Source organism: Nothobranchius furzeri, chromosome 1, assembly GCF_043380555.1.
Source record: "Nothobranchius furzeri strain GRZ-AD chromosome 1, NfurGRZ-RIMD1, whole genome shotgun sequence".
NCBI classification, from domain to species: domain Eukaryota; kingdom Metazoa; phylum Chordata; class Actinopteri; order Cyprinodontiformes; family Nothobranchiidae; genus Nothobranchius; species Nothobranchius furzeri.
The window spans coordinates 72,432,481-72,576,659 of record NC_091741.1 but is presented as its reverse complement, the minus strand read 5'-3'; the positions used below and the strand labels follow the sequence as shown (position 1 = coordinate 72,576,659).

General features: G+C 41.5%; 1 protein-coding gene, 1 long non-coding RNA gene and 1 pseudogene across 2 annotated transcripts; 1 reads left to right on the top strand and 2 right to left on the bottom strand.

Moving 5' to 3' along the window:
* Positions 1–56,866: 56,866 nt before the first annotated feature.
* Positions 56,867–58,165, bottom strand: LOC139070822 (uncharacterized; annotated as a pseudogene).
* A 10,746-nt stretch (positions 58,166–68,911) lies between these two features.
* ankrd50 (ankyrin repeat domain 50) lies at positions 68,912–116,965 on the bottom strand. Its single transcript, XM_015951555.3, has 5 exons — positions 116,691–116,965; positions 114,408–115,527; positions 96,776–97,008; positions 70,728–74,269; positions 68,912–70,518 (listed from the first exon to the last, which is right to left on the bottom strand). The coding sequence occupies exons 2-4, from the start codon at positions 114,911–114,913 to the stop codon at positions 70,731–70,733; spliced, it is 4,278 nt and encodes a 1,425-aa protein (XP_015807041.3). The 5' UTR covers positions 114,914–115,527; positions 116,691–116,965; the 3' UTR covers positions 68,912–70,518; positions 70,728–70,730.
* LOC129162916 (uncharacterized) lies at positions 81,893–83,886 on the top strand. Its single transcript, XR_008562912.2, has 2 exons — positions 81,893–83,102; positions 83,664–83,886. It is a non-coding gene; the product is annotated as an uncharacterized lncRNA (long non-coding RNA).
* Positions 116,966–144,179: the final 27,214 nt, after the last annotated feature.

The following is a 144,179-nucleotide window of genomic DNA, read 5'->3' as shown; positions in this document are numbered from 1 at the left end:
CGTTAATTGGACCATCTTCCAGCATCCAGCCCACCTCTCCAAATGCGTAAAATGTGCATCACAGCCACTAGGCGCACCGTGCGCACCGTCAGCTGTCAGCCCAGACAAGAGCAGAGCAACTAGAGAAAGAATAGAGGATAATTCTGTCTGGATGTGGATGGAGATTACATTTTACAACAGCCTGATCATCATTTAAATACGTAAACCATCACCTGTCTTCTAGTCCACGCTATCAGCATTATTTTAATTGGTGTGTGTGTGTGTGTGTGTGTGTGTGTTTTCCACTTCAAACACTGGTCTAACCAACCAGACCAGCGTGTCCAGTAACATATTAATGTTACAATTAAACAGTTTCACTTCATGTAGGCTAGGAACATTTCACCTGCCGTAGCCCGACCGCTTCTGCTCCACATAAACTTTGTGAGTGACCAAATGTCTCTACAGGTGCTTTCTGAGCTGAAGAGGCGACTGGATGCGTCATGCGTCTCCATATTGGAGACGGGAACAAGCGCTATTCAGCCAAACTTTCATAATTTCATAAAAAATAACATTTTTCCAAGTGACACATCCCTCAGAGAGACCGGGTTTCCAGACCGCTTCAGTGGGAGGAAATCAACCAACATCCTTGAGTTTATCCATCAAAATAAACAGTCAAATGGAAATATCTGTAACCTGTAATTTAACTCTTTTGCCTTCTTGTGAAGATTGTTGCAAAGAGAAACAACTAAACTTGATTAACCCCAGAGCCACGCGCACTGCGCTGTAGTCCGTGACTGTAAATGAGGGGGAAACGATTTAATCGGATCCTTTTCTTTTCAACATGGTTTAATGTAAAGTTTCATTCAGTACAAACTTTAGTTACACCAATCTAACGAGACAGAGCCTGGATTTGTATTCTGAACAGTTTAAACATGTTTAAAACGGAGACATGCGTGACGTGTCTAAAATTCGCACCTGCTCCGCTATTACGGAAATTAAACTAACAAGATGAATAGCATGAACTTATTTTGGGCATAGACAACATCCCCCACACTATTGAAAAGCTTGCAACGCGCCTGGTCGCTCGTGTACGTCAAAGTTATCTTTCATAAAAAGATAATCAATAAAACGATTAAATAAAGTGGGTCCAGAAGCTGTAGCCAGTCTCTGCCTTCAATATTCACCCTGTTGGTGGTTTTACTGAGCAGGTGCCACTTTTGTCATACGTTTCTTTTTAAAACATGTTTAGACTGTTCAGAATACAAATCCAGGCTCTGTCACGTTTGATTGTTGTAATTAAACTTTGTAGGTGGGGAAGGTCAGAAAGCAGCTCAGAAGCGCATATGATTACACACAAGCGTGACGCGTCAACCCGGTCTCACAGTAAGACCGGGTCGGACCTGTCCAGGTTTACGCAGACAATCTTTACATTTAGAATTAGCTTACAGATGTAAAATTAATGCAGTAAAATATAAAGCATTTTATTTAAATATCCATTCATTATTTTACAAGCACAGAGAGCCGCATCAGATGGATGGAGGAGCCGCATGCGGCTCCAGAGCCGCGGGTTGCCGACCCCTGTGCTAGCCTACTTTATTGTCCCCAGCAATTTTTAAGCCCCACTCAAGTGTATGGTTATTGTCCCCAGCAATTCTGAAAACAAACTGACGCCCCTGGTTCTGATGACCATTTCGCAAAAGCTTTATCAACAGTCCCTTACTTTTAAGGGGTGTGTCATCATTTTGTGCCCTTAGCTCTCCTCCAGTCCTTACCATAACATATTTCCTTTAGACATCAGGGGTTGTTGGATGAAGGTATAGAATTGGTTACGGCAATCTTGCTTGGTGGTTGACAGACTGTATTTCTGCTTTAAATATTGCAAACCACCTAGACATCTATTTTTGTTTTGTTTTCAGGGTGAAACCTTCTAGTTTCAAGAGCTGCACCTGGGCCCATGCTCTTCAGGTGGGCTCCTCCGTTCAGTGACTGTTTTGGTTATGTTTGGGGTTTTGCAACAAATATATTTTCACGCATCCAGGCATTCAGACATTATTGATGTTTGATTAAAGCTCTTTTTCATTAAATAAGTTATTTTACTGCTGTCTCACTCTGTCCTTGAGCCAAGATGGAATAAAAACCTGATAAATGTTTCCTCCCATTGATTCATGTACTCTTGCCACTGCATATTCAAATAATAATAGTTCAAGCATTTTTAGGAATTACAGTATTGCTCACTTTGTGTCTTTATGTCATTTTATTTCTTAAACAAACTCTACAAATGTGTGCAGGTAAGAAGATGAGGCTTTCAGCACCACATCCTGGTTAAGCACACTTAACAGAAATACAACATGGCAGTAACGATGTGGCTGCACTAGAACATGTACAGACAGACAGAGAAATAGAAGACAAAGAAACATGAACCAGCACCCCTCATAGGCCCCACCCTACCTCCCAGACTGGTACAGGGCATTAAAAAGTCCAACCGTTCTTTCATCTGTGGCCTTGGGCTGTGGGGGGTGGGTTTCTGCATGTGTGTGTGTGTGTGTGTGTGTGTGTGTGTGTGTGTGCGTGCGTGCGTGCGTGCGTGCGTGCATGCATTCTCTGGAGGTGGGAGTTTTAGGCAGTCGGGCTTCAATTCGCTGATGGTCGTAAAATATTCATACGCACATGGTTCTGATGGGCCATAATTGATCAATGGTTGACATTAAACACCCCAGTTTGGCTGCACCTGTGACCCCCACCCCACACTACCATCACCCATGCACACACACCTCACCCACCATCTCAATCCCTCTCATCCCACCCAACTGCTCCTTAATAAGCTGAGACAGACAGACGGAGGAGGACGGAGATGAATGGAGAATGAACGCCCAACAGCTCAGTCACAGCAGAATAATTATTGAGTCAGCTCTAGCCTTCTGTCGTTAACATACTCAGCCTCCGCTTCAGCACACATTTACAGGACAGTAAATACTTAGTACATAAACAGCATGACAACATGGATGGTTAAATAACTCAAATGTCAGGTGCCTCATGCACCTCATGATCTTGTGTGTATCTTTTTAGTCAAGTTACAACCAATAATGTATTTCTAAAAGTTGTTACCCCTAAACTACTTTAAATCAAAGTGGGAATATAGTGATCGACTTCCTTGTAAAACTACTTTAAATAAGTTATAGAGTTAAATTCTGATGCTTAATGTGTCTGGCAAAAAGAAGCCATCCACTGGTTTGGACATAATGATAGACGGTATTAAAGTGCTAATGTATAGCTTATTCTGCTTAAGGACTGGGACAAGCTTTGCATACAAAACCAGAGCCGTCCTGCACTCCTGAGGAGGGGGAGATGCTGCAAAACAGAAATCAATGACCAGTGGAGCGCACAGATTAGTTACTCCTTTCAGAGACAGCCTGCATAATCATCAAATGCAATACCAGTTATTGTCCTGGGGGCAGGCGGGGGTGTATGTGGGAGAAGGACGAGGTTCAATCTGCAGGGCCGGCAGAGAGAATAGTTGTCATCAAAAGATAGACGGAGGACAGAGAAAGCTGACTTCACTTCGTTCCATGTTTATCAGACCACACTGTTTTCCTCGTTAGTGTCGTGTTGTTTTGTCAATTTGCCCGAAGTTTGTCTACGTTGTTCTTCAGTGACAAATAGGACATGTGGTTTGCCTCCTGCAGGAAAAATCACATCAAACTGAGTTTAATCAGCTCGGTAGATGGGCGGAGGAAATATTGAAATATTGTTGAACACCATTGTTCCTTTTGTCTGTCTGCAGATTGTTTGTCTTAATCCAGTGCATGTGTGTGTGTGCGTGCGTGTGTGTGTGCGTGCGTGTGTGGGTAATCAAAGGAAGGCAGTGCAACTTGTTTGGACAGCTGCTGAGAAAATATTGATTGGTTTAGAAATGATTAAACCCCCAGGAGTCAAAACAGGCTGTTGCTGTGCTGTCAGACTCAATTTTTAAAACGATAAATTATTAATAACCAACATACATAAGAGTCATAACAATATCATAGTGTCAGTTAGTTAAGAAAGATCTAGAGGAATAATGATTGATGACAACGCCCTTTCATTGTAGAGTGGAGTTTATGGACAGATGAATATGATATAAACTGACAGATTGATATCAGTTCACATCTTTACTCAGCTTACATAGATTAGACGGTAAAAACCTGAATCGCCACCACCATAGGCAACCATCTGTGGACTAGAATTTTAATCCTTAGTAAAATCTCAATTATTCTATATGTCAATGTACCTTTATTATCTGTGTTATTGTGGAATTTCATCATTGTTATTGCTTTTTATTGTTTTTAATTTGTTATATTTACTTTTGAAGAGTGAGTAATAACAACACTTGATTTCCCTCTGGGATTATTAAAGTACTTTAGAATTTAAATTATTATTTCATTGATAATCAAGAAATACCCTTTCATGCAGGAGACACCATCTGTCAGATCTGCTGCAGTCTGCAGCAACAGAAAAAAGGAGCAAAGTTTAAATGATTCATACTACGTCCACCACCACCACTACTACTACTACTACTACTACTACTACTACTACTGTTTCACCCACTGCTAATACCACCACCACCATCACTACTACTACTACTACTACTACTACTATTTCACCCACTACTACCACCACCACCACCACCACCACCACTACTACTACTACTACTACTACTACTACTACTACTACTACTACTGTTTCACCCACTATTAATACCACCACCACCATCACTACTACTACTACTTCTACTACTATTTCACCCACTACTACCACCACCACCACCACCACCACCACCACTACTACTACTACTACTACTACTACTACTACTACTACTACTACTACTACTACTACTACTACTACTACTACTACTACTACTACTGTTTCACCCACTACTAATACCACCACCACCATCACTACTACTACTACTACTTCTACTACTATTTCACCCACTACTACCACCACCACCACCACCACCACCACCACCACTACTACTACTACTACTACTACTACTACTACTACTACTACTACTGTTTCACCCACTACTAATACCACCACCACCACTCCTACTTTCACCACCACCACCACCACCACCATCACTACAACTACTACTACTACTTCTACTACTATTTCACCCACTACTACCACCACCACCACCACCACCACCACTACTACTACTACTACTACTGTTTCACCCACTACTAATACCACCACCACCACTCCTACTTTCACCCCCACCACCACCACCATCACTACTACTACTACTACTTCTACTACTATTTCACCCACTACTAATACCACCATCACCACCACTCCTCCTACTACTACTTCACCCACTACTAATACCACTACTACTACTACTATTATGTCACCCACCACTACTACTACCACCACTACTACTACTACTACTACCACCACCACCGCCACTCCTCCTACTACTACTTCTACTACCATTTCACCCACTACTAATACCAATACTACTACTGCTACTACTACTATTACTACTACTACTAATACCACCACCACCACCACTTCTACTACTACTACTACTATTTCACCCACTACCAATACCACCACCACCACCACTTCTACTACTACTACCACCACCACCACTGCTACTACTACTACTACTGCCACTACTACTATTTCACTCCACCCTGTGGTGGGAAAACCACCTACCCTTGGGGGAGTTGGCGGTTGCAGTGACACACCACTTTGCACCCTGCGGTGGGAATACTACCTGCCAAAGGGGGGACTGATGGTGGCGCTGATACTCCGGCTGAAGCCCAGCACCTTGCAGTGGGGACTCCACCTGCCGAAGGACATGCTGATGACATCACTAGCACTGCTGTACTACAGCTGGCGCTGGTGACCTCTAGCCCCGAGGTTGGCTGACTTCTTTATTGTACTTTCTGCTTCATGTTTCGCTGCTCTTGTGTGTCTTCGACTTGTTTCTTTCTCGCATTCCTTTCTATGTTCTATAGTTCGTGTGTTGAGTTGGTGTCCGGTTTCTCCTATGTATGTTTTATTGCAGAGTTTGCATGGGATTTCGTAAATGACTCCACGTTTAAGTCCAGCTGGCATCTTGTCTTTTGGGTGTACTAGTCTGTTTCTAATTGTTGTGTATGGTTTTGTTGGTGTGTTTATGTTGTGTTTTTTCATTGTTGCTCTTATTTTTTCCGTTATGCCTTTAATGTATGGTAAGGTTATGACTGGTTTTGGTTCTTGTCTTTCTGGGTTTCTGGTTCTTTGCTTTGGTTGTTCTTTTCTTTCTATTGTTGTTTGCTGTTTTCCTTTGTTTATTGCCCATGTCGGGTATCCGCAGGTCTTTAAAGCATGTTGTATGTGTTTGTCCTCTTGTTTACGGTCTCTTTCTTCTGTTATTATGTTTGCTCGGTGATATAATGTTCTGATTACTGACATTTTGTGTATGGTGGGGTGTTCTGATGTCCATAATAGATTTCTTATGGGGCATATTCACATATAGGTTGATTACTAACTTCACTGATTTACATTTTAGTGATCTTCTTCACTCATATATCTACCTTTTATATTATTTTACTTACAGTTGATTAAGTTTGATAACTTTGTTAATTTACCAGTTATGGGCTACAACCATTTTTGCCCTTCATTTTGATGAAATTTTTGCTTAGTGGCATGATTTTTTCCCTTACATATATTATAGGGTTTTATTATTTTGTTCTTTTACACCACTATTTTCAGTACACATGGTGTACTGCATCCATTTTTTTCACTTGGACTCTGTTCACATAATTTGCTTCACATAGTACATACAGGTACACATATTGGCAGGTTTCTTTTATTTGTTGATTTGCATCAGACACCATTTGTTTGTGTCTACATTGAAGTGCCCTGTGTTGCGCTCTCTCTTCTCTGCTGAGTTTCGCCGATGATCCCTGATTCCTGGGGGTGGCCCTATGATTCGTCATCGGACTCTGCTGCTTGCTGCTTGGTGTTCCGGCTCGTTGTACCTGGACGTCCATTGATTCCGGCTATGGCTGCTAGTATACTTCGTTCGCTGGGACCTGATCTGTTGCCTGCTCATCTTCCTCCTACTCTGGATTACACTAAGTGCAAGGATCAAATTACTGTTTGAATTTTTCCCTCCACGTGAAGATACAAGGTTCTTCTGCTGCTTGAAATACTTCCCTTCACGTGGATTTATTAATGATCTGCTAACTGTTGATTTAACCGCTTCCAAAGGAAATTATCCGTGACTGTCCTTCGGTGTGGGGTTCGTTCCTCACCACTTTTGGCCTCTGCCTGGGAAATTACACCTTGCTTTCTCGACGGAGTCCTTCGGGCCTCTGGTTTGTTCAACGTCAGGTGGTCTCTGCCTGGACCACCATGCCCTTGAAAAGGGGGGATATGTAGCATCATGAAATGTCCTGTTTTTGACCTAAAGGTCATGCTCTGCTGCGTCTGCTCGAGTGGAGACATAATGTCTCTGACACAGGCCTAATCTGCATGAGATATTGGCCAAGGCCTTTCATGAGTCTGCTCATCTGAACTGCTTTACCTCTTTACAGCTCAAGACAAGACAGAGAACTCTTTTGATAAATACATACAACGTTTGTTATTGCCAATTATAATGTGAGCCCAATGTTCAATCAATCTGTGAAATGACAATGTCATTACTTGATATTATAATTCTGTGATCAGTAGTATTTTACAAGTAATTATAATCTTGGACAGCTGCACTAGACACGTGATGACACAGAGTAATGCTAAAGTCACATGACACATTTCCTTTTGTCTGATCCAATCAGAACCTTCGTTTCTGACGAGAGGCGTGGTTTTCTGTGGTTTTTGTATAAGCCCTCTTTTGCATGTCAAATTCTGATTTGCCATTAAACCAAAATATGAACAATTATAAAAACTATTCCCACGTCACCTTTAGTTCAGTTCAAAGTGTTCTAGAGAAGTTCGGACAGGCCATCCGAACACCTCTTCAGCCGAAAGAACCTTACTCGACAAGCTGGATAAAATCCGTTGCATGTGACACCTGACCGCAATGGTTCCTTCAAGAAAAAAAGCTGAACCTCACGACCCCTTCAGGTTCTCGTTGATGCCAATAATAACCTGTCGTGACCTGGGAGCATTCCGAGACTAGACTGGTCGGCACCGCTGCTTTTCTACTGGCTTCGGTACCAAGGAGGGCCCTAAAGACCTCGGCATTCTGGATCAAACGGAGGCTTCTCCTGGGGTACGTAGCCCGAAAGATGGCGTTTCATGTGTGTTATAAATCTCCAACTAAAGTTTAGAGCGAAACATTCACTCCCACTCAGAACTAAATGCTTCTCTGGATACGAGGTTCTGATAACAACATTCCACACCAGCTCAGTGGTCTAGTGGTAGAGTGTCCGCCCTGAGACTGGGAGATCAGGGTTCGATTCCTGGTCGGGTCATACCAAAGACTTTGAAAAAATGGAACCTAATGCCTCCCTGCTTGACACTCAGCATTAAGGGGTTGGATTGGGGGGTTAAACCACCAAATGGTTCCCGAGCGCGGCTGTGTCTGCAGCTCACCGCTCCCCCAGGGGATGGGTCAAATGCGGAGAACAAATTTCACACACACACCTGTGTGTGTGACAACTAATGGGACTTTAACTTTAACACATATACATCATTCATCTCACGTCTCATTCCACCTAGTTCATCAGTACATAGAGTGTTTAAAGGCAGTCTTGTATAAATTGTGTAGAAATAAGTTTCTTAACTATTATAAGCCTGACTCTCTCTCTCTTTCCTCGGGGTTAATACGAAGTGTCATCTTCTGGTTAAAAAATATTCAAAGATCCATCAGATTGATATTTCATATTTCTATGGAATCTCACATTTTATGGTTCCTAAGTAAGATGTAAACTACCCATCGTTACACTTTATAGGAAAAATTCTCTGGGCTAAGTTTGATGTACTCATTCATATCCCGATTCAGTCCGACGTAGATGTAGCTTACATGCTTTTTTTACATTATAGCCAATGAATCAGCCAATGGCCAGTGGCCAAAAGAGCCTGTCATTGAACACCTGATTTGATTTATCATGGAGATCCACCCAGCACTGGGCCAACCACATGGAGTTCCTGTTCACTATGAGGGTTAGGGCCCTATAACACTTGTTATAGTCCCAAAATCCCATGTTAGCTGACATGAGCAGTTCTTCATCCAAAAAATGTGCTCTAGGAAATAAAAACTCTAAAGTCAATGATTACTGATAACTAAAGGGTTATGTCTTCCAAGCAATAAAAAGTCCTTGGAAATTAAGATGCTATATTTAGGCTTGTAATTAAGTTATAAAATGAGAAACTGCCTTATGTTTCTGCTTTTAACAGAACAGACAAAACCAACTGTGATTGTTTAAAAAAGACGAAAGTCTGGTGCAGGACTGTTTACAGCACATGGGTGATGTATAACATCATTAATCAGTCTAATTCTTAAATCTCCTTCTTGTTGAACCATCTGCTCAGTGACATTCTGTCTGATAGTCTGAGCAAGACTTTTAAATATTGTGGCACACTTCACTGTGTCATCTGATTGCAAACTGATTGTAAGCTCCACATTTCTCTCGGTTTGTTTGTCAGTATTCTGGAGATTAGATGCCAGCACCAAGTGAGTCTAATTTTTGCTGCTTTAGCCATGAAATAAAGCTGAATAAAAGGCTGATGGCTGCATACAAATTATGACTTTTCCATGACTTTTTATCAGTAATTGGTTCAGTTTAGCACAGTTTTATCCTCTTTAAGAAGTTGTAATTTAGTGGAAAAATATGCATGAGCTTGTGGGAAAGAGAATTTAGCCTAAAAATTGTGATGTTGTTGTGTTCATTGCTGCAGAACAATGTGGAAACTAAAGCAAGTAGCTCACTGGGCTGCAAAATACAACCCCCATAAAACAAGGTACATTTGAAGATGAACTGATACTGAGTTGGTCTATTTGACATATTTCTCAGAAATCTGATTTGGCCATTGACATAATTGCAAGCAAATTGAGAAACATGCAAATTTAGTAAAAATACATGTTCAGTTACGTATAAAATAGTTCACAATGTACTCTCACAATCCGCATCATTTGTGACTCACAGAAACTAAACAATATCAGTTCCTGTAGGTTTCCACATGCTTGTTATTTTTGTCACCAAGAGACATAAACACAATCTGAATCACTGCATTAGACATGTTGACACCTTGTAAAGATGGACCAAATAACCAAAAGTGTAACTGGAAGGTGCATTTGCTGAGATCTGAACACAAAGAGGTTTTAGAAATGGAAATGGATGTAAAATTCTGATCAGTTAACATTAGTGCTGCTGTCTTTACTTCAGCTGGGAGTTTTGTTAAAAGCCATTTTTACAAAACAGTGATGTCCCGCAGCGCTGAAGCGGCATTAGGGAGCCTTACCCCAATTTTGCACTGAAAGCATCAGCAGCGTGGAACGGCGGCAGAATGCCGCTGCTTTAAATAGAATCCGTTATAGTCTATGGAGTGTTTCAAACCAGCCACAATGTGGCATTTTTCAGGCTCATCCCTGAAGCGGCACACTGCACCGCTGATGATAGAAACAGGTTCTATTTTTGCCGAGTCGCTTTAGGGACACGTCAGTTTTCACAGTTAACGTAGGGCTAGACAGGAAACCACACACGGTTTCAGTGTAAAATCCCTGGTAATTTTCAAAATAAAAGTACTGCAGCGATGGAATTTCATGTAGCTTACGTGTGACCCAACAGCTTATTTACTCCCAGTATTGTTCCATAAGTGCAGCGGTGTGTTTTTCATGGCTTTGATCCTGGCAGTGGAGAGGAACAACATCATCTTGGGCGACGGTGGCACAGGAGTTAAGTAAGTAAGTAAGTAAAAGTTTATTTATAGAGCGCCTTTCACAGATATAAATCACAAAGCGCTGTACAACATGAGTAAGATCAGGGCAAATACCTCTAACCAATAAAAACATCAGAAAAACAATAGCAGTGATAAAATAGTAAATAAAATCATGAGTAAAAACAAAGTGAAGGTGTGAACCCGAACAAAGCCATCTTTTAGAACATTTAGGGAGGGAACGCCTGGATGAAAAAGTGAGTTTTTAGATGATTTTTAAAGACCTCTACAGTGTCAGAGAGACAGAGATTTGAAGGCAGACTGTTCCAAAGTCTGGGGGCAATAGTCTGAAAGGCCCTGTCCCCTTTGGTTTTCAGTCTGGTTCAAGGAACAGCCAGGAGGTTTTCAGATGTGGATCTGAAAAGTTAAGTGCTTGCCCCGTAATCAGAAGGTTGCAGGTTCGAGCCCCGCTCAGTTTGTCGCGGTCATTGTGTCCTTGGGCAAGACACTTAACCCCCCTTGCCTGCTGGTGGTTGTCACGGGTGCTGGTGAAGTAAGCCGAGGAGAGGCGAGGATCCAAACCGGGGAGGAAACAGGCAGGACTTCTTGCGATGATTTATTCTGAGACACGCTGGACAATGAAACAATGACACGACATGGAACACAGAACAGAAGGGGTTTAAATACACGAGGAACGGGAGCTTTGGTGATTGGGAAACAAGAGGCAGGTGGGAGCAAGTAACGGAGACACAGACTAAAACCTAAGAGAAGACAGGACAGGGTGTGACAGTATATATATATATATATATATATATAAATATAAATATATATATATATATAAATATAATATATATATATATATATATATATATATATATATATATATATATATATATATATTACCTCTACTTATGACCAATAAGCTGTGATACTCCATCTAAATATGGAATATCAACCCTGCTTGGTCTTTACGGTGTTTAATCAGAAGATTCAAGGATTCTTTATTTATTAGGGGATTGTAAACACTTCGTTTTGATTCAGAAAAGAGTCAGGTTTATAAAAGTAAGAATTTATTTTACCAACAATTAAAACATGACAAGTTAACTAACATTTACTGTGATGGATGGAACTAAATGTGATGTATGAAACCTATGTGTGAATGCGATGTTAGTCAGAACTTCCGTATTTAGGAGAGCTGAGTTCTGGATGCAAAAGAATTAGGTTTGCGTTAAGCTATGAAGTTGATTATTATTAAAAGCACATCAGATGCAATCTGTGTGTCTACTTCACCCATTTTCGGAAACCCTCTTGGTAGATCCTAATTTTAGAGAGGTTGGATGACCTCTGGCACCGGAGGGCTGTAGAATAGGGCACCGACTCTTCAGTCCAGAGATGTCTTGGGTAACAGATGGATGGAACCGCGTGTCTGGGACTCTTTAAGGAGTCAGAACAAGATCAGCTTGTTCTGCAGGAACTGTTTGCTGTGTCAGCTTTGCAGGTGCTAAAAGGTTTTGACGACGTGTCAAAAGCTTTTATGGGTTAAAGAGGGTTTTGCTTCAGATGGCCGGTCTGAAGCGTTCTCTAGAACTGAGGAATCACCAGAGTGATCCAGTTTTAATGTTCTCATGTTATGATTTGTGTAGCCAACCAGAGGTTGACAAGTTTGAGGAATATTACCAAGAATCTCAGAAACACACCTTCCTTTTTACCAGATGCTCTGATCTGGGGTAGAGGACTATTTATGTGTCATGAGTTTAACTTAACCTTGCTTGTTCTTGTGTGAGTGCCAGTGGTGATGACCTTGTCATATAAACATGCTGAAACATATTTCAATCACTGAAATCATAACATAACTTTCATTTCAAACTTCAATCATTGAGCACAGATTAATGAAACATTTCATTATATAATAATTATTATAAGTAGCAATAAACAAATGTTTATTTAATGATTATCTAGCTTATAAGTTGTAGAAGTTCATATTTGATTTAGGAAATCATTTTTTGATTTAGCAAATAATCCGGGCTGCGAGTGTTCCTTATATGAAGGCATGAAGAATCCTGAAAGATTGGACCTTGATGAGAGTGTTATTGACATTTTGTTATCTGTGTTCAGAGCTGCAGGCTCTGAGATCCAGCTGGTGGGACGAAGGCAGGCTGATTTAAAGGGGACACATGCAGTCTCGTGTCTCCTTTTTGACCAGATGTTGAATGGTCAAACAGTACCTAAAAACTGACCATTGCTGGGCATTACAATAGTGATGAAGAGAAAAGCAACAACTTGTCTTATGTTGACTTGAGCTTGTGAGAAAGCCATGTTCCGATATGTCACCTTTGCTTCTTTAAAGATTTCTGAGGTTGATTCATTCAAAGGACAACAATTACATATCTTCCTTTTTTTTCTTAAAGGAGCATGGGGCAGGAATTGTCCAAAAACAAAAAGTACATGTTCATTCTTGTGAAGCTTATGGATGATGAAGCATTTTAAACTAAAAAGAATGATAAAACCAGTTTATCATTCCATTTTGTTAATCACGCTGTGTGCTGCAAAATGCAAAACATTCCTGATCCGAATTTCCCGCGCTGTATTACGGATATGATGTTAATTGACGCTTCAAGCGCGTTCTCGACAAGGGCCAAACCCGGAAAAACATTTGGAAGCTTGCTAGGTAGCGGTAATGCGTCTTTCACTACTAGCCACGTTAAAACCCTAAACAGAAGAGGAAGAACCCTGGAAATGGATTCTACAACTAGCAAACGACCAAGCGCCACTCAAAGCCCGCTAAAGTGGCACAAAGAAGAAGGTTTTATCAGCGGCATCTCGAGAGTTAAAAAGAAAATATGATAAAAGTCGGCCAGGGACTCGAATATCTATTGGTTACGCTCTGGAAGAATGGAGGCTGCTTCAGCTGGATTTGGGCCTGAAAAAGGATGCGGACATGGCACATTTTCTAGTGACCACGTAAGTGTTGGTCTCCTTATTTCTGCTGTAGGTTTCAGTAACGAGTAGGTAAACATATCAGAGCTGTGTCTGCACAATTTGAGAAAATAAAATAAAACTTATGGATTTAGATAATGCTGATTTAGGTAATCTAACAAATCTTTGTGCAGATGAACAAGAAACTTATCTAAGCTAACGGTGTTTAGCATATGGCTTCCTGATCAGTTTGAAAATGCTAAAAGCAACTAAGGAGTAATCAGATCACTTCTACGTTTTGTGGACGACACACCGCATGTGTTTGGAGATAAATGAATGCTCCGTTTATTCTGACGAGAAAAGTAAACAGAGCTTGATTTGATTATATGACGTCACCGCTCAGCCGGAGAGAGTTAGCGTGCGTTAGCATGTTAGCTGTGATAACGCTAACGGTTTGTATGTACCACAGAAGAGAACATTTCCAAACCAAAGATGAGTCTTTAGAATTATGTCATATTTGATCTACAGTCCAACCTCTAAGCAGGACTGTTACTTTAGTAGATAATGTTATTCGTGGGGTTTGTGTAACAGAACCCCATCAGAATATCTTTCCCTAATGTTATTGCTGTGCTACAAAAGAGTAAATAATAAGTCAGCCATAACAACACGTTTGCCTAAAAGTAAAGTTGTGCAGAAGTTTGTGTTTATTTTTCTAAATTTGTCCAGTTGAATGTAGGTCAGAATAAAATATGTTTGTGAAAATGATAAATAAATTTTTTTATAACTGACATGCATTTTCATATTATACTAGTTGTGCCACAGGTAAAGAAGCTTAGCCATTATTGATCTATGTAAACAGAAGGTGTAGAGTCTCAACCAACTTGTTGACATTTTTGTTTAAAAATGTGTTTTCCAGCTACCGGAAGAAGCAGGCTCCTGAAACTGCAATTCAGGGAGGTTATGTGAAGGCAACCTCAACACCCAGTAAGAGAACAGCAGCTAAAATGTCGCATCGATTATCTCCAATTGAACCTGTGTCTGAGGGGTTAGTATATTTTCTGTAAAACAAATATTCACGTTTTTGTGCTATGATATTTCATACATTAAATTACACCTTGCATATCCACACTTGGTTCAGAACTAACATCACACCACCAAACATTTCTGACATTATCTTTACAGGGAAGATTTTCTAATGGCTGGTGTTGAGGCACTGATGACCAAGATTTGGATCCTTTTGAAGAAAGGTAAATTTGTTCATGAGAAGTCTTGCCATATACGCAGGAAATTACTGCTGTACTATGTGCAAAAAACATAAAAACACAATAGATAAGCAAATATAGGTCATTATATATATTTATGTTGTGAAGTGTCAATTCACAGCAGATTGTTGTTATTTGCAGAAATAATTAATGACAGATGTATTAGGCTCCACATTTATCTCTTTAGAATCAGTACCATTTCAGGTAAGTTCCAGTATTTATCTTTACGTACAACAAATATTATTGTGTTGTCTGTAGTTTCAAATCCATGGATCTAGCTACGGATGCAGTCCAAATTGATGAGGACCAAGCAAACAACTTACTCAACAGTGTGTGAGTTGCAATGTCTTCTTATCTAGGGGTGGGCAATATAAACGATATAAGGTAGAAATGATATAAAATTGGGTAATTTTACGGCCCCCAGCTCGTCTAGGAGATGATGTTAAAGGGGGCGTAAAGAAAGATATGTGAATTACCGGACAAAACCAAGATTTACTCTCTTAGGAGTTTATTAACTAAAAAACACTGCTTTATGCAGGCTAGGACAAAATGAATTCAAAACCAAAAGGATGTCCCACTGGGGAATTAACAATACTAAACAGAAGGATCATCCAATACTGGGTAAATAACAATACTATTAATAGACACAAAACGCCAGTACTAATCCGGGAAAGTAAAGGAATGAGACAAACACAAAAGGCTACACCAAAAGGGTGAGCTGAACTCTTTAACGAGTATTCTAATGGAGACAAAAATGAGCTCTGGCTACTAGGAAGTGTACCACACAGGTAATCAAAACGAAGACTTTAACATCTGGTTTGCTAGGAGGGAAAAAGAGGAACACTCGCTTTAACAGCAGGCCTCTACTAAGCTTCCCTCCTCGAATGACAGAGGGAGCTGCCTTTTATAGGAAGCTCCCTGATTGAGAAGATTAGCGACACCTGGCTCAGCTAGAGCCAGGTGAACAGGTAGGAGCTCTGAGGCCACCTTGTGGCCACAAAACAGACAACGTCTGTGTTACGACTCAAGTTTAGGATCCGGGCACAGGTAATTAAATGAAGGTAAAAGGAGTGGGAGGAGTCGTAGGGCTGTTAAATAACAATATCTTTTAATAACATAAAAGGAGGGGATATAACCGCCTCAAAGGATAATACCAGTTACACAAAAGGAAAAGGGCTGGGGAACAAGCCCCAGGGATAAAATACAACAAAATATACCAAGCTTTCTGGTTTAGCTGGAACCTATAAAACTTTACAAATTAAAGGCTGGTGTTCTACACTTCTGGATCAAGATAAACAAATCTAATAAACGAAAACTATAACCACCATCTGTCTAGCGTAGGACCTCTAAAACACGCACACTCGATTTGATTACAATCGGACACGGAACTCAACGGGAGTGAGGAGCAGGGAGACAACCCATGGGTAAGAGTTGCTCCTCGAACAGCTGATCCCACGTCGTCTTTATCCTCTCCGGCACAGCTGAAACAATCAGTCCTTATCTCATGCAGCTGGACTCTCCGTGCTTCAACCAGGGTTCCTGGATGACATCACTGCCGCACGTTCATTTTGAGGGAATCCCCGACGTCGCCATGGAGACGAGACGCTCTTCCTGGTTCTCACTCGCCGACAGGTTTCTTCCGCTCTGCCGCTCCACAATGAGTATGCCAAAAATAAAAATAAAATACAATAACCACAAGTACTTACAGGCCCCACTGAAAAAGGGGACGTAACAGTCTGTAACAGGTAATGATAGTTTTTGGCTATATCGCAATACGGCGATATTGTGATAACACATGACGTCACTAAGATGTGCACCCTGCTGACAATGGGACAACAGAATGGCAGTGACTGCAAGCATGGAGTGGGCGGAGGAGGAGGCCTATATGCCTCAAGTGGCATATATTTGCCACATGAGGATATCTAAAAGCATGTCATTTTGACATCTATAAACAGATGAAAAAATATATCGCAATATATATCGTTACTGCACATGCTTCAGATTATATCGCAATATAGATTTGAGGCCATATTGCCCAGCCCAATTCTTATCTACATTTTTTTTTTAAACTCCAAAGTCTTAAAACAATATATTAATTCTACTTTTATTTATTGTTTTCATAACAGAATAGAACTGTTATGGAAACTTTGTCAGGCTGACGAAATTTGCAGCCGCAAACAAAACGTTGCAGGTAAATAAAACCCTTCTATGTTTTAAAAAGAACTAAAAGATGGAATTGTTGTTTTATCCTTGTTCACAGGCTGGGATCCTAAAGGGAATTTCCATCCTACTTGTGTGGCTGTGTGACATCTTCAACCAATTTTGGTACATTTGCCAGAAAGCACAACATCGTGATATGTTTAATGTAAGTATTGTGACATCTTTTGGACAACAAGACAACAATGCACATTGACATAATTACCTTTCTTTTCATAATAGTGCCAGGTCTCGTGTTTCTGTTGGTGAGCGCTTCTGTCACATGCAAAGTTTTCAAATAAAACTTATTTTTTCTGTTAGGACATGTGGGTGGGTGTGCTTCACCATGTCACAGGGAAGTATGAATGGACCCGTGGCAAATGTGACCATGGACCACTTGATGCAACGACCAGTGATAAAGAGCTCATGGTGCCATGATCTCCACCACACGAGGCTTTTCAACGAATCATGTTCAACAGACGCTGGTTGAAGGATGTCACCAATCTGACCTTTAGGTATATTAATAACATTTTCATAAGCAAAAAAGCTAAAGTGTCAATATCAAAGCTGACAATTTACATATAGAAATGACAATTGTGGGTGAAAAGGCAATCAAAAGTGTGATTCCTGATAATCTATAAAGTTGTAGCTTTTGTTTTTTTACAGGTCAACTTCAGAACTGGAGAGTTTCCAGAATTGCATTCTCATGTAATCTATGTATGATCTAATGCTGCTGTTCTCTCTCCATAAAGGCCCCAGCTACGTGAGGCATCAAAAGACAGGAATGACTTCTTTCATGCACACAGATTTATTAGAAATTAAGAAAAAATACTATGTACAAATGCAAATAACAGAACTTTTTTGTACATAAATAAAAATAAATATATTGCACAAACTGTTTGTTTATTTTTGGGTGAAAATGTTGTCTTCAGCTAAAGTTATTTTGAGGTATTGTGCTGTGTTGGAACTACTGTAGTTGTAGATAAACGGTTTGGATTTTTGGGTTAGGGTGCCCTCAGTCAGGAAGACGGTGTCCTGGCGTCTTGCCGAAACTCCAGGATATCCAGCATCACCCCTGGAAGACGGGTCACCACTCTCTCGAGAATATAATCTCTCTCCTCCTGGCTCAGGTGTTGTAAAGCTGTCTAGAAATTAAAGAGTATATGTTTACATGACTAGATTCATATCTCCAGTGAGTGATGTTTTCGTTTTTGGCATCTATTATTTTATTTTATTTTTTTACACAAATAGCTACAACCAACCTGCATCTCAGCTATACTGGCAGCTCTCAGCTGTGCAAGCCGGTCTCGGTCCTCTTCTCTGAAAGCTGTTCGCTGCCTACCCCAGCGCCCTGATCCTCTTGAAGGAGCTCTGGACCTCAACCTGCTGCCCTCACCCCTTGAGCGTGTCCTTCCCCGACCCTCGGAGCGACCTTTTCCTCTCCCCTTTCCTTTAGCCCCTGTTCTCAGACTTTCCCACGACACATCAAAGTCTGTGGCAGGCTCGGGCACACTCCATCTGAACTGTCTTCCATCACTCCTTCCAATGTGAATTCCTGAAAATCAATGACAGTAATAGAAAAATGACTATTACCCTGTAGGTCTTTTTGATATTATGATTTTATTTTGATGCATTTTTGAACTAAGCATTGATATTTATGTTCTTATTTACATTGTTGTGATGCCTGTCCTGTAATGAAATTGGTTTCACAAATGATGTCAGTGACTTGAAATTGGATGTTCTTACATGATGTATAAACAATAACATTAGCTTGTTAGTAAGCTTAGTGCAAAATAATAACTGTAATTTGTCTAAAAACATCAGAAATCACCTGCAGCCACAAAGCCTTATGCTGATAAAGTAGCATCATGTTACTGTCTTGCTCGCCAGTCACAAAACTGGCTTATGAATATTTCATAGGAAGGAGACATTGCTTTACATCACGAGTGTCATGGCTAAATTAAAATGCTAATGTTGTCATGGAATTTTACAAATATTAGACTAAAGTAACAATGTTACTTACTTCATCGCTCGACACGGTGCCTTGTTCGAGCCGCGCTCTGGCCGTACATCACTGTAACTTTTTTTCTAGTGAAGAGTTTGTGCGCGCTCTCGTGCCGGGCTGCAGTTACTCACAGCGCCGAGTGCGTCGCTAAAGAGTTTCGTTTCTTCATCCTGCCCCATGCTCCTTTAATTCCTGATTCAGAAAAACCTTTCTGTGAGAACATTTTTAATGCTCGAGGAAAAATGAGAAACCGGATATTGAGGAGGGAGCTGTGCTGTTTTAAAAGTTTTTTGCTTGTATTGTTTTTGGGAAGATGTTGTGCATTCAGCCATAACAAGGTTTTCTTTAAATTACCTGGAAATTGGGGTCTCCATGGTAGCGACATGTGACTTCAGCCCATTATTTGATTTTAACAGCAACATTGTCCCTGGATAAACACAGTGATCACTAATGAGATCCGTGGTGACTGTGGGATTCTTCACTTCCATCTGAATGTCATCGTTGTGTCAAAGAATGTGGGACAACCCATCCATCAAAGTGTGTGGTTTGACCCAGATTCTTGTGCACTCCTGCCAAGTTCCTTCACACCAGGGAGACACATAATGGTAAAGGTGCAATGAATAAAACAAGAGGACACTGTGAGACGGACATGAAGCTCTTGCATAGGTCACCGAGCTGAATAAAAGAGGCGCCTGGAGGAGTGATTCTGGTCCAGTGGGTTTTCGGCAGACGATAAAAGGTTATGAAGGGACGAATCAATGGGAATGGCTTGTTCTATTCATTAGCTGGTTAGCTTAAACCAATGAGTTTGTGCTCGTGACAAAAACACAAAGTGTTGATAAAACACATCTGATGTATCCATTTACAGTAAAAACATAAACTGGCCTTTCAAAGCTGTTATTTTTTTATATTTGAGTTTTACCTTTTGAAGTTGATAGACTGAAATTTCAGTGGCATTCTGGGCTGTTTTCTCTCCATTCAAAGTCCAGATTTGACATTTCATTGACCCATATCTCATTAAGGATTCTGTCTTTCACCATCATTTCACCCTCCACACACACAGGCCGACCAGTAAATTGCTGCAGGGGCGTTGAGGAGACAGTCTTCTTAATGGGGGACGTGAGTGGGTGGTCTGCTCTCTGAGAGCCTTCTGCAGCCGCTTTACCTTTCTGTAATGACTCACTCAGCTCAGCCCAGCCATTTGGTTGTTTGGTGGGTTTTCGCCTGGTGGTGAACAATGGAGCGTAAAAAAAGAAGCCTTTTAGTTCCTTTTTTCTATCGTTTATTAAGAGCAGAGAAATCCAGGTGAACTGAGAAGCGGTACTATTTTTCATAAATGTTCTGCAAGCTTTTTGATCAAATGGGAGATGATTTATTTCTGATGAAGTTTTCAGAAGTTCTCCAAAATAAGTGCTTTTCTTTTAAAGTGCTGACAAGGGGAAACTTTGCTTCTTTTTCTTTTTGTTCTACTGTTCAATAAATCCTTGAAATACCGTTTGAGTAACCATGGCCCCTTTCTGTTTTAAAATGAGAGAATTTAGGTATAAAAAAAGTCTTTGATCACATAATAATGAAAGTTACGTTTTCCATACGTTATAAGTTCAGACAATTGTTTCTTTAGAGTTGAAAACTCTTCGACAAGCAAGATCAGAGTGCGCTGGCAGATCTGCTCTGTGACGTCCGGAAGTTTCTTGGTTATTATTGGTTGGTGCCCTATAAAGAGTCTAAGTCTCCTCCCTTTCCGGTCGGCTCATGGGTCTCCAGAAGAATGAAAAAATTAATTCAAGTCAACGAGGTTAAAAGAGTTATTTTCTAATCCACTTTGCCTCAGGCCCTGGATCGCACATATGTTGTTCTTCATGGGGCGAGGGCTGCCTCAGGAACGCTCCTGTGACCCCCTCGGTGGCCCTCTCAGTGTGAACAGGAAACCGCGATGGACAAACAGAAGACATGATGTTTGATGGGACCAGGTGCTGGATCTGAGCCTTCCTGCTAAACGCGTGCAAGAGGTGCAGAAGCTCTGAGATACAGGGAATGTGCGTCACACCGCTAACACCTGAGAAACCACAGCGGGGGCGACGAGATCTGCCCTCAAATGTTTTCCACATGTTCAGCACCTGCGTAAGCGTAAACTTGACTTCACCTACATCTAATCTCAGAATGTGGTTACACACCTATGCTGAAGATGAAAACAACTCCATGTCACATTGCCTAAGAGTCGGGATATGGTTACAACTTTAAGAACACATAACAGCACAAGCTGTGGTTACACCTACGAAGTAAAAGGTCAACGATGTCACTGCCTGATGCAGACAGTCCCCTCATGAGCCAAAAGCGCAGTGATTTTTGCTATAAAAGTGACCGACAAAGAACGAACAGGGCTCTCAGGTGCAATTTGTCCTTCTGTAACTTGAAGGCGGAGAGCCTCGCAGGACTTTAGAGAACGCTCTTCGCGTGTGAACCATTTTTTAATCAAATCTGTAATGAGCGTTGTGAACACGGGCCGCACCAAGATGGCATAAAGGACCAGTGCTTTAGGCGCTGCATTTATTAGCATGCATATCCGTATGTATATAAATGAATGATAGGATAGAGGTCAAAACTTAAGAGTGGCAGTGCATGAGGTGCTGACTAAAACCGGTAGACAATAAACTTACGTAGCAGTGCTCGAAGGCTCATCAGAGGATTTTCTCCATCAAACTATAGTAGATGTAAATTGCTGAAATTTGTTTAAATTCAAACAATAATTGTACTTATTTTTTAAAAGGGTTTAGTTACCCATCATTTACATTTCTCTTACTTGTTAATCTTAATTGCTTGACATTCTTTTTATATGAACCTTTCAGTTTAATTTTACTTATGTTTTAATCTTCTGAACTTTGAGCTGGAAATGCTCAACATTTTGATTGCTTGATTTTCAATTGCATCTTTAATTTTACATTCTTTCGGTTTATATTTCTTGATTTAATAATCTCATATTTTGCTTAAACTTTAGTTCAATAGACATGTGTTAATGTTTAATGCTTAACTAGAAGTGTAATGATTTTTGTTTTGCCTTATTAACCAAAAAAATCATGAAATAACAAAACTCACAAAAAATATTTTATATGGATTTACTGTTGTTCTTGATCATTTTTACTGTGGCCTTTTGGCTGATTTTACTGTGTTGATTTATTGAAAGGGTTCCTTTATTAGAACCCAAAAGACAAACCTCGTCTCCTGCGAGTTTTTATTACCTATCAAAACTACTCAGATAATTAACTGATAGTTCCTTTCTCATAAGAGGAACTTCAGCTTAGCCCAGGTTTAACCCCTTACTCCTAAACCCAGAAGCTGGCTGGAATCAACATGGTTCATGCAGCATCTCTGGATCTGAAGCTGCACACTTGCTGCATCAGAATTCTACAATACTCTTACCACCAGTTCGGTGGGATCCAGAGAACAGGATTGTGTGGAGACACTTCTGGCCAGCATAATTCACTGGGTCCAATCCAGCAAGAGGTAAGCCAGGAACCAGACGTACTCTGAGTAGGCCGGTCTGGTTCCCCACGCGAGTAAGGCCTCTGCAAGCATGAGCCGGGTCCGTCCACTCAAAAGGTCAGGGGCTGTACCGGTATGCTGGATCACAAGTAAGGCATTTAAAAGTTAAATGTGTCGATAGAGCCAACTGATGTCGAGACAAATTTTAAAAGAGGAACTGATGAAATAAAATTGACTAGGCAGATAGAACTCTCACCAGGAGATGCTAATCAGCCTAAAAACTTAGCAGTTATTAATGGTCCTGAGGGGACGAGCACTCTAATGTCCATTTATTCACTTCAGTTTTAATCAAAGGTAATGATGGGTGTTTTGACCACCCCAGTCACGTACTTTGAGATTCATCAGCTTGTAAAAGTTCGTACGTAGACTTACCTGAATTTGTAGTCGCTGTGAGGTTTTATCCGTTTTCTTTGGCTATCACCTACAGGTGATGAAAATAACGCTGTGGCTCTGCTCGTCGGAGCTGACTGCTGCTATTAGCGCAATCTTGGTTTTCTGTTTTCAGGAGAGATCGCTCAAATGTCCTTAAAACAAAATAATTATAGGCCTGCAGATGTTTGAAAGTCTCATTTTTCATGAGTGAAGGGCAGGCGAATAGCAATAGCAAAAGATTAGTGGAAAAAAAGACATTTTCCATCATCCCAGAGCTCATGTGAGATTTTAATAACTTTTATTTTCCCTACAATACAGATTTTAAGCTTCTCTCTAAACTTTCACTTGTCTTTAGACGTTAGTGTTCATATATTGGGAATTTTATCCGTAAACATTCTTAAAAATGTATGTCGCGTATTGATAGGCCATTTTGTGTTCGTTTTGCCTCCCAGCCACTCGTGCATGTGCACAAAGATGAAAAAAGATGTAAACAAAGATCTTCCGATAGTGCGTGGCGTGCGTGGGTGGAGCTCCGGTGCTGCATGTGATGATGTTGCGCCTGCATTCAGCAGCTACAGGGTGGATATTTTCTGATCTCACAAAGCCAGCTCTCTGTTTTCTGTCTGAATGTCCTACTTTTAATGAAGTTCTGCTCAGAAGAGTTTAATGAATTTCTGAAACTAATGTTGGTTTGTGTCTGTAAAAGCCAAGACTAACAAAACGTGTATTTACAATATTAATGAGTAAAAATGTTTTGGCTGCAGATGTGAACACAATCAGTGGAATACCCAGTGTTTAACATGTAACAGCACCCTGTTGTTCTCTTTAAATGTGCTAAACACTGTTTACTTACATGAGCATCCTCATTAAAATAGCAACAGCTCATTTTAGAGTAACGTGTAATCATATAGGGATTTGGTTGGATGTGCTGCTTGTTTACTGCACTGCATGAGGTTTAGAGAGGCTTCAGAAAAAAGCTGCCCTCAGTTCAAATAAAATTATTCTTGTATTTTTAAACAGATTGGTGAGGCAAACAAACAGCTTTATTTTCAATGTAAAGTCTCATCATTGTATTTACCAAAGCTTGAAACTCTGCTTTAATCTCTATTCTATAAAGATGATTTGAAAGTCATTTTTCTTTGCCCAAAGATAATCCATTTAGGAAGAATAAACTTGTTTTTCCGTGAATGAGAGATGTAGGCTTTTGTTTAACGTTTGCAACTGAAGTTTTTTTTAAATACTTCTTTGCATTGACTATCATTTTCTTCTTTATTAACAAAGCAGCTTGATTGAATTTTGAAACGTGTGATTTTAGTATTTTTTTTCTCAGAATGACTCAAAAGCAGCAAAATATCCAATGGGATGAGGTTTTTTTAATTTCCCCACATAACAATTTCAGGCTATATATCTGGAGAATTTAGAAGTATTTTGATCTCACCCAGATGTTTGACAGCTGCCCGTTTCCTCTCGCAGCTCGTTCACGGTGCAGATTATTGGCACAAACATGTTGAAAATGAAGGGCGGACTCTTGTCTGTAGTTTCATTTATATGGTAATCTGTCTGCAGACCTTGGTTGGGATTTGAGTGATTCCAGTATAAGGTGTAGTAATGTATTCAGCTGGACATGTTCTGACAGCATTGGAAAGCCCATACATCCTTGGTGTAGGAGCAATCTATCATCTGGAAGGTTTGGCAGCACCTCAGCCCTCCAGACTCAATAGCGGTTCCATTTATTCAGAAGTCCAACAGTAAAATATTAGCTGCATGTGGGACCTTGAGAATATATTTCATTATCAATCCAGAAGATAAAGTAGGAACTTGGCTTTGTAAACCTCACTTTACTTTAATTCTTTTATCAAATCAAATCAACTTTATTTATGAAGCGCTTTCACTTGCCCAAAGTGGACAGACAAAGCGCTGTATAGTTATGGTTTATTAAATTATGTTGGCAAATTAAGGGCAAAGGCAGGTTTTCCACAAACAAATGCACATTTGTATCAGATGAAACCACCAGTATGAGCTACAAGTATTGGATTATCCAATATGATTCAAAAGTCTATTTATGTCAGTAATCTATCTGAGAGACCATCTAAAGCAGGTGTATTAAATTCTGGGCCTGCAAGGCTGGCATCCAGCACATTTTAGTGGTTTCTCTGATCCAACACATTTGATTCAGTGGTTGACTCACCTGTGCAGCAGCTCATCAGGAGCCCAAATCCCAATACTCACTGCGCCCTACCGTCTTCTGTGAAGTGCACTTGGAGGAAGTGTGCAGTAAGGCTTTGAGTGTGTGGTACACAAGTGTGCAAATATTTGCCAAATTTGGACATTGAGCATTGCATCATGGACTGCAACACATGCTGGGATGCTGGCCGTTGTGCAACTTAAAAAAAAATCTTTTTTTAACAACTTTCAAATAAACAAATATTTCTTTGAAATAAATTGACAATAACTGCTGCTTTGTCTAAAACACTTAGAGCATCAATTAATCATCCTAAAAGGAACTACTTTCATCAGAAAATACATATTTTCAGAAAAGGCACTTGAGCCTTTTCTCCTGCAGTAGTTTATTGTGAGTATAAAACTTAAACCTGCTGGTTCTCTTTCAGTCGGTTCACTCGGTACAACGAAGGTACTATGGGACATCACACCCTCGTGTGGCCTGGCTGAAGACACACTCCTGTAAGGCAAATGAAGGTGATGTGGCGTGGAGGCCCCGCCCTCCACTTACAAGCGACCGCGTCACTGTCATTCCTCAGTTCTTACGCTCTTCACCTCGCTGACTACACATCTGACAACTAGCTGTGCTATTGAAAGATAGCTTAACCGCTGACTGACTGGACTCTACTGCCTTATGGCTAGCATTCCTGCCCACTGAGCGCCATCTTTTTTGGCTCTTCAGCTTCTCTGCTTTGCCTCTGCTGGGTGTCTCGCAATGAGCACCATGTTGGACATCGCTTCACGGAAAGCCGCTTCACTCCCCTGTCCTCAGGGCTGTAGATTCTTTCTTCACGGGATGGACCTACACAAAGCGTGCCTGGTTTGTCTGGGAATTCTCCACGCCAGGAGAGCGCTTGTGGACCCGGAGGCGTTCGAGTTCTTTCGCCAACTCCGCTGTCTTATGCTCGAATGGTGCATGAAGCTAGGGAGACGATGCCGTTTGGCAGCAGGACCCCATGCTTTTCCGTTCAGCCCTGGCTTTGCCCGGCTCTGACGTGGACAGCCTAGTGATCGATGTCCCCTCTACTAGCTGGGCAGATGGAGATGGCGGACAATTTAACCGGACCAGACCTAGAGGCTTCTCAGTTTCCTCCTCTGGCAGAGGATGAAGGAGACGTTTTGGACATTTGCCCCGACACTCAGGACTTACTCAAGGAGGAGGAGGTCCTCTCGGCGGTGGAGTGTTCTGCTCCGGCCGCTACTTCAGCCTCCGAGCTGCGAGATGACACTTCTTTTGCCTTGCCTCTGTCAGTGCGCCCCAGGGCAGCTGAGGCTACATTGTAGCTCATCCCCACCAGTGTGTGAATGTGTGTGTGAATGGGTGAATGACTGATTGTGTTGTAAAGCGCCTTGGGGAGTTCCAGGACTCTAGAAGGCGCTATATCAAATACAGGCCATTTACCATTTCCTCTATTGAATCTGACCCACACATTGCTGCACTAGTGCAATCTGAATCTCCTGTCTCTCAGAGCAGCTTATGTCCCCGGGTACCTCAACCACAGGGCAGACTTGCTCTCCAGGGGCAGACCTCTGTCAACGGAATGGAGGCTCCTCCCCAAGGTGGTGTCCCAGATCTGGCTGAGGTTCGGCAGTGGATCTGTTTGCATCAAGCGTAAACACACACTGTCCCCTGTTCTTTTCCCTGACGGATCAGACTGCTCCAATGGGGTCGGATGCTCTGGCGCACCCTTGGCCCAATGTTCTCCTCTACGCTTTTGCCGGTGGAACTGATTTCAGCAGTAATGGAGAGAGTGCACAGGTCGAGCAGGTATCTGATTTTGGTGGCTCCTCAGTGGCCCACAAAGTCTTGGTACCTGGAGATCATCAGTCTGATTATAGCCCCCCCATGGAAGCTCCCCTTCAGACAGGACCTTCTGTCACAGGCACAAGGGTAAGTGCTGCACCCTCGCCCACATCTGTGGAAGCTGCAGGCCTGCCTACTGAAAGGTCCAACCTGTTAGCTAAACATAAAGCTCTTTCAGTTCACCCTTCCTGTCTGAAAATGTCATCAGATGGAGCGAGGGCAACTCTGCATCCGAATGCTGCATATTTGCCTAAGGTCATCCCGCTCAACTACAGTTCCATGACCATAGAGCTTTCGGGCTTCGGTAGTCCTCCTTTTGCCTCTGAGGAGCAGAGGAGACTGCATTGTCTGTGCCCGGTTCGTGCTCTGCAGGCTTATATAGATCGCGCTCGGAGTACCAGAATAACAGACCAACTGTTCATTTGTTTTACCAAACCCTCCATGGATAAAGCTTTGTCAAAGCAAAAACTTTCTCATTGAATTGTGGAGGCCATTTCCCTGTGTTACAGCGTCACTGGCTCCCAGCTGCCCCTAGAGGTCAGGGCACACTACTAGAGGTGTGGCGGCTTCTTGGGTGCTGTTTAAAGGTGTTTCAGTTAGTGACATTTGCTCATCTGCAAGTTGGGCTACACCCCACATCGACTGAAAGGGAACGTTAGGTTATGCATATAACCACTGTTCCCTGAAGGAGAGGAACGAGGTACAGCACAGGGCTGCCCCATTTCACAGCCCAGCTCGGTGAAGAGCAGCTATCGAACTGAGGAATGACAGTGACGCGGTAGCTTATAAGTGGAGGGCGGGGCCTCCATGCCGCATCATCTTCATTTGCCTTACAGGAGTAATTAAATGTGTCTTCAGCCAGGCCACACGAGGGCTTGATGTCCCATAGAACCTTTGTTGTACCTCGTTCCTCTCCTTCAGGGAACAGTGGTTACATGCATAACCTAAAAATACTGACCCTCCAGAACCAGAATTGAATATCCCTGATCTAAAGGCTCAGGAACCCTTTGCTGGTGTTCTGGATGCATTCACTGATTAGAGTGGAACACTGAGTCTAGAATGTTGAACATTTTCATAATATTCTAATTGTCTGACATTTTGAATGTGAGATTTTCATCAGCTGCAAGTCAAAATCATCACAATTATAACAAATAAAAGCTTGAACTAGCTTTATATGTAATCAGTCTGTCTCGTTTATTAGTTTCACTTTTTAGGGTCGTATCGCAGCAGCACTGCTTTGGTTTTTTTTCTTAGTTGGTTTCCATTTGTCCCATTATTCTTCACAGCAAGAAGTCTCCTACCTCCACTACCTCATATAGCACCTTTTAGGATAAAAATCACAAGGTGCTTCAAAATAAATAAATAAAATGTTAAAATGATGAAAAAAATTTAATAAATATAAATATAAACATAAAAATATATAAATTAATATAAATATAAATGTATAAATATAAATGTATAATATATTATATATATATATATATATATATATATATATATATATATATATATATATATATATATAAAGATTAACTAAAATTTTTTTATAATAAAATTAAATGTAAAATGAACATGACCAAGCTATATTTTTGAGATTATTACAGGCTTTAAAATATATAAGAATGAGCTACCTGATGTTAACATGCTGGCATCATTTAACATGCGGACACTGGCTTTCTGGTATAAAATGCAATTTGTGACTCCAGCAATTATACTGGCATTTAGCTCTGACTAAAGGAGGTTTATGAATAACCAGTGAATCAAACACAGGTAGTACTTTTCACTTGAGTGGAGACAGAACAAAAAACCGAGTCTTGACCCCTCTCTTCATAGCAGCTTCAGACCCATCTATAAACTTCCGTTCATCTAGCATCCAGTCAGGTTTTCTTCTTAGGGTCTCTAATGACCTTCTGACTCACAGTGATGCAGGGGACTGTTCTGTTCTGGTCCTGCTGGACCTGACTGCAGCCTTTGACACTGTTGACCATCACCTGCTACTGGAGAGGCTGAGAGACTGGGTAGGCCTATCAGGAACTGCTCTCGAGTGGTTCTCCTCTTATCTTTCTGAGTGTTCCTTCTCTGTGGTCCTCTCCAAGTTTAGGTCCTCCACCACCTCTCTTACCCATGGTGTCCCACAAGGTTCTGTGCTGGAGCATCTGCTCTTCCTCCTCTGTCTGCTTCCTCTTCAGCATGTCCTGAGCTCTGTCAAATGAATCTCCTACCATCTTTATGCAGATGACATCCAACTGTACATCTCCTTTAAGCCCCATGAGATGTCTAAGCTGCAGCTGTTACACACCTGCTTAGACTTTATCAAAACCTGGATAGCTGGGAGCTTTCTATAGCTGAATGAAGATAAGACTGAGATCCTCATCTGTGCCCCAGACAAGCTGGTTCCCAAAGTCAGAGACTCTCTTGGTCAGCTTGCTTCTCACACCAAACCCTCTGTCAGGAATCTTGGTGTGACCTTTGACCCAGCTCTCACCCTGGATTCTCACGTCAGTTCTCTTGTTCGCTCTTCCTTCTTCCATCTCAGGAACATTGCTAAGCTGAGTCTCATTCTGTCCTGCTCTGAACTTGAGATTGCTATCCACACCTTCATCTCCTCACGCTTAGACTTCTGCATGTGCAGACATTCACAGAACTCTGGAACTCTCTGTCTACAAAATACGCCGTGTTTATAAGGATTATGAAATGTGGAGATTTTTATAATCTTTGCACTTTTGAGAAGCTATATTTGAATATTCTACTGAACACCAAAAAGTTGTGCATGAAACCTGTATCCATCCCAAAGTCTGAGAGGAAAGAAAATAGAAAAGAGCTTCTATGTTTTCACATCAGAAATGAACTCATAGATCCCTTCCTGCTTCTCAGATCAGTCCATCATACAGATCCACATGAACATCTAACAGCAGAGTCCCGTTGGGAAGCTGCCGTGTTTCCTAATGAGGTCAAAGTCCTGCCTGCTTGGATGCCCTGGTCAGGAATATGTGTGTCACGAGAGCAATGAAGAGGCAGGAGTAAAGCAAACTGAACCATTTGTGTGTGTGTGTGTGTGTGTGTGTGTGTGTGTGTGTGTGTGTGTGTGTGTGTGTGTGTGTGTGTGTGTGTGTAAGAAATAAATAAATAAAGGATAAAGAAAGTGTGTGTAGGGTGTGTTCTTTGTGCCTTTCACATTTAGAGGAGTCCCTCATTTGAAATATCACGCACTGGTTGTGCTGAATAGAAGTTACTTTCAAGGTCTGGTGTCCCACACAAAAGCTTGGCCCCTGATGTGAATGGCATTAAGTGTAGGTCCAGAGGCGAGCAGACTCCCTCACTAAAACTGTAGCAGCTGTTCAGCAGCGTAGTCACATGAATGTGTCTAAGGCAGTGATGTCACTAAAGGAAAACCTCTACACACACGTCTGATTGGATGTGTGTGTAACTGTCACATTTTAGAATCCTTTAAGCAGAAATACAGCAAACCCAGTTTCATCATAAACTGTACAAGACTGCATGTCCTCTGATTTGTTCCAATCAGATCATGTGTCCTTTTACAGCTGAGTCACTTTGACCTCATCTTAGCATCATTCCTCTGTCTTGCTTCAAAATGTTAGCAAACATGTACAAACTCCTACATGTATATGCATAAATATGTATTAGGAATGTCTAATTATTTATTGTACCATTAATATCTGCATTAACATTTATTATCGGAAAATATCAGTATCGGTTTTCAGTCTTTTAATGACACAACTTTTACACACCGCACACATACACTCACAGGCCTCTTTATTGGGTACACCCTGCTAGTACTGGGTTGGACCCCCTTTTGCCTTGATTCTTTGTGGCATAGATTCAACAAGGTACTGATAACATTCCTCAGAGAGTTTGGTCCATACTGACATGATAGCATCATGCAGTTGCTGCAGATTTGTCAGCTGCAGATTCATGATGCAAATCTCCCGTTCCACCACATCCCAAAGGTGCTCTTTTGGACTGAGATCTGGTGACTGTGGAGGTCTGAGATGATTGGAGCTTTATGACATCGAAGTATCCATCAGAAGATGGGTACACTGTGGTCATAAAGGGATGGACATGGTCAGCAACAATACTCAGGTAGGCTGTGATGTTGCATTGATGATCAGTTAGTACTTAGGGGTCCAAAGTGTGCCAAGAAAGTGTCCCCCACACCATTACACCATCACCACCAGTCTGAACCGTTGATAAAAAGGCAGGATGGATCCATGCTTTCATGTTGTTGACATCAAATTCTGACCCAAACATCCGAATGTCGCAGCAGAAATTGAAACTCAGACCAGGCAACATTTTCCAATCTTCCATTGTCTAATCTTGGTGAGTCTGTGTGAATTGAAGCCTCAGTTTCCTGTTCTTAGTTGACAGGAGTGGCACCCGGTGTGGTCTTCTGCTGCTGTAGCCCATCTACTTCAAGGTTCGACTTGTTATGCATTCAGAGATGCTCTTCGGCATACTTTGGTTGTAACGAGTGGTTGTTTGAGTTAATGTTGCCTTTCTATCAGCTCAAATCAGTCTAGCCATTCTTCTCTGACCTCTGGCATCAACAATGCATTTTCGCCTCTTTTTTCGGACCATTCTATGTAAACCATAAAGATGGTTGTGCGTGACAATCCCAGGAGATCAGCAGTTTCTAAAACACTCAGACCAGCCTGTCTGGCACCAACAACCATGTCACATTTCTTCCCCATTCTCGGTTTGAACTGCAGGATTGTCTTGACCATGTCAACATGCCTAAATGCACTGAGATGCCACCATGTGATTGGCTGATTAGTAATTTGTGTTAACGAGGAGTTGGACAGGTGTACCCAATAAAGTGGCCAGTGAGTGTATATTAAACTCTTCAGCTACTTATCCTCTCACTCAAAATATCATTAAAAGACAGAATTGAAGTAAAGTTTCTATCATATTTTAGTTTTTTTGGCACAACTTAAAAAGCAGAATTAGTCCTGTGTGGCGAACATACGCTGTCCTCACAGCACATAGCTATGTGCAGCTAACAAAACGACTAAAACAAAAGCAAGAATCTTCGCCCATGGCTTGCTTTTCTTAACCAAAGATCTTTATAAATGTTTTATCACCATGAGTGTGATTTACAGAAAAAGAAAAAGTACGTTACTAACCAATACACACACACACACACACACACACACACACACACACACACACACACACACACACACACACACACACACACACACACACACACACACACACACACACACACACACACCATGTTTGTGGTCTACGAATATTAAAATTTAGATTATAAATGATTCAAGTCAGTTAATTTATTTAAATGTCAGAAACTTTCATCTAGAGCAACTTGCAAAATGACATAGTTTGTAATGCAATCAATCAATTTGGCACAATGTTTGGGTCTGTGAGAGGAAACCATGGAGAAAACCTAGAAAGCATCAGGAGAACATCAAGACGCCACACAGAAAGACCATAGCCAGAAGTTAAACCTACAACCTTCTTGTAGAGAGGTAGCAGTGCTACCAGCTGCACCACCCTGCAGTTTGACATTTACAACATGAGCAGTTCAGAGTTAATTACAACATAAGATCAAGGAGTTGACCAGTGCAACACAAATCACTGTCATGTCTTCCCAACAATGATGATACTTAGTTTAACTTAAATTTGCTCACTGTAATCAAGTTAACAATATTCAATGTTAGCTAAAATGCAACAACTGATGAATGCAGTTGGAGCTAGACTGAACTAGACTAAATCCTTAGCATGGTTCTTTGTAAGCCCATCAGATCATCCTCTAATTCACACACTACAGGTTTCATTAAAACACATTCTGTGTGTTTAATTGAAACTCATTTAGTCAGCTTTTCTAATTTACGTTCTCACTTTCAGATCGAAAACAAGAATCGGGCACCTGTTAACTGATTGATTGGTTTAGTTTTTGTTTGGAAACTTAACTAATTATTGTCATGTCTGGAGCAAAAGCTGGTACCGTTTGTTACACATAGAGCCAGATGATTTCTCAGTTTTCACCTCTATTTTGTCATTAGCTCTCAAACATCCAACATCCAGCAAAGACTGCTGATTAACATCTGGTGCAAAACCCAAATCCAGCCATGCTCCTGACACAACGAGAGCAAAACACTGGCAGTGGTTGCATGGAGTGAAGGTGTTCCAAAAAGTGAAGCCAAGGTGGCAGATCTGCTTTTAATGTGTGAAACATACACGGATATGTCACTTTTTTGGCATCAGGCTATTAAACTGGCTCGTCACTTTTATTTTTTCTCTGTGAGTGGCAGTAAAACTCAGAAATAGCTTTGTTTCATCATCACTGTTCTGTGGCTGTCCCCAGGCCTCCTACATGTGAGACTTTCTGTTGTCAAACCTTTACGTGCGTGCTCGCGTGCGTGCATGTGCGCGTGTGTGTGTGTGTGTGTGTGTGTGTTTGATGCAGATGAGGTAAAGAAACACACAAGTTAGCAGCAACAAAAAGTATTAATGAAATTGGGAGCAAAGAATAAAAAAAAAATAGGCAAGATTTTTGAAAGGCACAAGGGTGGAAGTACAAGTATTGAGATTAGACCCAGCTTTACTCACACTAACTGTTTGAAAAACGAGATGGACTGAGAGGGTGATGCTGCGTCAATGACTGACAGCACCCCTTCACTGTGCAACCACATTAATACTGGAGAACATAGAAAACACCTGCTTAGCCTACTGCAATGTCTGATTCTAATTAAATGTAGGGCAGATTTTTAAGCTGTACGGCGTTATCCTTACGATTTTAGCCTGAATATCTATATTATAAATATGAGGCACTGAAATGCCCAAAACAACATGTCTACAGCACTAGTAGACATTCATTAATACAGTTTATCTGCAAAATACATGATTTTGGAGTGGCTTGAAAAAACAGAGAACAGAGCCAAGAGAGAATAAGGAGCCTCATGGAAAGAAAAATAGATGGAAAGGAAACCTTTGCCAGCACTGACATTTTCTCAACTCCCAGCGATAATAGTCCTGTATAATAAGGCGATTTAGTAGCTCAGCTCCAATAAAACACCCAGGTGCTCACTTTTCATGCTACTTTCAGGCAAATCTGCTTCTCATTGTTGTGTTTACGTCAATCTCCTGATGTTCAGTTACAGTAAAACTCCAGAGTAAAGACCTTTAGGCAACAACACATGATGTCAAGAGTTATCTCTGCTCAGGGAAAGTTCAGCCTATGATGTTGTGTTTGACAAATATTCATCCTCCTAATGTCAAGGTGGCTCCTTATGGTTTTTATATTATCAGAAAACAAGTAATTATTCATGGTTTCAAAGAGTAGACATTTACCCATGGTAGAGCCCTATATTGAAGATAAAGTTCAGACTTTCAGATAGTTTCTAGATGTACCGGTTAAACTTTGTAATGTAGCTCTTTGAATTTGCCCTTTTTAGAGAAATAATGTTTAATTCTGACCAAGTTCAAAAGCTAACAGCTTTTCTGTGTATAGCCAAAATCAAAGATGATTATTTTTTAAAGGATTTATCTTCCATCTGGAAGTGTATTTGGAGGTGTTAAAAAAAAGACCCAAATGACTCCAAGTAGGCTAAGAGCTAAACTGGAAACTAAACACTGAGTAAAGAAAATAAATGGCAGATGTGGTGGCAAGAAAAAGGAGAAGTACAAAATAAAGTATGAAAAGACGAAACCCACATGCCTGTAACCACAAAGCAAAACAACAGGAGGATCTGACAATAGGAATGTGAAACACTGGACTATTAAACTAAGAAGTGCTTGATTACAGACGAGGCATGCAGCTGAGCTAATTAGCCAGATCACTTGCAGGTGTAACAGGGTGAAAGAATGGAGGAAGGGAAAAACAAGTGACCTCACTGAACATGAACAAAAATGCACACACACACACACACACACACACACACACACACACACACACACACACACACACACATTATATATATTTATGTATGTATATACATATATATATATATATATATATATATATATATATATATTGTATATAAAAAATAATAATAATACTCCTGCATGGTGGCGCATTGGTTAGCACTGTTGCCTCGCAGCACGAAGGTCGCAGGTTCGAAACTCGGCTGCGGCCTTTCTGCGTGGTGTTGCGTGTTCTCCCCATGCATGCGTGGGTTTCCTCCGGGTACTCCGGTTTCCCCCACAGATCACAACATGCCCTATAGGTAAAAAAAAAAAAAATTGTAAGTCGCTTTGGGTAAAAGCGTCTGCTCAGCACATAAACATAAAACATAAACATAAAACCCACATGCATGTGTTAAAGTAGTAAACACACATTATCATATTCATTGTGAACAGCTGCCTGAATGGCCTTTGTTTATAGGGAGCCTAACTAGTCTACACGTAGCCGGGGTTTTTTAAAAACGAATATCCGCCCCTCCAAAAACTTGCATCCACACCACCGCGTTTTAAAAACAAACTCTGTCCACACGTACCCGGATAAATATGTTGTTATGGACATGCCAGACCTGTAGGCGGCAGTACTTCCCCCGTTCTTAACCTCGTCCTTCGTCTGTGGTCTTCCGCAAGGAGCAGTAATTCCGCTTGCAAAAACAAACAAGCAGAAAGCGCTTGGACAATTGATGGATCGGGTAGTGACAGAGCTTAGCTCTGAAGGCTTCCATGATGGCGGCTAGTGTAAACACAGGTCGCACACGTGATGTCAGCATTTTTTTGTCGCGGAAAGTGACGTTGCGGACCTTAAAACTCTGGTTTTGTCCGTCCACACGCAGACACCCAAAACGGAGAAAACGCAGATCTTCACTTTGGCCGGAGTTTTTAAAAAGATCCGTTTTCGTGTGAAAAAACTCAGTTTTTGTGTGGATGACAGGCCAAAACGTAGAAAAATATCTACGTTTTGGCAGATCCCTGGCTACGTGTGGACAGGGCCTGAGTCACACCCATCTACTTCAGTACCACGGGTCCCAGAGGAACAACAAAATGAATGCAAGTTATTGGGGCTAAAAACCGCTATTTTCTAATTCTGCTTGTTTTGTGCCATGGATTTCACATATGACGTCCGTGAATTTTAAAGAAGCATTTTGATACCAAGAACGCGCTTATTTTTGAACGGGGGGAAACACTATTTTAGGTTTTGTTTGAAAATAAGTCCAGGACTACAAACGCACTTCACCAAAGTGGCATCACCGAACCAGACACGGAGAAAAACAGAGGGAAAATTGCTGTAAATTTAGCAAATTTCAAATGCTTCCTTTAGGAGGAATAAACCACCATAAATCTGGCCGTGTGGTAGCAGTGACGCTAGAGGAGAAGATTCTGTCGTGACTTCATATATGCAACATACTAACGTCCAATTTGTAGTCAGGCTAATTATGAACTTTTACAAGCTGTAAACTTGTAAACTTATTTTCACACAAAACCTAAAATAGCGTTTCCCCCAGTTCGAAATTAAAGTCGTACTGAAGCTGTCAATGATGTGAGTTATATTTTGCCTAGTCTTAGCCCGTAAGCTAGCTGTTATTGGAAGGATGATCTCAGCATCAGCCAATCACGAAGAGCTTAAATGTACATCCATGCTTTCGTTCTTTTTTAAACACAGAAACAGTTTTGTTTACCTGTTTGTAGCTACGGTTTCGCCGACAGCTGCCGGCTTCTTCAGGCTGACGCTGATGGTGGCGTGTCACTTCCTTCTCCGTTTATCTGCGGGCAGCAGAAGACGTTGTCGCCCTCTACTGCCCGCTCTCCCCTCTCCGACGATGCAGTCCCATGCGTGGTCCAGCGTGTAAACTCCGTCGTCCCTGTTCATGGTCCCACATCCACGTCTCCTTATCTCTATTGCTTCCTTGATCCATCTTTTGTATTTTTGTTGTTCAGTGGTTATGATCCGTGTGCTGTCCCAGTCCATTATATGGTTTTCTCTTATGCAGTGATCTGTTACGGCTGACTTTTTTATTGTACTTTCTGCTTCTTCTTTTGCTGCTCTTGTGTGTTTACGATTTGCCTCTTTCTCGCACTCCTTTCTGTGTTCTATTGTCCGTGTATTGAGTTGGCGTCCGGTTTCTCCTATGTATGTTTTATTGCATATTTTGCATGGGATTTCGTAGATGACTCCACATTTTTGTCCAGCTGATATTTTGTCTTTTGGGTGTACTAATCTGTTTCTAACTGTTGTGTATGGCTTTGTTGGTGTGTTTATGTTGTGTTTTTTCATTGTTGCTCTTATTTTTTCCGTTATGCCTCTGATGTATGGTAGGGTTATCACTGGTTTTGGTTCTTGTCTTTCTGGGTTTCTGGTTCTTTTTTTGGGTTGTTCTTTGCTTTCTGTTTTTGTTTGTTGTTTTCCTTTGTTTATTGCCCATGTCGGGTATCTGCAGGTCTTTAAAGCGTGTTGTATGTGTTTGTCCTCTTGTTTACGGTCTCTCTCTTCTGTTATTATGTTTGCTCGGTGATATAATGTTCTAATTACTGACATTTTGTGTATGGTGGGGTGTTCTGATGTCCATAATAAATATTGGTCTGTGTGTGTTGGTTTCCTGTATGTGTTTATGTTTAGGGTCCCGTCGGTCTGCCTGGTGATTTTCATGTCCATAAATGCTATGCTGCCTTCTGTTTCTAACTCATAAGTGAATTTTATGTTGCCCGTGTCGTCAATATTGTTTAAGTGTTGTGTTAGTGTTTCTGTTTGACCTTTTGGTATGATTTCCAGTATGTCGTCTACGTAGCGTTTCCATAGTTTTATTTTGCAGTTTGGGGGGGCGGTGGCTATGGCTTTTTGTTCCAGGTCTTCCATGAAAAACTCGCACAGGGTGGCTGATAACGGGTTACCCATGGCGAAGCCTTCCAGTTGTTTGTATATTGTGTTGTCGTATGTGAAGTAAGTGGAGTTAGCTACCAGTCCTATCAGTTGTGCTATGTCATCTGCTGTGAGGTTTGTCCTTTTATGTAAAGTTGTGTCTTGTCTGATTCTGTTAACTACTATGTCTATGGTTTTTTGGGTTGGTGTTTTTGTGTACAGAGATGTGACGTCATGTGAGATGAGTATGTCGTTGTCTTCTATTGTAATTTCCTTTAGTTCTTTTGCCAATTCTATGCTATTTTTGCAGTGTTGGTCTGTATTTCCTAATAACGGGCTGATGATTCTGCTGATATCTTTTGCCATGTTGTATGTTGGTGTACCTATGCTGTCAACTATTGGTCTAAGTGGGGTGTTTTGTTTATGTATTTTTGGTGTTCCATATATTCTTGGTGTTATGTTTGCTGTGGGAATCCAGTGTTTGTACATTTTTTCTGTTATTTTGCCTTTTTCGTGCAGTGGCTTCAGTAATTTTTTCATGTTTTTCTTAATGTTTTCTGTTGGATCTTTTTTAAGTATTTCATATGTATTTTTGTCTTCTAGCATCTGTTTCATCTGTTGTTTATATTTTTCTCTGTCCATAACTACTGTGGTTCTTCCTTTATCTGCCGGTAGAATAATTATCTGTTCATTTTTGGATAAAGCTGTCATGGCTGATTGTTCTTCTTTTGTAATATTGCTGTGTTGAATTTGGCTGTTTTTTAATATCCCAACTACGTTATTTCTGAGTTTTGCTTTCTTTCCCTCATCTGTGATCTGTTGACATGCTAGTTCTGTTGCTACAATAAATTCATCATATGGTATTTCTTTTGGTGTGACTGCAAAGTTTAAACCTTTCTTTAATATGCTCTCTTCTGCTTCTGTTAGTTTGTATTGTGAAATGTTACATACCCATGAGTTTGGTGTGGAGTTGCCTTGTATTTCTCCCCTCTTTTTCTTGTTTATGAGTCTGTTTAACTTCTTTATGTGTCTTTCTTTCACTTTTATGAACTCTTGTTCCTGTTTTTCCATCATGTGTCCTTTAATTAGTTCCTCCATTTGTTTATCAAGTTTGTAATTCCTTTTCAAGTCCAGGTGTCCTCTTTCCAGTTCGTCCTCCACACGCCTCTGTTTGGTTATGACGTTCCTTATCCTCTCCTTGAGCAGTGCTCTCTGTGCTCTTTCTATTATATTTTGTGCTGTCAGGGTCCGGATCGATGTTTTCAGCTGTAGGCTTGTGGGTGTGATGTTTTCGTCCCGGCATCTTAAACAGAAGCGAAGGTGGTTTCTTAGACGTGCGCGTTTCTGGTGTAATCGTTCCAAACGGCGGAAGTCCTTCGTTCCTTGTTGTCCGTATTTCTCTTTGAACATCTTAGGTGTGTTCTTGCTGTGTCTTTGTAAATCCATGCTTTCGTTCTTTTTTAAACACAGAAACAGTTTTGTTTACCTGTTTGTAGCTACGGTTTCGCCGACAGCTGCCGGCTTCTTCAGGCTGACAGCCTGAAGAAGCCGGCAGCTGTCGGCGAAACCGTAGCTACAAACAGGTAAACAAAACTGTTTCTGTGTTTAAAAAAGAACGAAAGCATGGATTTACAAAGACACAGCAAGAACACACCTAAGATGCTTAAATGTACGCCCACCAATGGTGGGCACCCCTTGTGGGTATATAAGTGGAGCGACTCCACTGTTCGCCTCCGTTATCTCTTCAAGCCAAGCTTAAGAGCTTTCTTTAAAGAGCAAATTATCGAAGAAACAACATTCAACTCACCAGCCATGTCCGGCGATGCCAGGACCTGCCCGGCCTGCCAGACGGGCTCTATCTCCAGCGGCAAACTGCACGCCAAGTGTGATGTCTGTCTCAGGGCTCATCACGCTGGCCTGGCCTTGACCCCCCCAGGCCTCGTGCCCGTTTTGTGCCGCTCTGCCCGTGGCTGAAAAGGTCCGCCGGGTCGAGTGCTTCACCCCCACCACCGACGAGGAAATTCCGGTGGCTGGCACGTACCCGCTGGTCAAGGCCTTACAGTTCTTTGTCGTCGGTCAGGAGCTGGCTGGCTCCTCCCGACTTGACGATGTCATTGACAGTGAGGAGTACGACGAGGCTGGCTGCCATAGCCCTTTTTCCCTCCTGTACAACACGGAGGTCGACAAGCCTTGTGAGGAGTACGACGAGGCTGGCTGCCATAGCCCCTTTTGCCTCCTGTACAACACGGAGGTCAACGAGCCTCGCTCAGCAGGTCCTCCTGCCCCAGTGGCTTCTAGCTCCTCCCTGCCAGCAGTTAGAGCACTGCTCCAGGAGCTGCCCGCCATCATCTCTGTGGCTGCGGTCCACAAGGGGCTAGCCGTTCCAGAACCGGCTCCGCCTGAGGCAGATGATTTGGCAGGAATTTTCGGGTCAACACAGATGCGCTGCCCAGACCCCGTCTGGCCGCTGCCATGAGCTGCTGGTCCGCCGCCTTCTCCGAGCCTGCTAAGCTTAAGGCGCCTATTTCCACATATGCGCCCATTACCAAGGTCGAGGGCTTCTCCGATCTGGGCTGGCCATCCATTCCTCCACTGGAGCCGGACTTGGCCTCGCTGTGTGGCGCCAAAAACCACCTCACTGGCCCGCGATCAGTTCCCGCTTCTAAGCATGACCAGCTGCTGACGCGGCTGACCGATCATGCACACCAGTGCGCCTTCCAGACCGGCGCTGCAGGAAATAACATTGCCCTTCTTGCCTTTGGCATTTCCAAAATGGTGGAAGAGCTTGATGTTCCTGACGAGTCAAAAACCATCATTACCAAAACTGCTGATGCCATTCTCAATCTGTGCGCTGCTGTACTCACCGGTTCTGCTCGCATTGCTGCCTGGCAGACCCTTATCCAGCGGGCCCTGTGGCTCAAGGCCCTGCCCTCCATTCCTGATCACCTGCACAGGGAGATGCTGGAAGACCCCATCACCTCTGACGTTCTGTTGGTCCCCATCTTAGGAGCGTCATCGAGAGGGCTCAGAAGACAGCTGAACTGTCAGCCACGGTGCGAGACCTGGTCCACCCTCGGTCAGGCTCGCACTCCGGCCGTTCTTCAGGCGCCCAGCTGCACTGCCCGCCCCGCGGAGCCGGCCTCCTGCTTCAGCTCCACCTCAGCGGGACTAGGGAGTTGGCGGCCAATGGTTCCGAAAGAGCCAGCAGACGCTGTCTTGGCAATCACAGGTGCAGGAATCTCGCCGAAAACAACTACGAAAACGACTCGTTGGGAGGAATGTGTGTGCTTACGACTGTAATGTTAACTCTGTGAATGATTTTGGTTTTGAAATAAAACCCAAAAAATGTCACATTGAGAGCACAATCCTACAGTCCTCTGCAGAACCCTCTGCCGAATCCTCACACATGTTCCCCACACCAAGCACTGCGACACATCTGCATGTTCCCGCAGTCCGTCATATTACACAGCCAGCTGTAAGGGTGCGCTCCATTTGCGCACCGGCCCCAGCCTCCGGCCAGGCCCAACTCATCCCGCTTCCCCCACAACGTTGGGTGGGACGGGATGTCATGGCGCTGTCGCGACCACGCGCGACGACACGGTGAGCGGCTCCATCCGCTGGCACTTTGTCGTCCCCGTGCACGGGCCCGGCTCCCACTCGTCCTTCATCCTTGGACTCCACGCTCCGCGGTGCGGCTCAGCCTCTTCCAGCTGTTTCACACTCGCCCTTTCGAGCACACCCCTCCATGGGTCGCTCCCAGTTCTCTGGTGCGAGCGACGGCGGTAAGGGTGCAAACCCAGTCCTCAGACGTCGTTCACGTGACCTCGAACACGCGTCCGCTGTCGGAACGCGCGCAAGAATGGTGCCGCCTTTGCCCCATGAGCAAATGGATACCGGACACCATTCATTACGGTCACACACCCCATTTTCAGTCCGCTCCTCCTCCCTTCAACGGGATCGTGGAGACGACGTTCACGTCACAGGTACAATCTCAGGCCCTGGAGCTAGAGCTGCGGGAACTTCTGTCCAAGGACGCAATTTCCCAAGTCCCTCGCGGACGAGAGCTGTCAGGCTTCTACTCCCGCTACTTCGTAGTACCGAAGAAATCGGGAGGAATGAGACCAATTCTCGACCTTTCCCTGTTCAACTGCTCCATAGCAGTGATGCATTTCCGCATGTTAACAATGAGGGTTTGATTTTACCTGGACGATCTGCTCATATGCGCCCGGTGCAAGTAAGTAAGTAAGTAAGTAAGTAAGTAAAAGTTTATTTATATAGCGCCTTTCACAGATATAAATCACAAAGCGCTGTACAACATGATAAAGATCAGGGCAAATACCTCTAACCAATAAAAACATCAGAAAAACAACAGCAGTGATAAAATAGAAAATAAAATCATGAGTATAAACAAAGTGAAGGTGTGAACCCAAACAAAGCCATCTTTTAGAACATTTAGGGAGGGAACGCCTGGATGAAAAGGCGAGTTTTTAGATGATTTTTAAAGACCTCTACAGTGTTAGAAAGACGGAGATTTGAAGGAAGACTGTTCCAAAGTCTGGGTGCAATAGTCTGAAAGGCCCTGTCCCCTTTGGTTTTCAGTCTGGTTCGAGGAACAGCCAGGATGTTTTCAGATGTGGATCTAAGGTTCCGAGAGGTGGTGTGTGGGGATAAAAGCTCAGAAAGGTAGCTTGGAGCCTGGTTGTTAAGAGCTCTATAGGTCAGGACTAAAACTTTAAACTGTATTCTATATTCTACTGGGAGCCAGTGGAGGGACTGTAAAACTGGGGTGATGTGAGCTCGTCTGCTGGATTTGGTTAGGAGTCTGGCTGCTGCATTTTGGATGGCTTGAAGGCGTGAGAGGGAGGTTTTGCTTAGACCAGTAAAAAGAGCGTTACAGTAGTCTAAGCGTGATGACACAAAGGCATGGATGATTTTTTCCAGATCTGCAGTAGAAACCAGTTTACGGACTTTTGAAATGTTTCTCAGTTGAAAGAAACAAGAGCGGGAGATGGTTTTGACGTGTGAGTCTAAACTTAAAGCTGGGTCAAAAATAACTCCTAGGTTTCTAATGTTGGCCTTGGCTGATGGGCAAAAAGAGGCAATTTCTTGCTCGATTTTTGGCTGAAGTTCCGGGGGTGCAGCGATCAGGGTCTCTGTCTTGTTAACATTGAGGACAAGAAAGTTGCTGGAAAGCCAGTTACTGATCTGGGTCAGGCAGAGTACAAGTGTGGCTAGCCTGTCCAACTGGTGTGGCATAAAGGACATATAGAGCTGAATATCATCAGCATAGATGTGGTAGGAGATGTCTGGGAAAGACTGAATGATGCCAGCTAGGGGAAGAATATAGAATGCAAATAGTAGAGGCCCTAGAACTGAACCTCGTGGGACCCTGCATGTTAGAGAGGCAGTATCTGAAGAGAAGGTTTCGGACTTCACTGTGAATGTTCTGTTGGTGAGATAAGAAGAGAGCCAGTCTAGAGCAGAACCTGAAATCCCAGCCAGGGCATTTAACCTGTTTAGTAGTACGTTGTGGTCTACAGTGTCAAAAGCTGCACTGAGGTCAAGCAGGACCATGACAGAGCATTTCCCTGCATCAGCAGCCATCAGGAGGTCATTATGCACCCTTACTAGAGCAGTCTCAGTTGAGTGCTGCTTCAGAAAGCCAGACTGGAAGGGGTCAGAGATCTTTGACTTAGAAAACCAGGATCTGAGTTAGAAAACCAGGATCTGAGTTGGGTTTCAACAACCTTCTCAAGTACTTTGCTGATGAAAGGTAGCTTAGAAATGGGCCTAAAGTTACTGGTGGAGCTGGCGTCAAGGCTGGGTTTCTTTAAGAGAGGAGTCACTACTGCATTTTTAAAGTAAGATGGAACACAGCCTTGGCTCAGTGAGCTGTTGATTATAGTCAACAGAGATGGACTGATAGAGGCAAGGGACCCAACTAAAACAGAGGGAGTTAAGATATCTGATGAGCATGATGAGAGTTTCATCTGACTGATTATTGAGGTTAAGTCATTTAGTGTAATTGGGGAGAAGGAGGTGAAAGACTCGGAGCACGGGGGGCCTCCCCTCCTGAGGGGGGGAGGGCTGGTGGAATGCTGGACCTCAGATTCAACACCTTGATTGCAAAAAAGTGGAGAAAGGTGTTACAGTCATCAGCTGAAGATAGCTGAGCCTGCTGCGGAGGAGAAGACACGATGCTGGAGATGGTATCAAACAAAACCTTAGGATTATTCTTATTTTGACATATGAGGTTGCTGAAGAAAGAAGACCTGACATTTTCTACAGCTTCGTTGTATGACTCGAGAAGTTCATTAAAATATTCACGATGAACAACCAGACCTGTCCTCTACCACAGTCGTTCCGCTTTTCTATAGGAGCGTCTAAGTTCAAGAATCTGGTTGGTCAGCCAGGGTGAACCAGAAGCCCTGGAACTGCGGCTGGTTTTGTAAGGGGCGACCTGATCTAGAATTTTGAGGCAGTGATCATTAAATGAGTTGGTAAGGAGCTCTACGTCATCTGAGGAAGGAGGTACAAAGTCAAAGAGGGAGGAGAAATTTAAAATGGTAGAACTGTTGATAATACGTCGTTGCTTAGCAGAGACTGGTAAAAGAGATTCAGAATTTAAGTTGATATGAAAAGAAACTGACTTATGGTCACTGAACACAACATCATTTATCTGCAGCTTATCAACAAGAAGTCCTTAGGGAAAGACCAGATCCAGGGTGTGGCCTGCTCTGTGAGTGGGACCAGATACGTGTTGAGAGAAATTAAAAGAATTCATCATGTTTAGGAACTCCCTAGTGGAGCTGTTAGATAGATCCTCAGCGTGGATGTTGAAATCTCCAACAATGATTATCCTGTCTAGTTTAATAGTTGAAGATAGGAGATCCTGAAAGTCAGACAGGAAGGATGAAGTAGAACCAGGTGGGCAATAGACCAGAATTCCATAAACTGGTTGAACTCGACCAATTTTAATCATGATCATCTCAAATGAGCTGTAGAAGTTTGAGGATATAATTTGGCACGAAAAATGTTTCTTAAAGACAACAGCTGTTCCTCCACCGCGGCCTGTGGTCCGTGGAGCAGAGAAGAAAGAGCAGTCTTGAGGACAGAGCTCACGGAGATGAGTGACGTCATTTTCGCACTGCCACGACTCGGAAATCCACAAAAAGTTTAATTTTTTGGTCCGGAACAGATCGTTGAGGATGTGAGACTTGTTGGCGATGGAGCGCATGTTAATCAACATCATTTTCGCGGAGGAATCTGGCGATGTGTGTGCCGCGGGCTCGATAATGGCGGGCGGCTGGCGGGCTAAGCTACGTAGCGACTCCAGGCTACGCCCGCGGAGGTTCTTTGTCTCCCACGCCCTCAGGTAGCGCCTTGCGTCATGGGCACCATTTAGCAGCGAGATCAGCCCAACTCCAAGGACGAGGCGTCAGAGCAAACCAGCAAGTTAATTGAGCATCTGTCAACCCTGGGGTTTTCCATAAACTGGGAGAAGAGCTCCATCCTTCCATCCCAGTCGATTGTGTTTCTCAGGGTGGAGCTGAACGCCTCTCTACTGAGAGCACGTTTGTCTCCAGCGGGAGCGGCAGATCTCACCATGGTGATCTCCCGCGTGCAACCCCGCAAGATCGTGAGAGCCCTGTTAGTCATGAAACTTCTGGGCATGATGGCTGCAGCCCACGCTGTGGTGCCGCTAGGTTTACTGCGCACGAGGCACCTGCAGCGTTGGTTCATCCGCCTCCGGGTACACCCGATACGTCAGAAGAGACGTATGTTTAGGGTTCCCCCTTCAGTGGGCGGGGACCTCGCTCACTGGGGAAATCCCTGCACCCTCTCACACGGGGTCCCCATCGGACGTCCTACGTCACACGTATCTGTGTTTACGGATGCGTCACTGTTGGGATGGGGGGGGGGGGGGGGGGGCACGTGCTTGTCCCATACAGTGGCAGATTGCTGGCCCTCCCACACGCACGAGCACATAAATGTGTTGGAGCTTATGACAGTGAGGAATGTGATCAGACACTTCGCTGCCCTTCTCGAGGGCCGTCATGTCGAAGTTCACACAGACAACCAGGTGGCGGCAACCTACATAAATCGCCAAGGGGGAGTTCGATCACCCCCACTATTGCGTGTAGCCACAGATTTACTGTGTTGGGCACATGTCCACCTGCTGTCCATCAAAGCCACCTACATTCTGGGGGTCCTGGATGTAGCAGCAGACATCCTGTCGAGAGGGGGACCCCGTGACTCCGACTGGCGTCTGCATCCCGCACTGATATCACAGATCTGGATCAGGTTCGGGGACTATCTGTGGATCTGTTCGCGGCTCGCAAAAATGCACAGTATCGCCTGTGGTTTTCCCTTAGTCCCCGGGACCATCCCCCGCTCGGAGCAGACGCCTTCTCGCACCAGCCCTGGCCTCAGACTCTCCTGTATGCGTTTCCGCCAGTCCCACTGATTCCCCGTCTCCTGGACCGAGTTCGGTCGGAACAGCTCTCGGTAATTCTGGTAGCTCCCAGACGCTTGTCCGCGTCATGGTTTCCGGACCTGCAAGCGCTAGTGTCCGGCTCTCCGTGGAGGCTCCCGTGGAGGGCGGACGCCCTTCTCCAGGCAGATAGGATAATCAAGCATCCTCCCGAAATGGGCCAGCGGTCATGCTTAGAGGCTTCTGGGCTGCCGCATGATGTGGTCGCCACGATTCAGAGTGCGCGGGCGCCCTCTACCGTCGCATCTTATGCTGCTAAATGGGCAGCTTTCCAGAAATGGTGCACGGAGCGAAATGTTCAAGCGCTCTCCTGCCAGCTGGCGGATGTCCTATCGTTTCTGCAGATACTGATGGACAGGGGCCTCACATTCAGCACTGTTAAGACATATGCTGCAGCTATCTCATCCTGTCACCAGGGTTTTGGAGATAGATCTGTTTTCAATCATCCCCTCACAAAACGTTTTCTAAAAGGTGTCAGGAGGAACAGACCTGTGTCCCGCCCACTATTTCCCCAGTGGGACCTAACGGTGGGTTCTGCACGGCTTATCTGAAGCCCCATTTGAACCCTTGGACCAGGTCTCACTCAAGTTCCTGTCACTCAAAACTGCCTTGCTGCTGGCGCTGGCATCAGTCAAGAGGGTGAGCGACCTAACCGCACTCTCAGTGCCTCCCGCATGCCTCAGGATCCGGGAAGATGGCGGGTCTGCTGTTTTATGCCCCAACCCAGCCTTTGTGCCCAAAAGCATTAATGCTTCCTTCAAATCCAGGTCAATTTCATTGGCTGGACGTTTTCCTCCTCCCCATAATTCTGATGAGGAGGCAGCTTCCCACCTTCTCTGCCCGGTGCGTGCGCTCGCACGATATGTGTCACGCACTTCAGGGATTCGCCGCTCACAAAGCCTGTTTGTGCACTACAGAGATTCTTCCCTTGGGCAAGCGCTGTCGACCCAGCGTCTTTCACACTGGCTATGTGACGCCATTTCACTCGCTTACACATCATCAGGGCAGGATCCTCCTGAGATACTCAAGGCTCACTCAGCCTGAGGGGTTTCCTCTTCTATGGCGCTGCACAGTGGTGTGTCGATGGAAGACATTTGTCAGGCTGCTTCATGGGCTTCACCCTGTTCCTTTACTCGTTATTATTTACGAGATGTGTCTTCAGGATCCATCACTCGTTCAGTGCTTGGACCTCAGCAGGCTGAGTGAAGGCATTATGGCACCAGATCAGCCTTGCTTGAATGATTTTCATTCTCTTGTGGATGATAATTTTAGTGGGGGCCCCACTCTTCTCTCTGGTTGCCTCAGCCTTTTAAGACCTGGGCTGCGGCTGAGCGTCCCTCACTAAAAGGAGACATGTTGGGTGTGTCCATTGGTTGAGCTAACCAGTGTGGCGTAAACCCATCCAGCTGCGCATTATTCCAATAGCAGCTAGCTTAAGGGCTAAGACTGGACGAACTAGAACGTTGGTTACGTATTGTAACCCCAGATTCTATGAGTCTAGTCACAGCCCTTAAGCCACTGGTCCCACTGGTTCTGTTAGGACTAAGAGTCATCGGAGGCGAACAGTGGAGTCGCTCCACTTATATACCCACAAGGGGTGCCCACAATTGGTGGGTGTACATTTAAGCTCTTCATGATTGGCTGACGCTGAGATCATCCTTCCAATAGCAGCTAGCTTAAGGGCTGCGACTAGACTCATAGAATCTGGGGTTACAATAAGTAACCAACGTTCTTCAGATAGATCTGTGTCGGATATAAAAGACATGGTCCGATCTGAAGGTGGAGGCAAAAAAAAAAAAGATGATTTGCTACCGCCACAGTGTGTGGCACCTCTGATCTCCCACCGCTCGCCGTTAGGATCTCAGCAGTACTTGGCGTGCTCTCCATGTCCAAAATGTGCGTAAGCCAGGTCCTTAGTAAACTTAAAGTTGCACACATTTTTCCGCTAAGTTTTCTTTTGTAAATCCCAAAGATTGTGTGGAAAGTTGCTTACGCAGTTTTCCAACCCCGTTTTGTGTGTAAGCAAGCTTAATAAATGAGGCCCCAGGCCACCAAGAAATGTCCCGGTGCTCTTGATGGCCAGTTTGTCGTAGGCCAATCATGTTGCCAAAGCTGCTTTCTTCATTTTGTTTCTCATGACCCATGACACTTTGTTGCAGCTCTAAGGTTATGTCATGAAATGCGTAGAACTCACATAGGTGGAGGTGGGTTTTCATAAAATCCAAGCATCTTAAAGAAATAGCTTCAAAAAAATAATTTGTCTTTCATAACAAATTAGGTCACAATGGTTTTCAAATGGTGATATGGGCGGGGCCTTGGGGGTCGGGTCCTGACATGTATGCTGCCGGGAAGAAGGCAGGAACATGCAGCAGTGTAAGCTCAGGGGCCTCAGGTAGACCTTGGCTCCTCTGCTGTCCCATCATGGAGGAGGGGGATGTCCAGGAGGGGGAGGACCCAACCTTACCTGGATGTCCTATGCCTTATATATTCTGGAAGCTGTTCAAATGCAGGGATGGGAGTAGATATTCTGCTGGGGTGGGGCTGGGTTGGTCAAGGGCGTCAGTTTGTTTCCAGAATTGCTGGGGACAATAGCCATACACTTGAGTGGGGCTTAAAAATTGCTGGGGACAATAAAGTAGGCTAGCACAGGGGTCGGCAACCCGCGGCTCTGAAGCCGCATGCGGCTCTCTGTGCTTGTAAAATAATGAATGGATATTTAAATAAAATGCTTTATATTTTACTGCATTAATTTTACATCTGTATGCCAATTCTAAATGTAAAGATTGTCTGCGTAAACCTGAACAGGTCCAACCCGGTCTTACTGTGAGACCGGGTTGACGCGTCACGCTTGTGCGTAATCATGCGCTTCTGAGCTGCTTTCTGACCTTCCCCACCTACAAAGTTTAATTACAACAATCAAACGTGACAGAGCCTGGATTTGTATTCTGAACAGCCTAAACATGTTTTAAAAAGAAACGTATGACAAAAGTGGCACCTGCTCAGTAAAACCACCAACAGGGTGAATATTGAAGGCAGAGACGGGCTACAGCTTCTGGATCCACTTTATGTAATCGTTTTATTGATTATCTTTTTATGAAAGATAACTTTGACGTACACGAGCGACCAGGCGCGTTGCAAGCTTTTGAAAAGTGTGGGGGATGTTGTCTGTGCCTAAAATAATTTCATGTTATTCATCCTGTTAGTTTAATTTCCATAATAGCGGAGCAGGTGCGAATTTTAGACACGTCACGCATGTCTCTGTTTTAAACATGTTTAAACTGTTCAGAATACAAATCCAGGCTCTGTCTCGTTAGATTGGTGTAACTAAAGTTTGTACTGAATGAAACTTTACATTAAACCATGTTGAAAAGAAAAGGATCCGATTAAATCGTTTCCCCTCATTTACAGTCACGGACTACAGCGCAGTGCGCGTGGCTCTGGGGTTAATCAAGTTTAGTTGTTTCTCTTTGCAACAATCTTCACAAGAAGGCAAAAGAGTTAAATGACAGGTTACAGATATTTCCATTTGACTGTTTATTTTGACGGATAAACTCAAGGATGTTGGTTGATTTCCTCCCACTGAAGCGGTCTGGAAACCCGGTCTCTCTGAGGGATGTGTCACTTTGAAAAATGTTATTTTTATGAAATTATGAAAGTTTGGCTGAATAGCGCTTGTTCCCGTCTCCAATATGGAGACGCATGACGCATCCAGTCGCCTCTTCAGCTCAGAAAGCACCTGTAGAGACATTTGGTCACGCACAAAGTTTATGTGGAGCAGAAGCGGTCGGGCCACGGCAGGTGAAATGTTCCTAGCCTACATGAAGTGTAACATTAATATGTTACTGGACACGTTGGTTAGACCAGTGTTTGATGTGGAAAACACACACACACACACACACACACACACCAATTAACATAATGCTGATAGCGTGGACTAGAAGACAGGTGATGGTTTACGTATATTTAAATGATGATCAGGCTGATGTAAAATGTAATCTCCATACACATCCAGACAGAATTATCCTCTATTCTTTCTCTAGTTGCTCTGCTCTTGTCTGGGCTGATCAGCTGACGGTGTGCGCGGTGCGCCTAGTGGCTGTGATGCACATTTTACGCATTTGGAGAGATGGGCTGAATGCTTTTCTTTTACTGGATGATGGTCCACTTAACGCACGGGTGTAGACTACATATTAATGACAAATGAATGAAAATTAAATTGTGAGTTTTTACTTCATATTTTAGAAATAAAAATGACGGGGGAAAACATTTATGACGTCTTTTTAAACTAAATTTTCTAGTGCGACCTGCCTGCTTCACTAAGTCACTGCTTATTAAGGTCCGTCCAGAATTACCGTGGCCCACCCAAAAATGAAAACCTGGCGCTGCGCCTGTTATAAACCTCTGCAAATTATTGTTCTTCACTTGATCAAACTCAGACTATGTCAAGATGTAAAATTATGAATTCAGTCGAGCTCTTCCGTCCCTCCATCTCCTGCTCTCCTTGAACCCGACATCGGCTGTCAGAATAGGGGAGGTGAAGAAGGAGATGAGGCAAACAGAGTGAGTGTGACATAAAGAAACCTGACTGGTGTGGAGGTGAGCAAAACAGCTGGAAAAGTGTGGGTGTTGAATCCCCCACGGGTGCGACGTCCATGGTACCGGCTGCTGTCACCTGGTTGTGAATAGCTCTCTGCTGTCTGAGGGTAGGCCCCGCCCACAACGCTGCACTGCTGTGGCTCCCAGTGTTTTCTTTACTATGGGAAACGGGTAATAATGGCTCTTTGATGGGAACAGGTTGCCGATCCCTGGTATAAGATCTGAGCTAGTAAAACAAAAATCCTCATCAGCAGGATTTTTGAAAGTGGGGGGGACACAGCTGCCAATCACAAATTTTAACCGTCCCCAGTTAAAATGACGCCTATGGGCTTGGTGCCCTCAGACTCCGTGGAGCTCTGCGATGCTGCTGCTTTGGGTCCTGGCAAGATGGGCTGGGGTCTCCTTGCCCTGGGTGGCATTTTGGCAACAGAGGTGCCTATTGGGGCCAGTGGGGGAGCTGGCTCCCTGGAGGGCTTAGGCCAACCAGCCATTCCTCCCCATCCCCACACATTTCTCTCCTCCTGTTTCCTCACATCATAACACAAACATGCACATAGGACCTTGAGGGGGATACGGGTATGGACCCCATTTCCGCATTCCTGTGGCAGCCTGCCCCCAATTTTATTTGCACATTAAACACTTCCACCAACGACATTCCACACAAAAACACACTTAGAGCCCTGGGAATGAGCACATTCAACGGCATTTGGCAAGGGGATCTTTCAGCCTCATCCCAAGTGCCGGTGCACACTTCCAATTTTAAACTGCACTTAGACACAGAGGACTGTGGGGGGAAGAGGGGTGGTGTGGTGGCATCAGCTAGCGTAGGCCAGACGATGCCTGTACAGCCTGCTCACCACAGCCATGAATGCACCTCATCAACACGCACCAGCACTGTGTTGGAGCAGGGGGAGACAAGGGGTCTTAGCACACCTCTGTTGTTGCTTGGCTTCCTGGAGCTGGAGGCTATGAGGGGTTTTGGCCATCTGGCTGGGGTCTGGGGTGGTGGGTCACTTTGCTCGGAGTTGGGCGGAGGAGCCTGCTCATCATCAGCCCAGCAGAAAGGGTCGAACTCTGGGAACCAGTGATGGTTGTACCCTTTGTGCAGCAGTACTGGGACCAGAGTGAATAGGGTGTTTATGGGGAGCATGAGTGAGTGTCTGACGTGCATTTTGTATGTCTTAGGTTTTATGTGTATGTGTGAGCATGAGGGAGGGAGTGTATGTCAGGTGGGGACTTTGACTCCTCCTCTCTTCTGGGACTTCTTTTTCAATTCAATTCAATTCAAGTTTATTTATTTAGTGCCAAATCACGACAAGAGTCATCTCAAGGCACTTCACATAATCAACATTCCAATACAGGTCAATTCATTAAGCCAATCAGAAAAAAATTCCTATATAAGGAACCCAGCAAATTGCATAGAGTCACTGACTGGTGTCAGTGACTTTACAGCAATGCTCATACTAAGCAAGCATGCAGTGACAGTGGACAGGAAAACTCCCTTTTAACAGGAAGAAACATCCAGAGGATCCTGGCTCAGTATAAGCAGCCACCTGCCACGACTCACTGGGGATCAAGAAGACAGAGTGCACACACACACACACACACACACACACACACACACACACACACACACACACACACACACACACACACACACACACACACACACACACACACACACACACACACACCCACCAAGTAATGTTTCTATGGTTACATTCTATTTGGTGAGAGATAAACTTTATTAAATAGTGAATCTATAATTAAACGGGAAAACATATTCAATGTCAAGGAAAGTAAAGTGTTAATATCAGGAGAGGGAGAATGATTAAATGGTTAGCAACAGTGTTCAAGATGATGGCCCCCTCTATGAGGCTACCACAGCTCAGCAGAACATCATCGTAGCTTCTTCTGGGAAGAAAAACACTTAGAGAAAAAATAAAGTTAACTGCTGAAATTGCAGGACATAATACCGTTAAAGAGCAGATTGTAGAAGAAAGTAGAAGAGTGTGGAAAGTGGTCAGTGTATCCTCCAGCAGTCTAAGCCCGTAGCATCATAACTACAGAGATAACTCTGGATAACCTAGCCTTCTAAATTGAGGCATGTTGGAGGCAGGGCAAGGGAGAGCCATCTTTACTGACTGTACACTCCACCTCCCTTTACTCCCCCACTTGTCCAGATCTAGGCTAACATCAGATTTTAAACATAGACCCTATTAAATAAAAATGTGTTAAGCCTAGTCTTGAAAGTAGACAAGGTGTCTGCCTCATGGACTAAAGCTGGGAGTTGGTTCCACATGAGAGGAGCCTGATAACTAAAAGATCTGCCTCCCATCCTATGTTTAGATATTCTGGGAAGCACCAGTAAACCTGCTGAGAGCGAAGTACTCGGTTAGGAACATATGGAACAATCAGGTCGAACAATCAGGTCACTGATGTATGATGAAGCTTGATTATTAAGAGCTTTATATGTGAGAACGAGGATCTTAAAATATATTCTGAATTTAACAGGCAGCCAATGTAGGGAAGCTAAGACAGAAAAGATGTGATTTCTCTTTTTAATTCTCATCAGAACTCTAGCTGCAGCATTTTGGACAAGCTGAAGATTTTTAACTACATTCTGTGGACTTCCTAAGAGTAATGAACTACAGTTATCCAGTCTTGATGTAAAAAATGCATGAACTTGTTTTTCAGCATCACTCCTGGGAAGGATACATCTAATCTTAGCAATATTCCGAAGGTGGAAAAAGGAAATCCTACAAACCTATTCAACATGGGATTTGAATGACATGTCCTGGTAAAAGATAACAACAAGGTTCCTTACTTTGTTCTCGGAGACTAATTTAATGTCATTCAGGTCAGGTGATTGACTAAGCAATTTCCTTTTCTGAATTTCAGGTCCAAAGATGAGAACCTCAGTCTTGTCTTGATTTAAAAGCAAACAGTTTTGAGTCATCCAAGTTTTTATGTCTTCAAGACAAGCCTGTAATCTACCTAATTGATTAGGTTCATCAGGGTTAATGGATAGACATAACTGAGAATTGTCAGCATAACAGTGGAAGTTTATCCCATGCTGTCTAATGATTTTACCAATTGGGAGCATAAATATAGTAAAAAGAATTGTTCCAAGCACTGAACCCTGTGATACTCCACAAGTAACCCCGGAGTATGAAGAAGATTTGTCATGTTCGTTTACAAAATTAAATCTATCAGACAGGTAGGATTTAAATCAGCCTAGTGCGGTTCCTTTGATCCCTACAACATGATCAAGACTTTCTAAAAGAACATTGTGATCAATTGTGTCAAAAGCAGCACTGAGATCTAACAAGACTAGAACAGACACAAGATTCTTATCTGAGGCCATGAGAATATCATTTGTAACTTTCACTAATGCAGTTTCAGTGCTGTGATACTCTCTAAAACCAGACTGAAATTCCTCAAACAGATCATTAGTGTTTAAATACTCACATACTTGGATGTCCACTATTTTCTCCAGGACTTTGGATAAAAATGGAAGGTTAGATATTGGTCTATAATTCATTGGGTCATCTGGATCCAGAGAAGGCTTCTTAAGTAAAGGTTTGATTACAGCAACCTTAAAATCCTGTGGTACGTATCCATTTACTAAGGATAGATTGATTATATCTAGAATGGGGGCAGTAACCAAAGGAAATGCTTCTTTAAATAATTTGGTTGGGATTGGATCTAAAATGCAAGTTGAAGGTTTAGATGAAGCTAATATTTTTGATAACTCTGAAAGCTCAACTGGATCAAAACGGTTCAAACACAGATGAGGTTCTACAGTTACCTCTGATGCTGCCTCACTTACTGACGAAGAAGAAATCTCATTAGGGAGGATGCTAATGATTTTGTTTCTGATAGAATTAATTTTACTTGTGAAAAATCCCAAAAAGTTGTTGCTGCTGAGGTCTAAGGGAATAGATGGTTCAGAACTATGATTCTGTGTAAGTTTAGCAACTGAGAATTATACCAGGGAGCCAACTTCCTGTCCCTAATTACCTTTTTTTTAAAAGGCCAACATCATCTAATGCCACACGTAAAGAGGAAGTAACATTATGAACTAAAGCATCAATTTGTGAAGGGCTAGAAATAAAAATATTGCCCTCTGCTATGTTCCTCTGAGATCCTGAAGATAGTATAGATGGAACAATTGATTTAAAAGATGCAACAGCGTTGTCAGATAGAGACCAACTATAGTGAAATCTACTTTCATGTCTCGAGAACTCAGTTATAAAAACTCAAAGGTTATCAAAACGTGGTCAGAGAGGACTGGATTATGTGGAAATATCGTTATTTCCTCACACTCTATGCCATAAGTTCAGTTCACTTTATTTCAAACATATACATTCACCAACATTTCATAAAATTATTCCACGCAATTGTTTGAAAAGGAGTAGGGAGAAGTGTATACTTATTTAGCCCTACCCCCTCAGGTTTACATCCTCATCATCAAAATTTAAACAACAAAACAGTTACAATGCCTTCAAAAAAAATCACAAAAAAAAATAACAATAATAATAAATAAATAAAATTCTCATGTGCAACTAGAACTATATTTAGATTTTCTAATTTGTAGAAGAGATTAAACATCAGTTTGCATGCCGTCCTGGGTTAATTGCATTTTCTTCATTCTTATACTTATTTAACATTTCTTTTTTTGAGTTTTATTTTAAACTGGTTTACATTACTACTGTCCTTTATTTCTTCTGTTAACTCATTCCAGAATTTAACGCCCGCTATTGAAATAGACATCCTTTTCAATGTTGTTCTTACTCTTTGTACTTTTAAATTCCACTTCCCTCTAAAATTATACCTCCCTTCTCTTTCTAAGAACCATTTACTTATTTCAATTGGGAGCATCCCTTTCCTTACCTTATATATTATTTGCACTGTTTTAAACTTGACCTGGTCCTGGAATTTTAAAGCTTGCGTCTTAATAAAGAGTGCGTTTGTGTGAGCCCTATACCCCTCCTGATTTATTAGTCTAATAGCCCTTTTCTGCATTATGATTATAGTCTGAATATTACTTTTATATGTGTTTCCCCAAACTTCTACACAATAACTCATGTATGGTAATAGTAAAGCACAATATAACATATATAACGTTTTCCTATCCAGAAAATGTCTTACTTTCCCCAAGACAGCAATGCCCCGTGCTAACTTTCCCCTCACATAAGTGATGTGTGATTTCCAACAGGCCTTATGATCAATGATCACCCCAAGAAATTTTATGGCATTAACCCTTTCTAGATATACATTATCAACACAAATTTCAATGTTAATATTTTTCTTATGGTTTCCGAATAACATAAATTTTGTTTTATTTAAATTTAAGGACAATTTGTTTCTATCAAACCACATCTTTAATATCTTTAACTCCTGTGTGATCACCTCCACAACCTGTTGAAACTCCCCACTTGAACAAAGTAGATTGGTATCATCTGCAAAAATTACAAACTTTAGGATTTTTGATACTTTACAAATATCATTTATATACATTATAAACAATTTTGGTCCCAATACTTATCCTTGAGGTACTCCATATTCAATATCCATCAAGTTAGATTTAAACTCATTTATTTGTACAGTAAGTCAACACAAGTTCTAATGTATGATGGCAGGAGTGGGTGGAGCTATGTATTCTTTGGGTAAAACCAATTGAGTCTAAGATATTACTAAAGGCTACATTGAGGCAATCATTTTTAATGTCCACATGAATATTAAAATCCCCCACTACAATGACCTCATCAGTATTTAGCACCAAATCAGATAAAAAAAATCAGAGATCTGATCTGAAAACTCAGAGTAAGGGCCTGGTGGATGATACAAAACTACAAACAAGAGTGGTTTTACGGTTTTGCAATTTGGATTAGGAAAACTAAGAATAAGATGTTCAAAAGAACTGTAACTATTAATTGGTAAGGGATTGATTAATAGGTCTGAATGCAAAATGGTTGCTACTACTCCTTCTCGCCCTGTACTTCGAGCAATATGATGATTTAAATAATTAGGAGTCGACTTATTTAAACTAACATAGTCCTCTTGCTGCAGCCAGGATTCTGTGAGAGAGAAAGCAAAAAAATCTGATTATCACAAATGAAGTCATTAACTAACAGTCTTATAAAAAGTAGACCTAATGTTCAATAACCCACATTTCTTTTTTCTAATTTTCTGCTCAGTTGAATTTGTTCTAGTATTTATGAGATTTCCATGATTTGCTTCATTAAGCCTGAAATTTAATCTGTGTGATTTTGGCCGTGGGCAGGACACTGTCTCAATAGGGTAGTGGGTGGGTAACAGTACAGAAGCTGCAGAGGGGTGTGTTAAACTACGACTCTGCTTCCTGGTCTGGACCCTGGGTTGTCATGGAGAACTAATAAAACTGGCCATGTTCCTAGAAAGAATAGCTGCTCCATCCAAAGAGGGATGGATGCCGTCTCCACATCATTCCCGGTTTTCCCCAAAAAGTTTTCTAATTATCTACGCAGCCCACGTTGTTTTCAGGACACCAACTAGACAACCAGCGGTTGAAGGACAGCATGTGGCTAAACATGTCGTCACAGGTTCGATCAGGCAAGAGGCCAGAGAAAATTACGGAGTCCGACATTGTTTTGGCAAACTTACACACCGAAGCAACATTACCTTTAGTGACCTCTGATTGGCGTAACCGGATGTCGTTACTGCCAGCGTGAATAACAATCTTACTGTATTTACGCTTATCCTTAGCCAGCAGTTTCAGGTAAGTTTTAATGTTGCCCACTCTGGCCCCAGGTAAACATTTAACTATGGTTGTTGGAGTCTCTAATGCCACGTTTCTGACTATGGAGATGCCAATGACAGAGTCGGCTTGTCAGTGGGTGCATCACTGAGAGAGGAAAGTCTGTTAGAAACGTGGACGGGTTGGTGGTGTCCCACGGGCTGGGTTCTATGCTTCCGGCATACCGTCACCCAGCCGGCCTGAGGTCCCGGCTGCTCGGGTTCTGCTGGAGGACCGCTACGGGGTGGTTCTGAGCTAGTTAGCCCCACGCTAGCTAAGTATCTACAGCTATCTACAAACTTTTTGGAGCCGGGCCTCCAATTCCGACACCCTTGCCTCCAAACCTACAAAAATGCTACATTTACAGTATTACACGTACCATTATCACCAGAGGCAGAGGAGTAACTAAAAACCTGACACAGAGAGCAAGAGATAGGAGACGGAGAAGTAGAGACAGAAGTAGCCATAGCCGTTCTGACACTAAGCTAACTGGACGAGCAACTCGTTCAACACCAAATAAACTGCGTGCGAACTCAAATGGTTCCCTAAATGCTAGGTGGAACAACAGAAAATGTGTGTTTCAGCGTGCTTATGTGCTACAATAACTCAGAGATATCTTAGTACAGAGAAATTTAATGAATTTTAGCAAGCCACAAACACTGAACAGCTACAAATAGTGCAACACTGAAAACAGGAAATGCCTTACCACCTTACCACAGATACTGCTACACATCTTCGCCTCCCCTCCCCCTGCCACACTTGGTGTGGAGTGTGGTGCCTTGGTCTGCTCGAGTGTTCACGGCTCCTGGATCAGGGGGTTTAATATTTTTGGCATCTGCCTGATTAATCTTGGTGGCTGCCTGGTGGGATCTGAGTCCCTGGGCTCTGTTGGGTCCCCGGCGGGGCTGGTCGCCTCTGGGTCCCGAGTCGCTGGGTTCCAGGCTCGGCCGGCTTGGGGGTGGGAGGCTGTGGGCGGACCTGTGGGCTTGCCGCTGATATCCCCCAGGACTCTGCCGGCTGCTGGTTGCGACCCCCCGGGGCAATCCTCTACGCCTCTTGAGGGGGGCAGGGGCTTTTCTGGTTGCAGTTTCCCTGGGGTCCCCGCGCTCTGGGGCAGCTCCTGGACCTGTGAAACTTGGAGCTCCTACCATCTCCTACACATATTTGGGGGCCAGATCTGTGGCCCCTCACACTCTCTATTGGATGCTCCTATAGAGAAACCTTACATATACAAGCGCGGGTACGCACACAGGTGCTCACATTAAGCTCTCATAAGTATGGACTTGGGCATTTTCAACACATGTCTTAAGGCTGTGGTTGGCACAAAATGCACTGTGATTTATTATTGTTTGATTGTTCAATAAAACAATGTTGATTTTATGTTTCCTCATTACGTTGACGCAGTGATTGTTTGCTCCTGTTGTATTGTGTGTCCCTTTTCTTTTTTCTCCTTCTGCAGGTCTAGAAGCAGACTCTTGTTCATCATTGATTTTTTATTTTTGTGGAACCCCCCCCCCCCCCCTCTCTCTCTCTCTCTCACTCTCTCTCTTCCTTTCTCTTTCACCTCTGTCTCAGTGTCCGGTCGGAATTACAAGCATTCAAAAAACAACAATAAAGTTTTAAGTATCAGGCGTGACATGATGCTCCTCCTGAGAGTAAATCTGTAAGGCTTGTCATCAGCATTCAGACATTAATTATCTTTGCTTCACAGCCAGACAGGACACGGAAAAACAAACAAACAAAACAAAAAAACAGATAGGAGGATATAGAGCCTTTAAGATAACTCAAACTAACCATTAGCGTATTGATTGACAGGTTTAACCTGTATTTCTTTAAATTGAGGTTGCTCAAAGAGGTCTTTACAAGTGAGATGTGTTAATTTTTTTTTACCTTAATTCATTTTCACGAGATTAAACTATTCCTTTAAGCATCTGTTAGCTTGACTCCTTGGTGAGGAATCCTACCTGATTCTCTTCTGAGACCACTCTGACTGCTCAAGTTTTCCACTTCAGAAATCAAATTATTCTTTCAAAAACAGAGATGAATATAGTTGAATCTGAAGAAGCAGTGTGCTCTAAATGCTAACAGATGCAGGGTTTTCATCTCTATGTAGTGATGGTGGGAAATAGAGCAAAGAGCTATGAAATGTTGAACTTTGGGATTAACAGGCAGCTGCCCAAGTCTCAAACCAGATTTTTTCATCCTGCAGAGCTAAAAGCCTTGTATTGTGTAGAGTTTGAGTCCAGTTATTGTCCTTGGCTTCCACCATAATGATTAATGATGCATAGTAATACGCCGGACTCACCACAGCCTTAAAATACAGCAGCCTCTGTGCTTTGTCAAGCATTTTTACTCTTTTTGTCAGGTGTGTTGCTCATCCTGGAGAGTGTTTAGTGAGAGCTACACCTGTGTGCACGCTGAGCCACCAGGCTGTTGGGGAAAAAAATAGTTGATGAAAGCTTTTTCATTCCCAGTGCTTGATGAGAGACTGCAGGGATTATGTAAACAGGCAACAAAGAGGAATTCAGTATGTCAGTAATCTCTCATTTTCCAGCTTTGTTGGCAAAGAGTTTCTGTATTGTTGTTGAGCAGAGGTTGCCGTTCTTAAGCGCAGGGTTTTGGGGGGGGGGGGGGGGGGGGGGGATCACCTTTGTTGAAGCTGCACTGCAATCCATAAAAGGAAGTAAAATGCTTTGGTTCTGTAAAAATGTGCAGAATCAAACATTTGCTGAGTGCTTTTGTCACAGCTTAGATCTGTGTATTGTGTGCTTTAAGCCATGTTAGAAATGCTCAGCCCCTAAAAGCTCAGTGAGTGAATGTTTTCCTGTTTTTGTGCCACAGTGACAAAAATCCAGGGTAAAAGAGTCTTTGTTAGACTCAGATACTTTGTGTTTGAACTGGTGCCAAAAAAGTGCAAAGACGCAAACTGTCTGCATCACAACAACTTTGTAGTCACCACTCATTGGCATTGAGTCCAAAACTTTAGAGCAGATATTAGTAAGATTTATGTAGCCTGCAACATAAATGGTCAAAATGTTTCTGCAGGAAAATGATGATGTGTGTTTTAGATCAATAGAAATGGCTCAGTGATTACCCTGGAAGGTTTGGAGACATTAGACCTTGAAAGGCATCATGGGACAGTTGGAAAACAAATGTAGCCAAGAGGACACTGATGAGACTGTCACATGATGCAAGAAGAAAAAAAGGAAATATAATAATAATAATGGAATAGAAACAAAACTAATTAGCCCTTTCAATGACAGGACAACTTCTTGGCGTATTGCATTTTGATCTCTATCTCGTAGTAAAACACTGAATTAGCATTTAACATGCATTTAACAAAACTGGTATTAAAAGTTTTATATTTTCTTTCTTTGAGACAAAGAAATCATGAAATCATCGCTGTGAAAGGCCAGACAACAGTTCGTTTGTAATTCTATGGAGGCTGATTGCAGTCAGACAGCCAATTATTGGTGAACATTGATTTTAGCTCAGTTATATAAATATAAGTAAATAGCTAAATTACTTCTACTCTTTAAATATTCGTGTCATGTTTTATTAGACAAATCTGAAGCTTGAACCTGTTTATTATTTGATATTTTGCCTCTTATCTGTCTGAGCATTCTTTCTCTGTAGCCGTCTCCACCACTTCCCTCACCCACGGTGTCCCACAAGGTTCTGTGCTGGGGCCTCTACTCTTCCTCCTCTATCTGTTCCCTCTCCAGCACACTCTGAGCTCTAGTGAATGAATCTCCTACCATCTTTATGCAGATGACATTCAACTGTAGGTCTCCTTTAATCCCCATGAGATGTCTAAGCTGCAGCTGTCACACACCTGCTTAGACTCTATCAGAACCTGGATGGCTGGGAGCTTTCTACAGCTGAATGAAGGTAAGACTGAGATCCTCATCTGTGCCCCGGACAAGATGGTTCCCAAAGTCAGAGACTCTTTTGGTCAGCTTGCCTCTCACACCAAACCCTGTGTAGGGAATCTTGGTGTGACCTTTGACCCAGCTCTCACCATGGATTCTCATGTTAGTTCTCACGTACGCTCTTCCATCTCAGGAACATTGCTGAGTCCCGTTTTGTCCCGCTCAGAACTTGAGACTGTTATCCACACCTTCATCTCCTCACACTTAGACTCTCTTTTCACTTGTCTGAGCAAAACCTCCCTGAACCGTCTACAGGTGGTTCAGAATGCCTGTGCTCGGCTTCTGACCAAGTCCTCCAAACACAACCACATCACCCCGCTTCTCCTCCAGCTTCACTGGCTACCAGTCAACTTCAGGTTTCATTTCAAGATCCTGGTTCTGGTCTTTAGGGCCTTACATGGACAAGCACCATCATACATCGGTGATCTTCTAAGTCCCTACACCCCCAGCAGGTCCCTGAGGTCCAGTGACCAAAGCCTACTGGTTGTGCAGCACCAGGCTAAAGACCAAAGGTGACAGATCATTTGCTGCTGTGGCCCCCAGACCCCAGACTTTTTACATGACTTTTTTTGTTTTTGCGAAGTGCCTCGTGATATTTATCTTGAGAGGCACTTTATAAAAGATCATTTTCTTTCCGTTTCCTTTCTTTGACGCTGAAAAAAAAGTGATTTCAGAGTAAAGACCACCAAAACCAAAGATCTGAGCTCAGAGGTTACAGCTTAGCTAACATCTGATGACTCTTCCAGAAGAGCAGCTTTGGTGTGTTTTACAATTTAATTTCAATGGAGGTCACTTGTTTTAGCTGTTTAGTAAAAATGGAGAATACAACATGAACAGGCTGTGACCAGCTGTGTGAGAGATTGGCGTCCTGGTTGAGTAGGTTTTTGTGTGTTTTTGGTGTGTTTTAATACAATCTTTGTGCCCCAGCTAACCTTAAATCCTTCTCAGAGTGATAAGATGGATTTATGCAGGTTGATTGCGCTGGGAAATTTGATTGTGTGGCTGTTTGCTGCCGGAGGGAGTGGAGCTGTCATGGCAGGGAGGCAACTCTACTCCAGGGAGATGCTGCTACAGCTGAGACCGACAGGCAAGACAGTTGAATCGGATCTGGTGCTGCATTGGTTGAAGTCCGGGGATAACGGAAGATCAAGCCATGATGTTTTTGGGAGGAGAAGGAAACGTGGAAAACGCGGTGGAGTGCGAGTCCGCATGAGGAAGTGCCGACTAAATCGCATTCCTTTACCCTCAATCATTATGGGAAATGTTCAATCCTTGAGGAATAAAACGGACGAATTACAAGCATGCGTCCGACATCAGAAGGATTTTGGACAGTGCAGCATTCTGGCTTTCTCTGAGTCATGGCTTACACATCAAGAACAGGATTCAGACCTGGCGATTGATGGCTTCGGAGCCCCGCTTCGTTTGGATCGACAGGCTGAGTTGACGGGGAAACATCAAGGTGGAGGGGTAGGTTTATACGTAAACCAACAATACTTCAAATCAATCAAGATACATTAAAGAATCTGCAACCTGGATGTAAAAAAGTCTCAATGCGCCCCATCTACCTGCCGCGGGATTTCCCGCAACTCTTTTTTACTATGGTGTATATTCACCCGAAAGCAAATGCTCAGTTAGCCTCCAGCACTATCTTTGACACTGTGCAGAGACTGCAGTCAATATCCCCAGATGTGCCTAATTTCATTCTGGGGGATTTTAATCATGTGAATTTAGGTAAGACGCTTAAAAACTTGTACCAGTACGTGACCTTTTCTACTAGGAAGGACAGAACTCTGGACATGTGCTACGGGTCTATAGAGAATGCTTATAAATCCTTCTCTCTTCCACCTCTGGGATCTTCAGATCATAACTGTGTGCACCTCTTGCCAAACTACAAGACTATGTTTAAAAGAGAGAAAGTAAGGACCAGGGACGTGAGCACCTGGTCTGAGGAGGCGGTGTTTAACCTACAGGAATGTTTTGACTGTACAGAGTGGGACGTCTTTGTTCAGTATGTGGAAATGATTTTGACATGTTGGTTGATGTAACCTGCTCATATATGGCCTTTTGTCGGGATATGATAATACCCCATGGATGTGTCAGGATATATCCAAACAACAAACCATGGGTCACAAAAGCAGTAAGATTGTGTATAAAGGAGAAAAATTAGGCTTTTAAACAGGGGTCAGTGGCTCAATTACAGAGGGCTAACATACTGTTAAAAAGAGAAATTACAAAGGCTAAACATGAATATAGGAGACAGTTGGAGGACAAAATGGCAGCAAATAAACTTGGTTCGGCATGGACTAGCATGAAAATTATTGCAGGACGTGTCTCTGAGGCACAGTGCACAACCATCTGTCTAGACCCTTTTAACACTGACTCCCTGTCAGCTAATGCCCTGAACAGTTTTTATTGTCGGTTTGACGTTCTGGATTTCAGCGGGGAACGGGAAATCCTGAGGGAGAAATGTAAGGATAGTGAGCATTTTAAAGTTGACATGGAGGACATAGGTAGGGCTATCAGGACAGTTAGAATAAACAAGAGCCGAGGACCAGATGACATTTGTGGCCGCTTACTTAAATTCTGTGCATACCAGCTGACACCTATACTGCACCACATTTTCAATGAATCTTTACGGTTACAAAAGGTCCCTAAACTATGGAAGGATGCAGAAATTGTACCGATTCCTAAGGTGAGACATCCAGGTATTTTAAACGATTTCCGCCCTGTTGCTCTAACTTCAATTTTAATCAAAATCTTTGAAAAGCTGGTTAGATGCGAGCTTTTAAAGCAGACACAGCGACTGCTGGATCCTCTACAGTTTGCATATCGGGCTGGGAGAGGGGTGGAGGATGCAACAGTCACTCTGTTGGATATGCTTTTTCATCATTTGGACCTAGTAGGAACTCATGCTCAACTACTCTTTGTGGACTTTTCGTCCGCTTTCAATACAATCCAGCCTCATGTTTTGGTTAAAAGGCTAGAGGAACAGTTTCAGCTGAGTAAAAGCATGCTTGGGTGGATACTAGATTTTATGATCAACAGAACACAAAAGGTCAGGGTGAATGGTACCCTGTCGGATAAGAAAACTGTGTCTACCGGATCTCCTCAGGGCTGTGTTTTGTCCCCCTTGTTGTATATTTTATACACTAACATGTGCCAAAGCAAACATGAGAGAAGGACAATTATTAAATATGCTGATGATTCTGTAGTTGTAAGTCTCCTGAGAGAAGGGGAATACAGCCATGGACCTGTTCTTGATGATTTTATCTCTTGGTGTGATGAATCATATCTACAACTTCATGTAATTAAAACAAAAGATATGATCATCGATTTTAGAAGGAAGCCTCAACAACAGCATGATCTTTCCATAATCAAAGCAAGAAACAGACATTTGCCGAGCAGGTGAAATCATATAAATATCTGGGGACAATTATTGATAGGGAGCTGAATTTTGAGGAAAACTGTGATGCTGTGGGTAAGAAAGGCCAGCAGCGTTTGTACTGCCTTAGAAAACTGGCCTCATTCCATGTGGACAGGACTATAATGTCCATGTTTTATTGTTCTTTTATTGAAAGTGTTTTATCATTTTCCTTAGCCTCATGGTTTGGCCAGGCAAATCTTAAACAAAAGGAAATGCTGAACAGGATAGTAAAGTGGTTGGGTCATCTGCTTGGAAAACAAGTGAAAAGTGTGGCACAACTGTACAGTGGGCAGGTAGAGAATTGCCAAAGCTATTGTTAGGGACACGGGCCACCCACTGTAGGCCCAGTTTGCCCTCCTGCCATCAGGACGGAGATTTATTGTGCCTAAGTGCAGGACCAAGAGGTATAAAAGGAGCTTTATTCCTGAGGCAGTAACAATTCTCAATGAGAAACGAGTCTGGCGTGGCTATTTTACTTTACTTTATTTTTATTTATTCATGTATTGTTTTTATATTTTTATTGATGTGTGTATTTTTGTGACTGTGTGTGTAACTGGGCGCTAATTCTCGTGTCACATGGCAAATCAAATTTACCTGTGGGTATTAATAAAGTTACCTTGACCTTGACCTAACAGCTTGTTTCAACAGCTTCATGTTTTCTTTTCACTGCAGAAAGTATACTCCCATTGTTCAACATGAGAGCTTTAAATCTTTACAAATGGTTGGAAAAGTCAAAAGTAATTTCATCACATTCATCACAAAAAATAAGAAACAACCTGAAAATTAGGAATAGGACCCAATTTTAGAAACCAGCATAAAAAGATGTTTCATTTGATCTTCAATGCAGATTGAAGAGTCAAGCAAACATGATTTAGGAGCCTGTTGTAATTTACGCCAAAGATCATCATCTATCTTATTGCAACATTGACTAATAATTGTTTCCGTCCTGAGATGACCCCATGTCCTAGGTCTGCTTTCCTTTCTGCTCCTTAGTTTTGGGTGTTTCTTTAAGACATCTTTCACAATGTTGGCAACCTATGGAGTCAACCTCGTGACTTTCCTCTCTCACAATTTCAGAAACATTTTGAAGCAAATCCAGACTGAGTCCCTCGGCGCAAAACAGAGTTTAAAGTTTCAGTAAGAGAATTCCTGCTGGTAAATGTTACACTAACAGGGTATCTGCAGATTTAAGGGAGCCAAATTTAAGACTTTTTAAGACCTTTTTTAAGGCCACTTTGACCAAATTTAAGCTATTTTAAAAATTAAATTTAAGCGATAATTTCCAGCTATTGCCTGGAACCGGTGCTAACCATGTCGCGAACGTGGGATTAGCCATCCAGTTACCATTAAACTTGCCCTTCCCCATGGCGCAAGCTCCCACTAGCTTAACCAGCTAATGTGCTTATCTAGAAAAATAGCCCCCTTTCACAACCAACTGACTGCGTACGGTTCCGCTTACGCCAACGTCATACACAAAAAATGCTGAACACTAACTAGAAATTCACGAAATTTTTATAGAAATAAAAGAATCTTGTTTCATTGGTACCATTGGTCATTGGTAATTTAAGACCTCTGGAAACTGGATTTAAGGATTATTTGTCATTTTTAAGGACTTTTAAGGCCTTAAATTAGGAAAAGCTAATTTAAGACTTTTTAAGACTTTTTAAGGACCCGCGGATACCCTGCACTAAAGTCTTAGTTTCAGTGTCAAAATAAATTAATTGTTACACTTGAAAATTCTCCCTTTGTTACAAATGAAGCAACGTCTAAGAATCAGAAAACAGGGTGAAGGAAAGAAATGAATACCAAGGATGTTGGGATCAATTGATGATGTCAAGCAAACCCAGGAGAGGGTTCAAGAAGCTTTCCCAGTTCAAAAAGAAAAGTGTGGATAGCCTAGCTTTAAACTGTAGTGAGAGCTTCATTAATGCAAGCTAGTTTACAAATCCACCATTCTTGTAAGAACATTTGATCAAATTGTTGTGAAACAGTTTCAAGATTAATTTCAAAGCTGCACCAGGTTTTTAAGAGTTGAAACCCCAGACTGTCTTTCTCAGTAAGTGTGTGTGCGTGTGTGTGTGTGTGTGGGGGGGGGGGGGGGGGGGGGGGGGTTCTTGTTCTGTGTGAAAACGAAGCAGTACAAGTAATAATGCTGCAGGATTTCGTAATTGTATCCTTCTCAGCAGCAGCCCTGCAGGTGCTCTCCGTGTCCAAAATGTGCGTAAGCCAGGTCCTAAGTCAACTTAAAGTTGCGCACATTTTTCTGCTAAGTTTTCTTTGATAAATCCCAAATTTTACGTGTAAAGTTGCTTACGCAGTTTTCTGGCCCCGTTTTGTGTGTAAGCAAGCTTGATAAATGAGGCCCCAGGATCTGAAGACCGTGAGAAAAGGTTTTCCCCAGAGACATGAGAATCAGCTACAGCTTTTATTATTGTACCATGAGGCAAAATTTGCAGTTTCCAGCAAAACTAACACAGCAAAAGTGATGAGAGAACAATTAACAAAAAAAAGTCATTTTTCTTTTTACTCACATAACTGGCATTGATGGTTTAAAGCAGTCAGGTTTGAAGGAATCTCTGGAACAAGTTTGCCCAGCTGTAGCCATGTTATGCATTTTGCGTGGGAGGTTGTTAATGTTGTATCCAAAACAAGACCATGGCCGGAGAAGAACCAGATGTGGACACTGGCAGTTAGTTGAGGAGATCCTCCAAGCTCGTACAGTGGGAACTACATGACGTCAGCACCAGATGGTTCTCTCATTAGCATCCACCCTACAAACTTGTAGAACAACAGTCTCCGCTGAGGACACAAAAGCTACTGAATTCTCTGTGGGGCTTAATGAAATGTTGAAAATTCTGCCAAATGAACTGGAACTGTCCAATTTTTCTATCCAAAATGTGAAACCCTGCTCACAGGGCTAATGTGTTTAAAATACAGCAGAAAATCTTATTTAGATCATGCATTTCCTAAACAAATCATTTTCTTTTGATTCCTTCTGCAGTCTGTTCGGGATGAACTGAATGAACTCCAGGATAAGTGGGGGGCAGGAACACAACTTGGCACATTTGCCTGTTGTTCCATTTTAGTTTGATCCATGTGTTTGGATGTCTGCAGTGTCCTGGTTTGGCCTTTCTGTATCAAATGACCAACGGTGAAGTAAAGTATTAACAGCACATGCTGTGGTTTCACAGGCCTGACACGAGAAGGAAAAAAAAAAGCTTCAGACTAAAGGAAAGTCTTTAGATTAAAAGCAAGAAACAGACATTTGCTGAGTGAGATTCTAGTCTTGGTGATAACAAAAGTCTTTGTGTTAAAAATCAGCATAGCTGCAGAGGTCAGGCATTAATTAGTTCCTCCAAGATTTTTAGACTTTTATCTGACTGTGGCTGCTTGTCAAAAAGTTGCAATGTTTTCAAGTTTTATTTTTTCTTACGAGCCAAGGACAAATAACTTTCTGAAAATGGCTGCTCTTTGTAGCCTTTTCAAAACAAGCACAGGATTTAAGATCTAAAGTACCAACAGCAAATGTGTTCCATTGCTTTCATAAACCCCAAATGTGATTGATCACATTTGAATAAATGTTTTGGCTACTGGTCAAAATTACACATCAAAACAAAATGTCGAGCATTAGAATTTGCATTAATATTTTGCAGAGACTGATAAGATTAAATGACTTCCTTTCTAAAAATGAAACATTTAAAAACTATTTATTTTTAGCAAACTGCATCTAAGAGAATAATTAGAGAATTTTTTCGGCCGTAGAGCAAATATGTTTATTAAGCACTTTTATTATACATCAGAAAAGTCCGCTTCATATAATACAGAAATTACTTTAAAATGAAAGTTGAATGTACACAGTAAGCCATTTACAATCCAATCACTGACGGTCAAATCAAAATTCAGACAAGATGGCATTGAGACGAACGAGATAACAGGACTATACAGAATGTTCCCCACTTCTTTCAGTCCTGCCCTACATCTTTCTGTCAAACCTTCTTGGCAAACATCTGATCTACTGTGGTACTGAAGAGCTGAGAGTTTCCACTAGGCTTTATTAATGTTTGTGCATGCGATAGGTTCCCCCGAATCCTAGTTCTTGGCAAGAATACATCACTGTTAACATGATAAGCCTGAAAAAAATGACAGTCTGTAAATGCTAACGCAGCTCCACTCAGTTCATGAGAAACAGATGTTCGAGTTCCCCCAGTGTCACAGCAGAACTCCTCCCCGCAACGTCCCTCAGGATGTAAAGTCCTGTTTAGCTGATACTCTGTTGCTTGGAGGGAGGGGGCAGCAAACAGGATGCTGTTTCAACTTTGGCTTCACTCTGCATTAAAAAAAATATCACTAACAACTAGGAGTTGTCTTCATGGCTAAACCCTTTTAATGTCATGCCCCTGAAAAATCCAGCAGAAGGAACATAGAATGAATCATGTGACTATTAACAAACAGAAATGGGGTTTGTTTGCTGCTCTGCAGTACATTACACACACAATTCTGCAAAGAAAATGTAAAAAGCTGCATTTAGCACCAAACGTCTGAGATGGTACACAATGGTTACTTAAATATTTCTGAACGTCTACACACAAAAACATCACACACAACACAAAAATGTAAAAGTCCCATAGGGACAAAATGAACCGTTGTTTTACATGATCAATTAACTTCCCTCTTTCGTAATATTTGTAACAAACAAATGCAGAAAGCAACAGAAATGAAACACCTGCAGGCATCTGAACACAGCACCATGACAGAATGTAATGCAACACAAAAAGGCAACAAAAGTGGCTTTTTTCCCCCAAAAAATGAATATGCTTTTTATATTTGTGAAATAAACTGCCAAAGCTACTAACATATAAACACAATGCAGGTTTAGCACACTGATTGAAGTTAAACACAGATTTGGGGTCTCTAGAAAGGCAAACTACTAGTTTAAAATTTCACTTTGACATCAGTTACTGTTTGTCTGGTTTGTGACAATGCATCCACCGGTACATTGCTGTCAGTGTGAAAAAAAGTCAAATAATAATAGACACATTGGTACAATTAAAACAGATGATGAAAGATGCATGTCTGTCGGTTTCTTCTCTTAAAAGTGCATACACTGTTTATTAAATAGCATTGCATTAAATTAAAAATGATACTTTGCATGAAAATGTGAAAAAGGCTGTAACAGATGTAGGCACAAAGTATCAGTTCACATATGCTTCAGGCAGCAATCAACAATCTTCTCTAGCTATTGTTTTATGGTCTCCCACAGAAAATAAAATAAATCTTGAACTGTTATGCAGATGACAACAGTTGCTTTGGCACATTCTCTCCAACGTCTGCATGACGGGTGGCATTGAGGACATCTGAAACCACAAAAGAATGATTTGGGTTATTATTTTGTTCATGAGCAAAAGGACTGCCAATTTAAAATGGGGTAAATTGAATGAAGTTCTAGGTGGTTTTAGTCTCTGTACTAGCAACAGTAAATTAACAGAAATGTGTGCCGTCACTATGTTCCTAATGTCAAATTTCTACTTTTACTTCACACAAACAAGACCAGAGAGTCTCTTACCAGCTATAATGGGGTCTCTTTTTTGTAGTTAAAACCTGTGTCTGATCCTTCAATTTGCAGTTTCAGGGCTTGTTTAAGGCTTAGCTCTGTTTCCCCAATGGGGTAGTTCTCTAGAACGTCCTGGTGGCCCCTGTTTTGCACAGTTCGAGGAACTGATACCCTACCCAAGAAAACCTGGTTACCCTGTAGATGATAGTTGGGGTTGGTCATGATACCATTTCTTTTCTTCTCTGAGCAGCTCTGCTGTTGGATAAAAAGTTGGTCCTGGCACTGCCCTCGTTCCTGATGAACTGAACCACCGATCATGATCTTACAGTGAGGATCTTTCACAGCAATGTTAGCCACCGACTTGTCGAAGGACATTCTCTTGTCAAACTGAGTCATCTCATACTCCAGAACTTGACCTTGAGGTGATACACTGTTGTTCACTTTCTTCTTGTCCCCTGGAGTACCTTTGCTATTTGATGTTCCATTTCCTGCTTTAGTTCCTTTTGCTGATTTCAGGCCAGATTTCAGCTGAGACCAGTCAAAGTCACTGGATGGAGATGATGGCTGCTGACTAACAGATTTTGTTGTTGACGAAGGGGACACAATAGACTGTCTGCTTCTGCTGCGAGGCAGTGAGTGCTGTTGAATTTGTTCTGTAAATGTCATCCCGTGAAAACTATCAATTGGCACAGTCTGCGCTGTAGCAGTAGACGACGTGGTTCTTAAGGAGGAGTTCTTCGAACTCTTGAGGGAATTATTTGACTGAGAGGATTTCTGTCTATCCACAGTGGAATCGGGGGACTCAGATGGTGAACTGAAAGCATGGACGGGCCCATTGGGAAGACACCCAGATGATTGCACATCTCCAGCTCCAGTGCTGCCAGAACTACTTGATTTGATGGTGAGGGACTGCATTTTGCCTGTGACTGCCAAAGGTGTTTTGTCATCCATGGTATGCACTGGAGAAGGGTTGCAGCCATTTAGAGTTGTTGCTCCATATTTTTCCAGGAGTTTGAGAATCATTGAATGGCCTCCTTTAGCCGCCACCCTCATTGCTGTACGTCCAAACTGATCAGCGTGGTTGGGGTCAGCCCCATTTTCCAGAAGTATTTGCACAACATCAATGTGACCCTCCTGAGCTGCTATGCCCAGTGCTGTTGCTCCCTGGTTGCATGTATGATCTACGTGTGACCCATTCTCAATCAAAAACTGTACGGCTTTAGTATGGCCTTGCCATGCTGCTGACTGGAGAGCAGATCTCTTCTCATTGTCACAGGCATTCACATCAGCATGATGGTTGATAAGCAGTCTCACTATTTCAACATGCCCTTGCCAGCAGGACACATGGAGGGCTGTTCTGCCCTCAATGTCACAAGCTTCCACATTTGCACCATTTTCAAGGAAATACTCTGTCATGGCCAGTTGGTTTTCAAGTGCCAGTATGTAAAGTGTTGGGCGTCCATCTGCATCTTTGTAATCTATATCACCGCCGTGGCTCAGAAGCAATTCAACAATGTCCCTGTGACCCTCTAGTGCAGCAACCCTGAGAGCATTGCGACCATCATATCCCTTCTGGTCAATGCAAGACTTGTTTTCCAGAAGAATTTGCACACAATCATAATGCCCCTCTTGTGCGGCTAATATCAGAGGTATTCTGCCATCGTTATCAACCTCTGAGCAACGAGCACCTTGTTCAATGAGTGCATCACAAACTTGGCGATGGCCCTCAAATGATGCCATGTGTAGTGGAGTCCAGCCTGCATCATCTCTGTGATTCTCATCCAGACCTCTGTCCAACAGAGTTCTGACCACCTCTACATTTCCTTGAGCAGATGCAATGCTCAATACAGTCCTTCCCTCACTGTCGATGCTATCAACTGCAGCTCCCCAGAAAAGCAATGTGTTTACAACAGATGCATGGCCCATTGATGCAGCTGCTAGAAGAGGGGTACGCCCATTGTTGTCCGTGTGGTCAACATCAGCTCCACCTTCTAAAAGCAGATCAACCACATCTACGTGTCCTTCATAGCCAGCCACAAGGAGAGGCGTCATGCAGTCTTTGTCACAGTGGTCCACCTCTGCTCCCCTGTCAATGAGAAGGCTCACAACTGATGCATGACCTTTACTCGCAGGAATACAGAGAGCAGCCACTGAAAGAGCAGTCCTCCCATCAACATCTTCATGATTGACCTCAGCTCCATGGTCCAGAAGGTGCTCAACAATTTCTCTGTGCCCCATGTATGCTGCAGCGATAAGAGCAGTTCTTCCTTCATTGTCTGCTTTGTTGACTTCAGCCCCATGCTGCAAAAGGTTTAACACTATGTCTTCATGGCCTCCCCAAGCAGCAGCTCTCAAAGCTGTTCTACCATCAGCATCAGCACAGTCCACTTTAGCCCCAGCATAAAGCAAAGCAGACACAACCTCTGAATGTCCACCCCAAGCTGCTGAGCGAAGAGCGGTCCACCCATCGTGATCTGTATGGTTTATGTTGGCCTCACATCCGATAACGCAGTTGACAACCTTGGTGTGGCCCTGCCTTGCAGCAAGAGTAAGTGCTGTTTGTCCATGGTTGTCTTCCAGCTCCATGTTTGCACCTCTGGATATAAGCAGATTAACTACATCAAGGTTTCCACTGTATGCAGCATTGGCCAGCAGAGTTCTCCCACTAGAGTCAAACTGATTCACTGAGGCGCCATTGTCAAGCAACGTTCGTATCGAGTCTTCTCTTTCCAGGGCCTGTTGTACAATACACGAAGCATGATCATCCTCATTGTTAACATGAGCACCAGCTTTGACCAGGAGCTGCAGAACCTCCTGTTCTTTTGGTATGGAAGTGCTCAGAGAGTCTTTGGTGGGAGTTCCATTCCAAACCATCCACAGAGCAAGATTAGATGGCTCAATATGCAGACTGGAATTAACAAGATGCAGTGCAAATTCCTGCACTTCTAGAGGTTTCAGCTGCTTTGCTCTGCAGGTGTAACTCATTGCCAACATTCGGTGTCCCTCTGCTGCATTGCATAAGTACTTCTGAGTGCAATGTTTAACATCCAGCAACCACTCTGCAAAACTGTAGTGAAAAAGGATTTTAGTACTCCCAAGTCCATCCACCAACAACTTGGACAGAATGTCCATCTTTTTCTGAAACTCCTCCATAGTCAGAGTCATGTTTTTGGTCCAGACTGCATGGTACAATTCCTTGATTGTGAGTGGTCTGCACGTTGCCAGGATTACATTAAGAATGGGTTGAACTTTGGCAAACTGTTTTCGGACAAACAGTCTCTGACAGAGCCAAAGATAGAGGCCATTAAGAGTGCCTGGGATGTCACGGATCTCACGAAGCATGATGAAGTTCTCCACCACACCATCCAGAACTCGCTCCAAGTAGAGGAAACATCCACTGCTTTTAATGTGAAGCTGATTTAGCATCTCAGCGGTCTCCTTGGTGAGATGCTGCCTCAAGGCCTCCTCCTGATCCAGCCGGTGAAGGATGTACTGTTGAACATCTTTGACAATGTAGGCCTTGCGCAGATCATCAAGGCTGATTTTACGGAATCCTGAAAAACAAACAAAACAAAAAAAAGATCACAAACAGGCAAACTAAATAAATATTTTGGCCAGTATAACTTTAACAATGACAACTACTTGAAAAACCCAATTAATAATGAGTACGTTTATCCCATTTAGCCCTAATCAGAACTTAGTTTTACACTGAATACATACCTCTGGTAAATTAAAGGAAAACTTTTATTTTTCAAGGCATAAAATGTTCAACAATGAACCATGTTGTTAAAGACAAAACCCTTTCATAGTAATTGAGAGCATATCCTCTTGTGTCCTGGAAGCAGAAACACTCAGCAAATGTTTGTTAGCAGCTTTCCTCATAAGGTCCAGGGGAACAAAATTGTACAAAACATGCCTCTGAAACCTTATAACAACAAAGATCTTTAGGAACCAACTGTAAAAAAAAAACTTTGCCAAATGGGCTTTATAAACAACTTTAGTGGAATTCCTCTCCAGGACATGGGAAAACTGGTCCATAATGGTCTCGGCTAATGGGCACTTCACGTAAAAGCAACATGTTCATAGTCTGTTCAGCCTGCAGCATGAAAGCAATAGGAAACATTCCTTTTATTTACAGTTCTCATGGTTGTCAGGGTCACTGGGACAGGAAAGAGGATATCATTAGGGGGTCTCTGAATTGTTGACATTGATTTTCTTCTGACAAATAATAACAATAATAAATAAAGAAAATATATTTTCTTGGGGAAATTAATTTAAGTTTTGCATGAAGCTGCAAATAAAAATGAGCATTTTAATCTTTGCAGTGTCACTGACCTTGCTAAACCCAACCAAACCTTGGAAATCTGAAGGCTTTGAGTTGAAAACAAATCTGAAGGTCATTAAAGTTGAGACTCTACTGTGTTTGACTGCATTTTTAGGAGCAGATTTGCCTGAGCCGCCTGTAACCACACACCTGCAGGTCTGATAATTTTGAGTTAAACAACAGTTCCCAAACACACACTGGCAGTTTGGTAAACAGATACTGGTAAACTGTAGGAGGACAGAGGTTTCTTTATCACCAGCTTCTGGGTTTGTTCAAGATAAACACCCCACAACACCCTCCAACATCACCTCACAATATTCCCTTTTTTCTTTGTTCTCAAGTGACATTTACAGCTGTGAAAAACAAAACAAATGCATACAACATTCACAAATCAAATAAATCAAATATGCAATTGTGAATTTTGATGTCAAGTGAGATAATTAAACAAAAAAAAACTCTTATTTCAAGGGATTGGAGATTTGATTTGACTATGTTAAATCCATTAGCTTCATATTTCATAAAGTTTATGACTCAAAAGATTAAAGAATAGACTGTTTTTTAAAAGGAATTAAATGGATTATTTTTATGTAAGAATCATCAGTCAACAGGTTATTAGTAGGGATCCCACGAGATTTCTCCCACATATTTTTCAAACAAACTGGGTTACATTGTTTAGTATCTCAGCAGCTTTATATGGCTAAATACTTAAATGTATGCTGTGATAAGTTGACCTGCCATTTTAATGGGATTCCTTTCTAAAATAGAGGAAAATGGCTCCACAATGGCCTCAGCTAACGGGGATACAATTAAACATCCATTAAGTTAAAACTATTTGTTTATAATCTGCTCTCCCTGCAGCAGGAAAGCAAATACAGCATTTTTTACATTCTTCTGTTTAAAGTTCCCATGAATCTCAGGGTTACAGTGGCAAGAAGACTGGGATATTTGAGCAAGTTGTTACACACTACAAGACAATGAATCAATACATTTTTGTTCACTTGTTTATGAGGGGGAAAAAAAAGAACAACAACTAAAAACTGGAGCTAAAGACTCACTCTGAACATGTTTCTACCACATCTAGTTAAAAAAGTTTGAATTCATTTTTGTAGTTACATTTCTTTTCTCAAACACATTTTAACCTCTAGATTTCCAATAACAATTAAAACAACAACACAATATTAAACTAAACACTTATCTTCCAGTTTCATCAAGACAAACATTTTTATCTATTTAGTAGTACAAAAAACAACTGTGCAAAAGGTTGTCAATAGTACAACTATGATGTACTTCTGGCCAACATAAAACCACATACATGTTAAAGACATCAACCCAATGAACTCGACCTACATCGAGTCCATCAGTGAGTTTCCAAACTACCTTCAACCCTCTTCTCTGCAGCTCAGTGGCCTCCTGTGCTTATTCCTGCTTCAGTTCACATTGGACTCTGCAGGCTTCATAAACTACAACAAGTGGTTATATGTAGGTAAACGCATTTAAAGTACTTCTGTGAATGTTTGATTGCTATGCCCTTTTACACGGTCTTATATTTTTAAGGACTAAGATGGATATTTGTGAATCTTATGCTTTGGTTTGGTTTATTTAAAAAGACAGATAAGCAATCATAAGCCACACCCATCCATCATCCATCCATTGTCTGAACCCACTTGTCCATGTAGGGTCGCGGGGGGGCTGGTGCCTATCTCCAGCAGTCAATGGGCAATCAGGCGGGGTACACCCTGGACAGAGTGCCAGTCCATCGCAGGGCAACACAGAGACACGCGGGACAAATAATCATGCACACACGCACTCACACCTAGGGACAATTTAGACAGACCAATTAACCTAACAGTCATGTTTTTGGACTTGGGGAGGAAGCCGGAGTACCCGGACAGAACCCACGCATGCACAGGGAGAACATGCAAACTCCATGCAGAAAATTCCCAGGCCAGGAAGCGAACCCAGGACCTTCTAGCTGCAAGACAACAGCTCTAACCACTGAACTACTGCGCAGCCTCATAAGCCATACATAATCCTAAAGTGCATTCCTGTTCACTGTGTACTCTTTGACTCAGACTTCAGTCACACAAGATCACGTTTCAACCTATGATGTTATCATCAGAAGGTTTCTCACTCTTTCCTCTAACCTGTCTCCTCCTGTAGCCTTTTGTTTCCTTTTTAATGCAAAAACATGCTAGAATCCTTCTCTTTTTGGCTGTTTTCATCCATTTTTCAGACCAATGTACAATAAAAAGAGCTGAAGCTAACACAGAAAGGCAGACACTCATTTGGAACTCTAGTTTTTGCTGACAGACAACTGTCGGATTGTTGTTGTGACCCTTCTTGCATGGGTATAACATTCACTGATGACAGATCCTCTGGCTTTATATAGACAAGACCCTTTTTTGGACATTCTGTTTGCTCAGAACAGTGAAGACGCCATCAAAGCAAAACCACAGGGTACACGACTTCAGGGGGTCTGGGCTTCCTACCTTGTCAGTTCCTTCAGAAAGTTTATTGTGGCTTCTGGCGCATTAAGATGTCAGATATGTGAGCAGAGAAAGAGAGAGGTGAAATGAAAAGAGGAGCAGAAAGCAAAATGTTGGTTAAACAATGGTGTGACCAATAAGCTAACTAAAGCATGATGAAGTCAACAGCTATTTAGCAGTTTATTCTTAAGGCCATCAAATTAAATGAACAAACGGATGTATGAACTGGTTCATTTGGAGGGTCATTGTAGTTTTGTTAATATAATGTGTGTATATGTGTATGATGTGAAGAACACTGGAGTATTTACCAAGAGCTCCACAGAAATAAAGGCTGTTTCTTAATAGGAGCATCATAGATTTTTGTGTTATTTATTTATTTATTTATTTATTTATTGAGAATTAGAGTTGATGATTACTTTAGAGATATAATTCCCTCCATTGTTCTACGTAAGTAACAAAAAATCCTCAGAGTTGCTTTACTTTTTGTATTCAATGCTTCAGATTTGTTTTGATAGTAAATGAAAACATGAAACAAGAAGTCATTTGATCAATCAATAAAGTCATTAAAACCTGGTTTATACTTGTCTGTTTATGGATGTGTCGAGACACATCACCATTTTCTATCGACGCAATGGCTCTTTAACAAGCACACAAGGACCGACGGGGTAGAGTCCAATTTTGTATCCATCAAACACATGTTTGTGATTGGTCGACCAAACAGCACATTCTTTATGGCTTGATGCTACTTCCTGTAAATATGTCAACAGCGCCCTAGCTCCCATTGAACTCTGTTAACAAACGTTTTAGTTTCTTCATTAAGCGGTTCCAGCTACATTAAAAATCATTCTGTTGGTCATTGCTCCTTGAGTTGATTAAGAATAGAATAGAATAGAATAGAATAGAATAGAATAATCTTTATTTATCCCACAGTGGGGAAATTCACTTGTTACAGCAGCACCAACACTTAAAAGAATAGTTTGAAGAAAAATAATAAAAAAGGTACATGTACATACATATAGGCAGTACGCTAGTATTGTAGCCTTTGACCACTAAAAACCACAAATACAAAACAATGAAAAACTTTGGTTTCATCACCATGCAGCACTCTGTAAGGGACAAAGACATACTGTGTAAATCCAATAGTATACAAACATTGAACACATACTGAGTATTGCACTGATGTTACTAGCCTTTTTTCCAGGAAAAGTACTCCAGAGCAACTCAGACCAATGCAGCTCGGCCCGACCACTGTTTCCAAGGGCCAAGTTCGGTATTTTCCCTCTACTTTCTCCCCTATTTTAGTCCCTGCTCTGTTGAGGTACCTGGCAAGGCTGAGTCAAACCAGCATCGTGATTCAGGCTGCTGATTGGCAAGGGGTCCGAGTCACTGGTTGCTCCGGAGTTTTTTGCCTTGTGTTTCACTGCCTGCAGCCATTTCCTGGTTCAGACTCTGACCAAAAGCCACAAAACTGAGCAAAATGTCCAGCAACACCACTGTTTTTCAGCTGAGTTGTGTTTCTGTGGAGCAAACAAGTTACCTTACACTGTTTACTGATCACCTGATGTTATATGGTAAAGTCTGTGAACCCCCCAAGGCGTTCCCTTGCAAGGTGAGAGACATAGTCCCTTCAACGTGTCCTGAGTCTCTCTTTAGGTCTCCTCCCGGTTGGACGTGCCTGGAAAACCTCACCAGGGAGGCATCCTGATCAGATGTACAAGCCACCTCAACTGGCTCCTCTTGGTGTGGTGGAGCACAGACGGAATTTATTATAGGAAAATTCAATAAACAGTCTAACCTGAGGTATCAGAACTATAATACAGGTATTTTCATTTCAATGGTGGAAGCAAAACCCATAGCACACTTCTGCCAACTAGAGGTTGGCCTTTGAATTGCACAAAAAGAAAAGAAAATACACCAATATTTGAATGTCAATTTTTCCGTAAATTTGTTACACAGCTTTTGAATATCAATATAATATTGCAAGAAAAAATATCACGATAGATTGCCATATCAATATTTTCTTACATCCCTAGTCTCCACAGTGGAATGCAGAGTGTGGAAGGTTTTTTTTTAAGATGGAGGTCATCATCCCCAGCATCCTCCTTTCACACGTCTCAACTGTATCCAGCGGGCAACCCAGAACCGTTTACAAGCTTAAGTAAATGGACTGTTGTTGACCAGAGCTACTGCAATGGGAGGCAAAAGGTCTACACCCACTGATGTCCTTGTGGAGAATTGTGTTGCAATGCTGACACACACAAAAAGTATAAACTAGGCTCAAGCTGAACTTGATGGTTCACATGTACGGTGAACTAAAACACAAAAACTCACATCGGCCACACCTATTCAGATGCATTCTTACAAATAGGCTCAATGGACTATAGAGTATGGCTTGTGTTTTGTGTTATTTATCTGTGCGTCCGAGAGGAGAATTCTCTGAATAAAAGCGACTGCTTAACAAGCAACAAATGACACGTTGATCAGGGTGAGGGATGCAGCTTCAGAGTGCAGGCCTCTGAGCCAGCTGCTGCTCGTTACAGTACTGGAAATCAGCCACTAGAGAGACAGCCTCACACACAAAGACGGACTGTTTGCTTTCCACATTCATTTTTCAGATGACAAATAGACAGCGCGCAGAGGAACTAGAGGTCTGAGCTCATCAGGCAGGCTTTCAGAGTGGCCGCTTCTCAGATTTGAAATGTTCTTTAGCAAGACACCATCTTTAGTCACTGGATCCATAAAGAAAACAGAAACCTAAGCCTGGCTGCCCTCTCCTCGGGCTCTCCAGTAAACCTGTGCTCAACAAACGTCTGTTCGACAGCTGCAAAAGCCCCCGCTCCAAAAAACACAAGCGCGCCAACCTCCTAAACGCAAGTATGTGGATGAGAGTCAGATCCAACCGTCTGCAAACAACAGCCCTTTGAAAGCTGTGCTGCCATTTCATCCTTGAAAAATACTGTAGAGGCTCCAGTTTGAGCACATAAACACTGATTTCTATCTTTAACAGTGACTAATAACATTTCACCTTGAACAAATGTAGCTTGTGCACATGTAAGGTAAGAATGTTATCGACTGAGTTATAATTTTACTGCAAAGGGGATAACTTTTAAGGACACTGAATTTTCTCTGATTAACAACACAAGCATAAGGAAAAACACAGATACAATGTCACTAATTTCTGTGAACCTGAAGAAAGACACATGAAAACAGTCATGCCCAAACAGGCCTTTTGCTGTGTTTTAAGTTGAATGAGAAAGGCTTTCCAGTCAAACCTGTTGTTGGGGCAACTAAATATGGTGATGCTAGGAGAAGGGGGAAGGTTGACAGAAAAATACGTTTGGGCACCATGGCTGAGCTACAAGGCAATATTCTGCCTGAATTATAGAATCATCTTAATCTAAGAAGTCACATGATCGGCTGTCATCAGTTTTACTTTTATATTTTGAATGACTCAAGCTCATTAAGCTGTTGACAGGAGGCTGAGTCAAAGGCAGTGCACCTGGTCACATGTGGGTGCCTTTGCTGCCTCTATCTGGTGATGAATATGTTCTCGGAGAGTTGTCACTATACATCAGAGCTTCTTGCACAGCTGTAGATCTCCAGAAACAGGAAAAAAAATCCAAAAGAGGAGTGAAGGAGTCTAAAACCAGAGACCTGTGTCAACTTGGAGCACATAAACAGTAAAAATGTTATTAATCAATTTCTGCAGTAACAGAAAAAGGTAGATCAGAGCAGGAAATAAATCATCTTCTTTATCCTGCCTTCATCTTATTGCTAAAATCAAACAATAAGTTCCTGAAATGTTTTAGAAATAAAATAAAAATCTTTGTGTCATCAATCTTGTGAAAATGAACAGTTTAGTCTTCACTGTGACTTGTGGTCTTCAGGGTTCCCTTCCCCTCACATGATTATTTTCTCTTAATCTATGATCTTGACATTGGTGACCTCCAGTTTACAGCTTTTAGGTTCCATCCACCTGCACATGAAAATACCCGGTCTACTCTGTTCAAAACCTTTTATCAAGTTAAAACATTGTTGGTGATCAGAAAACCCAGACTGATCCAGTGTTGCAAAGTCATTCTTGGCATGCAGGTCATGAGGCAGGGTGGTCCAGAAAAATAAATCTAATCTTTAGAGAATATTCTTCCCGTCCCTGCAGCTAAATAAATAAATAAATAAATAAAAGCCCAAGGAATTCCTCACTGCACTTATTTTCAAAGGTCAAATTAAGATTTCATTATAACACCCTTCAATTATGTATGAATAAGAAAAAGTGGCGAGTCTTTGCCACAGCTTTTAAATAAAAAAAAATCTAAAGTTCATAAAAGAGTGGCAGAGGCTTGCCACATACCAAAGGGCATCACCCGAGAGGAGGAGGAGGTTGGCTGCTTTGTTCGCTGTACTCCAAGTGCAGCCAAGCATCCGAGATGTTACAGATACAGACACGGTACACCTGTAATTTGCCCGGCTGTCAGACTGTATGGTGGTAAATTACAGTATTCAGCAGGGATTATGGTTTTCAAGTCATCCAAAATGACGCTCAACATGCAGCCTCACAGATGACGACTCATACAAGAAAATGGACATAAATCTGCTTGTAAGTCAAATTAAAGAAAGGGAGGGAGTGAGGACTGAATCTGTCGTCCTTGGAATCCCCACACAGTGACAATCAATACCATGGAGAGGACAACAAGGGGTTTACAGTGATTTAGGAGACGTTTGCTGAATGTGCTTTTTGCTTTTGTTTCTCTGGTGAAGGTCACAGCATGGCAAAAGCATGTTAGAATGGGCTTTAAAGTTCTTTGGACTCTTACATAAAGCCTTTTAAAAGTCTCTGGTTGAAGAGAGCCTTGGAGTTCCTTCTCCACTTCAGTGCTGAAAATTATTCTTGGCATCAAACCACTTATAAAAGTTTAAAACGCATCTACTGCATTTGTACCACTTTACACCCAACTGTCCAAAATGATGCCGCAAAATGCCATTTACTGAGGAGTCATCAAGCCAAGCCATCTTTGTCTCTCTGTGGGGAGCATTCCACAGCCTAGAAGAAATACACCATCCTAGATGCTTTATGACTGTTTGTGTTAGAGCTGAAACAACTAATCGATTTAATCGATTATTAAAATAGTTAACAACTTTTTTAGTCATCGATTAGTTGTTTAATAATCATATTTTACCGCATAAAGTCTATTTTTTTACCACAATCTGACATCGGTTACAATCTGTTAAATTTGCCGCCAGTGTGTGGCAGTAATGAGCCACTGATCTACCAGTGGAGCCGTAGAAGAAGAAATGAGCCAATAAGTGCCCTCGGTTTTCATGACGTATCACGTTACTGACGCTCATCTTGCTGTGAGAGATGGCGGATCAACAAGAAATACGGAAGAAAAATAGAAGCAACAAAACAAGAGAAACCCCGGACAAAAACCTCACGAGTATGGGAGCACTTCACTAGATGCCTTGAAAAGACCGGTGACCTGCAAAATATGCAAAAACCATGGCACGACGGAAGCACGACGTCCCTAAGTGAACATTTGAGACGAAAACGTGGGGGCTGATGCAGCAGAGGAATGTCCGGTAAGTAACAGAAAATAAACAAGCTAACGCAGATCACATTTGGGACTTAGTGTTAGCTAAGTTCGTTATAGTGGATGTTAAACATGTTTTTTTTTTGCCACGTCAGTTTACGGTGTTCTACTTCTGATTGACTAGATGCAATCGTGAATCTCCGTGTTGTGAATCATGCACTTGCCAAATTTAGCACGTCTGTTTATAAGAATGTTCTCGTTAAGAGAAAAACGGCACAAACCCATAACTATGTTCCTCATTCAAAAAAGGACAACTCCGCAGAGAAAAATATACAGACGAGCTGTGTCCAGGTGAATATAACGCGGCATAGTTGTACGCTTTCAATTTTTAAATACAGGAGAAATTCAGAAAGCCCTTTTTTTAACTATTAAAAGGCTGTTTTACTATCTAACGCTGTAAAACGCCTCACAACACATTTTTGTCAAAATAAATGATCACTGTATATTGTTAATTAATTCAAATAATGTAATATTGATTTAGTGTTGTAGTGTGTGTGCTGCTTTATTTTATATGTGCACTTAATTCAGTTTATTTGTGTTTCTTATGCAGAAAAAAACAAGCAACGATGGACAACTACATGGGGAACAAGACACTCACCCCCAGCAATGCATACCACTTACAAACTCTATTCCAGATTCTACATTATTTTTTATGGAATTTACCTCTTATATTTTGATGCCAAAAAATTATTCTGGACTGATATTTTGCACTGTTTAGCTCATTTTACACTGCTGACTGTGTTCATGTGCAATAAAATAGATTGCAGTCAACTGCACAATTCTCTTATGTTTTTCTTTTTCTTAACTGAAATGTATTCATCACTTGTATAGGTTAAATAGCTAAACAATAACAAACCGATTAATCGAAAAAATAATCGACAGATTAATCGATTATGAAAATAATCGATAGTTGCAGCCCTAGTTTGTGTTATCAGTGGCCAGAAGATCGCATAGTCCCACCTGAGGTCTCACATTTGATGATAAAAAAAAGTACACCGATGAATACTAAAAACACACACATCCATTGAGATTTTAAGGGTCTTGGTGACCTTTATGTGAAGGAACAGTTGGCGTTTATGTCAGATTCACCTGCAGTTTGCTGGACAAAGTGCTGCTCTGAGAGGTGGAGGAGGTTGCATACTTTAAAACAGGGCTGCTCTTTTCATTTGTGATTGTTTGAGGTAACTCACTTCTGTTACTTCAGCAAGCCGAGTACAGAAATCTCTATTCACAATGGACAGAGCGGAGGTGGGAGATGTGGTTCAGGTCCTTCATAGGGTTGGCTAACCTCTCCCCAAACAGACAAAAAAATACAGGAAACTAAAGCTCAGACCCACCCAGGAGCCACGCTTTATCCTGAAAGTGTAACTTTTACTATGAAATGTATGAAATCTGTTGGGTATGCAAGCAGACATATGGATTACCTTTGGTAAAAAAACAAAAAAACAAAGGAGCATAAGCAAATGTGTCATTTTAGGCAGGAAATGAGTAAACTGCTTCATCAAAATGCCTTGCTGGATGGGTTTATTCTTAGAGACGCTACACGCTAAACTAACATTCCTCAGACTGAGCCAGAAAATAACTATGTTAATTAAAGCTGTGATTCATAACCCAAAAGGGGACTTTATGAGTGATTCTGTGTGAATGTGAGGTTATCCTCAGCATTTGGATGGTTAACCTCCTTTACACCGGCCACATGGTTCTTACAAGAACAAGTCGTAAAACTTGGATTTGAATAAATTATAATGGTGCAAATCAGTCTAGCTGAGAATGCTGAAAAGCTAAAGAGGTTTGTGTTCAAAGAGAAGCTATTATGTTTCACAGCTTCAGCAGCCACTACTGAAACTGAATCTTATTTCACGCCTTCACTCAAAAGCCTAAAGCTCATTCCTTCAGGAGGTTTGGTTTTGTACTTCATTTAAATTTGACTGACTTGCTGTCATTAGCTCCTGCAAGTATTATAGGATTAGTCATGAGATCGTCTTCATGATCAACAGCTGACAATCATCCTGCTGATTTAATCAGATCTAATACTTTATATTTAGAGTTAAATGGTGCTGCACGATTGAGTTAAAAGGTGGTCAAATAACAATTGTTTAGTGAATGAGAACTGTATTTTATTGATGCAGTTTTTACTGAATGTAGTATATGTTGTAACTTTGTAATAAGTACTTTATTACACAATGTATTGCATTTTTATTTTGATTATTTAAAGAAATGTGATTTTTTTACATTAAAAATGAAGGCTGAACAATTCTGGAAAGTAATATAATTGCATATTTTTTCTTCAATATTACAATTGCGATTTAATTCACGATTATTTTCTCAAGGGTCTTTTCTCATATTTTTCAACTAACGAAAGCAAAAAAAATCTATGTAACTTGTACCAAATAAAAACAAGTTTATGTATCTACAAATTTATCTAAAATGATAAATGATAAATGACCCACACTTGTATAGCGATTCTCAGAGTAAGGACTCCAAAGCGCTTTACAACAAGTGTATTAGTCTACATAAACACTAGCAAGTAAAGACAGCATTTTGTATTTGAAGGTGCAATGCTTTGGAGCCAGGAGCAAATCTCTTGAAGGAGCATAGGTATTAGCATCAACTGTGAAAGTTTATTTGCAGGATAGAAGTGTGTCCCATTTATTGAAAGTCTTTAGTTTTTACAGTTTTTGACGTCTTGTCCATGCAGAGCTTCCGTAGTTCAGTTACATCCATAGCCGCCGGCAAAAGTCAGTGGAGTTTATGTCTCTTACGGTTTTCCAGCTTTACTAAAATATCAGTCTGTACTTATTTGATAGATGGCAGTTGGCTGGTTGCCTAGGAGATACATCATCAGGAACCACAAAGACGTGTTCCAATGTTCATGTTCTACCAAGGAGTGTGTTTTACGTTTGTTAGCCGTTTAGCTAGCCGAGTAAGGATACATTGGGGGTGTCTTGTAGCCTAGCCTTGGTCAAAAATTTCCCAGAATGCACTGTGGTATTTTCAAAAGGATGCTGGATCAGAAGCTGGCAGCTACTTCAGGGGCAAATTTCAAGTTTAAAAGTAAGTCAAGTAATTTAAAATGTTTTTTTTTTTAGATCCAAAGAAGTTATTTATTGTTGGTTAGTTGCTTAGTAGTTTCAGCTTCGGCGGCTAGCGGGTTGTATCTCACTTATATATTTAACAAATTTATACAAATTTTAAAAAGTAAAAGGCTTGTTATATATTTATATTGAAACTTATACATATAAAATATAGTGTTATCCCCCACGTCACGTGACGTTACGTGACCGCCGTGAAAGCCGCGGTCACGTGATGCAAGTCTGTTCCATTTAACTGTTTTCTTTGACCAAGGAAGGACAAGTGTCCTCGTAAGTAACACGCCTGGCCTCACAAGACATCGCCTCGCAAGACCAGGCGCCTTGACATTGAGAAACATCAACAGTTTTTGACCGGCAGTCCGCCGGCAGAAGTACTGACTGCGTGTTGTTTTACAGCAGTATCATGTAGACCTCATTGACATAAATACATAGCTGTCCCATTGGGCACTGGAGAGTGTAACAGCGTCGTTGCCATATTGAATGTGTCTCCTCACTCTTCAAAGTCAATGCAGAGTGGGCAACTATGCCTGTTTTTGTGCAGCCTACAGTTAGAACAACAGGCGTACTATTGAAAACAGATCATTCATAGGCATACCAAGCCTTTAGGTGGCAGTAGTTCCCCAATTCCTCTCCATCTTTGACAATAAAACCCTCCTTGGACTTGGAATAACTAGGTGGTGGGTAGGGTAGGACAATTTTAGCCATTTTTTCCACCACCAATTGTCATTTCAATAAATGTCGATAGGCGATTTATTTGTGCATGTGACTGAGCAACGTCATGATACATGAACTGATTTAAAAATACAGTAGAAGTCCAAACACTGTTTTTTTTAATAGAAGAGTGACATAAACGGCTCATATTAAGCACAGTGAAATTGTTAAAAAGAAGCCACATCGTTGTTTCCCTGTGGTGCCCAATATTGTGGTATTTTATTTAAGCAAAATGTTTTTTTGTTTTGTTTTCTGAACAAAGGCTGCTGGGTTTCTTTCTTTTGAGTTTGAATAGGAAATGAAATAAATTGCTGCAGCATTTAGACGCACTCTGAAGAGGCAGCAATTGCTCACAGCCAGAGGTAGGGATGGGTACCGAATTCGGTACTTTTTAAGGTACCGACAAAATTCCATAGTATCGACCGAGCACCGATTCACTTCATTTGAAACGGTGCCTCGTTTCGGTACCCGTCCTTCACAACGAGAACTTTCCTAGTCAGCTGCGCATGTGCAAGAGTGTTATGTCATCGGTCGCTGCGAGTGAGTTGTAAACAGAGCAGCATGGGTAGAAAGAACGCTCGCTAAAGCTTGGGTCCACTTCACTAAATGTGATGGGTAACTGGGTGATGAAACAAGCGGCAACGATATAAGTGAGACAGCCTCATCTTAATCTGCTCCGGTAGGTAAATAAAATGTTTAAGATAACGTTAGCTTGATTTGTTAGCTTCCGTTCCGCTAATGGTGCGTTCGCTTTCTCCTCAGAACTCCGAAATTCCGGCTAGAAGAACATGAACGCGCTCTAAAGTTTGGCTTCACTTTACTAAATGCGGCGGGTGATTGGGTGAAGATGAAACCAGCGACAACGATCTAAGTGTGAGAAATCATTGTTTAAATCTGCTCCAGCAGTTAAATAAACTGTTTAAGATAACGTTAGCTTGATATGTTAGCTTCCTATGCCACCAATGTTATCATCTAATGGTGCGTTCGCTTTCTCCTCGGAAATTCTAACTTCCCAGTAGGAAAAATTGAATGAAAAAAGACGGCAAAAGGAATGAAGATACACAGTAAATTTAGTTCACAGTAAGGTGTTTGCTTCAGTTTAATTATCAGCTTATAAAACTACAAGGACGATGTTAAAATACAAACAGTTGTATGTTATTTATCGTGATATTTATCAAATATGGTTATAAATTGAGAAAAAATATATGTTTAATTATAAAAGAGAATTAAAATATTAAACACTCAAAAGTATCGAAAATTGGTACCGTTAAGTACCCGTATCGATTCGTAGGTACCGGGAATTAGTACCGTATCGATTCAAATGTCAAAGGTACCCATCCCTAGCCAGAGGTCACATGACCCATTTATCCCTGTCACTTTCGTTTTTAAAAATAATAATCATTCAATTTCCATTCATTTTTAATCTATATTAAGTCCAAACAAGCGGATCAGAGTACCCCATATTAATTAACATAAATTAGGAGCATTTCACCTGCTGTGGCCCCAACGCACATTCCTTCTGCTCCGTGTAAACCTGAACTGATCACCCGCAGCCTGTGCATAATCAAATGTCTCTAAGGAGATTGCTGAAGAAGTCATGAGGTTCTGGACTTTTGCCTCGGACAGACTTGTGGCTTTAAATATTGTTCTGGATGAATCCGTACTCTGCTGACCCACTTGAAGCAGGTGCTGAATAATGAGCGCTACTTGAGCCAAAAGTTTAAAAGTATGTTTCTCCAAATAAAATAACCAGAAGTATACCAGACTCTCTGAAAGATAGAAGGGTTGCCACTTTCCACTCGATACTGCGCTCTTGCGCACAATGTCGAGTGCATCACAGGTGCTCTCCCCGGTGCTCTCCCAGCTCCTCCCCATTACGCCGCTTGCATGTACACTGTCAGCAGCAAGATGTGGAGAAAGTGAGAGATAATGCTCAGGGGTCTCATTTATCAAACATTGCGTAGAATCCTTACTAAAACCGCACTTAAGCTCAGCAAAAAAAAAAAAGTACTTACGCCAAGTAGGTTTGTGATCCATCAAACATGGAGTACGCACAGCTGCACTCAATCTCTGCTTCATAAATAAGAGACTAACGAGAAAGAAAGGTTCTCAGCTGCTTTTTAGTCACATCCCGCCCTCAACACGCCCACTTTCTGCCACAAATGGTCAATGCAAAGTGCCTTGTGAATCTCATGCATATACATAAGCCGGCTTGTTGCAGCATTTCGATCACGACCGCAGATCAAGGAAGCGCTATTTCACAAGCAGAAGTTGAGGTACTTGTGGGTGAGGTGGAGAAATGAAAGGAAGTGCTTTTGCAAAACAAATAAAGAGAGAATCCACGGAGTGACACAGCATTGCTGAAGCTGTCAATGTTGTGAATTCTTCAGAGAGATCTACGTATGGCGGATATAAAAAAAATGGTCCAATCGGGATTCGATGCCAAGACTCCCAGGTGAAAGTCACGAGCGCTAACCAGTCACCCAAACGGAGATCTCCCTTGTCCACGTAGCCAGGGTGCATGATCAATCGGGTCACAGTGACAGGACGCACACACTGTCACAGATGCATGACATTCTGTCTCAATCTGTCCCCCTGCTGATATTCTGCATTCTGTATTCCGTGCTTCAGGCTGTGTGTGTGAGTGTGTGGTGTGTGTGTGTGTGTGTGTGTGTGTGTGTGTGTGTGTGTGTGTGTGTGTGTGTGTGTGTGTGTGTGTGTGCGCGCGCGTGAGTGTGGGGGGTCTTGTTCTGTGTGAAAACGCAGCAGTACAAGTGATAATGCTGCAGGATTTCATAATTTTATCCTTCTCAGCAGCAGCACTGCAGGTGCTCTCCATGTCCAAAATGTGCATAAGCCAGGTCCTTAGTCAACTTAAAGTTGTGCACATTTTTCCGCTAAGTTTTCTTTCATAAATCCCAAAGTTTGCATGGAAAGTTGCTTATGCAGTTTTCCGACCCCGTTTTGTGCGTAAGCAAGCTTGATCAATGAGGCCCCTGATGTGCTGTTGATGGAGTTTTTCTTGTTTTTCTTTTTACCTCTGCGATGTTCTCTGTGCGTAACGTGTAAAATATATGTCATTAACAAACATGCACGGCCAAATAAATAAATAAAACGAATAAAAAGACCACCTCTTGTAAAAACAATCGTAATGTCATCGGTGATGGTCGAATAATAAGTCCCGTTGCCCAACCCTAGTGGTGGGCGATTGTCCTTAACTCATTCACTGCCATTGACGACTGAAGTCGTTATTTGCATTTTTTACTGTGTGGGTGTCGGAACGAGCCCCCGCACCGTGAGGACAAACATCCCAGCTCTAAAGTCGATGTTCATCTGCATACGACACACGTCACATGATTGGGAAGCAGAAAATCCATGTGTTAAGCCGGGCGTACACTGTGTGACTTTTTCACTTTTTTGAGCCGAGTTTCCAGTCGTGCGAGAATCCACGACATCGGGGCGAGTTTTGCGCCGAGCGGCCGTGTAGTGTACAGGGGGTTACGAGAGGCGATTAACACCACGTGACCAGCTGCCGATCAGCAGTCGTGAGGTCGCATGGACTTCTGGAGTGTTTAATATTTCGCTCGTCCCTCGTGAGGATATCGCACTGTTGAAGCAGCGCTGCGAGCAGCTGCAACACAAAAAGTATCAGAACCGCTCACGGCGCATGCGCGCGCAATCCTGCATCAACGCCGGTTGCTCGCTATTTCCCTAATAACACACGCTGTTCGTTTTTGTTTCTACACGTTTTTTTACTCACATAGATTGTCAAGAAAGCGTGTTTGTCATGTTCATGTCAAATTAAACTGATCACAAAACACAGATTTACTCTCTTTATTTCGTTTTCCTCATCCAACCCCCATAAATCCCTGTGTGTCCTCCTGCAGCACTCCCTAAGGACAACAGGCAAGACAAAAAAGTCTGACGTGTTGAGTAAAAACTGCTATTTTTAGCACATTTTTAGGGCCGACGTGTTGCTACCAGACGTACAGTGTGAGCAGTCAGGTCGCATCCTAGAACTGGGTCGTACAGTGTGAGCACATGACTCGTGAGATCTGCTCTGCGAGGAAGTCGTACAGTTTGAGCTGAAGCTGAACGCTGCGAGTGAAAAAGTCGCACAGTGTACGCCCGGCTTTAGGAGATTGTTTTGGGCTGCTGCTGTAAAAAAGGTGAGGCCAATCCCAATGCGACAACGGATTATGAAAGAATGGATAACGCTTGAAATGCGCAGATTATTCCTGATGTAAGAGACGAGTCTACTCTTTGTTTTGGTAGTTTTGGCGTTGATGTCATCCTAGCACGCAATGTTCTGTGACTCTTAAAAAAAAACTGTGAAAATGCAGAACAAAGCTGGCAGTGAAGGGCTTTTCTGATCAGGAAACGGCCGCCAGTGTTCTATGTAGAGCAGTAACTGAACAAGTGAGTGTTAACACAGGTCACACACGTGATGTCAGAACATTTTTTCGTGGGCAGTGATGTTGAAAAATCTTAAACCCTGGTTCTTTACAAGCACATGCTGACAAAGAATTTTCAAACCTCCGCTTGATTGGAGGTTTCTGAAATAACCTTTTTTTTATGTAGTTTATCATCACTTCATAGAAAAATATCTTAGTTTTGCTGGATGACTGGCTACACGCTATGCATGCACAGGGCCTTAGTGTTAGAATCTGTCCATTCTCTGCAACAGTTGGGGGTATTCCACCTTCATCCAGTAGGACAGAAAAGCAGGAACCTGTTTAGTGTTACTGTAAGTCCTTTGTTTAGAAAAATGATTTACTTGCACCTTCTGCAACAGTGTATGGCAGACTGCCCCACTGACTGACATCTGTAGCAGTGAGTAGCCCTACCTCACATTGTTTGTTGTCCAATAGCAAGCGGCAGAGATGGGAATTGTGGCTTCAACAAGTCATGTCCATGTCGTGTTTTGTTCTGCTCAGCAACAAAACAAGGTGATTTCAATCAGCACGGTGAATGAACCTGGTTCAGCTGCTGAGCAGAACAAAAAGACGACATGGAGATGACTTGTTGATGCCACAATTTCCCACCTATGGCAAGTGAAGACAACCGTAGATTCCACTGCATGACTGAGCTCCATCTATGGGTCGTGGCCAGACTAAATATTTACGTATATAGGAAAGCTTGCCAGACTATGGTCAGCATGGTGTGGTTCTTAACCCAACCAAGCTGTTGCAGGATTACCTTTACGGCAAGTTTACATTGGGTATACTTTGGCTGAATAAATATCTAGTTATTTAGAAGTCATTAGGTTCAAACTTTGCCTTTCCTAATTTTTTTTCTTTTTACACAAAAACATTGAACATAAAAAAAAGAGATGTAATCAATCCATGCAGTTCTCCATTGCACCTCTAGGAGAATTTCTCCAGATAAATACTTCTTGAGAATTAGTGACTTTGCCACGCATGAATCATACACCACACAGGGCAGATGGTAGCCATTACAGTACAGCAATGTCTCTACACGGTAATAAGATCACACACAAGGGTGGATCAAAAACTGTGAGGAGATGATGATTAAAATTAGGTGGTAATCATTTCACCAACAACACAGACAACGTGATTATTTCAAAAGGTGATGAAAGATGATCTTCAAAAAGGGCAGCCAAAGCAAAAAACTTGAGAATGAATGTGAGTAGCCTTTATTTATGCAGAAAATCATATTTTTAACAAAAAACTAAATTTATCTAGACATTTTTTATTAAATAAAAAATATGGGAATGAGATGTTAAAAAAAGAAAACATGTCTGAGAGGCTGTTTCTATTTAAAACACCAAGCTCCCCCAAATCCCCTCCTTCTCCTCTCTCTTGCTCGCTCTCTGCCAGAGGCCTTGTTTAATTGGCACAGATTCTCCCCGACTCCCAAACAAAATCGCTGCGTAAGTGTTTCCACTCTGCTACCCCTATCATGCCCTTACAGTAGCACAGCTCGTAGGGGAGCTTAGCACAGTTTTTCTCTAGAAGTCTGTTCTCGCAAGGGACACAGAAATACCAGTGACTAGCTGCGTTTTCATGTGGCAAATTTCCTCAATCCGATTGAAATCTTGGTTGATCGGAATTTCCGAATCTCTGTTCACATGGACACGAACTGAAATGATCCGATCATGCCGTGCGTACATATGCACCAAGCATTTAATCCGATTAAATAGGTTGAGCATGCGCAGAGTTGCCTTTCACGAAAGAAAAATTGTAAACAAACGCCATGAAACGAAAAGAAAAATGTAAAAACAGAAATAACTATTCTTCCTGCTTTCCTGATCCATTTATTCAATTTAATATTTTTATTTAGCTCATAGAAGTTACGTTTTCTTCAGTGAATAACTGCAGATATATGCTTTGCTGCATTTTATTGTTGATTAAAATAAGGGAGGGTTATGTCTGCCTCTTGATCAGCTGGTCCGCAGGTCTGAATTGACAGCTGTTGCGCTGCGCTGCGGCAGAGCGGGGGGGGGGGGGTTAGCCTCATGTTTTATTACTGAGCTCTGTTGTGGCTTATTATTAATAACATGTGACGATCAGCTGAAACTGTTGAGAAAAATCTGTTCAAACAAAATAACAGAAGATGTTCAGAAAGTTTAGAAGCCTGTGTTCATCATTAACGAACCGCATCTCAGGTCATCTGCGTTTACGTGCTTTTAACGAACACGGACTTTACTGTCGTCCAGAGTATTTAACCGAGGACGTTTTCCTACCCAACATCAGCCTCCAATCAGGTCTGTAAAACCCAGATTATCCTGTGTTCTTTACAAGCGCGTCTCCATCACCTGCTGCAGAAGCTGCTGTGTTCAAAGCTGACAGAAACGGGGATCCGTGCGCTGCAACCCCCGCGATAAACCTGCGTATTTCCAGTAAAGATTTGAACATCTTTGTCGAATGATTTGTGCAATAATCAGATTTTTATTTTACTTCCACAAAATGCAAGTTCTGAATTAAATATTACTGAAACGGGACGGCTTGTTGTCGGATTTAAAAGCCGCCGCTCGTTAATTACACCGTCATTTTTGAAGTCAGGCAGTCCAAATAACAGCGGAGAGGCCCGCTGGCTGTTACACACATGCGCAGTGGGCATTATTTTACCCCAACAATCCGAATGGCTGTGTACATGCACGTCAATCGGAATGAAGAACGGAATAAACCACCTCTCTCAATCGGATTGAAATTTCAATCCGATCGGGCCGAATCGGATCAGAATATTCTGATTGACATGTTTACATGCAGAATTTTCAATCTGAATGGGCATTCAATCCGATTAAATATGCGCATGTAAACGTGGCTACTGACTCATCTTAAGTGTCTACAATGACTAACATCTCAGGAGTCCAAGTCATAGACAGCACAGGAAGCTTGAGGCTTAATTAAACCTGAATGGTCATATAATGTGAGTCAGCCAGAGGGATACTGTGCAAAATTCTTGTTCTGCTCCTCACAAACAGACCAGTCTTTGTTTGTGAGGCATTAGTCGAGCGGATGCGAGTCAGGCATTCTGCTGCAGAAGCCAGTGTGCCTCCGTCTTCCTGCTCAGTCTCAGAGGTGTTGAGAACTTCCCAAAGCACATTCCAGTCGAAGATAGACACAAGGAATAACAGTTCAGCGAGGACTTAGGAATTCAAAGTGGCTCCCAGGGAAAAAGTCATCTACTTATGAAGGCAGTATCAGATTGGAGCAATTTAGGGAAACATTTCAAGAATAAATAAATCCAGTTTTCTTAATTGCATTGATTCAGGCATCCTAAAAGTGACAAATTATTTCTTTATTAAATTATTTCACGGTTACTAAAGATTCCTAAAGTCTTATATATACACGGTTACTGAAAAGTAGTTCCCATTGCTGCACACCGCATTATACTGGGAAAGCCACATTTGCTCCACCCCAGACAAAACGGGCCACTTGCGCACAAACACACACACACACACACACACACACACACACACACACACGCACACACACACACACACAAAAAGACTTTGGCTTTGCAAAGAGCCTGAAAGTTTTTTGGCAGGTCACCACCATTTCTAAATGGTAAACAATATAGAGGGTATTTTTAGGAGACACTTGGCCTCAATTTGATACTCTAAAGTCCTTTGGTCTATTTTAGGTCTGGTGCTGCATGAACGAAGACAACTCACACTCCACCTTCATAATAAGGCTAAAAAACCACAGAAGATTGTCTCAATATGTTAGTGTGGGAGTCTACATGTGTCTGTGCTCAAATTTGCTGAAGAATTCTCAACAATGAGAAGAACACATGGCCAAGGACAAAACCAATGCACTAAAACCATTGCCTCACTGAAGTGGTAAAATATTAAATCTAATACCGGTTCATAAAAACAGAGATGTGTTTAAGCAGTTTTTGATGAGGTCATGACATCTGATGTGTGGTTTTATTTATTTCCCTTGACAGTAGTTGACCATTTTTAAAAATAATTGCTGTACATATGACAGACAAATTCCCCACTATCATTAGAGGGAGTGAAACGTGGATTAGACCAGGCCAAAAAGAGAAGATAACGGTAGATTAGCAGATGGATCTGAGAAAAAAATGCCCTTTTAGTCGATTCAGAAATGAAGAGGAGGAAGCTCAACAAAAATAAACCATTTATGCAGTCACAGAACTCTCTCCAGCCCTTTGAAAGAGAGAATTAAAATTTTCCATCACTATTTAAGTTAATGCATTCTGTGGCTGATTCCTCTGTTAACTTTAGTCCAAATTCAGGATATAACTATCATTTGCAGCAGACGCAGACAGCTTCTTCACAGGATAAAATAGAAAATATTAATGCAAATTGTTGCTGAAGTAAAATGGAATTATTTTACCCTGCTGTGTTTTTAATGAGCTCAGAGTTTTTAGAAATGTTGTGCAGACGCTTACTTCTTCATCCCAGCACTGATCAAGAATATAAAACTGGCTCAGGAACCCCTGCAGGAGCTTTGATACAAGAAGAAGGTGTTGTGAAGTTTTCCGCCTGTTGAATGAAGTTCACAAAACCCACAAACGACTCGAGATGAGTTTCAGGTAGAAATAAATGTCCCAATTTCCTTTGATTTGGTGAATTGATTGATTGATGAAACAAACAAACAAACAAATAGATCCATTCAATAAACAGATGTGGAAGAAAACCCTTAAATACCAGTAAATAACTCACCATACCCTTAGAAAAACCGAGTATTCATGGACGTTAACATTAAAGCTAGAAGTATTTTGAGATGCTGCACTAACAACCACATTCAAAGACATAATATTTTAGGAGAAAATAGTTCAACAACATATCCTCCTAGTTTCCGTTTAACTTGACCTCACTCATCTCCTGAGTAAAGAACAGTGAAACTGCCAAGACAGCTGAAACGTTATGTAACATAAAAGAAGAGTAACCAAAATGAGAAGCCCCCACAGTTGTAGGTTTTAGGAAGGTAGAAAGAGAACCCACAGCAAAGAAAGCCTGTGGAAAGACTTCCTCCCACATGGTTAGGTTTGTGATTAATGTTATGCCAGCTCATCACCACAGAGTAGGCTGCTGGACCCACGAGGAGATAATAGCAGCTGGTGTTGCACAGCCTCATTAGAACAAGGAAGTGCTGCAGCTCTTGCTGTAGTCCAAGCTGGTGACCTTAATCGGTCTGAGCATGCAGAGCTGTTGAAACAGCTCATACATCTGTAGGGCTCAAAGGCTGTAGCAGAAACTGAACCATGCCGCAGGCTTTAAATCTGAATCAAACTGCCACGTTAAACTGTCTCAGCTGTGAGGGAGTCAAAGTAACTGGCAATGATGCACTGATTTAAAAGGAAATGAGGACAGTTTTACTTGAAACACAGTGGCTTTAAGAAACAAGTAAAGTGGATGATGTACCTGTGAAGAGTTTGGTAATGGCCTTGTTTTGTCGTCGTGCAGAGCAGATGAGCAGCAGCCAGGGAGGCAGGAAGTCATGGTGACTGGCCAGGAGCTCAGCAATGGTCCTGGGAGAACCAGGGGAGGACCTCTGCTCCCCCTCACCAAGCTGACAGCCTTCATCAATAGAGTCCACAAGCAGGAACAGTGAATGCTGAGGTGGCTTCACACTCAGGAGAGGCAGGAGGACACAACTGAGGAAAAGATGAGAAACGAAAAAGAGGTTATTGTATTTTCAGCATTCAGTTGTTCAGATGTTCACTGCTGAAAACCAGTTACCGTAGTCACCTATTCTTTATAAAAGTCATATTTTCTTTAATACTAGTACCTTACTAGTACTAGTAGCCTACACTGTAAAAACCCATAACCAAGGGAACTCCAGACTAAATGATGTAAATGTAATACAATCTCCAACTGATAAAATGAATTTTCACACACCAAACTCCAACTAAGAACCAATTCAAAATCTCTTTTATGTGTAACTGTACTGAAAACCGGCCTAAACCAGTCTGTATATTTCTTCTGCATTAACAAAATAAAAGCCAAATACATAACTATGATGCCCAAATGGATTATCATCATCTTTTTTGCATTTAACCTCCTAGGGCCCTGTGTCCACATATGTGGACATTGGATCCTTGCATTTACAAATATTATTATCTTCTACTATGACCATTTAGTTATTATTTAGACACTTGATATTGACTGAAATATCTGTAGCCGTCTTTCTTTTTTAGGATATTTGAAATTTTTATTTGATTTTATTTTCATTCTATTTTAATATTTGTAATTTTGTTTCCGTTAATTAGTGTTGACTAATCTGTAATAGCTAGATATGTATTTTTATTTTTAAATCACACCAAATACAAGTTTGGGTCACAGGAGGTTAAAGAAATCTAAACATTGGAATGCAAGCGTTTAAATTCTCAGTTAGCCCAACAGCCCATTTAGCTAACGGCGTTAATGAAAGATCAGCATATTTAATGGGTTTTTAAAAGAATAATCTTATAAAAATATTTCCAATAAGTGGCTGATGTAAACATCAATCTAGACTTGATGATCAGGGAGTAAGAATTAAGCATGTTTATGTCATTTAAATCTGGTATTGTATCATTTAGTTTTACCAATTGATCCAATACCTTACTTGATTGTTTGTGTTTGCATGAAAAATAAAGTTGAATTCTGATAAATTAAGAATATTCATAAGAGGAAAAAGACTTTTCTTAGGGCCACATAATCAGACTTAAAGGAAAAATATACGACCATCCAACTAAAAATGGGTTCCTTTGTACACAAAATAATCTAGGTTAAAAGAAAAAAATCCAAAGCATATAAAATCATTTTAATTCTGTGAGCTTCGACTGGGTGCCTCATACCTAAACATGAAAGCAGGTTTATGAATCTAAGCCAAACAGTGTTCCCTGCAACATTTATGTTAATGCTTGAATATTTATAGCTAATAAACCAGCCCAGTAGCATGTAGTGATAAACACGACGTGTAGCATTCTGTTTAAACACACCAATATGCAGCTGAGCACAAAGATTTTTAATGCCACATTAAACTTTTATCAGCAGAAAACTGCAACCCAGACATGTTATCTGCTTCCTTCAGAACCAATAAATAGCTTCTTGCTTAAACTCTCAATAAATGAGGATACCAAAGGAAAAAAACAGCTGTTTATAACTTCAGTGTAGTCATGTTTGTGCTGTTCCACTGAGACGGTTTAAAAACCATTAGGAGGGTTTCACTCCCCAAGAATCATAAACGTACTTTCATCTCAGCGGGTTGTGATTAAGAATCTGAAGATATCCAAATGGTGACATTTTAATCTGCCCTTCGGTCAATTAGACATTTAAAACCAAGTGGAACAAATGAATTTATTGACATGAAAACTTGACTTGAAGCAGACGGAGCTGCAGGGCTTTTCTGGCTGCTCTCAAGAAGCTGGCACGCAGATAAAAATCTGTCACCTTATTGATGATAGGATGCTTCCTTTTACAGCCACTCTGCCTTAATGGAACCAACGCCGCTTGTAAGCTGTGACACAAAACGTCCAAACACTGATTTAACTAGAGTTCTGCATGCTCACCAGTCCATCACTAACCCAGTGGACCCAACGCATTTCTTTTTTAATCATTTCAGACTCCAACAACATCATCCTCACGAACACAGAGAGGATTTCTGTATAATTTCAGTCCAAAATATCTAAGAGGCCAATTTTATAAATGTATTATTGAGATAACTGCACTCACCGACACTATTTGCTTGAATAAATTCAGCAGACTCTGCCTCATGATACTAAACAACCCTGGCACAATTTAATGCAGTGCACCAACTTTAATAAACTATTTACTATACAAGAAATGCCCACATTTTTATAGTATAATAGTGGAAAATCTCAATACTGCAGACATTTGTATAATAGTGTTCAACAACTACTAGATTGTATTATAAGGATAAAAGCTGCACTACTGTATACACTTTTTAAATGTATTTTATTACTAATGCTATCAAATAGGTGAGTGATGTTCACCCCCATTATAACCACCAGTTATGACATGGTTTTGACACCAATGTTACCATTAAGAAAGAAAACATTTTTTTACTCCAAATTATTCCTTTTGCAACAAAACTAGAAACATCCTTTGAAAAGTTAGGCTTTCTGATATGGAACGTAGCAAAAACCCAAACCTGAAGATGAATGTTTTTGATATACTTGCTTGTAATAGAGACCGACACTAAATTAGCTCTAGTATAACCTGTTTATACCACCTTACATAAACTTAAATAGAAAAGTTATCCAAGCAGTCTGAACCCACAGCATAAATGAAAAACCCTGAGAATGTATTTTAACTCATACCCCACCAGTTGTTTGGCAGTGGAGTCAATCGGTCCTTCTTATGGTGGAAGTCCACAGAGAACCTGCAGCGTAATCTGGGATTCCTGCCAAAGGGAATGTCCATCCACAGGAGTGACTGCATGAGTGTGTGAATGGTTGTGTCTGAGGCCATGCTGACTACTGAGACAATCAAATCCACAGTGACAGCAAGTGGGCAATACAAAGAGTCATTCTTCTCTGACAATCCAGCTACTCTCAGCCTGTCAAAGAGTCTAAAGACAAGGATTGGAGACAAAGACAACTCTGCAGGGGTATGGGTGATAGAGAGAAAATAAGCTTGAGAAAAGCAGATTTAGTTTAACAGATGAACCTGCCACATACCTGCATCCAGAAATGAAAAGTGGACAAACCACACAAACTCAACCTGGACATTAGCACTGCATATTTGTGTTCTTGGGCATATGTTGAGAACTTGAGCAAGGTCATGCTAATTGCAATTTAGGACAAGCTAATTGGGGTAAGGGCAGTTTTAAATCAGTCCAATGCACTCACCATCTGTCATGTCAGGTCTGTGGCAGGTGTCGCTACAATCACAATGTGCAAAGTGAAGCTTTCAGTGAAACGTTCACTGAAGGTTTCCGGGCTGACAGGAAGGTACGGAGCCAGAAACTAACACATTTGCACAGCTCGTTTTACAGATCAGGCCATTTCAGAGAGCCATACTGCAGACCACAACTAACATAAACACAAAACCCTACCAACCAGGTGACAGCAACCGGCCACCAGAAACGATGAAGTGCTGAAATCAATAAAAGACTTTAACATTCCTAAACCAAACACTAGTTTTCCTACACAATCAGATAAAAAAAAGGGCAAGCCTTTTCGTTAAGATGGCCCCTTTCTTCTCATTTAGCATTGAGCTGATTTAGCAGAAGCCTGCTCAGCGTCTTTGCAGTCACGAGAGCTTGGTGCCACAGAACTGAAGTGAGCTGAGTCATGCCATGACTCATTCAAACCGAAAGAGACAACCACCCTGCAGATCACTTATTTTTTCCTATGTGATTCTTACATTATGCATGACAGTACTGCAATCATCCCTCTCTAAAGTAATCACAGTGATGAGAACAGTAAGAGACTCATGCTGAGAGCAAATGTTCTGAACACTTTACCGTGAATTCTTCCCCCTTTGTTCACCATATGTTCCTGTTTCCTTGTTAATCTATTCTCATCATTTCACAAAAGCTTTGATCCAAATGCTTTGCTGCTGCTTTTTACATACGTTCAAAGATTTTTTTCTTAACAAATCCATGTTCTGATTTAAAGTACAAAACATAAGAAGGATCAGTAATATAAACCACGGTCTGGCATCTTTCGGTCCACCTATTAGTTTGTTTGTTGCCTTCTGTTTATCAGAGTCCAGCCTGAAATTATATCAGTTTCAGCTGAGAGGACCAAACAGTCCTCTCTCCAGCAACCTCCACCAGCTCAACCGGTGGGACCCCAAGGTGTTCCCTGGCCAGCCTGGACATGACATGCCTCCAGCATGTCCAGAAAATGCCCAAAACACCTCCCCTGGGAGTGGTCTGAACAAATAGACCACCTCAGCTATGGAGGAGCAGCAGTTCTGCTCCTAGTCTCTCCTGGTCATACGAGCTCTATGTCCCATCTCTAAAGCTTGTTACAGAAAACTGTGGTGCTACTTTACCACAACGTGGACGCAGCCTCAGGGAGCCTTTGGCCATTCACAAGTGGTCAGAGTGTGGCGGTAATGTGGCGTCAACATGTGTTTTTAACAAAAGATTATGTAATGGTGGTGAAAAGTGGGTGTGGTTAACTTCTTTTTAGCTTAGATATAACTTGTTATTTTTATCCCGAGTCAAGCCACACCTTTGAAGTTTTTTTGCGAGCTGCTCCAAAAGGAGGCCGTCCTTCACAGTCCCTGTTAACTGTCTGGTGATCAGTGCTTTAGTTCGAACAGCTAGAAGCTCCTGAATGTCTGCATCGCTCCAGTTTGCCATCTCAGCCCATTCTGTTTACAAATGCTAAAGAGAGTCCCCACATTTAATTTTATTTAGCATATGTTTGCTGGCCAGGGCTCGGAAGATATTTCACATGTCATGACATCAAGCTCTGTTGTGCGAAGGCGTAATCTTCTGTCAAAAGTCCAGCGTTGTGGTAATATTACTATCAAGCTTGATTGCACGAATGGCACAATATTCTCGCCAGGACGCCACGATGTAGTCAAAAGGCATACCGGGGTCGGCTGTACTACCCTGATATGCGGCCATGGTGTCTTTTACACTTTACACCTACTTGTTTTCACGACCTTTGGTCATTACCCAAAGTTCATGTGCAAAATTCTATCAGGAAAAAGAGTGTTGGCATATTTACATGAATCTGTACTTTCTTTGCTAGTAATTGAAAGAGCCAATTGGGGAGGATAACCTTAGGGAAACAAATTTGTAGTAATTCAGTAGGGACGTGTCGATTCCCCGTTTAAATAAAGCACAGCGATGTGACACGTGCTGATTAAAAATCAATTTGTAACCATTCATAAACGATTGGAAATAAATGCCGAAAACTGTCGCAACGTGTGGCAGGAACATACAGGTTACAGGTGCTGCTCAAACATTTTAGGGACCAGCGAGAAAAAAAATAAAAATAAAAAAAAACATCAGTGGCGGAAGCTTGCTTCTCCGCTTCAGCCACTGAGCATGGGATTTACTTGTCAGGATTAAAGGAAAGGTGTAAAACTAAAATAAAACCTGCCACAGCGGGACTACAAACATGCATCTGGGTTAGATGCTGAGAAGAAGCTGGTGGTTGTTCCTCCTAACCAGCCAATAATCAATGAAGGATTAATAAAACAAGAGTCACTTTGCTGCTAAGCAGGGAGCTTTTGGTCGTGTAAAAGTGGTTAGCCTGTGGCAGTAATGTGGCGCCATCACATTCTCTCCATAATGGATCTCTCTTTAGCGTGAACATAACTTGTTCTTTATGCCAATTGAAGCAAAGTTCATCAAGTCATTCACTGCCATTGACGACTCAAGTCGTTAGTTTAGTTGTGTTTTTTAACGGGGCGGGCATGGGAACAAACTTGCGCACCTTGAGTGTAAACATCATGCCTCTAAAGTTGATTTACATGTGTGTGTCACACACCACATGATGATGAAGCACACAATCCATGAATTCGGAGATCGAGTCAGGGCGCCGGTATGCCTAAAACAAGGCGCAAACCGGAAAAGCTTCTGCCGCTCACACTTCGACAACGGATTGTAAAAGAACGGAAAATGCTATAAACACTCTGTTTGCTTTCATTTTCATTATTCATGTATGTCCTGTAGATTTCATGCAAAGGTATGTTAGGTATGTGTTCAGCTTTACATGAACAGTGTAGTAAAAGGTATTTAGTAACGAATTAATGTGTGCTTAATTAATTTGGAAGTATGAAAAAGCTATGATGTGAGAAAAACCCTGACTGTTGAAAACTAAAAGGGTAATCACGATAATCATTTAATAATCAAATCGTAGGACCCTGGATCAAAATCAAATAGAATTGTTAGATACCTATGATGGCACACACCCCTATTATTCAGACAAACCACTAAATTCATTTTCAAAGCCAAGTAACTGAAGTTGGGCATTAGATGGACACAAAATCTTTAAAAAGGTTCTGCTGATCGATCAAGTCAGTCTCTCAGCAACTCTTTGAAGGGAAGCAGAGGATCTCAGTGAGTTTCACCTGTGAGAATTGGGTGTAGTTAAAAAACTTCAGCTTAAAATTAAGTTTAATTACAAACTGAGGTCAGTTTTTTTTTGTTACAGTGAATGATTACCATGACTACAGAGACAAAAGATACGGAGGGCTAGTTTGCCCACAGCTTTCTTACTTCCAACATCATGGGAATAATCTGTTTCACTTTAACAACTCCATCAAGAGTTGCAGGGCATACAGTTTTATCTTCAAGCATCTTCGAATGCTTTGCTCTAAACACCCTGATACCCCACAACAGCCTTGTGGCAGCTGTAGATGGTCAAGTAGAGCTAAAGCTGTGGAAATCTAATCTGCTTGTGAAAGACTAGTCTACGTTTTCATAACCTTCACATTTTAAGCTGTTAAAACCCAAGTAACAAAGTCCAAAGGATTTCAATGTAATGACTAACAACGTTCCTGATGTTGATTTGAGTTTTGTCGAAGAAAAGATTCAAAAACAATTTGTTCACTAAATTCTGTCTAAAAACATTGAAAACTGGTTGATTACTGGACTTGTAATATGGAACAAAAAGACAATAGAACCGTTTAAAGCCAGCACCCAGATTCACCTTACAGAACAGTTAGTCTCAGATTTTGTATGTTCAATAATGTTGGTTTCCTCATGTTTTACAGATTTATGTTATTCAGCTCTAAAACAAGGAGGTCAAAGTTGGTCATCAATGGTTATCTTGCATGATTTCTCTCTCTCTCTCTCTCTCTCTCTCTCTCTCTCTCTCTCTCTCTCTCTCTCTCTCTCTCTCTCTCTCTCTCTCTCTCTCTCTCTCTCTCTCTCTCTCTCTCTCTCTCTCTCTCTCTCTCTCTCTCTCTCTCTCTCTCTCTCTCTCTCTCTCTCTCTCTCTCTCTCTCTCTCTCTCTCTCTCTCTCTCTCTCTCTCTCTCTCTCTCTCTCTCTCTCTCTCTCTCTCTCTCTCTCTCTCTCTCTCTCTCTCTCTCTCTCTCTCTCTCTCTCTCTCTCTCTCTCTCTCTCTCTCTCTCAGCATCGCTCTTTGACAGACCCATAGAGGTCAACAACCTGTTGTGTATGTTACTGAACTCTGCAGAAGCTCATTAATGCCCCACTGATGTGGCCATATGTTGAGTGGAGTCAGGGATATTGGAGCAAACAAATACCTAAAATATGCTGGACAGTGGACTTCGAGGATGAGGACTGGACACTGCTTCTGTAAAACTGTAGTGTTTGTTTGTTCTTATCTGCTCATTAGATATGAGCTTTAGAGGTAGCAGCTTTAGACGAGAGGCCCAAACTATCCTTTCCAGCAACCTCCATCAGCTTCACCAGTTGAACCCCAAGGCGTTTCTGGCCAGTATGAAGATTCAATCCTTACAGCACGTCCCAATGGGCTCCTGTTGGCTGAACATGCCAAAAACACCACTCCTGGAGACACCCAGGAGGAACCGCATTTTCTTACTGATCGATCATGTTACAATCCAGTCTCTTTTTGAAATCTTTAGCAAAGAGCTGCCGGTTGAACTAGGTGAGGATGAGATGAGCACAACTTCTAGTTCAGTTAGTAAACCAAGCTCTTCACACATTCTTCTGATGTGACACCTTCTCACAGATGCATGCATGGCTGTAGGTGTGTTTATGATGTTGTCAATACCTCCTTTGGCTGCTGGGAAACAACTCAGATGGTATTTCTGTTTGTCTGCCTTGCTCTGTAGCAGTCTAAAACATATTCTTCTGTCCCAACATGTTATTCAACTGTAATGCACGTTAGACACAATGAGTGCAAAAATTAACAAAAGAATCTAGATGAAACATTTTCAAATAATATATTAAAAAATTGTGTTCTGGTTCTTATAAATTCAAGGTATAAAGAAAAGTTTATCTGACCATTTTTAAGGTTTGGCGTGTTTTTAAAACTTTAGACTATTCCACATAAAAAAATTATTATAACACTACACTTTGACATCATCCACACATGGTTGAATGATTTAATATAACAAGAACTTTAAAACGCTAATTACAACAATAAGATCTTAATGGGATTTTCAAAAAATGCCTGTAAGCACTCTTCTTTAAATGGGTAAGAAATTGCAGGAATCAGATTTCTGCTAAATCAATTTCCATGATCAATGCTCTGAGGGAGCAGATAAATGCCTTCAGCCATCTGGGAAATAACGCCCTGCAGGAGACTCTATCTGAGAATAGTTTGGAGTTTCTAAGCTCTGGGTGGCCTTTTCACAAAAAACAGCCAATTCTTTTAGAAATGAGCTCAAATTGTTTCTCCTTAATCAGCTGTAACTAATACAAGTAAAGAGGCTGATGATTACAGAGTCTTATGATGTTTGTGATCCAAAAGACTGTCATGGGATTGGTCAAATACAGTGGTCTAGCAGAGACAAGTATGGGATTCATTTAGACTTATGTGAAATCTCGCTCTATTCCACAGTGCACTTCTCATTTAAGTCAGCCTCTAAACCGTTTATGTAAATTAGTCTAAATGTATGCATTATACTGAAAACTATTAAAATGTGGTCTCCTTTCCATGCATCATACATGTCTGTATAATTGTGGCTATTAATGATTTGCCAAGGTGTAAACAGTCTGCACACACACACCCTCATCACTAAGCTACTCCACATAACCCCGAGCTCTTCCAGACCCAGACGAAGTGTGCATTCCTGACCTGCTATCAAAGGAATCTGAAATTTCATCCCTTTAACTCCTCTCCCTCATGCCGCCCCCCCCCCCCCCACACACACACACACACACACACACACATGTGCATCAGTCTCAGCATAACTCTGGAGTCTTTCCACCATCATCAGGTAAGTCTTCAAGTGGTCTAGCACAAGCCAAGACTGGATTTTGGACATGACTTTACCAGTAGTTTTCCAGTAAAAGGTTCTCTGGTGCTGAAGCTTTAAGCCAAGAATCTAAAAGCAATCTCAAGATTTCATCAACTCTGCTGAAAACATTTCCTTGTCCCATTGTAATGAGCGCAGGGTTCAACATAAACAAAGATTTCAGACACACTTTGGTTTCACAGGAGACTTCTCTGCTTTCCTGCCTTGGTCCTTAACTTTCTTCATGGTTTGTTTTGGTCTGTGATCAGCAAGAAAAGGCAATGTTATACGTGTATATCAACCAGGCAGTATATTCAAGTGAGATGATGTTTGTGGGCTGAACTGCTTGTGTTGTCGAGCCACTGGCCTCAAGCATACTTCATAAAAAAGAGGTCGAATTCAGCTGTGAAAAGCCAAGAAGCTCAAACTCTTACCAATGGTGGAGCACACCATCACCAGTCTGTATTCTCACAAGGTCAGGAGTCACTGTTCCTTTGTTTTATTTGATTGTGAACCAAATAATTTGAGGTTTTAGACTCAAAAAGATATAAACTTTGGTTCTGCATGGGATAGTCTGCTCTTACAACTTTCTACAGTCACGGCCAATCTTAACTTTCAAGCGTAAACTCTGCGCTTTTACCGTGGGATTATGTGTTTACTAGTTAGAAAACAATTACACAAATGAGTTATGTACGCCCACTCAAGCCTGTAGGTGGACAGCAACATACACATCGCTCTCTAACACCCACAGTGTGTGGTGTGGAGACAGACGCTTCCATCGGAGTGCTGAGTCATCGTTGCAGCCGCACAAGCACTGCCGTTTCTCCTCATCTGCTCAACTTGAGCCAATGGTTCACACTGGAAGGTTTTTTTGTTGTTTGTTTTAAAATGTGGCCCTAATCTCCAGCACATTTTCTACAGCAGCGAACCACATGAAAGCCAAGCAACATCTTTCATTATGTGTCCTGTAACTAAAGAAGAAAACAGACAAAGAGTTGAAAAATTACCTAAGTTTTTAAAGACTCTAAATGATCAAGATCTGAAACATCTTACAAAGAAATACAGCCTCCGTAAAAGGAGCACCTTTAAGAAAACACACTGAAGAGAACCATCTTCCAATCTCCATTGACATGCTGGAAAAAAAAAATACTGCCTCTTTCACAGATTTAGGTTGTGGCCAATCATCATTTTCATTGCTTGTGGGCTTTCAAAGGGAAACAGAAACATGTACAGCAGAAAACAGCCTAACAAAAGATCCCCATAAAGCATTTATGTAAGAAGGCAGCTTTCCTAACAAGCAAAAAGTTTTTCCCAAAGGCTACTTAGTGTGACCCCTTTATACTGGGTTCATCCCACCTATTCTAGTCCAGCTGGTTTGTCCATAAAAAGAAAATTGGGCAGATTGGATGCCAAAAGACAGACTAGTTGGTTAAAACTAAACTTATTTAAAGTATTTAACTCTTATCAAATCATGACAGTGGACTTTGAGGATGCAGCGATCAGGACAAATGAATCCCGTCTAGCTGTGAAACAGTGATGTACTTTAAGTGTTATCCTTGTTAGATAGCAAAGATGGTAACGGATCGGGTTGATCCAGAAAGTCAAAGCATCAAAAGTATCAAGTTTATTGCCTGAACACAACATCAAGTTAGTACTGGTAAACTCCTGGCAGGAGAAAAGCAAACAGAAAGGTGAAACATCCTTTTATCTAGAGATCTGTTGTTTAGGCTGCCAGGTGTTTCTCCTGCTAAGGAGTCACATTACTTTTAACTAAAAATGCTTTAAAATAGCTGTTCCAAAGTTAGTAAAATGAATTTCATCTACTTGAATTTAGACAAACTAATCATTTAACCATTTATTTTTTGAACATTTAATCATTAGTCTACTTTATTAAAAATAGTAGAGTTAAAGGCTTTTCCATTTATTTGTCAAAAGTGTGTTTGAAAAGATGAAAGCAGTTCAAATATTTTGTAAACAAAAGTAAAAGCATTTCCATATTTCTAACATTTGGGTCACAAACACATAGAACACAGATAAGCCGGGTGTACGCTGTGTGATTTTTGGCCTGTTTTGTCCCATTTTTCCTCTCATGTTAGAATGTTTGAGGTTGTGGCAAAATTTGCATCATGTGGTATACAGGGGGCTATGAGAGGACATTAACAGCTCATGACCAGCTCCCAAACAGCAATCGTGCAGTTGCACGAATATCGAACATTTTTGATATTTTGCTTGTCCGTCGTGAGGGTATCGCACTGTTAAAGCAGCACTGAAACCCAAAAGTACCAGGACTGCTCACACAGCGCATACATCAACACGGCTGCCCAGGTATTTCCGTGTCCACACACATCAGGTCTTTTCACCTTTACACCTTTCCTCCACACACAATGACAGAGATTGTGAAGAAAGCCTGTTTGCCATCTTTATGTCCAATAAAACCAGAACCCAAAATGTAGTTTATTTAGTTTTGTTTGTCTTCCTACTCCAACCCCCATAAACCCCTGCATGTCCTTCTTAAGCAAGTCCGAAGGACAACAGAAATCATTAACAGTCTCCAGGTCTTCCGGATTTGTGAGCGGTCCGGTCACATCCGAGCACCGAGTCATACAGTGTGAGAACAGAGCTTTGCTCTGAGAGGAAGATGTAAAGTTTGAGATGGGGCTGAATGCTACGAGTGAAAAAGTCTCAGTGTACGCCGGGCTTTATAAAGTTACTGTTGCTGTAAGAATTAGGCTATGGGTGGTATCAACATTTTAATACCATCCAACTTCCTCCACATTTTACCAAGGTGTACGGTATTACTGGGACAAACTTAAAAATGATGATGTGGGCCTCAAGTGGAATAGGGAGCCTAAGTCATGCCCATCTACGTCCGGACCATGGGTCCCCAGAAGAACGAAAAAATGTATGCAAGTCAATGGGGCTAAAAACACAATTTTCTAATTCCGCTTTTTTGTGCCATGGGTTTCAGAAATGATGTCTGTGAAGTTTAAAGATGCATTTTGATACCAAGAATGCGCTTATTTGGACGACAGTATTTTAGGTTTAGTGTGAAAATAAGACAAGGACTACAAATGCGCTTAACGAAGGTGACGTCATCGAACCAGACATGGAGAAAACTGAGGCAAAAGGGCTGTAAGTTCAGTAAACTTCCCACAGGAGGAAAGAACCACCATAAATCTGGTCATTTGGTAAGTAGCAGCTGCTCTTGGGAGAGGAGATTATGTGATGATGTCACATATACGACGTGCCGATTTCTGGTGTGTAGTCATGCTAATTACAAACTTTTACAAGCTGATAAATCTCAAAGTACGTGACTGGCGTGGTCAAAACACATATCATAACTTTTCATTTAAATTGCAGTACAACATATGTGTGAATCGATCCAGGCCCTAAGGCAAAGCGGATTAGAAAATATCGTTTTTAGCTCTATTGACTTGCATTCATTTTTTCGTTCTTCTGTAGACCCATGAGCCGACCGGAAAGAGAGGACACTTATAACCAAGCTGTTGGTTTGGAACTTCACCATTCAGAAACTGAATAACAAACAATACTACTAAAAGAATAACAACATACATAATGTTAATAACTTAAAAAAAACGCAGCTTATAAAAAGATTTTCACCTGAAAAACCAGCATGTTGACCTTTTCCGTCTTCAACATAGGACGCTGTGGAATAACGACTGAAAACCAGCTTCCATGAGCGTGTGGCAGACACATGGGTACTTTGGGGCTAGTTGCAACATCTGGGAAAGACTGGCAGCATATTTCCACCAGAAAAGTGTGTTGCCGTCTCTTAACAACATGCTCCAAACAGAAGGCTGCCATTTAAGCTCCTGCTCGCTCCTATGCTGTGCTGACGGAACCTGCATCTTTTGCGGTCATCTTTACCTCATCAGTGGTTACCGACTCCGTTATCTTTTGCTTTGAACCTGGAATACTCCCAAACTGCAGAAGTTGTGTTCGTACAACAAGTGATTTGGTGTCTAAAACAAACTGCCATTTTTTTCCCCGTCTCTCAGGGCGCGTCTCATCGATATCACATTCATAAACTTTATGGAACGTCTGAAAAGTTGAGTAAAACTGAAAATTCAACCATGCATTCATTATATACAGTAAATGACTTTTATTAAGCTTTTTCGTTTTTGAAATCCTCATCCCCTACGTGCAGTGCTTTCTTTCATGGCAGAATTGGCACTGTTGCTATTTTTTAACACTGGCTGTATAAGATATTACCGTAATACCGTCCAGGCCTAGTAAGAACTCTTGCACAAGCTCCTTTTCATTTGTCTGAAGCTCCTTGGTGCAGTCATTGAAAATTAAACAAGTATTTGCAGACTGCACCTAGAAGCATGTAAATATAGCTGAAATGTGTCTAAACGCCATGCTCCTAGTGTTGGTTTTTTTAAATTGAGAAACCTGAATAAGTATTTCACGTTTCTATTTTACAAACAGGATAAAAACACTGTTTGCACCAGGACAGTGACATTGTGTTTGCTCAAAATGAGCAGCAGTGTTCGAGTTTCTTCTGCAGCAAGTTAATGATATTCTGACTACACTGTTAAACAAAATTTACTGTCTGTGTAAAAAAAGGAGGAGAACTTATCTGTTTGACCAGCTTGATGATAAAATATAAAGTTACCCAAACAGCTCAGAGCAGCATCTGACCTTAGATTCTCTCTTTGTGATCATACTGCTGCGGATAAATATCACAGCTCTGCAGTTGTCTGGAGGGAATCGGAGGGTTATAAAATCTGACAGATGATTAATGGGCTTAATTTCAGACAATATGATTTGTCAAACTGCTTTAAAAAACTGTCTTCAAGCATTAACCTTTACCTGACCGTCTGTTAGACCCGTGATATACTTGCAGTTACTAATAACAAGTAAAAAAAAAAAAAAAAGGGTTCCTCAGTGAACTTGCTCTTTAAATGTTGACTTTTAGATTTAGGAACTTTTTATTAACTATTAGCAGTAACAACAATATATCAGGATTAGTTACAAAACAAACATGCATTGTGAGAATTTAATAAATAGTTTACAGATTCATAAACATACAGAGCAATAATATTTAGGAAATCTGATAAAACTAGCTCACTCTGGTGGTTACAACTCCACTTAATGAGAATTTCTGCTTCAGCTGCTTAACTTAGTTGTACATTACTAACCACAGCTCTTCTCACTGCCGTTAAAGGGCCAGGAATAAAACACAAAAGATGGGTTCTGGTAAAAAAAAAAAAAAAAAAAAGTATTTTCCGGACTATAAGCCGCTACTTCTTTCCCACGCTTTGAACCATGCGGCTTATAATGAGGTGCGGCTTTACTGCAGATTTTCCTTCACCTGCAGGGGGCGCTTTAGCAGAAAGTGAAACAGGTGAAAGTCAAAAGTGGAAATCGAAGAAAGTGCTCATTTTAATTTAGCACATGCAAGCAGCCGGCACGACGAAGAATTTTTTTCAAATCCATACCCCCTCATCATGGAAACTACACGTATGAGTTCATATGTTGCCACATTTAAGTTGAAGGCCATCGGTCTGGCAGTAAAGGAGGGAAACAGTGCTGCCGCACGTATGAATCCATGGCTTGGCGCTGGAGACGGCAGCGGGAAGAACTCATTCAAGCCAGCTTCACCCGGGGATGATGACAGCAACACGGAGAGCGACACTGACATCGCTACAGAAAAGGTATGTGACGAAGCTCTTCTGAGGCTGTTCAACTCCGACACTGAAGATGACTTCAGTGGTTTCAGTGTGCAGGAGGATGATGAATAAACTAATCAATAACTTTTCTGTTTTGTTTGATACTGATTAGTTCAGTTACGTTCTGTTAAACTACGTTTTCAATTCAGTAGATATCCGGTAGATATCTGCGGCTTTTAGCCCGGTGCTGCTTATATAAGTACGTACCATGCTTTTTTTAAAAACTTAGTAGAAGAAGAAGAAAATATCATTTCTATAGCGCCTCTCAAGATAAAAATCACGAGGCACTTAAAGTAGTAGTAGTTGCTGCTTATACTGAGGTGCGCTCTATAGTCTGGAAATTACGGTATAATAATAATTTAAGCAATATACTGTTTAAGGATCTCATGATTAAAAGAAATTGTCCTAAGCCTAGTAAGATGCAACTGCAAATACAAAATAAATTATTTAAAGGTGCATTATGTAGAAATGAAGTAAAAAAATGACATCATGCGGTACAATTTGGCTACTGCAATCACTTCAAACAACTCTTCAGCTTTTTGCCGTCCATCGTCAAATTAGACTCGTCGGCGCTGCAGTTTTAGCTCACAGGAGACACGACAACCCCACACTCACTGATGGTGAACAGTAGTTACGCCCTTCCTTCTTTTGTTTTGAAATAAGAAAAACTGACAGCTGGATATGAAATATGTTTCAGTATACCCTTCCTTCCAAAATGACTGAAACATTAGACTCTATTGGGATTGTCTCACTGTAAAATTCTCACTATATTCTTACATACTGCACCTTTAAAACATACAAAGAACTTGTCAAAGATCTATGTCAAAAATTGTTTCATTGTTTATACAAAAGTGGTGAATACTACCAATAAAATCACTATTTGCCCTTGATTACGCCAAAGATAAAACTGCTGTCACAGCTGGGAGGTCAGGAGCTTAAACTCAGTACAACTCCTAACTTTAGTAGGTATGCACTAGAATGAATCAGTTCAATAAAAGCAAGGTAAGCACCCTGCTGTGAATTTTTATACCTGGTGTAAATTAGAAGCCATAATTCTGAGATCCTCATAAACTTTTATGCTTTTCCGTGCCCTGCTCTGCTTTTATTTCTTTACATTTTCCTGCCAGATATAATTGACAATCTTGGCTTCCTGAAACCAGATAGCATTTCGCGCACCGAGGGAGTTGTTCAAATTATTTGTGTACAGCAGTGCCTAGAAAGCTTTTAAACTTGAAATGATGATGATAAGGCATTCACTGAAGTGTTAATCTGGCTGAAAACAAAAGAGGTGTTGATAATAAGATTTAGAGCCTGAGGACTGCTAGAGAATATTTGCTTTGTGGGGCGGCGATGAACAAGTGTCTGTAACAGCTCTCCACATCCAACACAACACAGTGAAGATGCCGAAGTGAGAGGTTAGTCCCAGCCGGGTTCATTCCCCGTTTATGTCCCAAAAATAACCCGCCTTAATCCAAGGGGGTCGAACTGAAGTCGCAGTCTTCAGAACAGGTCATTTGATTACGAGCAGATGCCAAGAAGAGTGTAGGCTTCCTCGGAAATAAAAAACAACGTGTAGGTTGACTTGTTGAGCATTTAAAAAAATGATTTACCTTGTCAAATGTTTGACCTAGCCCCTGCCCCCCGCCCTCCTGTGTGTGATGTTGAGATGGTGCAATAAGTGCCACCAGATGGCCAGACAAGCGTGAGTGTGTGTGTTCTGCACAGCATTCCAGCTTGCATTACTACAGTGTCGTGCAAGTCCACCGCGTTCACTCCTGCTGCTCACGTGCAGCTCCTTCTAAAGCCTCTGCTTACAATAACAGTCCGCCTCAATCGTGTTACACGCCCGTGCAGACTGCTGCAAGTCCACAGACCCACTGCACTTCACCTCAACACTTGCACTTCTTTCTGCAGGGCAGACTCTTGGGTTTGTGAGTTAATCACAGCTCAAAGCACCTTCCTCAAGAGCATCTGGACACCTGAGCTCGGCTGCACCTCACCAGCCTTCTGACCTTTGGTAAATCAGAAGCCAAGCTGGGACCATCCCACCCAGCACACAACACCAGGGGGGAAAACCAACAAAACCGTGACATTAAATAAGGGCAGAGGCTGGTGAGGCGGAGCTTTGGGGTTGTGTGTGAACAAGGAGAAAGGGAGGGGGAAGGGTGCATCAGGGTCAGGAGGTAGAGAGGGCGGGCGGGCGGGGGGGATGATGGCTGTGCGTTTTACAATTCTAGGTAAAGCGAATTAATGAAGTTTCATCAATACTTGGAAAAACTAAAAATTCCTGTTTTGAAGGAAGGATTAAAGAAATAATCCCCTAAAGCTGACATGGTAGAAATCACAACAAACACACCGATTTGACACAGAAATGACACAAATCACCCGATCCACCTGACGACATCTACACGTGTGCTGAAACATCAGACAGCTGTTGTTTTTAAAGCGGATGAGTGAGATGATGGTTGCATCTATGTGTGTGTGTGCTCTTACTTCTTGAAAGCCTCTGTTGGGTTCCTCTCACACTCCCCAGGCTGCAAAGTGTTCTGCACAGATGGATCCTGAACCTTCTCTTCATATCCCGGCACCAGCCCACTACGACAAATTTGAGCCACCAGACCTCGAATGAAACCTCCAACACACAGAGTGTCCGAGTCGTCCGCCCGGCAGAAGTGGAAAGCCAGGCTTTGCTGATGTAAGCTGCGGTGGGATCCCTGGGCTGACGTGGGCCACAACAGCTCCGTGCACAGAGCGGTTTTCCCACTCCCTGGTCCTCCCACCAGCAGCACACCCCAGGAGCTCCCAGACTTCACAGATCCTGCCGTGAGCGTGCTGGGAATGAATGCAACCCCACCAGGCACTGGCTGGGGCAGCTTATTAGGGGGGATGTTCACTCCACTCAGGTTGTTTGTTTTTTCTTGAAGACAATGCTGGATCTTGTGGAAGACCCACTCCCGGCAGTAAAATCGCTTCCCCTGCAGCAAACTGGTTTGGGCCATTTTGAACTGATGCTGTTGCTCCTCCTCTTCATCTGGATGCCCTCATTTTGTCCCACATGTTTTCAGCTCCAGGGGAAAGTCAGCTGTGAATCTGAACATCCATGCTCTCAGCTGCAGGAAAAAAACTGGGAGCAGTTCTGTCTTTGGTGCTGATTCAAAAAAAATATGCTGCACGCAAATGTCACTTGAGTGAAAGCAGGAAAAATAAAGAAGCTTTTCTTCAGATGACAGGAAAAGCAGCTAATCTATGGTGCGTTACAGAATATCTGAGTCAAAATTAAGACGGGGGGAAAAATGAGGAAGATTGACATCAGGGCTCAAACCATAGATTTTCCACCAACTTTTTCCACAGTTTTCCCACTGGCGTGTGCTCCTTGTTATTGTGCACGTGTCGCTTTAGCATGGCGCTGGGTAAGGAGGGGTACCCGGCTGGCACCTACCGGCAAATTCAAGCCACCGTCGCTTGATACAACTAGCCATCGGGGTTCCTGATGTTTTTCCACTGATGCATTTCAGATGCGGCCGACCAGAAGCGCATTTCCATTACATTAACATGGATGAGGCTGCCAGTGCAGTCACTTTCTCCAATAATGGGCTAAACCTGGTTCCTTCTCCTAGACAACAGAATCAACAAAACACAATATTAAACATTCTGGCATAAAAATTCACAATTAAATGTCTTAGTTTTTCAAGTAGGTGTTTGGAATGACATGAAAAAGGAACATTTTAGTATTATTAGCTCATTTTCTGGCTTCAACGGAATAATTTGAATCAATATATCACTATGAACATTAATAGCAAATACATTTGCAGATAAAAAATAAAGCTGGACTCCTTTTGCAGTTAGATAAAAAAGGTGCGTAAGCTGGTTCTCTATGCTTTCATCCTCCACAACCCACATCACTGCATGCCTGCCAGGCTTGCAACTAAATTCTTGGCAGAGGTTTGTCCAGTTTCTCTAGTCTGTCCACTGATCCCTTCTTCCTTCCTATGAGGCTTTAAATCCCAAACAGTCCACATCCGTCCTGGGCTGTTTGGGGAAAAGTCCCAGAGAGTGGACCCTCTCCTTCCTGCACTTTACTGGGATCGTTTAGATGGGTGGAAGTGAGGGGTAACATTGGTTTAACTGCTTTTTGAGGAAACTCAATAAAAACTTTATTCTAATCTAGATGACACAGCCACTGACAGATTACATTAAGAGTGGAAATTCACGTTTAGATGTTTATGCTTAAATGCAAATAACCTATTTGACAAGTAAAAATAAAACACACACACACACACACACATGCACACACACACACACAGGTTATTTGTAACGTTGTCAAATAATAAGGATTTCCACAGGCTGCAAGAATCCATTCCCACCTTTCTGTTGATCTAAGGCGCTCCTGCCTCCCAGAAAACACAAAGCTCTCTGTAAATCTCTTCAGCAATTCAAGGCTCAGTTGTTACAGAATGAAAAGCGGCCAGAAATAACAATTATGCGAGCAAACGACACGAATCATCCACTCTTAGGGTGCCAAGTCTTTGCATGGCCATACAACCCTCACCCATTTTCACACAGGATACGATTTACACCTATGGTGGCTTTTAAACCCCCGACCAGACTGCCTGACTGCATGCTTTCAGATGAAATAAACCCCAAACAGGCTGTTGTTTCTACACAGACAGGCGCAAACTCTCCCTTCAACTTCAATGTAACCAGTTGTGGAGCGTTTCACTGTTTTTCACCCCTGTTTCAACCGTCTGCACCAACCACAACCTGTTTTCAGCTCACCTCTTTTCCGTTTCCTTTCCGCTGTTTTTGGGGTGTGTAGCTTTGTCCGTCCGTCACCCTCTCCGTTCGCGTTAAAACCGAACGTACAGAACCCCCTTTCGACTGTTTCTAGTAACGGAATTCAAATCCCGGTTCCGTACACTGAAGCAGCTCGTATCTTTCTTTGAATCGGTCCTTTCTGTCGGGGTCGGCTCCTCCCGCTGCCCCACACAGCTCCACATCGAGCCGTCTGACGGACTCTCTCCGCCCGCCTCCAAACACTCCACATGAATCGTCCTCCTCACTGCATGCAAAGCACACGCCAACGGACGGCGCACGGCATTGTGGGACTTGAAGTTTTAACCTCATGTTCTACTTTACTGGATTTGATGAGGGTAATTTCTGATTTTATGGATCAAAATATTGTTGGAGATTCATTTTGTCGCAGATTATCCGTTAACCCTCTAATAGGAGAAATAATGTTGCCATTTGTTACAAGTAAGGAGCTGCTTCCACACACTATTAACTTATAACTACTATGTTGTGATTGTATTTTTGTCAGCTATTATTTCATTATGTCCAGCATAAACTTGTGTGTAATATATGCGCTCCAATAGTAGCTTATTCGATTTAAATTGTTAAGTTATGGGAATTTCCATAAAAACAAGCATCGTCTTATTTATTAATTCAAAGTCCAGCATTTCTTGAAGGACTGACTATCATTCGCCTCCTTTCATGTCAGTTTAAACCAAAATCTATCTTGTGCAAAGAAAGCATGTAGTTGCTGTCATTTTGTCAGATCTTGATAATAAAATCATGCTGAATTTGATAAGTTGTGAGTAACTCTACCGCCAATCAAGCAAATCAGTGACAAAAGACAGCCTTCACGGATTTCAACTGTCACCGGAAACAAACCTGACTTACTGCTTTGCTGTCAACTTTTGTAAATGTGTAAAGGTGATCAATTTTTGGGTCAAACAATATGCTTAATTTAGTATTTTTATTTATTTATTCATAGACGTACAGTGGGGAAAATGTGTCTAATGACTAAGTGATTTTTTTTACTAAAACGTTTAGTAAAGTAGTGTAAAAGAGAAATGTAAACACAAAATTATTGCTTGGAATAAATGTATCTATATTTTAAACAGAACTTTTCTAAATACTTCTTTGTGTAGACAATATTTAGCCTTCAGCCATAACACACCTTTCAAAAAGGGTTTCCTTCAGTCACTGAAAACTATTAATCATCAAGCATTGAGTTGTGAGCAGAGATGAAAACAAGCCCAGGTGGCTTCCCTTCATGGTTGAGCCATTAATTGTGCTTCAGACATCACAGATGACACACCAGATGTTGTCATTGTCAGTGAGCAGAAGCCAGGTGTGTGTTTTGGAAATTTGCTCTTGACGTGAGGAGGTATTTTTATTTGGCAGTCTTAGAGCAGCTTTCACATTTGGTACACATGAAACAAATAAAAGCAAAATAGAACACTTTCCAAACACACGGGGTGTCTTACAAGGATTTGCCATGTCCGAATTTTTATTTTTGTTTTGTTTTCATGTTGCTACTGAAGCCCCAACATGATGCTGTTTTTGTCAGATACATTAAAATTGTTATACCATACCATACCATACCATTTTATTTATAAAGCGCATTCAACAAGGCATTACAACCAAACAAGGCGCTGTACACTAAAAATGTTAGTTAATTAAACCGGCGTCAGACCGTCATGTAGAACACAGATAAAAGATAAAAAGGAAAAACAACAAAATTCCTAGAACTAACTGTTAAAAATCAATAAAACACAGGGACAATATAAAAAATAAGAAAACATTTTAAAAAGAACCCCAATAATACGGAAGTTGATATTGTGAATTCCATTTTTAAACAATGTAGTTGTAAGTGAGGTTCATAATTATGTGGTATAAGCTAGGTTGAAGTAGTGAGTTTTCAAGCGTGATTTAAAAATGCTAGCTGTTGGTGATTGCCTCACTAGTAGTGGTAATGCGTTCCACAGCTTCGGTGCACAGACAAAGCCCTTTCTCCACGGCTTTTTAAACGTGCATTCGGAACAGCTAGGAGGAGCTTATCTTCAGACCTGAGAGCACGCGGCGGGTTGTAGTAATGGACAAGTTCACACAGATATAGGGGAGCTTGATGGTTCAAGGATTTGTAAGTCAGAAGCAAAATTTTGAAATTTATCCTGAACTGCACGGGCAACCAGTGGAGAGATTTCAGAACTGGAGAAATGTGTTGTCTTCTGTCAGCTCCAGTCAGGAACCTAGCTGCTGAGTTCTGGACCAGCTGAAGTCTAGAAAGAGCTGCTTTACTGATGCCATATAAGCAGGAGTTAGAGTAATCCAGCCTTGAAGTGATAAAAGTGTGGACCACCGATTTCAGAAGACGGACACTCAGGATGTGCTTTAGTTTCGAGATGTGTCTTAGTTGGTAAAAACATGATTTAACTGTGTTATTGACCTGGGCATCCATCTTCAGAGCCTGGTCCATTTTTACTCCAAGGTTGGAGATTACAGAGGATACATTAGGTGAGAGATAGTTGAGCTCAGGTTGATGAGTAGTCGTGGTACTGTTAGGACTGAAAACGATTAAGTCAGTCTTGGAGTCATTAAGTTGGAGGAAGTTATCAGCAAGCCATTGCTTGACCTCAAGGATACAATCAGACAGAACTTTCGTTGATTGAGTTGGCTTAAATGAAAAATAGATTTGACAGTCGTCAGCGTAAAGATGGTATGAGACAGCGTGCTTTCTGAAAATGGCTCCTAAGGGCAGTATATAGAGGTTGAACAGTAACGGGCCGAGACGTTATATGAGTCACGTTTCAAACAGAAACTTCAAGAAAGTTTGTCTCCCAGAGTTGTATTTCCTTCCAGCAGGGACCCACATCAGGCTTTTAGTTGGATGTGTTTTGATCTCATTTAAAGCTGCTGATCTTACAACTTGTTTACCAGCCTTTGAAGAAATTTCTCAGGGATGTAACTTTAAGATGGTGCAGCCGCAGGTTGTAATAATCGATGGAGTGTTTCCGGCTCGCGCTTGCTGTGCTGACAAAGATAATTCAGTCTGCTGTTGAAGTCAGGTGTGCCACTTCAGATCAGATTTCCTATAGGAGCCCAATTTCAGGGTTAGGCATTACACATCAGATTGCCTGGGGAAAGGCTACGGCCAGCTGAGGATGCAGAAAAATGCAGGTGAAAACAAGGTCAGGCTAAAGGGAAGGAAACATGACACAAAGATCATGAAGACTGAAACAGCACTGTAGTTTGGAGATTTTATGGAAGAGAGAATGTCTCTAACATCATCATTATTGACTTTTTTTACATCAAGTAAAACAACAAATAATCTTTAGAAGAAAAAAGGCTAGCAGACAAATGTGTTTAGTCATTTACAAAGCGTTACAGCTCAACGTATGTTTCCAGAAGAAGTGCAATTAAAATGTTAAAAAGTAAAACATGAAACAATTGTTTGAAAATCATTTGTAGCCAATTTTCCCAAAAGTCCATCCATCCATTTTCTGAACCCGCTTGTCCACGTAGGGTTGCGGGGGGGCTGGTGCCTATCTCCAGCGGTCAATGGGCAATCAGGCAGGGTACACCCTGGACAGAGAGCCAGTCCATCACAGGGCAACACAGAGACACACAGGACAAACAATCATGCACACACACACTCACATCTAGGGACAATTTAGACAGACCAATTAACCTAACAGTCATGTTTTTGGACTGTGGGAGGAAGCCGGAGTACCCGGAGAGAACCCACGCACAGGGAGAACATGCAAACTCCATGCAGAAAGATCCCAGGCCGGGAAGCGAACCCAGGACCTTCTAGCTGCAAGGCAACAGCTCTAACCACTGAGCCACTGCGCAGCCCTTTTCCCAAAAGTATAACAATAAATAAATAAATAAATAAAAATAAATCACAATGTTGAAAGCAAACAAATATATAGATTTTAAAAAGACATTTTTGGGGTTGACTGTGACCAGAGTATTGCAGGTTTGAGTCTCGATCAGTTTGTCACAGTGTGTCTTTGGGGGGGGTGCCCATGTACAGCAGCCTTGCATCTTTCAGTGTGGATGAATGACTGATTGTGACTCATAAGGAAATCTGACTGAATTTAGGTCTTTAATTCTAACAACACAGATAAAAATGCTACTGTGCTCTATTACCACTCTAACAAAATTCTAAATCTAATTATCAAAACTGTTAATGTTCGTTAATTATCATTTTTGCTGGTCAATGGTTTGGAGCCTTTTCGATCAGTAGAGCTCCAAATAGGATAAAACTTGGTGTTGAAGAGGAGAGCAAGACCCAAAAGCTGATAAAATACTCAATGTGGGAAGCATTGCTTTATTAACTACAGAAGATAAAGGGATAAAAACAAATGACAAAAGTACAAGAGTTACAAAATGAAGATCCACAGACAAGAGGAAGACAAACATCAGCTCACAAACAAGATCATAAAGTATTCAACCAAAGGAAAGATAACAAATGAGGCAATGCAGATAAAGTAAATAGCATCAAAGTACATGACTCAAGGCACAGAGTGCATAAAACTCTGGAAACAAAACCAGAAGGACTTATTATGATGAATACAACATAAAATCAAGATTATCTTCAACAAATTCACAAACTAGGGAATATGATCAAAGAAGACAACAATGAAGAACATCAAACATAAGAAAACCCAAAGAAAATGTCAGTCCATGTGTAAAGAACTGCTAAAGATTTTATTTTAAAGTTGATGAATAAAAAAAACTTGGGATATGACTTAATTGACTTGAGAGAAATGGAAACGTGTTACATGAAGACAACACAACGATCAGATTCCCAATGTATGGAAGGGAAGAAAATCTGCACTTTTGGTTTCATTCTGCTGGTGACATGAAGCAGAAAAACTACTGAAGTACCCCCAGTGATCGATGAAGGACAAGTAGAAATACTTTCCAAACAAACCACAAATCTTCCTCCAATAATCAACCTTAATGATCAGCTCTCCCTCAATCAATAAACTAAAGGAAGATTTACAGAGAAGTCCATGATTTGCCTTTGACCTCATCATATGAATATTGGAGAGCTGCAGTATATTTTATTATCGAGTTCAAAAATCAGTTTTTCACATAATTTTTTTTACAAAAGGAAACAGACACAACATGTTAATCTTACATAGTAATCTTGAATCTGCCAGGCTTAACCATTTAAATCATTTTAAAGCCTTTAACAAGTAATTCAATTATCTTGTTTGCATTTTCAAACACAGCTGGGGAAAAAACTTAACAATATTGCTTTTTTTAATAATCGTGAGGTAAGTTCAGTGCAACTAAATAAATTAGACAAAAATTGTGTGTAAGACTACTAGAATAAAAAATACCATTTACTGTTTCATTTTAAACAGAAATAAATAGAAAAAGATCATAAAAATTCTTCAGTTTTTGATCCACTGCTGTGGTAGTAATCCCCTCTGCTACTTTCGTTACAGCAAATGAAGTCTGGTTTTAAAGACGTTTATCTACTTCCTGCCATTATGAAAAATTTAATACAAATGCATATTGCTTTATATACATTTGAAGCTCAGAACTGATATCTTTTAAATAGCTCTGCACAGAATATTTAAATTTGGTTAACATTCTAAATAACCTATAGTGAAAGCATTTTGGGCACACACACACGCACACACACACACGCACACACACACACACACACACACACACACACACACACACACACACACACACACACACACACACACACACACACACACACACACACATGCACGCACACACACAGTAAATCTTAGAGTCCTCAGTGAAACACTCCAATCTGCAAGCCTTTCCAGCATCAGCAGGAGCAAAGTAACACATTTTCTCTTCCCTGCAGGACAGCTCCAAATACGCATGTTGCTGTTTCTATTCATTTTTTCACTGTGCTTCATGTGTCGATCCAGTCCCATGCACACTCAGCAATGGGCCAAATTCACATAATTACAGCAATTTCTCTGTTTTTGTGTCGGCCAGAAACCAAAAAAAAAAAAAAAAAACAGCCTGTACAAAGTCTTTGTCCTCAGGAGACATGATCAGCTTAAGCTGCCATATTTGTTCCCTTTTTTCTGAATATGATGCAGTATTCTGCACCTTGTTATTATGTACAAGATGACGCACATCTGGTGATTGGGGTTTGGCTTAAGAACCCTGGCTTAGCTTTAGAAAACCAAGCTGGACTGCTTCATGTCTGTTCTGTTGTGTGTTTGAAATGAATGTTGCATCAGAGTTTAGTTATTGTGGTTGCTTGGCTTGTATGACTCCAACCGAAGTTTATGGAATAATTCTGGTTGATGGTGATGAAACTACAGATATTAGCAACCCATCACATGCGCTCTGACAATCTCATCTAGCAAAGTGATCGTAGTTCTCATGTATTTATGTGTTTACTTGTAGGAGTTTTGTTGATTAATTCATGCTCCACCCCTAAATGATTTTCTGTCAAATTCTGTTTGGCAGTTTTAGTGTAACACACACACACACACACACACACACACACACACACACACACACACACACACACACACACACACACACACACACACACACACACACACACACACACACACACACGTGTCTTTGACCAAAAACTGTCAAGATAAAAAAATGTAAGCATTCAATATTTGTACAAAAATCTAATTTCTTTTTCAATCTTAGCTGATTGGTTTTTCTACTAATCTATTCACAACATAATTTGTCCTTGAGCCCTACACAATTCTAATTACATGTGATATACTACTAATAATAACACTAACAAACACAATAGAAGAGTCTGTGTGTGACATCATAAAGGATGGCTTTAATCTGGAAGATTCCATTAATTAAAGTTTTTATTTATTAACATAATAATAATAATAATGACATCATAAAGGATGACTTTAATCTGGAAGATTCCATTAATTAAAGTGTTTTATTACAATTAATATTAATACTAATATAATTACTATTATTATTAATAATAAAAACAATAATCACAATACTAATACTACTAATAATAACACTAACAAACACAATAGAAGAGTCTGTGTGTGAAATCATAAAGGATGGCTTTAATCTGGAAGATTCCATTAATTAAAGTTTTTATCTATTAATATAGTAATAATAATAATGGCATCATAAAGGATGGCTTTAATCTGGAAGATTCCATTAATTAAAGTTTTTCTCTATTAATATAATAATAATAATAATGGCAGCATAAAGGATGGCTTTAATCTGGAAGATTCCATTAATTAATGTGTTTTATTACAATCAATATTAATACTAATATAATTACTATTATTATTAATGATAAAAACAATAATTACAATACTAATACTACTAATATTAACACTAACAAGCACAATAGAAGAATCTGTGTGTGACATCATAAAGGAGGGTTTTAACTTGGTACATTCCGAGACTATAAAAGGCCCACGAGCAGCAGCTCCTCTTCAGTATCTTCAGAGCTACTGCTGAGAACACACCACTGTCTTTAGACACCCAAGTAAGTTTGACCAAACCCTTTTTGTCGCTCAAATGGTGAACAGAAGAAACGTGTCGTGGTACGACTCACGTTTACACCCAGGAGAAATGGATTATGAGTCAGACACGGACTTTGTTTCTGACTGTGGGGATGAAAACTCAGAACTACTCTCAGAAACTGAAGAGATGGAAAATTCTATGTTTGATGAAACAGAACATACATGCGCCTTTGATGCTGAGATAGAGTCTCTTCACTATGAGACTAAATTACCTGCTGAACTGGAGTTCCCTGGATCTGAGACGGTCGACTCTGATTCAGAAACTATGGTCCCTAGATCTCAGACGGTTCAGCAGGAATTAGCTGGTTTTAAACGCCCAAGAAAGCCACAACAACCCCTTACTTTCGCTGAAATGATGAACAGCACAGACATCTCCTGGTACGACTTATGTGTCAACCCTGTAAACATGGATTATGATTTAGTCATCGACTTTGGTGAGGACGAAAAGCCAGATCTACTGTTTGAAACTAAAGAGATGAAGTCTCAGATTACAGAACAAACATCGGTCTTTGATGCTGAGAAAGAGTCTCTTCAGTATGAGACTAATTTATCTGCTGAACTGGAGTTCTCTGGATCTGAGACGGTTGTCCCTAGATCTCAGACGGTTCAGCAGGAATTAGCTGATTTTAAACACCCAAGTGAGGCAGAACAAACCCTTACTTTGGCTGAAATGACGAACAGCACAAACATGTCCTGGTACGACTTATGTGTCAACAACGTAGAAGTGGATTATGATTTAGTCATCGACTTTAGTTCTGATGGTGAGGATGAAAAGTCAGATCTACTGTCTACAGCTAAAGAGATGGAGTCTGAGATGCCAGATCAAACATCAGTCTTTGGTGCGGAGAAAGAGTCTCTTCCTAATGAGACTCATTCATCTGCTGAACTGGAGTTCCCTGGATCTGAGACGGTTTTCCCTAGACCTCAGACGGTTCAGCAGGAATTAGCTGATTTTAAAAGCAGGCAAATCGATGAACTTTTGAAACAAGTGGATCATTTGAAAGAAAAACTGCAGAATATAAATACTTGTTTCAATCAGGAGAAGGAGAAGAGGTTTGCTGCAGAGAACCAGTGTGAAAAACTGGAGGAACGATATTTGGACTTAGAAGCGATGTTTAGCAGAGAAAAAGATGAGAAAATCAGCGTAGAACAGAAGTTGACCGACAAGCTGGAGAATTTAAAGGAGCAGCTTTCAGAAAATAACGTTTTTATCAAAAATCTGCAAACAGATTTAAATCAAGAACGTCGGTTCAGACTCGTTAGGGTCCAGGAGCAGAACGCCCAGCATAAAGTCACTGTTAACGAGAACTATAAGAAGGAGATCAAAGATCTTAAGAAAAGGACCGGTGACCTCTCTGAGTTGCTGAACAACATTAAAACGGATATGAAGTACAGAGAGAGGAAACTTCTGGAAGAAAGAAGTGATTTTAAACATCAGCTCAAACAGAAGGATCTAATCTGTGAAAGTTTAGAGAAACGTTTGAACAAAGAAAACGAGCTCCGCCTGACCTGTGAGGAAGAACTCAAAAAAACTAAAGACCAAATGAGTTCAATGAACGGAAATCTCAAGAAGGAGATCAACGACCTGACTCAGAGCAACTCAGAACTCAGAGTGGTCGTGGAAAACCTGACCGCTGAGAACGCTGCTTCTCACCAGGAGTTGGCTGAGCAGCAGGAGAGAGTCAAACATCAACTCCAGGATAAATCTGTCGTCTGTGACCTTCTGAAACAAGTGGATCATTTGAAAGAAAAACTGCAGAACAGAAATACTTGTTTTAATCAGGAGAAGGAGAAGAGGCTTGCTGCAGAGAACCAGTGTGCGCTTTACAAGGAGCAAACTAAAGAGATGGAGAACGGTTTGGTTCTGCAGCAACAAAAGCTGGTGGCTTTAGAAAAGCAGTTACAGGAGCAGAAAAACGTGAATGAAGATTTACAAAAAATCTGCTCAGATCTAAAAGGTGAGACAGACGAGTCTCGTCTTTCTGGAGTCTCGAGAGACGATCTGATCGAGAACTTTGAAAAACTGGAGGAACGACATTTGGACTTAGAAGCGATGTTTAGCAGAGAAAAAGATGAGAAAATCAGCGTAGAACAGAAGTTGACCGACAAGCTGGAGAATTTAAAGGAGCAGCTTTCAGAAAAGAACGTTTTCATCGAAAATCTGCAAACAGACTTAGATCAAGAACGTCGGTTCAGACTCGTTAGTGTCCAGGAGCAGAAGAACGCCCAGCATAAAGTCACCGTCAACGAGAACTTTAAGAAGGAGATCAAAGATCTTAACAAAAGGAACGGTGACCTCTCTGAGATGCTGGACAACGTTAAAACGGATCTGAAGAACAGAGACATGAAACTTCTGGAAGAGCGAAATGATTTTAAACATCAGCTCAAACAGAAGAAGCTAACCTGCGAAGATTTAGAGAAACGTTTGAACAAAGAAAACGAGCTCCGCCTGACCTGTGAGGAAGAACTCAAAAAAACTAAAGACCAAATGAGTTCAATGAACGGAAATCTCAAGAAGGAGATCAACGATCTGAAACAGAAGAACTTGGAGCTCAGTCAGACGCTGAGAGTTGTTCAGGCTGTAGAAACTAAATCAGAACAGATGTGTGAGGATCTGCAGAAGTTTAAACAGCTGCTCCATGAAAGAATGTCCCTCTGTGAAGAACTTAGCAGCAGTCTGGACATGGAGAAGCAGCTCAGAGTTAGCTACGAGGCTCAGCTGGACTCCAACAGGACAATAGTCTGTGAGAACTCAGATCTTAAAGAGCAGATCAAAGATCTGACTCAGAGCAACTCAGAACTCAGACTGGTCGTGGAAAACCTGACCGCTGAGAACGCTGCTTCTCACAAGGAGTTGGCTGAGCAGCTGGAGAGCGTCAAACATCAACTCCAAGATAAATCTGTCGTCTGTGAAAACCTGGAAACAGGTTTCACCAACGAACAGAAGCTCAGACTCCAGCTGTACCAGCAACTCCAGGAAACATGTGGCCTGTGTGAGAGCCTGGAAAACCAGCTTAGAGACGAGCAGAAGATCAGACTTGGTTTGGAGACTGAGCTCGCCCAAAACAGAGATGTGGGCAGTGCAGATCATGATGATCTGATGACCAAACTAAAACAGATGGAGGAAAAAGAAACGAAACTCTGTAGAGTCGTCGTTAACCTCCAGTTAGATCTGTTTAGAAGCAAAAAGCAGCACGAGGAAGAGTTGGGAATCCTGAAGGAACAAGTCTCTGAACTCGAGTCACTGACTACAAATCTGGAAAGTCAAAATCAGATCTTGAGACTGAAGACTGAACGTTTTAACCCAGATCAGCAAACCGAAGCGATCAGTGAGCAGAATGTGGACACTGCAGAAGGAAACAAGAGTCTTCCTGCTGAAAATGACTCTTTAGCAGAAAGCCTCGAGTCCCAGAGAGACGCTCCACACTCAGACACAAAAAAACAGGAAAAAGTTTCTGTGTGGAGGCATTTCAAGAAATTTGTAACCCCGGGATGTCTCCGTCAGCACAAAAACAAACAACCTAGCAACTAACCTCCCTGCTAACAAATCAGAAAAGGCTAATTAGAAGACATCCCATCTCCTGGTGGCAGTGGGTAGCACTGTCCAGGATGAATCTGAGAAGTTAAACCAGCCACTGCCTCCCCAAAGACCCTGATGTTCTCATTATGATTTTCTGTTTCAGAGATGGGTGAACTTTCAAACATGTAATCCCCCAATACACAAAAAACAAAATATAAAAAGCAAATAACTAAATAAATCATAAACTAAAATAAAAGCAACAAAAAAAAAACTCTCTAACTCTGCCACTGCCGGTCCCAAGCCCGGATAAAAAAGAGGAGGGGAGAGTTTGACTTTCTAACTATGTGACAAAAAACAGATGAAAAATAAATAAATATGTTTACAAGAGGGAAAAGGGGGGTCACCAACATCAATCATTATGGTTCATTCTGTGAGAATCATGAATGTGCACCCTAAATTAGTAAAGATCTGGATGAAAGATTTGTAAGATACACTAACTCTAAAACTGAAAGTTTGACCTGATGGTGGCGCTGCAGGAAAGGTCATATCATCACCAAAACCCATTAAGGTTCATAATCTTGTGATCATCAATGTTGTTAGAAAATATGAGAAGATTTGTATCAAAACTTTTCAAGATACATTTATTTTAACTTTGGTCTGATGATTTCTGTTTGGCCTGATGGTGGCGCTAGAGAACAGGTCAGCTTTCACTTTCAAGGGCTTATTTATGTATTTTACATAAATACATACAATGTATTCACATTTTACATAGAAAACCGTTAAGTGTAGTTTCTGGTCAGCAGAGGGATACAGAGTGCTGTCCAATGTGAAGCTGCTAAAGATTTTGTGAAAAATCACTGAAACCAGTTTTAAAGCTATAGCTAAAAGTGTTAACTCTTTAGCATCGCTTTAATAAACCTTTAAAAATGTGCAATTTTGTTCTTGTTTTGATTTTAGAAATTATATTTCTCTTTTGAAGCTGTTACAGCAAATCTACAAACAAGCTTAGAACACAAACACGGCCATGGCACACTCCCCCCCCCCCCCCCCCCCCCCCGGGTATCTTCCCTGAGACGCTTCTGCCAGAACTAGTAACCCACAACGCCAGAGGAAAAGAGATGGGGCTAAACACCCATCACCGTTTTCTAGGTCCAAATGTCTTTTGTTGTCCGTGACTTCAAATGATGTTTTTTTATAGGGACTCTAGTAGTTAGTGCTAAAGTAGAAGTGGTAGCAGCCGACTGTTTCTCCTTCTCTGATATTGTTGAGCTGAGAAACTCACACCAGTGGCGTTCTGTTGATAAATACGTGAGTGTGTTTTGAATGCAGGTCCCTGGGAGGTGCAGTGGTTTGGCTAGTCCGACATCCGGATGATCCAATAATTGCTTTAGGTCTGAAACGTGTTACTGGCAAAGGATTTTAGATAAACGCCAAAGAAACACTTTATTGAATTTTTTTAATCTCCACAATTTATTGTGTTAGAAAATTTTTAAAAGGCATGAAAAAATGTTTTAAGCTAATTTGTTTTCTAAATTTGCCATTGCAGCTTTACTGTTTACTAGTTAGCCTCATTTGCCCCTTAATTGGCTTGTTTGTGTTATTTCAAATTTCTCTGTGTTTACCGTGCTGCAAAATTGACATCTTTCTATATTCTAGGGTGGAACTGATTGATTTTGCTTGTAGACTGTCATTTTTCACTAAAACAGCTCTCAATCTGTTTGTTGTTCTGACTTCCAGGATTGGCTCACCCGCCAGGATAGTGGTCCTCCAAAGGCAGTCAGTGTTTTCCTCTTTCCGTCTTTTATCTACACATTAATATCATCAGCATTACGATGGAGTCATTTTGACCCTTTTCAGCGATGTCACCTGACGTAGGGTCTGCCATGGTGGATGTCAATAGTGAGTTACACAAAAATTCAACGGAAGGGGAAAGTAGCGATTTAGATTGCTTTTCTTTATGCCAGGTTAGCTTGGCGTCCACTAGTTGGGGCAAATTGAGTATGGTAGTTACAAAAGTTAGTTAGCTAGCTTGGGATCCGACCTTTACTTTCCCCATGCTCCAGGGTTCATAGATTTGAACAAGTGGTCGATTTAGTCAGAATTCACCTGGGAGGATTTATACCGTAATATGATTACACTGGATGATTTACAAATTTACAAAATTTAGGATCCCTACTAGTTTTTGTAACTGGCTGGGTCACCAGGACCAGGTGCTACTCTCATATCTGGGAAACAGATATCTTATAATGGAGAAGCTCATCATTACATATAAATAATGTAATTTTAACACACCTAGTCCTTATCTTATCTTTAGAGGCGCTATAGCAATGATATTTTGTTCTTCTTCTTCTTCTTCTTCTAAAGTCACTGACACAAGTCAGTGACTCGATGAGATCTGCTGGGTTTCCTTAGATTGGAAAATTATAACTAATTAGAATAATGAGGTGAACTCAGGACACGGTTTAATACGAACGATTCAACTGCAGTGTTTGCTTTTTGAGATGACTGCTGTTTAACTCGGTGCTACATAAATAAACTGAACTGAATCACTAATCTGAGAAAAGCAGCTACAGCTTCCCCCAAAACCCTTAAAGAGAAATCAGACCTTGTTTCTCTGATTACCCAGCGACTGCTGCAGGTACCAAAACAGCAGGAGAGCTAAATAATACTTGAATAACTGGAAAAATCCTGAAGAAAGTCTGAAAGGGGCTGGCCCGCTGGCACAAGTTAGAGGCCATGTGTCATCCAGGCCCAAAGTGGTAAATGGTAAATGGCCTGTATTTGATATAGCGCTTTCTAGAGTCCTGGAACCCCCCAAGGTGCTTTACAACACAATCAGTCATTCACCCATTCACACACACATTCACACACTGATGGGGATGAGCTACGATGTAGCCACAGCTGCGCTGGGGCACACTGACAGAGGCGAGGCTGCCGAGCACTGGCGCCAACGGTCCCTCTGACCACCCCCAGCAGGCAACGTGGGTTAAGTGTCTTGCCCAAGGACACAACGACAGTGACAGACTGAGTGGGGCTCGAACCTGCAACCTTCCGATTACGGGGCGAGCACTTAACTCCTGTGCCACCGTCGCCTACAAAATCATGATACCACACTCACCATGGCCGGGTCGCTCGTGTTGATGCCGCTCGAGCCGTTGGCGGAAGAATAATAAAGAAAACACATCCTTCCTTTTAATGTCCAGGGGTCTCCTTTATCAAACATTGCGTAGAATCCTTACTAAAGCCGTACTTAAGCTCAGCAAAAAAAAAAAGTACTTATGCCAAGTAGGTTTGTGATCTATCAAACATGGAGGACGCACAGCTGCACGCAATCTCCGCTTCATAAATCGGAGACTAACGAGAATGTTTCTCAGCTGCATTTTAGTCACATCCCGCCCTCACCACGCCCACTTACTGCCATAAATGGTCAATGCAAAGTGCCTTGTGGATCTCATGCATATACATAAGCCGGCTGTTGCAGCGCTCCACCAATGACGATGGCGACCGTAGATCAAGGCAGATCAAGGAAGCGCTATTTCACAAGCAGAAATTGAGGTACTTGTGGGTGAGGTGGAGAAATGAAAGGAAGTGCTTTTGCAAAACAAATAAGAGAAAATCCACGGAGTTGCACAGCGTTGCTGAGGCCGTCAATGCTGAGTTCTTCAGAGAGATCTGTGGCGGATATAAAAAAAAATGGTCCAATCAGGATTCAATCCCCAGACTCCCAGGTGAAAGTCACACGCGTTAACCAGTCACCCAAACAGAGATCTCCCCTGTTTAACTAGCCAGGGCGCATGATCAATCGGGTCACAGTGACAGGACACACACTGTCACAGACGCATGACGTTCTGTCTCTATCTGTTCCCCTGCTGATATTCTGTATTCTGTATTCTGGCTTCAGGCTGTGTGTGTGTGTGTGTGTGTGTGTGTGTGTGGGGGGGGGGGGGGGGGGGGGGGGGTCATGTTCTGTGTGAAAACGAAGCAGTACAAGTGATAATGCTGCAGGATTTCATAATTGTATCCTTCTCAGCAGCAGCACTGCAGGTGCTCTCCATGTCCAACATGTGCGTAAGCCAGGTCCTTAAGCCTGATTCATGCTTCTACGTCTGCGTCAGCGCGGAGACACGCAACGCCCTTGCGGGCCTGCCGGAGAGCTCCCGCAAGGACGGACGAAGTCAAGCTCTCTTTTCTAAACATCCGTCAGTCGAGACGGACAACGCAAGCTTGTGATTGGTCAGGACGCCACTGTCATCTACACCGCCGCCATTGCGCCCTCAAAAACATAAAGAGAGCCGGGGATAACAAGCGGCAGACACGGAGCAAGTTGAAGAATACCTTACGAAAAAACTCTAAAAACACGAACGTTTAATTCCCCGTGACTGGAGGAGTGAAAAGATACACAGCAAGCGTTGTATTTGTGGACGGAAATGACAGGAAACGTGGGTTTAGAGGTGGCGAGCGCATGAAGAGGTGGCGGAGGATGAAAGACAAATTTGTCCATGTTAAAAAGTATCTTATATACAAAAAAACATAATATAAACACACTATCTTGGACCGATACATGACAGGATACCACAGAACAGCGCTACGCCCTCTGTTGTCCTGCCGGGGAATTGCTTTGCAACTCTCTCCAGGAGACGGAGAAGTATGAGAGCAAAACGCTTCCGTCAATCCGTGCGTGTCTGTCCCTTGCGGAGCTGACGGAGAAGCATGAACCAGGCTTTAGTCAACTTCAAGTTGCGCACATTTTTTCACTAAGTTTTTTTTCGTAGATCCCAAAGTTTGCGTGGAAAGTTGCTTATGCTGTTTTCCGACACCGTTTTGTGTGTAAGCAAGTGTGATAAATGAGGCCCCAGGTCTCTTAATTAATCTTAAAATTTAACAGTCCTTCATAAACTGAAAGCAAAAGAAAACAACACAAAAACACACACACACAAAACAAATTTTTGAAGTAAAAACACCCTCAGTTATTTCAAATAAAGAAAATTTTGGAAGAAAATAAAGTAATGCATCTTCATTCAGGTCTAAAAGGTACATTTTTCTTTCTGTAGGTCTTGTTGCAGCTTTTGCGAAGGGCTCTATAAGTGCCCCTTTTTTTAACTTTGAGCACCCGCCCCGTCAAAGTTCTCTGCACGGCCCTGAAGAAGATACATATTTGGTTTGTAAACAAAATATTTAGTTAAATAGTTAAATATTTCGTTTGGATGCTAAATATATATTTAAGAAGGCAAATATTTAGTTTGCAATCAAAGTATTTAGTTAAAAAGTTAAATATTTAGTTTGGATGATAAATATTTACTTAAAGTTAAATATTTAGTTAATAAGGTAAGAATTTCATTTGTAAACAAAATATTTCATAATTCATTATTAATAATGAATTATTTATCAGAACAAATTTTCAGAAATGTACAGTAGAATTAAATACAAATAATCATAAGTTAGTGTTTGTGGAGACTTTAATATAGATATTCTAAATGCACACAATCATACACAAATAATTTATTAATTATGTGTCTTGTTAAAGATTCCGTCCAACAATTACACACCCTAACAGGGTAGCTATAAATACTGCAACTCGTACTATTAACAACATATTAACAAATAGTTACAGAAGTAAATACTGTATATGATGTCAGCATTTTCCCCACATTTTCTAGATACTGCACCAGTACGATCTCTAAAAAGACCTCAGATGGTCAATTAAGTTATTTTATCTCACCTTTCTCTGTCTCCTTTCTTTTTTAAATGTATTGTAAAAATATTTCCTAGTTGGTGTGGTGATAAAACAGTTCATGAAAATTTCCATAAATGTCTTTTTTTATATTAATATTCACTATTGATTAATAGTTCTCTCTGTTTTAATGTCAGGTTTCTACCAAGTGTTAGGGATTGTTTGGGGTGTTACCTTAATCAAGTGGTCTTTTTTCCTTTTTACTAAGTACTTTTTAGAATACAGGATAGGAAGGATGGTGTAGGTTTACGTTTATTAGATTGATGCATAAATATTACCAACAAGAAAGTGTACATTGGTGTGTGTCAAAAACAGCGTAAGGCTTAATGTCTTTTCCACAAAAACCAGGTGATGGGCCGGTCTCCAGTCAAAATGCCCGGGCTGAATTTTTGTCCCAGTCCAGCCCTGAAGACAGGTGATGGTTTACGTATTTAAATGATGATCAGGCTGTAGAATGTAATCTCCATCCACATCCAGACAGAATTATCCTCTATTCTGTCTCTATTTGCTCTGCTCTTGTCTGGGCTGACGTCGCTGACGGTGCGCGCGGCGCGCGTAGTGGCTGTGATGCACATTTTACGCATTTGGAGAGGTGGGCTGGATGCTTTGCTTTTACTGGAAGATGGTCCACTTAACGCACGGGTGTAGACTAAATATTAATGACAAATGAATGAAAATTAAATTGTGAGTTTTTACTTCATATTTTAGAAATAAAAATGACAGGGAAAACATTTATGACGTCTTTTTAAACTAAATTTTCTGGCGCGATCTGCCTGCTTCACTTAAGTCACTGCTTATTAAGGTCCATCCAAAATTACCGTGGCCCACCCAAAAATGAAAACCTGGCGCCGCGCCTGTTATTATATTATGTTATTATAAGAATATTATAATGAGGATTTTGATTTGTGAACACATGGGAGGATAATTCAAATATCTCAAGTTCTCACACATAAAATGTGCATGTTTGTAAATGAGGGTTGATACGAGATATACAAGCCTGCTGGGAGGGTGTTTCATTTATGGAGGTGGACAGGCTCTAGGACTGGGGGAGGGGAAACTCTTTAAAAATTCAGCCACAACCTCTCAAGATGTCCACAAACGTGCCTGCTGAGCACATATACTGCATAATATTTACGGAAATAATTTCTACACAGTTACAAGTAAAATGAATCTTTCACCCCCAGAATGATAATGTGAGAATAATGATGGGTGAGGATGCCGACTGGGATAACTTAGACAACAACAACTCACTCTGTCTTCAAATAGAAACTGAGAAAAACATAATTGGCAATCACGGATCCTAAATCTACAGGCCTGAAGGCACTAATTTGCAATCACAGAATGGGGCAGTACTGGCATGCTGAAGAGCTTTCTGTTTGTGAACCTATGAGTCACAAAGTGAGTGAATAATGTGGACACATGATCAGTTCTGTGGGAGATGATAAGCAGGAACAGATTAAACCCTGCATGTAACTTGGTAGAACAGTCAATTATCATGTCCATTTGCTTATAGTATAACATTTTATTTAAGAGACTCCTGGTGGCAGGGAAACACAATTAGAGTTTCACTGAATGCATTGAATACCATAAAGTTAAACTTGCTTTGTTATATTTAGTGGGTTTAGTTAGTTCACAGTTGTCCTTTGGTTCATCATTTAGATCTAGTCATTTCACAAACACATATCACTCAGGCCATGTACACATGTACACCAGGGTTGTGTATAACCGAATATCATCCCCGTCCCTCTAGGAAACAAACTTGGGTCCACACAACCTTAATTTCAGTAAAATAATCCAGTGATAAGTACATTCTTAGATAAGCCAAGCTTGTAGGCAGCAGTAATTTCCCAATAAAAATTTGGCAGTCTTTAATGTTGTCTTTTGCCTCGACATAGAGAAGTGATTCAGCTTATTATAAGAAGCATGTTATCCCTTACTGCCCTCCCCGAAGGCCGGTATCCAGCATATTTTAGTTTTTTCCCTAATCCGACACACTTGATTCACCTGTTCAGTAGCTCATCAGGCTTTGCAGGAGCCTGTTAATCACCTGGGGCCTCATTTATCAAGCTTGCTTACACACAAAACGGGGTCGGAAAACTGCATAAGCAACTTTCCACGCAAACTTTAGGATTTATGAAAGAAAGCTTGGCGGAAAAATGTGCGCAACTTTAAGTTGACTAAGGACCTGTCTTACGCACATTTTGGATATGGAGAGCACCCGCAGTGCTGCTGCTGAGAAGAATACAATTATGAAATCCTGCAGCATTATCACTTGTACTGCTTCATTTTCGCACAGAAAAAGACCCCCACACACGCGTACGCACGAGAGCGCGCGCGCACACACACACACACACGTGCGCGTGCACACACAAATGCGCACCAATCTCCGTTTGGGTGACTGGTTAGTGTGCGTGACTTTCACCTGGGAGTCTGGGGATCGAATCCTGATTGGTCCATTTTTTTTATGTCCGCCACAGATCTCTCAGAAGAATTTGGATTTTCTCTTATTTGTTTTGCAAAAGCACTTCCTTTTTTTTCTCCACCTCACCCACAAGTACCTCAATTTCTGCTTCTGTGAAATTGCGCTTCCTTGATCTGTCTTGATGTACGGTCGCCATCGTCATTGGCGGAGCGCTGCAACAGCCAGCTTATGTATATGCATGAGATCCAAAAGGCACTTTGCATCGACCATTTATGGCAGAAAGTGGGCGTGGTGAGGGCGGGATGTGACTAAAAAGCAGCTGAGAACATTTCTAAATAGTTTCTGATTTATGAAGCGGAGATTGTGTGCACCTGTGCATACTCCATGTTTGATAGATCACAAACCTACTTGGCGTAAGTACATTTTTTTTCCTGAGCTTAAGTACGGCTTTAGTAAGGATTCTATGCAATGTTTGATAAATGAGAACCCTGCTGTTTAAAATCAGGTGTGTTGAAGCAGGAAAACAGTAAAACATGCTGGATACAGACCCTCGGGGAGGGGAGTTGGGATCACTGGTGTAAATAGTGGAAAACTCCATTTTCAAATCTGAAGCCAACATGAAAGTGACAGCACCTGCAGTTCCACCCTCATCCACCAGGGGCTGAATCCAGAAAGGAGGAAGTTCCCATTGACTCCCATGTTAAAAAGCCAACTTCACAGCAGAAATAAACAAGTTTACCACCCGGATGCAAACACTATGTTAGGTTGAATAGGATACATGTACCATCATGGAGGGGGGTGACTTTTTAACTCCATCCATCTATTTTCTGAACCCGCTTGTCCACAGGGGGGGGTGGGGGGTGGGGGTGGGGGGTGGGGGGGTCAATGGGCAATCAGGTAACAAAAGCGCCCATGAACCATTTCATTTGGTTAGCTCAGTTAGCTTGTGACTACATCTGCTCAGAGTTTGATGGATGTCAATCAACTACCCCCACCCCCACAATCCTGCTCTCAGCTCCATTTTTGTATATTCTTGGAGTGACGAGGCACATGATGCTGCCAAGATGGCGGTGGTGGGAACAGCTCATAGGGATTTAATTAAGCTTTCAGAAACCTATGAGTGACGGAGTGGAGCGTTCATCCATTATTTATACAGTCAACAGAGTAATACAGGTCACACACTGTGAAACCTAAAACCTTGATTTTTCAAGCCCACAAGCAAATACTGACAATAGACTAGAGAATTAGCAAACATTGTCTTTTTACTTGTGTGTGGATGACTGGCCAAACCATGGAAAAGTATCTTTGGTGGGAGACTCTTCCACGTGTGTACTATGTAAAGTCTTGTTGTTGTGTTGAGTGCTGAGCCATTGGTTTACAACCTAGCATGTTTTAGATGTTTTCCTGCTCCAACACACATAATTTTAATATGTGGCTGACAAACAGGCTTCTGCAGAGGTTGATAACATGCTAAACATGTAATTCAACCCTTGAATAAGGTATGTTGAAGCAGGGAAACAACTAGAGCATGCTAGATATGGGCGTACAAAGACCAGAGATTGAAACCCATGCAAGATGGCTCTTATAGGGATGAAACCCATTTCAGTTTCTGTTCCTAGGCAAGTGACTGCACTTGTGACCCTGCCAGACTTAGAACTTTCCATATGCTAGACCCAGTCATGAACTTCTGCTAATGTTAGGTGCAAACCTCACTTCTGCTTAATTTACCCACACTGGTCTGAGAAACATAATGCACAGAAAAAACACTGTTCCTTATCTAGCTGCAAGGGGAACCTTTAGGTTCTTTAAATAATTAAGTTACTTTAAACTTAACATAACCAAACCAAACAGTAAGTTTTAGTGTTAGACTTTATGCATCTGTTAAAATCTGAAATATGACATCACAGCCCAGGTTTAAAGTCTTATTTGGATATGTTTGACCTAATGCACATCTGAGAAAAACTACATATATTCCTAAATTCAACATAAATGTTGGTTTTGCAGCCACAGGAGCTCGGCACCTTTTGATCACAAACTCATACTCGGTCAACCAAAGTAATCGCTGAATCTCAGACCAACTGGCATCAGAAAACTCAAATGAAGCAGCAAATTCAGAACAGCAGAGCTGAATAAGAAGACTCAAGATATCACAATGCTGTCAACAAAGACAAAACCTACAAGCTACAAAAATCCCAACTTAGACAGAGATAATGCATTCTCTGGCAAAATAACAACCCATACTTGATCAACCTGTTTCTAACTCTCTTGTCATGAACTTTAACCTTTAACCTACCAATGGGGGCCTTCAAAGTGTGAGGGTGAAGTCTTTTTTTTGTCATTTCTCTGAGAATTAACCTTTGACCCCAGATAGAATTTGCTGGGAGTTTGATCTTAGATGCTTTCTCGTTGTGACGATTTTAGATGTATTCAGTAACAATGCTATGCTGTTTTATTGCCCCCTGAACAAAACCAATCTGGTGTTGCACAATAACAGCACGATCTGTGCTGATTGGAAGGCAGGTAATCCGACCCCCTGTCAGTCGAGGGTATTAAAGTGTGTGTGAGTTACTGAAAGTTGTGTGTACCATATGGGAATCTGATTGTTAAAAAACTGCTGTTCATTTTATCATTTAATTCAGCTAAATCAAAACCACACCGCCATGTGTCTGAGATCTACAAACACAACTTGTCATGCTGGAGCACACATCATGAACACGAAAAACAAGCACAAAAAAGAACAAATAACTAAATTATTTTGATCAACATGTATCCTCTCCCAATAAATAGACAGTTGCTTAATTGCAATGCTCCAGACCGGATAAACTGATCCAGCGTAAATAGTTCACACAGGCGACAATCAGTCCACCAAGTTTATTCACATTCTTAATTTCCTTAACATCAGGAGTTCTTTCTATGCCTCAGCATTTTAATTTGGATTTCGTTAAATAAGAAAACAAAGAAAACTTTTCCTGCATATTTTATTAAAAACCAACCTGAACACTTGCGCCTATCATCTCCATAAATCTAGGACAAGGATGCTGAGTTGTGAACACTGCGGCAAAACGTTGTTGTGTTTTGTGCATCATTAAAGAGAAATCTGCTGAAGAAGTCTATGAGGTGTGTGATGTTGGTTCCTCTAACGCTGCACAGACCTGAGTTTAAAAATATCGACGTGTTGTGTTCCTGTTACATAACTAGTACCACAGAACAAGCTGTTTTCTATACATTTTTAAGTCTTGCATTAGAAAAAGGTTTTCACTCCCAAATGCTTTTGGCAGCTGTAATATTTGTCCCACTGAGGGTCCAGAAGGAGAAACATTGTGTGATTACTCACAGATCAGTGAAATTAGCAGCTATCAGCTCATTCAGACCTGTCTCTTTAAAATCTTTTGTTGCATAGTGATTTAATCCTAATCTAATCAGATGTGCAGAATAAACGCATGTGTGGGCTACCATCATTCAAAATAAAATAAATGTAATTAGGAACCTCCTGCTGTGAATCTTCATGCTGCTTCCGATTGAATTCCTTGTTAGAGACAGATTTACGTGCACATGTAAAATGCAGTAAAATTAAACTCATCATTCCTTGTTGGTTTTAGACTTCATAGTAACAATTTTGGTACAGATTTCTTTCTGTTGCTCCATACACAACCTTGCTCCTCTAACATGACGGAACAGACATTTTCTAAAGTCTCATTGTGTTTTAATTTATTTATATTCTTCAGAAAATGAGCAAATGAAAGCTCTGTGATTTGGTGACCTCCTCAGAGTTTCCCTCTCGTGTTTGAAGAGGTGCTCCAGTGTGTGGTTTTATGACCCTGAGACGGGTTGTTTGAAGATTACACGCTCTCTGCTGTAAAAGCTGTATGTGTTTCTGAAGGCTGTAAAGACAATTAAAGTGAGGTTTTACCACTTGTTGGTGTTTTTACTGCATCACCACTGGGACAGAAGGGAGTAGATGGATCAGTCTATCAGAAGCTGAAGGCCTAACATTCCTTTAAGGGCTACATATCACTCGCTGCCTTTCAGTCTAGTTGTAAGATCATCCAATGAGTAGGGATTTCATTTAAAACTTTTCAGATATTTAAACTATGTGTGATCTCATGCAGTCGTGTAAGCTATCGTGTCATGTTGTGTGTGTGTTATGTATGGACTTCCAGCTACTAACACGCCACACTTTAGATTAATGTCTGTGAAAGTCATTCTTGTGTTTGCTAAGATTGGCTAAAATCAGCCATGGTTGTCAGTTTTAGTGATTGGGTTTTTATAAATCTATTCTCTGGGTCATGATGCATTTCAGTACAAGACAAGCTGGGCTGACACCATCTGCAAAGAAAGAAAAAGAAAACAACAACAAAACTTTTCATCTAAGTTGTAGCATAATCTATTAGCACTTAGTCCAATAAAACTTTATTTTAGGGTTTGTGTGTGTAGGTGTGTGTGTGTGTGTGTGTGGGGGGGGGGGGGGGGGGGCTTAATTGTTAGAGGTACCAGTAGACTTCAAGCTGTCTCTGGTTTAACCCCGCGCTGTCACACTCAGTCACATTCACTCTCATGCGCAGTGACCACAGAGTTCAAAGGTCGCTGCACTCTGAGCAGATGCTACTAACTTATCTCTCACATGAACTAATTTAGAGACTTAATGATCATTGGCTTGCCAAAGAAGGTGACTTGCCACCAATTTATAAGCAGAGCAGCTGAGGCCAGAAGCACTAAAACTTCTCATTGAGCATCAAGGCCATGCAAAGCTTTGTACAGTAATTTGGATTCAACAAAGACCTGTTTGTATGAAGGTGCCTGAGTCTGACAGTAAAACTGAAAATTGCTCTTGTTGGCCTCAAAGCCTTAAAATAAAAATCCTTTGATGGAATCTGCGATGAGGAGCACCATTGTTGTTAAATGTGTCTCCCCCTTCAGCTCAGTTATTTTTCTTTCAAGACTCCAGTTTGCCCTGTGTTTTTTTGATGCTTTGTTTTCATAATGAACATATTTAGCTGCCTTTTACCATTTACTGCTCATGTTGACGTTGGTTTTGGAGGAAATGCATAATGTGCTTCAGGAAAATCCCAAACAGTCCTAAATCACAACAGTTTAAATCCTAAATGGAACAACAGCAATATGCACATTTCAAAACAATTAAACAGGTAAATTGAGATAATTCTAATTCCACACTAGGCTGACTTTAGGGGAAAATTATAGTTTATTTTTTTCAAAAGTGAGTGATGCTATCCACAAACAAGCTGGGGGAGTTTAAAGAACATTGCCAGAAGGCTACAGAGAAAAATTGAATTAATAACAGAATGTCTCATTTAAAACGCTCCTCTGATGCTTCTGAAGCCCCCTGCTGCTGATCTTAAACTTAAAGAGCAAGTCACCCCCTACAAGAAACGTACTTCACTCCCACTTCATGTTTGAAAAATGCAACAAATGCTGTTGCTTGGCAGACCGAGAGGGCGGAGCCACTAACAAATACAAACACACACAGGCTCACAATGGAATTATGACATCATAATATACCAGATGACATCATAGCATACCTCTTAGCCAATAGCGGTGGCAGGTTTAAATTCAAATACAGTGCAGAATTTTTCCCTGACGACGGCGCAACACTGACAGTTTTAGGCAGAATATTTGAATTTTAACCAAGATGCACTGAACTGCCAAATTATTGACTACACGTGTCTATAGCATGATTAGACACTCGTTTATATAGTTTATCAGCAAAAAAAATGTGATTTGGGGGTGACTTGCTCTTTAACTTCTACTTTGGAAAACTAATACGTTCCTTCTGTGAACCACAGCAGCAAGACTCTGCACATAAATTATACAGAAATAAAAATGCAGCATGGAAACGTAAGGGGGCACAACTATAAACTAAACTAGAGATGTTCAGTGTGTGCTCACAGACTGTCTTTTGCATTGTGTTTATGTAAGACTGGACTCAGTAACCTTGGAAACCAAGTAAGTCAGCACATTTCAAAGAAGTTCTCTAAATCCTACAGCATCTCAGTGTCTGGGTGTAAATGTTAATTTAAAGACTAATTTGTGATTCACTGCATTGGTTTCACATTGTCAGATTTTTATCCAGTAGATTTAAGAACAAATAGATTTGTAAATGTTGTTTCCCTCCAATATTAACAAAATCCATGTGTGTTTGTTATTTTAACCTGATGTTCCAGACATCTTTACAGGAAGTGAGCATCTCTTCCTGCTGTCTTCTTCCTCCTCGTGGTGGTGGTGTGTGTGTGTGTGTGTGTGTGTGTGTGTGTGTGTGTGTGTGTGTGTGTGTGTGTGTGTGTCATTGTTTGCAGGAAGCTCCAAAGACCACAATGAATTTTTAAATCATTATAATTACACATTCAGAAGTGAAATATATGCAAATCCTTTTTGTCCTCCAGTTTTTCCTGCAAAATCACACTCCTCTAAATACAAACGTGGCAGGGTCTAATGAAGGGATGAACAGCATGTATTCACGCCTCTCAGTAGCTACTACACTCAGGGAGGTGCTTTAGAAATATCACAAAATGACAACAAAGCTGTGCTATCCAGCATTTTTCTATTTTCTCTCATTTCATTCTCAACCTTTGCAAGTGACTCTGGATTGGGTGACTGAGTGTGCTCCACCTGTTGTCAGAGTCACACCTGCGGTCATCAGCTTGACCTCCACCTGGCTGTCACTAGATTGTTTATTTGCTCCACTGAAAGTTTCAGCCAACACTTCAGTAAAAATGTAACTTTTGAATATTCTTTAAAAGTAATTGCATGTGACCTCCTTCCTCAATTCCTCTGTCCAGTGGTGGCTGGCCAGTAGAGGGCGATAGGGCGCCGCCCTCAGAGTTTCCCCTGTGTTTTTAATTTTTATTTAAAAAAAATAAAAATAAAATAAAATTAACAATAATCACATATCCTAAGTTAATTGTGTGTTTTGTAACAAAAATAAATCATATATATATCTATATTGGTCTCTGCCGATCTCTGCCGGTCTCTGCCGAGCGGTGGAGGCTGTGTGCTGTTTTTCAATCGCCCAAACAGGACGGGACCAGTTGTCCAATTACTGACAAGAAAATCAAAGGGTAGGAATGGGAATGTATCCAATCAGTGTCGACGTTGTTTCAGAACGTTTCAGAAGCATGATGGGCGATAGAGCTACCGCCAAGGCTTTCGTTGGTGTTCGGTAGAACTCGGAGAGTCTCGACTCCAGCACGTTTTTGGTCGTGACTGTGACGGTCGTGACGCAGACGTAGACATGGACGCCAGTGCGCCTACAACATGGATACCGGATCTCAGCAGCCACTGAATTCAGTTCGGTCTCTTCTCCAGTATCCGTTCGAGAGGAGAACTATGGTGGAAAAACTTAATGTCAAAGAGCTTGGACCAGATCAGCCCGACGTAAAGATAAGCCAGCAGGAGAAGGAGAGAGGTAAACTGTACACACGACACTTCTCCCAAAATTGGTACACCAGGAAGCAGTGGCTAGCTGGATGCAATCACGCTAATGCGTTATTTTGCTTTCTGTGTTTGTTATTCAAAATGGCTGGGATCCACAGAAGGTGGATGTGGAACTTGTGTGTCATTGGGACTCCATTCATTCTCTGACTGAGGAATACAGCGCATCAGTGCAGCAGCCAACAAAGAAACGGAGGACGTTTGGACAGGGAGAACAGCAGCTGGGTGCAGAGGTAAGCTGTACATTACATTTCTGTAAACAAGACAATCAGAATCAGAAATCCTTGGTTGTCCCACAAACCGGGACATTTGTTTAATAACATGTACATTGTTTAATGTGCAATAACTGTAAAAACTAATTTCAACACACATACCTATTATACATATTTAATCATGTAAATGTGTATTTCAAGTAAATTTGTACATACATCAATCTGATTCCATTTTACTTGTTACACTTCTGCTGCAGCAAACAAATTTCCCAGCTTTTGGGACAATAAAACATTTCTGATTCTCAATGCGATGTTTTTACATTTGAAGTAAAAACATCTCATTGAGAACCAGAAATGTTTTATTGTCCCAAAAAGTGGGAAATATGACATTTGTAAGAGGATACTGATGACATTATTTCCTATGAAAGTGTTTCCACTTTCCATAAGTCCTAACAGTGTAAATTTCTGGCATTTTGTCTAAGTAGTGTTTACTACCATTACTGTAACAGTGACCTGCTCATAATTTTTCGTGTTCACTCAAATGTTGAAATTAAACAAAATGTTTTTGTTACTTGCCTCTTGCATTGCCTATTTACCATTTATGGTCA

What these genes read in the sequence shown, in the direction of transcription:
- ankrd50 (XM_015951555.3), bottom strand. Translation starts at nt 114,913, where the DNA reads ATGGCCCAAACCAGTTTGCTGCAGGGGAAGCGATTTTACTGCCGGGAG. An exon ending in CCAACAGAGGCTTTCAAGAA is followed by an intron (nt 97,009 to 114,407) that starts GTAAGAGCACAC and finishes TCTTTTCCTCAG; the next exon opens with TTGTGTCCTCCTGCCTCTCC. An exon ending in CATTACCAAACTCTTCACAG is followed by an intron (nt 74,270 to 96,775) that starts GTACATCATCCA and finishes TTTGTTTTTCAG; the next exon opens with GATTCCGTAAAATCAGCCTT.